At 42.9% G+C, this 135,127-nt stretch overlaps 2 protein-coding genes across 2 annotated transcripts; both read left to right on the top strand.

Moving 5' to 3' along the window:
• Nucleotides 1–46,112: 46,112 nt before the first annotated feature.
• Nucleotides 46,113–48,345, top strand: LOC127049253 (uncharacterized). Its single transcript, XM_050949865.1, has 2 exons — nucleotides 46,113–46,576; nucleotides 47,712–48,345. Exons 1-2 carry the CDS (start codon nucleotides 46,201–46,203, stop codon nucleotides 48,260–48,262), a joined length of 927 nt encoding a protein of 308 aa, XP_050805822.1. The 5' UTR covers nucleotides 46,113–46,200; the 3' UTR covers nucleotides 48,263–48,345.
• Nucleotides 48,346–56,616: 8,271 nt separating this feature from the next.
• PPP1R14C (protein phosphatase 1 regulatory inhibitor subunit 14C) lies at nucleotides 56,617–120,021 on the top strand. Its single transcript, XM_050949958.1, has 4 exons — nucleotides 56,617–56,932; nucleotides 104,654–104,737; nucleotides 106,020–106,052; nucleotides 118,705–120,021. Exons 1-4 carry the CDS (start codon nucleotides 56,654–56,656, stop codon nucleotides 118,777–118,779), a joined length of 471 nt encoding a protein of 156 aa, XP_050805915.1. The 5' UTR covers nucleotides 56,617–56,653; the 3' UTR covers nucleotides 118,780–120,021.
• The last annotated feature ends 15,106 nt before the right edge of the window (nucleotides 120,022–135,127 follow it).

The raw sequence follows: 135,127 nt of genomic DNA, 5'->3' as shown, positions 1-135,127 counted from the left end.
AGAACCAGTACTCCTCTTTGACTTGTAAGCTGCCTTCAACAATGTTGATCATACTCTTCTTCTTGAAATCTTGTCCTCCCTTGGCTTCTGTGATACTATTGGCTTGCATGGGGCTCTGTCCTTGATCCTTAGGCCTCTTCTCTTCTTTGTCTACATCCTCTCCATGGGTAATTTCATCCATGAGCACAAATTCAACTCTCATCTCTGTGCTGATGACTCACAGATCTATCTTGTTATTCCAGACCTGTCTCCTTCTGTCCAAACTAAAATCTCAGCCTGTATCTCTGACGAGTCATCATGGATATGAACATGGCCCTAGCTCAAGATGGCTAAAACAGAGCTCTTAATCTTTCCCCTTAAGACTTCCTTCCACATCCGTTCTCAATCACTGTGAACAGCCCCACCATCCTGCCTGTTACTAAGATCTGTAACCTGGAATTTTTTTCAATTCAGATCTCTCTTTAGGTCCTCACATCCAGGCTATGTCTAAATCTGGCAGATTCTTTTTGCATAATATTTCTAAGATACGGCCTTTCCTATCCACCCACATAGATAGGACTCTCATTCAAGTTCTCATCACCATCTCACTTCTTGATTACTGCAACATCCTTCTCTCTGGTCTAGATAAATGTGGTTTTTGTCCCAGCAACAAAATGTTGCTGCTAAGATCATTTTCCTAGCCCATCAATTTGAGCATGTCACCCACTCTTTGCATCCGTCCGCTGGCTCCTCCTTCTATATCACAGCAAATGTACGCTGCTTGTCTTCACTTTCAAGGCCCTTCACAGCCTATCCCCATCCTACATGTCATCTCTCATTCATTGTTGAGATGTTGACTCCCATTTCCAATCAACCTATAATGCCCATCACCTAGTCATTAAATTTTCAAACAAATCTTCATACTTTTCTTCAGGCTGCCCCTCTTCCTTCGGAGATGCTCCCAGTAAACATCTGCAAAGCTGACTCCATTCCTGAAAACACTTCTTTGTTGTGCTGCCTACAAAAAAACTTTACAATGATTATATTGATGATGTGCTCAGGCCACAGCCTATCATGCTCAGCAAAATTTTCTCATTGTTTCCTCATACTCACCTGTGGGCTTGTCAGTAACCCTCTGTTGTCTCCAGTCTTAAACTTAGATTGTAAGCTCCCTGGGGCAGGGACCCTCTTTTTATTCCATGTTTGTACAGCGCCTGTGGGGTCCTGGTCCATGACTAGTGTTCCTATGTGCTACGGTAATATAAATAAATCATATGCATAAGCATATTGTGTTGGTAGAGCCTCCATAATTAACAATCATGAGTTTCCTTATGGGTAATGTCAGACTCAGAAAAGAAGGCATGGAGTGAATAGGCCACTAATCCCCATAAGTGGGTCCCTCCAGGTCAGGGTTGATGGCTTTTCAGCAGGGCAATGTAGGGAAGCTTCTAATTGCCTCTGCCCATGCTGTATTTGGTCTGTGAATTGATTATCTCAGTCTCCAGATACTATTGTTTCATCAATAATAAACCAAGCACATTTTCTTTATAAGGAGTTGCCAAACTAACAGCCCTACACTTTTTAGGGGAGGGAATCGGAGCATTTGGAATCCAAACCAAGATCTGCACCTGAATTGTGTGGCTAGCCCCTAAGGTCCCACTGCAGCAGAGTGATAGCTAGAGGAGCTCTGCCTCTGAGCTCTGAGGCTACTCGGATTCCTGTTTGGGGCCCTGTTTTGCCTTAGACACACCAAGAATATGAGGGAGTAAAAAATGACTTAAAGCCACTTTTGGCTTTTTCTATTCCTGTACCAAGTTCCAGAAGGGAGAATTGTCCTCTTGGGATGAAAACCTGATCCCATTGATGGTTCCATTTATGGTAAATCTGAGTTTTATTCAGAAGGTGGCAGCAGTTTATTACTTATGAATATCAATTTTTTTGTTAATGCCAGTTCGAATGTGGATGAATATTTTGTATGTTTCAATTCCTGTCCTTTGTACTGCTTCATTATTGTGAATATCACAGGTTATTTTTTCTAGGTCATAAAGGTGCATATTTTTTAAATTTGGTCAATTTAATTGAAGATATCCTCTTCATGTCTGTCATTGACATGATTATAAAACCGTGTGTGTATGTCAAGAACGATGTTAGAGATTGATAAAGGTATTTGTATGGATTTCTTGTTCTTTTTTTAGTGCTACATGCATGTACCCCAGTTTATTGTTAGTGCAGGTGCTTCATGAGAAATTGGAATAGTTTGAAAGAATGCTAGTTTTCGCTTTCAAAAGATGATGGATGGTTAGACAATGCATTTGATCACGAAATATAAACAACAGTGTGACTCAGAGGTGGATGTACCATGAAAGAAACCGTATGGTGGCACAGGGCCCCCAATGACAGGAGGCCCCCAAAATGCAGGGCAAATCTCATCTGACAACTTGATGAGCAGCAGGGCTCAGGCAGGCAGGCTGCTGCATTCTGTGGCCGATGGCTCCACACCAATCCCAGAAGCAGCTGGCTGCTGGCATGTCTCTGCGTGCCCCTGGCAGGAGTAGGAGAGGCGGCCCTGCGCATTGTCCCCTTCCCAGGCAGTGCATGGAGACCTGCTGCCCTTCTCCCCACAAGGGGCGCGCAGAGATGTGCCAGCAGCAGCACAGCAGGGCTAAGGCAGCTTCTTGCCCACACTGCCTCCTTTCCCTCTGCACCACACCGCTCCCGGAAGCAGCCAGCATGTCCCTGTGGCCCCTGGGCAGGTGTGTCTCCGCACATTGCTCCTGCCCCAAGCGCTGACTCCGCAGCTCCCATTGGCCAGGAACCGTGGCAGCAGCATGCAGAGACCGCCCTGGTGACCCCTTTCTGGGAGCCGCTGTCAGAGGGGTGTGCCAGTCGCTTTGGGAGCCGCACCGCCCAAGGTAAACTCTGCCCCCTGACTCCTCCCAGACCCCAACCATCTGCCCCAGCCCAGAGCCTGCACCCCACACTCAAACTTCCTCCCAGAGCCTGCACCCCTCTCTGCTCCCACACCCCAACCCCCTGCCCCAGCCCAGAGCCCACAGCATCCAAACTGTCTCCCAGAGCCTGACCCCTGCACCTCCTCCTGCACCCCAACCCCCTGTCCCAATCAAGGTACCTCACTTTATTGTCACTTTCTTCCTATTATAATATAGGAGGAAGATGAAGATAAAAAAGAAGGAAAAATCTGGGTCCCCAGGCAGCGGGCTTTGAAAATGAAGCTGTACACAGGGCCTCACTAACTCTAAATCCGCTTAATAGTGACTGCTTAATAGTCTATTTGGGAACTCATGAATGTTCATATTTTAGGAAATTTGTCAATTTACTTCCCCTCTGGTCATGTTCAAACTTCACAGGACAACATAAATATGGGAGCTGTGAGTAGAATATGAACACCCTTCTTTAACACTAGCTCTTCTATTTTTGTTTGAAAATGTATTCTAAAAATAAATATGCTTTCCATTTCATGCTGTGTCTTCAAAATGCTCTGTGAACAGTGAATACACAACATAAATCTTATGTACATAAAATCTCTCATCTGCATGATTCTGTGCTTAAGCAATTTTTCTCTTCTCTAACTTGTTTGTGAGTATCTGTCAGCTAACCGCCCACATGAAAAATGTGAATCTTCCTACCTGCTGGAAGAGGATTGGTGGTTAATGGCTGGTTTGAACAATTTGCCAAGTACAAATTGCGGTGATAACATTCTCTTTGTAAAGTGGAGCTTCACTCCTGGTCTACACTACAGTTAGGTCGATGTAAACTATCTTGCATCATCCTAGCTGTGCATGTGTTTGCACTAAAATTTGTCTCCCACTGATGTAAGTGCCCAGTTACGCCAACATATTAACATCACCTCCTGAGCAGCATTGAGCTATGGTCAATGTATGTAGTTTGACACAGTGTGAGTGTAGGTGCTGCTTTACTTATATCACCGCTAGCAGTCTTCCAGCAGCTGTCCCATAATGTCCCACACCGACCACTCTGTTCAGAATTGCAAACTCCACTGCTGAGGGGGCCACATAGACCAGAAGCTCCCACTCCTTTAAAGCCCTGAAAATTTTTGAAATGCCTTTTCCTGGTTGCCCTGGTTGGTGAGCACACCTCTATCTGCTCTCCATTTTTGTGTGCAGCTGCCCACCCAGCTGACCATACTGGCTACAGGCTCCAGTTACACTCCAGCCTGGAGTAGACAGGAGATATTGGATCTCTAGGCCTATGAAGAGAAGAGGTTGTGCCTGCACAGCTCTGAACCTACCATAGAAATATTGACATCTATGAGCAGATTGCTTGGGGGATGCAGGAGGAGGGGTACAACTGTACCAGCAGCAGGGCCATGTGAGAGCCCAGGAGCTGCAGCAGGCATGCCAGAAGGCCAGGGGTACCAACAGTCAATCTGGTGTTGAGCTGCAGACTTGCCACTTTTATAATGAGCTGCATGCAATACTTGGTGCAGACTCCACCACCACCCTGCACACCACCATGGATACTTCTGAGGATCCTGAGTCACAGGCCCCTGCTGTGAACAGCGAGGAGGAGGTGGATGAGGAAGAGGAAGAGGAGGATGGGGGACAGGTGACTGGGAGTATCTGGCTGTGCCACGAGCCAGGGCCTGTTTTTTACTCTACTGTAGTCCAGTCAGTCCCAGCAGCCGAGCGTGGGTGAGCCTGAGGCAGGGAAAGGAACCTGAGGCAAATGTGGAATAAATTTTCCATTACAGTGTTGGTGCCTTCAAATTAACAGACCACAGCTGTTGACGTTTCATTAATTTACTCATAGTAGAGGTAGTAATGGTACAACAAAGAGACATAAAGATACTATCTGCTTTTCATTCCCCTCTAGAGTTAGGCGGGGTATGTGGAGCAGTTTATTTATGTGCACAGGAATGTCCCTTGAATCCTCCTGACAGATCCCAATGAAACTTCCGTGGAAGTACTCTACAATCCTCTGCTGAAGCTTTCTCAGGATGGCAGCCTTATTTCCTCCTCTGCAGTAGGACCCTTTCCCACACAAGTCAGCAATAACTTTGTCAGGCAACATTGCAGTAAACAGGCTAGTGATGTACGGGCCTGGGCAGCTTCAGGATGCCAGCAGCAGCTCTGCTTTCTGTCTCCCTATTACCTTCAGGAGTGAGATATCAGCTAAAACCACTGCCTGTGGAAAACTGTGCCAGTATTCAGTACCATTGCCCTATACTCATAGTTTCCTGCAACCAAGCATTTCCCTCCTTGTTTCTCTAATCCAGTGGGTCATACCCATCATGGGTTGAGCTGAGCGTGGCACTGCAAACCATGAACTCCAAAGCAGAAGTGTCAATTAGCTCATCTTGTTTAAACCTTTAAGGGAGCAAGTGAATGGAGGGTGTTCTGAATGTTAAGTTTCGTTTTCCATACTACTATACTCACCTTTGTGAGTTTTATCTGTAGCTGTGGACACTGTGGCCTTCAGGGGTACCCCATCCACACCAGTGGAACGCTTGTCTCAGATACAGAGGAGAAAAAAGAGGATGCGGGAGGACATGTAGCACTGGCTTCCAGAATCTCACAGAACATCAGACCTTGAACAGAGGGACTGGGGGGCAAATATTTTTCCTTGGTGCTAATGAAGTGGCCGGTGTATGGCTTCATGAGCCAGGGGAATAAGGGGCAGGCTGGATCCGCCAGGATCATAATTGTCATTTCAGTGTTGCCAATGGTGATCTATGGGTCTGGAAAAAAGGTCCCTGTTTGTCGCTTTTTGAACAGGCCTGTGTTCTTAAAGATGTGAGCATCATGGACCTTCCCTGACCAGTAACACTGATGTCAGTGAAGCATCCCCAGTGATCCACCAGTGCTTGCAATACCATAGAAAAGTAGCCCTTTCTGTTGATGTATTCTGTGGCAAGATGCTCTGGGGCCAAAATAGGCATGTGTGTGCCATCTATTGGTCCACTGCAGTTTCGGAACCCCATAGCTGCAAAGCCATCCAATGTATGTCCAGCACATTGCCAAGAGTCACAGTCCTATATAGCAGGAGACAATTAATGGCCCTGCATACTTGCATGACAATGGCCCCCACAGTGGATTTTCCTGACTCTAAAATGGTTTCCCACTGACTGGTAGCAAGCTGGTGTTGCAATCCATAGTGTGATTGCCACTTGCTTCTTCGCTGTCAGGGCAGCTCTCAGTTTGGTGTCTCTGCATTGGATGGCTGGGCTGAGGTTGGCACACAGATCCAGGACTGTGGCCTTGCACATCCGAAAGTTCTGCAGCCACTGCTCTTCATCCCCATCCTGTATCACGACGTGATCCCACCAATCAGTGCTCATTTCTCAGATCCAGAAGCAGTGCTCCACCATTTGCAGCTGCTCTGTGAACACCAACAACAATCTTGAACTGGTTCTCGCTATGTCCTACAGTAAACTGACCGCCAGGAAATCACCATGTTCTTCTTGCAGCTCTGCAAATACAGGAAGATCATGGCAAATACTGGAGGAAACTCTCATGACAACAGTGTAGAGCTGTGCAGACACCATGCTTCTATTGGAGATGGTGGAAAGTGACAAGTCTTCTGTGGGTTCAAGAGCAATCGAAAATAGGCTCAAAATTATGGGACAGAGATGATATTATAGGATGGAAGACACTGCATTTTGGGAAGTTGACCGCTTCCTCCCAGTCACCACTGCATGAGTTGTTTCTGACCTAACATGCGTTGCTAAAATGACCCAAAAGACAATGTCCTGAATGATGGCAGGTTGCATACTGGGATACCTACCCATGGTGCACTGCTCTGTGCATTGACACAAGCACTCGTGGTGAGTACACGCTATGCCAATGCAAAGAGCTAAGTGTGCACCTTCACAAGTGATTTGCTAACTGCAGCAGCTGTATCTGTTGTAACTTGAGGCAGCGAAACTTTGTAATGTGGACATGGCCTTAATCTGATGGTAATGAGATCCAGACTCAAGATATGCAGCAACAATTCATGAGTTTAGACTGGAATTTAGGAGTTAAAGCAGTGTTCATAGATTCATAGATTCATAGATTTTAGAGTCAGAAGGGACCAATGTGATCATCTAGTCCAACCCCCTGCACAAAGCAGGCCACAGAACCCTACCCATCCACTTCTATAACAAACCCCTAACCTATGCCTGAGTTATTGAAGTCTTCAAGTTGTGGTTTGAAGACCTCAGGCTGCAGAGAATCCACCAGCAAGTGACCCATGCCCCACGCTGCAGGGGAAAACGAAAAACCTCCAGGGCCTCTGCCAATCTGCCCTGGAGGAAAATTCCCTCCAGACCCCAAATATGGCGATCAGCTAAACCCTGAGCATGTGGGCAAGACTCACCAGCCAGCACTCAGAAAAGAATTCTCTGCAATAACTCAGATCCCATCCCATCCAACATCCCATCACCAACCACTGGGCATACTTATCTGGCAATAATCAAAGATCATTTGCCCATCATACCATCCGTTCCATAAACTTATCAAGCTTAATCTTGTGGTAATAGAGGAGTCAGAGTTAGATACCTTTGCTTCTGTGTTTTGTCACTTTCTACTAAATTTTCACTTTCTCACTAGCATCATACTGTGATGTTTGTGCTGTAGAAACAGCAGGGGGACGTTTAGTTTGGGGTTTTTGTTTTGTTTTAAAACATCTTAGTTGAAAATTGAAAATAATAATTGTATCATTTGGACTAAATTCATTCCTGGTGCAAATCCACATAAAGGAATGAAATTAAAAACAGCTCTAGCCCTTTGGGTTTTGTAAACATCTTCCTACACCCTGAAAAACAAAGCAACCCAAGACAAGTGTACTTATTTTTAAATTCCACTGGGCTTTTTTAATTGGTAAATATCAATTTAAATAAAAATGTGAGCTTTACTAATGATCACCGTGTGTTATTTATAGAAAATATTCATTCTCTGCCTTTGTCTGTACCAATTATGGCCATACACAGAACATTTGTATGTCCTTTTTTTATATGTTATGTATGCTACTAAACCAGGGACAAATCTGAAGTGAGGAAGAGAGAGAGGTTTGAGGTTTTGTTTTTTAAAGATCTCCCTCAGCAGCAGCAGCGGTAAGGAATAGGCAAAGAAAATCATATCATGTGATTATTTTAACATACATTTATATGTGCTATGATTGTTTCTCTGCCCAGATACTGCATAACTGACTGAACAGCATTAGCCACCACGTGGTACAACAGCAGACACTGAGAAAGACGTTGAGAATTTGATGTAGAGAAATCTTTTCAAACCTTCATTTAAGAAACAAAAACAAACCAAAAAGGGACAGTGGAGAAAGAAGAAACATTTTTTTCTCTGAAGTTCATTTATTTTTCTTATTTATTAGCTGATTTAGGATGAAACAATTTTCTTATTATTGGTGCATGAGTTCTGGGAACACCTGCATTTGGAAAGGTGTGTGAAAAAATGTGAAATTGTGTTCTGTGAGAGGTGAGGAGAAAGAAGAGCAGGAAACAGCTGAGTCATTGATCTATGATGACTCCCAGATACAAGGTATTAAAGAAGTAGGCTCCAGAAGAATAGGTGAGTTTCAGTTTGAGAAGGGTTATAAAAATATGATGAAGGAAAGATTAATTCAACACCATCTGCATTGGGTCCCCCTTCCCTCACATCAGAATCTTCTCCCACACAGAAATGCCCCACAGGAACACACAGGGCTGAACCTTCATTGAAGTTAGTTGAATTACTTTGGATTCATAATGGTATGAGTGAGATCAGAATCTGGTCCATGAACTCCCGTGCTAGCATCAGACAGTTTTCTGTGGAAAGATGAAAAATTTCAGAGGCTCAACACCTTGTGTTTCCTTTTCCTTATGCAGTTATCATGGACCAAATACCTGATACTCTTCACCAACAATAAATAACTTCCATCCTTCAAACAGAACATGCAGATGCAAACAAGTAGGAGCAGCCTTAGGCCATCTTGAACCGAAAAGCTCTCCTACTCTTCATGTCCTTTTTCCAGGATTACTCGTGCAGGCGCCATAGCACGGCAAACATGGAGCCTGCTCAGATCTCCGCTGCAGTTTTGACCATTGTAAATACCTCATGCATTATACAGCAGTATGTGCAGTACCTGCAAAACTGGGCAAGTTAGCAACGACAGCGCAATTACTATACTGATGAGGACATGGACACAGTCGTTCCTAGAAAAGCATGGTATGTGGCGATTGGGAGATCATGGTGGCATTGGGCTAGGTTCATGCTGTGGAATGCCGATTCTGGGCCAGGAAACAAGCACAGACTAGTGGGACAGCATAGTGTTGCAGGTCTGGGATGATTCCCAGTGGCTGCGAAACTTTCATATGCATAGGGCCACTTTCATGGAACTTTGTGACTTGCAGTCTCCTGCCCTGAAGCACAAAGATACCAAAATGAGAGCAGCCCTCACAGTTGAGAAGTGAGTGGCCATCGCACTGTGGAAGCTTGCAACGCCCGACAGCTACTGGTCAGTCAGGAATCAGTTTGGAGTGGGCAAATCTAATTAAGTGTAAAAATGTAATAAGAAAATCCAAAGAGGAGTTTAAAGAATGGCTAGCCAAAAACTCAAAAGGTAATAGCAAAATGCTTTTTAAGTACATCAGAAGCAGGAAGCCTGCTAAACAACCAGTGCGGCCCCTGTACAATCGAGATACTAAAGGAGCGCTTAAAGATGATAAAGTAATTACGGAGAAACTAAATGGATTCTTTGCTTCAATCTTCACTGCTGAGGATGTTAGGGAGATTCCCAAACCTGAGCTGGCTTTTGTAGGTGACAAATCGGAGGAATTCTCACAGACTGAGGTGTCACTAGAGGAGATTTTGGAAGTAACTGATAAACTTAATAGTAACAAGTCACCGGGACCAGATGGCATTCACCCAAGAGTTCTGAAAGAAATCAAATGTGAAGTTGCGGAACTATTAACTAAGGTTTGTAACCTGTCCTTTAAATCAGCTTCTGTACCCAATGACTGGAAGATAGCTAATGTAACACTAATATTTAAAAAAGGCTCTAGAGGTGATCCTGGCAATTACAGACCGGTAAGTCTAATGTCAGTATTGGGCAAATTAGTTGAAACAATAGTAAAGAATAAAATAGTCAGACACATAGAAGAACATAAATTATTGGGCAAAAGTCAATATGGTTTCTATAAAGGGAAATTGTATCTTACTACTCTATTAGAGGACTTTGAAGGGGTCAACAAACGTGGACAAGGGGGATCCAGTGGACATAGTGTACTTAGATTTCCAGAAAGCCTTTGACAAGGTCCCTCACTAAAGGCTCTTACGTAAATTAAGTTGTCATGGGATAAGAGGGAAGGTCCTTTCATGGACTGAGATCTGGTTAAAAGACAGGGAACAAAGGGTAGGAATAAATGGCAAATTCTCAGAATGGAGAGGGGTAACAAGAGGTGTTCCCCAAGGGTCAGTCCTCGGACCAATCCTATTCAACTTATTCATAAATGATCTGGAGAAAGGAGTAAACAGTGAGGTGACAAAGTTTGCAGATGATACTAAACTGTTCAAGATAGTTAAGACCAAAGCAGACTGTGGAGAACTTCAAAAAGATCTCACAAAACTAAGTAATTGGGCAACAAAATGGCAAATGAAATTTAATGTGCATAAATGTAAAGTAATGCACATTGGAAGAAATAACCCCAAATGTACATACAGTATGATAGGGGATAATTTAGCTACAACAAATCAGGAAAAAGATCTTGAAGTCATCGTGAATAGTTCTCTGAAGACGTCCAGGCACGTGGCAGTCAAAAAAGCAAACAGGATGTTATGAATCATTAAAAAGAGAGTATCTTATTGTCCTTGTATAAATCCATGATATGCCCACATCTTGAATACTGCATACAGATATGGTCTCCTCATCTCAAAAAAGATATATTGGCATTAGAAAAGGTTCAGAGAAAGGCAACTAAAATGATTAGGGGTTTGGAATGGGTCCCATATGAGGAGAGATTAAAGAAGCTAGGACTTTTCAACTTGGAAAAGAGGAGACGAAGGGGGGATATGATGGAGGTATATAAAATCATGAGTGATGTAGAGAAAATAAATAAGGGAAAAGGTGGTATGCTTCAGTGCAAGTATGAGCAGAGAATATGTGTGGGTGCAAAGTAAGGTTAAAGTATGGTGACTCTAAAAATGGTATAACTGGGTTCTATGTTTATTGTCTCATATCAAGCATGCTCAGCTTACAACTGAAAAGACAATTATCTTCTCATTCTCTGTACTGCAAACTCCATCAGGGATCTGAAAGTCAAGCTGGTTTTCTACTTACCATGTATCCACACGTCAATAATAAAGGTTCTACAGGTCAATTAAATCCACAACCCTATTGCCTTGAATGTCACCTTCTTCTCTAAAAAAGGTACCCAGGGTCACCTCTGCTTATTTTAATAGTTTTTGTACTCCTCCCTGCACAGCCAACACAACTAAGAAAGAAAGTAAACTGGATTCCCTTCCTGCTGTGCATTAACAAAATAAATTGTTTACTAGCTTCCAGTTAGTTGCCCCAGTACAGCCCTATGTGCCTGAAACTTGATAAACGGTTATGCGGGTGGTGATCTTGGTTGTTTTGATTCTGCAGGTAACAGGAACAAAAAGCTCTAAAAACTAATCTATCATTAATATAAGCAAAGATGACTCTGATACATTCCTTAGCTTAAGAGGTGATTGTGGCAGATGTGATTGCAGAGCACTCACCTTTGTATCTGTAGCAGAGCGCAGCAGAACCCCCCTAGCTCCTGCCTCTGCTAGGTCCACAAAGTCACTCTAAAACTCTGGGGGTAGTCACCACTCGTGCAGTTTATTCACAGGCAGAGCTGAATTAACAAATAAACTGGACATAACCACCCTAAACATGCATGTGATTTTTTCATTATGAAGGGCAAAAATAAGCCAATCATCCCTCCTCATGATCAATTATATATAGAATTTTTCATTCACTCCCCATATATATTTCATTTGTTTCTCTAGATGAGAAATTTTGAATTGCATTCTATTTCTGGATATTGTTTGGTGGTTTCAAAGGTCTTCAGAGAATGAATAAAACTCTGCTTTAGAAATGCTCCATGGCTCTGCAAGTGATCATGATAGGAACCAGCTCGACTTTTTACTTATAGTATAGAAGGGCAGAAATCTAATAATGATGCTATTTGGCCTAGCAGCAACAATGGAATTGAGAAGCTTATTGGATATTTTGACCTCTAATGGACTATTTCCCCAAACTTCCCTGGATTTATTTCAAACGTTCCCTTTAACTGTATCTCACTACAAAGTATATAACTCATTTTAGAACCACATCTACTTCTATCTCTCACATACTTGCTGCTGTCTAACAGATTATTCCTGTAAGTGATAAACAGAAATACAAAATCTTGAAATTATTGTAGTTAACATTACACATGTTAAAAATCCAACTGTATATCAAGTTTCCCTCTACACTACTTTTTGTGATGTTTTTCATATTGGCCATTTATATACATTACAAAATGTGGGAATCCTACATTTGGGTCTTGGAATGTCAAGGGTTATAACTACAACAGGCTGGTGAAAAACTATCTACACATTTCATTTACTCTACTTTCTATTCCAGTAAGAATAAGTCAATGGGGAAAGGAATTTCTCTAAGTATAAATTAATGAAAATGTATCTGCATTCCTCTATGCATCAAGAATGGCTCAGATTTCTATCAAGCACTGTATTGCTAAAGAATGAAATTATTTCAACTTCTCTAACAATGAAATTTCACCGGTGAAGTACATGAAGTGAATTTTCCCACTGTTGTGTATGGCCATGCAAGTTCAACTTCAGTTACATTGGCTGTGTCATATACTATATGGTGTGATGGGCTATACGAACCTCACATTAGCCAGAAAAGGGTTAATGAGCTACTGTGGGCTCAGTCAGTCCTGTCCTGTTACACTTGCCATAGGTGTCAGGCTTGGAGAGAGGTTAAAAAGCGAGAACACAGCTCAGCTGGTAGCTGACTGGCAAGGAGAAGAGATCTCCAGCTCTTGCTTTGTGACATCTTTTAAGATGGCTGTCACTCAGAGCTTTCCTCAGGGAAGGTAAGCCTGATGTGGGGCTACTATTCTTATGACTTGCCAGTGGTTGTTGAGGCAGATAGCACACTGCCTGAAGGGGGTGACAGCCAAATGACCTCTCTGGGTTTGTTTTTTTTACTCTTGACTGGGGCCTTGATAGTGGTTTTGCCTGAGCCCAGAAGTGATCTGGGGCCACATGGTTATAATGACTGGACCAAATTCTGCTCCCAGTTATACATGTGCCACCCATTAATGTTTTTATCTTATGATTAGTAAATCTTAGTTTATTCACCTTTATTGCAGTTGTGATGCAGAGGCTTACCAAGTCACAATATACACTACTCTATAATTGACAGAAATAAATCTGTTTATTTATACTAAATTAACTAAGGTGCAACATACATGACTCCAAAAAATGTGGGCTTCGAAGTGATCAAGAATGGCTTTTACCTATTGTCCAAGTTGGACATCAACAGGATTTGTAGGCTGACTCCTATCTGGAAACTTCTACATTCAATCTAAGATTTTCAGGCAGCCTGTAGGATATTTCTGGATCCCTAAAACTTTTAATATCATTACATTGCAACATACATTTTTGATGCAACAGCATCATTTTGTCAAAGCTTGGTGACATTTTGGTGCAACACAATGCAAAACAGTTACTGGTGAAATCTTAGGAGAGCAGGCTTCTTCAATTGCCAATACGGAGGAGGAACACTAGAGGGCATTTGGTGTTAAGTGTGTCATGGGAGTTGACTTCCAGCTTTGACTTTAAAGCTGAAATTTCCCTGTTCCCTCATTGAAAGGAGTGGAGTGTGTATACTCTTGCTAGGAGTTTGCAAAAGACTGAGGAGAGATACATAGGTAGAGGAGTCAGGATCCTTCCTTTAATGGCGATAAAAGAGAGAGCTTTCGCCAGAGTGAAATCAGGACCCGTGGTGTGCAAAATGCATACTCATTTTCATCAGGCTGGTAGAAATGGCCTTGCTATCCTTGTATAGGAAGTGCCGCAGATGGATGAGGACTGAGTCTTCTCACCTTTCTCTCTCCTGCTGGTTAAAGCAAGGTTGACACTAGAGTGCATTGCAGAATGTCAAGTAGCTGAGTTATAATGGAAAAGACTTCTTCAGCTGAATACAGCAGAGAAAGATAGAATTGAGAACTTAACCCTAAAGCCATTGTTCTCCCCTGAAGACAGCCTTTCGGAAATGTTTGGGAGCCTTCTCTAGTCATGCTGCACAATTAGATAGGTAATCTCCTGCTTAGTTTAAATGTAAATAAATGGAGTTACACTAGGGCTGAATTTGAACTATTTTATGTATAACAATTCACTGAGACATTTGTAACCAAGAGAAGAATATATATATAACACTCACTCACACATTCTCTGTCACACACACAACCCAGACGGTCTTTGTTACAAACATCTGGAAGCAGTCTTTTTATCTGAAAGCATACTTCAGCTTCACGTCTCAGTTTTCTGTAACACACTCCTTGGTGAGCTCAAACAGTCAATTCTTCCTTCCTGGAAGCAGATCAGTCTCTGATTATTCAGGTTTGGTATCCATGTGTGCTGGTGATTAGGAGAGCAGAAATGGTCAACTGCTGGGAATGGGCCACATCCACTTTGATTGCATTGGGCTCATTCGCATTACAAAAGTGATTTTCACCCCTTTTTGTCAACTGTTGAGAATAGACCACTTCCACCTTAATTGAATTGGCCTCGTTAGCACTGACCCCCCCATTTGGCAAGGAAACTCTCATCTTTTCATGTGCTGTGTATTTATACCTGCTACTGTATTTTCCGCTCCATGCATCTGATGAAGTGGATTATATCCCATGAAAGCTTGTGCCCAAATAAATTTGTTAGTCTCTAAGGTGGCACAAGGACTCCTCGTTGTTTTTTCTATAACCTGAATTGCACATAAGATACATACTTTATGTTCAGGATCAAGCTGATATATCTTTCATGTTTCCTATATGCTCTATACCAGTTTTTCTCCTAAGTGTGGGGCATGCCTCCCACCGACAAGAAAGAGGGCATGAGGAACTAAGTGAGGGCATGAAAGATGTATAAATGAAGATGGACTGTCTTTTAACACCACGTCAGGGCTGAAGGAGGTTGAGTGCGAAGTGATTTCATTTCCCTGAAGTTTGGCTTAGCTTTCTAAAGGTTAGAAAACACAAACTATGAACACAATCCAAGCAGACAGGATTAATGAGACTTCAACATAATAGGTCAAATTCAGGCAGGAGTAAGCAGGTGCAACTATCATGTGAGTCTTTGGGCTAACAACCATAGGCACCGACTCCGTGGGTGCTCCAGCAGCCAAACTCCACCCTCCATCCAGCGCCTCCTGCCCTCTGGCATCTTGCTGATCAACTCCTCCCCATCCCTCCCAGTGTCTCCTGCACACTGCAGAACAGCTGTTCCATGGCATGCAGGAGGTGCTGGGAGGGAGAGGGAGGGACAGGGATGGCGTGAGCTCGGGAGTGTGTGTGTGTGGAAAGATGCTGGGCAGGGGCAGAGCAGGGGTGGGAAGAGGCAGGGGGCTTGCAGGAAGGTTTAGAGTGGAGGTGAGCCTGGGTTGGAGGGCAGAGTTGAGCACCCCCTGGGTAGAGAGGAAGTCGGCGCCTATGATGTCAGCAGTGACAATACACACGGCTGTAAATTTTACACACCAATGCATTCAGTTGACGTCAGTGGAGTTACTCCAGATTTATACTGCCATAACTAAGAGCAGAATCTGAATGGAGAGAAGATGGGGTGTCAAGGTCCCTTCCCCACTCTAACTTTAGGGTACAAATGTGGGGACCTGCATGGACACTTCTAAGATTAATTATTAGCTTAGATCGGGTAACTCTGTCACCATCCAGAAATTTCAGTGTCTGGAGCACTTCTTGTCTCCCCCAAAACCTTCCCCTCCCTGGGCAGCCTTGAGAGGCTTCACCAATTCCCTGGTCAACACAGATCCAAACCCCTTGAATCTTAAAACAAGGAGAAATTAACCATCCCCCCTCCTTTCCCCCACCAATCCCTGGTGAGTCCAGACCCAATCCCCTTGGATCTTAAAACAAGGAAAAATCAATCAGGTTGTTAAAAAGAAAGCTTTTAATTAAAGAATAAAGGTAAAAATCATCTCTGTAAAATCAGGATGGGAAATACTTTACAGGGTAATCAAATTTGTATAGCCCAGAGGAACCCCTTCTAGACTTAGGTTCAAAATTACAGCAAACAGAGGTAAAATCCTCTCAGCAAAAAAGGACATTTACAATTTGAGAAAACAAAAATAAAACTAATCTGCCTTGTCTGGTTGTTACTTACAATTTTGAAACATGTGAGACTGGTTTAGAAAGATTTGGAGAGCCTGGATGGACGTCTGGTCCCTCAGTCCCAAGAGCGAACAACACCCAAACGAAGAGCACAAACAAAGACTTCCTTCCACCAAGATTAAAAGTATCTTGTCCCCTTATTGGTCCTCTGGTCAGGTGTCAGCCAGGTTTACTGAGCTTCTTAACCCTTTACAGGTAAAAGAGGCATTAACCCTTAACTATCTGTTTATGACATGGGAAGATGGGAAGGCTGCTTTATTTTATATCTGTTTAGTTAACTTCTTCTGATACCCTGTCCTTCTATTCCATTGACATGTAGGTTTCAGCAGTTTTGCACACCCACTGGATGCTGAATTGGTACAAGTTAAATAGCTTACCCCTCCTTTCTGACTCAGAGCCTTTCATGCCGGCATGTATGTCAGGGCTAAATTTGCCCCACTAACTTAAAAGTATAAGACAAACTTTAGGCCTGCTTTTGATCTCACACCAGTGTAATGCCATTGAGGATAATGAAGCTGCTCCTGATTTATTCTGGTGTTGATCAGATTTGAATCACCCTCATGCACCACTAAAATATACTTTCTTTAGTTAACAGCTGTGAGAATGTACAGATGTTCAAATTGTTCCATTGATATAATAGAAACTTATTGAGAATTACAGTGTGAAATATGTAACAATTTCAGTGGCAGGCCATAGACTTCAAACAAAACGAATTCACAAGTTCCATAATTTACATCAGGACCTATAGGCATAGAAAAGTTCAGTCTCCAGGTCCAATCAACCCTTGGATTTTCTGCTGAGACCACCAACAAGGGTTTCAGGTGTGATACTGGTTTTTGTGCTATGCGCTTCTAGCAACTGGACTGAGACCAATGAAAAAATTTACTGTGTGTTTTGTAGGTTTGGTCTTCTAAAAATGGGAATGGTAGGGTACTTTTACTAACATGGCTTTGAGTCATTACTGTGATGCTCAGAGGAGGAGAAAAGCATATATCTTGTGTGGACAATTGCTATAGCATGATTTTCAAAGTGGAGTTATGAGGAGCAGACCTCTCTGGGAGAGGAGAAGGTGGAGCTGGATGGACTGTTTATAATGTGTGCAACTTATGTTACTTGGTGCTGAATTAAAAATCTGCTCCTCTGCCCAGGTATGAGAATGTCTAAGGGTAAATTAATCCCATTGAAAATGTCACTGGGGTGTTATTCAGTGGAATTTGATGACTGATTTACGTTCTGGTAAATCTAATGGGGCATTGTGTAGTGAGGACCAGTCAGGGATTGGTGGTGGCACCTAAATGTGGACAGGGGAAAAAATATGCACTGATACCTCACCTGTTGCAAGTGGAAAATGTTCCCTCATTCGACCCTACCAAAGCGGTGACTCTCCTATAGGACAAAATATAAAACATGTCATCTCTACTGATATTCAGGTACCTACAATGCAAAATATTGAGTCACTGGGTACGTCTTCACTACCCGCCGTATCGGCTGGTAGCAATCGATTGCTCAGGGATCGATATATCGCGTCTTATCTAGACGCGATATATCTATTCCCGAACGCGCTTATATCGATTCCGTAACTCCACCAACTCGAACGGAGATGCAGAATCGACAGGGGGAGCCGTGGGCATCGAGCCTGCGCTGTGAGGATGGTGAGTAATTCGATCTTAGATACTTCGACTTCAGCTACGTTATTCACTTAGCTGAAGTTGCGAATCTAAGATCGTTTTTCCCCCGTAGTGTAGACCAGCCCACAAAGACATCTGAGGGGAATTCAGATTCAAACACAAGCCTGAAGTGCACATAAATGCCCTTGTCTCTTGACTTAGCAACCAAGTATATACCTGGTTGCCAAGACAAGCAGTAGTGGCATCTATTGCTTCAGAGTGTGAGTTTGAATTCCTCAGGGATGTGCTTGGCCACAGTGCAGTAAATAAACATCATTTGCAGTGCTTTGTGGAGCAGGCTTGTTGTTCAGAGTTGATGCAGGGTGAGAGAGCATCTCTGGCCTGAAGACATATGTGATCATTGAAGTGTGAGGTAGGAAGACAACAGTACAAGCCATTGGCAGCTTTGCAAACCCTAGTGAGAAACAATGACATTAGCCCTGGAGAAGGGGTGATGCAGCAAACTAGCAAGTGAGTGAGTCTTGTGCTGGATGCCCCCAAAAATTAATAGCAACTTCTTACTTTCATATTAGGGACAATTAAAAACTAACAGGGAATAAACCAATCTGTATCTACTGGGGGTTAATAAGAAACTTTCCTTAGAGTTATAGACTAGTTTATGCCCTGAAATATTTGGAATCAATTGAATACAGATTTGTGTATCTGTTATTTGCTAGAAGGTGTGTGTAAGCTGGAGGTTTTTCACGGAGACTTTGAGTCAGGCTTTTTTGAGTCAAATGCAATATGATCTACACCCCTTGCTGCAAGATGGCCCTGAGCTTTTGTGTGTCAGTTTTGTCTATCCATGTTCAGGTATCACTAGTCTTTACTGCTAGGTGAATGGAGTCGAGAAGTAGATTGTAGAAATTCAGTCAGCAAAATGGGTCGTAAACACACATGAGAACAAGAATTGAAAATATACCTGTTCTGTGGATAAGTGAAGGATTTCAGGGCCAGATTCTCCAATAAGCCCAATAAGCACTGGACCCAGCTAAGGAGGGGAACCATAAAGATGCTGTTTGTGTCACCCTCTGCCCCAGTCTTGGGGCCATTTCTACACTGACCTGGATTACTCTAAACCAGGGGTAGGCAACCTATGGCGCACATGTCAAAGGCAGCACACAAGCTGATTTTCAGTGGCACTCACACTGCCCAGGTCCTGGCCACCAGTTTGGGGGGGTCAGCATTTTAATTTTAAATGAAGCTTCTTAAACATTGTAAAAACCTCGTATACTTTACATACAACAATAGTTTAGTTATATATTATAGACATAGAAAGAGACCTTCTAAAACGTTAACATGTATTACTGGCACGTGAAACCTTAAATTGGAGTGAATAAATGAAGACTCAGCACACCACTTCTGAAAGGCTGCCGACTCCTGCTCTAAACTATACCAACAGCCTAAGGCCAGTGTTTGACAAAAAAATAATTGTTTGACAAATTTCAGCCTTCTGTAGGTTGCAATTTGTTGTCTATATTAATTGTTGAAATCTTATCAATAATTATCTTGCTTTCTTAATGATTTTCCTTTGTTTAAGTGTTCTGAATTTAGAGATCACATATGGCTGGTACTCTGCAGGCCTCTACAGAGAAGCTGGACATACTCTGTATTGAATAAGGTCCTCAGTCTATGTAAAAGAAAACTGCTGGGATACTGGGCATGTTTTAAAAGTATAATAGATGTGATCCTAAGTCACGGGGACCCTACAAGTCCCATTGAAAGTCAGTGGCACTCTTGAAAATCCCATCCATGGAGTACAAAAAATGCAGTACGGATACACAGCTTTGAATCTTTTTTTTCAAGCAATGTTGCACGAACCTAGTTTGGCTCTGTGGGTATGTCTACACTGCAGTGTAAGCCCAGGATTAGTGGAACTGAAGTCTGAGGACCAGGGGTTTGAGAACTCACGGTTTGAGCATCTACATGGATTGCTGCCCCTAGACTGAGAATTTTTGAACCCAGGCCCCAACCTGGGGCTCCAGTGCCCACATGACAGTTGACAGGTCTGAATCCAAACAACCATATCCCAGGCTTCCTAGAACCCTCCTGAAATGTAGTTGCTCTAGCCTTTTGTTCAAAATGCCGTGTGAGAAAACTTGACTGTCCACCCCCATGCATCACAGGAAGTTTGAGCAGCTCACCAACACACCCTGCCAAGCCTTCATTTTGGTCTGTGGGGTCCCAGCAACCGAAGCCAGCAACAGGGGTGCCATTTCAGATTTGGTGCGGGGGGGCAACTTTAACTAATTCCAGGAGCTATTTAGGCATCTGAAAATTCTAAGTTTTTTTTTGGGGGGTTGGGAATAATAACTTCAAAATTAGATAACAGGAGCACTATATCTAATTCCTATATAAAGAAAGAAAAATATATATACAAACACCAGTTAAAGCCATATTTTAAATTTGTATGTAAGTTTAGAACAATCAGGAGATAATACAGCAAGATATTCCCAATCCCAAATCTTGAGGTATTTTACTAACAGCCATACTGGGCCAGACCAATGGTCCATCTAGCCCAGTATCCTATCCTCTGACAGCAGCCAATGCCAGGTTGTTGTAGGGCTAGTACACCCCTAGGAGTGGGGCAAGGACAGGGTAGGCCCACGGTTAAAGCCAATAGGATTCCCCTGGACTGCAGGGAAGTGCGGCTCAATGGCCAAAGTCAGTAGGGCTCCCCTTGGCTGCAGGGAAGCACAGCCTAATGGCCAGAGTCAGTGGGGCTCCTCTTGACTTCAGGGAAGCATGGCCTAATGACCAGAGTCAGTTGGAAGTGGTTAGGTGGGCTACCCCCCAAAAAGGGGCAGCCTGGTAGGAGGACCCGGACCCTCCCTAGTCTGAGAGAGCAGGTGCCGCCCCTGGAATTGTGTCACCCCAAGCATGTGCTTGGTTTGCTGGTGCCTAAAGCCGGTCCTGGACACAGTGTGTGAGACAGACACACACTCACACACTGTGTGTGTGTGAGATAGAGACAAACACAGTGTGTATGAGTGTGTGAGACATACACTGCTCCTTTAAGTATGCTGCCCCTTTAAGTAGATCAGCACTCACCAGTCTGAAGCCTGCTTGTTCAGACACAGTAGCTGCCGCCAGCAAGCTCCATCCCACGTCTCACTCCTAAGCCCTGTTGTGTCCCTTCTCCGCTCTGTGGATATGGGGTACAGGGGTGGGGGACACCCTGATGTCAAAGCCCTTCCCTCCCCACCCCTCCCCCCAACTCTGCACAGCAAGCAGGAGGCTCCCAGGAGCAGCTCCAAGGCAGACAGCAGGAACAGCATGGCAGTCGGGGGAGGGAAATCTGAAGTGCATGGCACTTGATAGACTGCTGGGCGGCCATGTGGCCATGCAGCTTAGAGGGAACTTAGGTTGTCACCACCTGTCCTGTTAACTTGAGTGCCTTAACTGCCCTGGTTCAGTGTTCTGACCCCAGCAGCCTGCCTACAACACAACAGTTCCACTGTACTTTCTATCACCCAGTTACCTAATTCAGGGGTGACCCTCAACACACTCCCAGACCCACATTTTCCCAAAACCATGTGCTCTGCAACATCCAGCCCTCTCCTGGACCCTTCACAAACATATTAAGGTTTGTTTGTTCCTTTAAAGATACAAGACCCAGAAGCTTGCCACATTAACTGGAGTTAATGTTCACTTTAAATCAGACACAGCATTGTGGCGGTTTAGATCAGTGGTTTCAAGGTGGGGTCTGACATGGGTTATGAGGGAGTCTGTCCCTTGAGCCAGGGCAGGGACATGCTGAAATGGCATTCTGGCACTTTTGCTGCATGGAGGACGCCATTTTGTTCTCAAATTCTGTGAGGCAAACATAGCCTAGACTAGAGCTGTAGTAAGCAGCCCTACATTGCTACTTCAAAAAATCTACAGTTGAGTTGGCTGGGTGCAAGAGGGGGTGGATCAGCATGGGCCCAAAGTGCTTAGTGTTCTAGGGATTATAGGATATGCTATTCCTGGGGGAATTCTGTACCAAAAAAATTAAAAATTCTGTGCACAATTAAAATCCTGCAAAATTCAACATATTTTATTTGTCAAAATAACACAATATAGTCATGCTAGTTCCAATTATTTTGGTAATTTATTTCAAAATATCTGTCAGTAAGTATGTCTGTAACAATACAGACAACAAAAAAGATTCAGGAATTTTTTTTACAATAGATTCCTTACTAGGCATATTAATATAGAACATGAGTAATAATTCATTTAAACTACAATACAAAAATGTGTTTCCTTCACCCCACAGAAGCAGTGCAAACGCTTGGAGGAGTCAGGAGTACCAGATGAGCTGAGGGAGAGGGAAGTAATTGCTGGGAGTGAACTTGGACCACTGTTGTATGTGGGGTGGGAGAAGTATGGAACAGGTTTTTTGTGGAGAGGGATTATTAGGGAGTTGTGGAGCCTCCCCTATGCAGATCCTGGCTACCCCTAGCCTCTCCCATTCAGTCAGACACATCTGCCCAATCCCTATGTGTACCTGCATCCCCACTAAGCCATCTCCCTCCCCACATCCCCATGTGGCCTTGCACTCCCACCCCCATTGAGCCCTGGCCCAATGCTAGCTTCCGTGCCCCTGCCCCATTCTATTTCTCCCCCCAGTCCTTCTGAAGCCCAGTCTATGTGATCCCCCAGCAACCTCCATGCCCCACTCTGTCTGTCCTCTCCCATATCCCGTGCCTCCTCACCTGGCCGCAGGATGTTGTGAGGAAGGCAGACTCTCTTCCTCCTTCATAGTGGCTGTTCTGGCCTGGAGCAAGCTGCCTGCTCTTTGGGTGCCACAGCAGCCTTTGCTGAGCAAAAGGTGTAATTGCAACATCTCCCCAGCAGAATGTATTTTCTGTGTGAAAAAAAATCTGCAGGGTTCATGAATTCTGGACATGTGCAGTGGTGCAGAATTTCCCCAGTGGTAATATGCTGTAACTCATAGACAACCTGGGGTGGGCTGCAGTAAACTAGAGTAGCTAGCTTAGGGGAGGTGGTGTGGTGCCTCCTGGAATTGTAGCAAAGAATCAAACCTTGTATATTTAATATAGGGTTATTGCTTTTCCCACCTCCCAAGTATTATTCTTTAGTATGGATATTTACTCAAGAGCAGATTAAAATCCTTCCATCTGATGTTCCTATTTATTTATGACATGAAGTAGCCAAGAGGGTTGATCACATACATGCTGATGCAGACATTTTGAAACCTTTCAGTTTTAGATACATGGCATTCTGTATTAAGAATGGAAATATTGATTGTGCTATAAATTATAGTGATTATAATTCAAAGCCTATCACAAGCCAGCAAGATGCCTAGAGGGTTTCTGACTCTCACTCATTTTGAGAGGAATAGAGTTTAACCCTCTCACTCCTGCAGTGTAAGACAGTATTCCTGTATGCATCTGCCATCAGCTCTTTCACACTCTCTGCTTGGATGCGACTTTTGTGTTATTTGTTTAAAGATAACTAAAATATAGGGCAAAATTTCAATAACACTACACACACTTAGCCCCTTATTCCACAAGAAGTCCCATTGGCTGTGATATTGGAGGAACTATCAAGACAATGCAATTATCATAAAGAAAAGAAAAATCTGACACAATCAGGTTTGCATGTTTTCCTAGACAGTGTTGTCTGGCCCATGTACTGCTAATGCTACAACCTAAAATTGATTTTTCAGCATTAGCCAATCAATATACTAATTTTCAAGAGAAAAGAATGTAAAAAATACAGAAATCGCTAACACTATCAGTTGGTGGAAATGAAAATTGAGAGTAATTCTTGCCAAAGTAAAGGTAGGGATTGCGGACGCTATCTCTTGGTGAGAATATTAAATGATTCTCACTGATTTGTATTTGTTTCCAGTGTTGCTGTAGCCATGTTCGCTACAGGATATGAAAGAGACAAGATGGGTGAGGTAAGTACCTTTCCCAGACCTCAAGAAGAGCTCTGTGCAAGGGTGAAAGCTTGTCTCTTTATGTGCATCCAATAAAATATAGTACCTCATCTACCTTGTTTCTCTGATTTGTATGTTAACTGAGATGGGCATATTGTAAAAATAACTAGTAGTTGTTTTAATATGTATGTTAACTACTTGTGACCAGAAGTACCCAGGTATTCACACCCTACACACTATTGTAATAATCTTTGTGCAAAACCATTTAAAAACTAAAATAAATTGCTTGTCAATATTCTTGTGTAATGTATGTATGAAATGTGAGAGTTGTGAACATAAACTGAAATTATGATGACAATGTAGTTTACCAAAGAATTCTGGGGTGTGGGTAAATTGGTTTCTCAAAGACAAAGGACAAGCTGATGCCTCTAGCCAGGTGTTACCAAAGATGATTGGCTGTCACCTGTCAAGTGGCAGTTCTTTGGTAACAAACCAGGGCAGAAACAGATTGATCTGCATTTTTTATGGTTAAGAGGAGCCCCTAGATATTGAACCTGGTCTTTGTTGCTGCCAACTCCACCTGGCAGAAAGGTTACATAAAGGAAAGCTGAAATTCATATGTAATCACGACTGCCAGAGGTTAGGTTTAGGCACGTGCTATTAGGTCCTGAGCTCAAACCCAGTGGTTCTGCCTTAATCCAGCCCTAGCTGGAAGGCTGCATCTTCTCTTTGGTGCTTAATTCCATGTGAACATTCAGTTAAATCTTGAGTTTGAAACCTGGGCTTTACATTGGCAAAAAGGAGAGGAAGAAGATTCTGCCTATTAAATGTTTGCAAAATTTTAAAATTAAGTATTCCTACTGCAGATCTGGGTTTAGAGGGTTAAAATATGTGGTGGAAAACATTACATGCCATTTCCATTTTCCATTACTTGCCCAGTGTAAAACTACTTGATGCAGAGAATTCTTCTCTGGAGGGATCTAACTCAAAGCTCGAATGGCTTAATTCTGAGAGGACTCTAGTACTTTTTTTTTCAGTTTCCTTAGTTCACATCACTGCCAATTCACAGGTGGGTTCAATGACAGTCAGAAAGACTGGGTCACCACAGGAGCACTGCAGTATATGCATGAAAACAGAGTGATCTCAACACTCAGACTCGTAAGCGTTCTTTTGAATTCACTGCTGTTGCCAAACTACAGCCAATTTTTCATCTGACACAGCTAGATACCTAACTCTTTGGTGACAAGGGAGTTTATGATGGACCCTGCTAAAGCAGATTAGACCCTCTCTATATTTCATTCTCTCACAGATCAAGAATCGTCTCTTCTTTCATCCTGGCTGGATGTATTCCCTTTTCATCCACATTCAAGTGATTAGATTTTTTTTTCCTCCCCATGCAGAGATTTTGACTGCCTTCATGCTGCATCTTGTTCTGGTTACTAGTTGGATGACTTTAGGCAAGAGTAAGTTATATGATAAGTTGCTTTTGTTATTGGCTGTCAGACTATTTACTTGAATTTTCAGCCTGTCCTCAAAAGAACCCTTTCAATTGCCCCAATAATTGAATAATGATCTGTGGTACTTTGTGTCTCAAGATTACTCTGAAAGAGTTTGCACAGGAATTTTCCTACTGCTCTGTGAAATCTGTACTTATTGTGTAAAATAATGCACACATACTGTACAGTGGTCATAAAATGTAATATGCAATAATGTAATTGCTAAAAGTGTCTACAGTACGGCTAATAGTGCGAGTACAAATGCCATTCTGTTTCCCCCAGATATAAAAACCGACAGACTGTAGGTTGTATGATTATTTGCACAGCAGAGCACCACCATGATGCTTCAGGCAAAATAATAAGGTTGCAGATAAAGCAAGAATCAGCACAAGTCAGCAGCACTAGTTAATGTGTTCTGTTGCATTATTAGGGATACCTCCTTTCAGATTCTAGCAATTATCTTCAGGCCGTAATTTTTTCTGAATTCTTGCCATCTTTAGGTCTTACTTCTTTATTGATGCTAATGTTTCAAAGCAGTATCTAGGGACTATAAATTCCATTTCCTTTGAACAAGCATAAGGCTAAAGGAAATACTTGGTTATGAATTAAGCCAGGCAGCTAGTTTTCTTGAGATTGAAGACTTATGGTTCCTCATAGTTGTTGAACTTTTTGAGTAATTTATGTATGTTATTACTACTTCAGATCTATAAAATATAGATCCTATGTCCTGGGTGCCTATCCCATAAGGCGAAACACAAAACACAACACAAAAGGATTGCCTTATCACCAACCCAGTTCTTAGCCCTTTTCCTCCTTAATAGCTGTGATATACCAGGGTACAAACCAGACCAGTGGGAGCTGTGTCACCCTTGACCTGCAACCTTGGGTGCCTTACAATGCCATGATGAAGTTGCTCACACTTGGGCTACTCACAAACAGTCTTCTAGCATGCAAGCCATACCCTGAGTGTCTGTGTGTACCTGCAGCCTGCCAGCTATACCCTGGCTCCTACCAGCATTAATTATACTGCAGGGTGACCCCAACACACCCCCAGTCCTGGATTTTCCCCCAAAAATGTATGTCCTGTACTGCCCAACCCTCTCCTGGACAGTACAGATATTTTAAATCTTTTATGCCTTTAAGAGAATAATATGTCAGCTGATTATCTCAAATAGTTATTCAGAAACTTCAATTTAAATGCACTGGATTAGAAAAAAATGTAAAACAAGTTTATTACCTACAAAGAGTGAGATTTTAAGGGAAAACAGGAAATGAGGCATAAAAATCAGAAATGGTTACAAGACAAATAAAGATAAGGCATTTATGAATGCCTATTATAACAAACTATATTATATTCAAGTAAAGTTTCTCACCAAATGCTTCAGCAAATTATTGACCAAAGTCTTAGGTCAGGACCCCTCTCCCTGAGTCCAACACCTGCTTCCTTTGTTGCTTCAAGTGCAGTGAATGCAATGGGCAGGGAGAGAGAGAGAGAGAGAGAGGGGTGTCCCTTGGGGTTTTTGTCCCTCCTTTTTATAGTTTCAGTCCCCTTCTTGAAAAATCATTTCCAGCTGAGAACCAGGAAACAAAGAGTCTGTGTGGAAGGATGTTCCCCACTGATTTTTGGCAAACAGAGTAGCACCACCTTATGGTATGCACCCTACAGGGCTTTCTGTATGCCCAGGCAGTGTCTCCCATGGCTACACTGCTATTTTGAGCACTGTAGTGCCCTGCTGCCTTCTCATTGCCTTCCCCAGAAAAGTTCTGGCAGTGGGGAAAGGCTCTGATGGGGGAGGCTGCAAGGAAAGGCTCTGGCAGCTCTGTCCTTCCAGAATCTTTCCCTGCTGCCTTCCTCCTGCAAGAGGCTTTCACTGCTTCATGTAGCTACACAACTCACTATGGATGCAGACTGCTCTGCACTGCAGTGAGTAGCTACATTTGTGTCTACATGCTGCTGCAAGTGTAGGAACAAAGTACATTAACACCTACTGCACTATATGGACATGATTGTGAGCTGCAAAGTTGTATTTCATAAACGGCACTTTCAACAATGACCCAAAACATGCATAGTTGGTCTTCAAGAGGGTCACTTGTGTGACTAGTTACTAGAAGGATCTAGAACATAATTCCATTTCAAATTCAGTTCCAGACTGAAACTGGCTGCGTGCCTAGAGCATTTTAATTTCTTCACACACTTGATGGTTTCCAGCTACTTATCTCTTTTCAGCAAAGCACTTAAGTGCCTACTTAAGTGCTTTGTTGCACTGGGATGGACTTGAGCATGTGCTCAAGTATTCGTCAGAATTGGGAGCTGAGTGTCTAGATACTATAAAACTAGGCAGGTGAGTGCATTTAAATCACTTCTTCTCTGACACAGTTTGACAAAGGCCCCAGTTTGACACTAAGAGCCCCTAAATGCCAACCAGCAAACAGTTCACTGTCATGTAATAGCAACTCTTATCAGGCCTGACAAACTGACTACACCTAACACACTGCTGTAATAGTATTTATCTATAAAGAAAGTTGTGTGAGATATCAAGTGAAAGCTTATATCATACTGGTCATGATAAGTATTGTGAGATGTACATATGGGCATCATTCAAAAAGTTGTATGTATGTGCTAAAAATATGTTTAAACTATGTAGCTAGTTGATAAACAAGTGTTTCCCAAACAAAAGAATGTTAATTGACCTGTCTGCCTAGATCTTTGATGTAAATTAAGCAGGATAAACCAAATACAAGTGGAGTGCATTTGCATCTGAGGTAAACAGGAAGAACAAGTTAACAGGAGGCTGAGAAAGCAACATGCTGTGAGCACACCTGAGTGCAAAGCAATAGGAAAGAAGGCTCTTATCTGGGAGTATACTTCAAAAGGATACATTTCTGAGATTTGCTGTCCTATAAGAAGAAGGAAGAGAACTGGTTTGTTATCCATCACTGTGGAAGTAAAAAGGACAGTGCTTTTTGCATCCATGAAAGTTGGTTCCTGGCCTTGGGGACTGGTGACACTGAGAGATTGCTTCAGTGGTACCAGAACAGGGAGAGTCAGAGGACCATGGCCTTCCCACATTTTGAAAGTCCAGTTTTCGCCATGGCAAGCCTGACCCCTTCCTCTGCCTCTTCCCCCAGTGTCCCCAACCCCCGGGCTCCTGGCCCAGGGCAGATGGAGCTGGAGGGTCTGTGCTGGCTTCCCACAGCTACCCGCACAGTTCTTACTCCAACCCAGCTCCAGCTATGGGACAGGGCCTCGGAGCCGCAGCCCAGCTCTAGTAAGAACTGAGTGGGCAGCTGTGGGGAGCTGCAGCAGACCCTCCCCACCTGCCCATGGTGTGGGGGGCCCGAGCAACCCCTAGCCCATGTCCCCACCCCCTGGACCTTCCCACCCAGGGCAGGTGGAGAGTCTGCGCTGCTGCTCTCCACAGCTGCCAGCAGGACTCTGACCATGACTGGGCTGTGGCTCCAAGGCCCTGCACCCTGGTTGGAGTTGGGTTGGGGTAAGAGCCGTGCCGCGCAAGCCACTGTGAGTAGCCTGGGTCCCTCCACTGCCCTGGGCAGGTGTCCAGGGGCTGGGGACACAGGCAGGGGGCTGCTTCAGCTTGGCTGGGGGGAGAGCCTCTGGGGGGAAGGGGAGAGGTGGAGATGGGGCCTTGGGGGGAAGAGGAGGGGCCTTGGGGGAATGAGTGAGGTGGGGGAGAGGCCTCAGGGGAAGGGTGGGGCCTCAGGGAAGGCGCATGGCCTCAGAGGCTGGGTCCCTGGCCCCCCCACTTTTGGGAGGGCTCTGCCACCCTTGGGTTGCTTTAGGTGAGAAACTTATCTTAGATAAAGGTTATAGCCTGTTAAAAGTTATGATTAGTCTCTTTGAAGTATGTTATACTTTTGTTTTATTTGTAACCATAACTGTTTCCATTCTTCTTAATACTTGAATCTATGTATCCGTGTTCTTTGTTAATAAATTTATTCTCCTTTTATGATAAAGTCATCTCAGTGCTGTGATATTAAGTAGAGTGTGCCTCCTCAGCTGAATCAAGCAAGCTAGTCTGTACACTGTCTCTTTGGAGGCAGCAGACTTGGTAATTACTGTGAGTGTCCAGTGATGGGGCTGGACACTATAGGAGGATGCTTCTGGGAGGTTCAGGAACTGGAATACACCAAGTATTAACCAGTAAGGCAAAGTGAGGGCTGCCAGAATGCTGAGAAGTTGTCTGGTGTGGCTAACAGACTGGGGGCAGGGAGTTGTCACCCAGTTAGCAATCGCAAGTGTCTGTCACTGAGGCAGGGGAGCGGGACAGAGTGACCCATGATTCTGGATGCCCAGAGAAAGTGTCACAACTAGGAACTGCAGAAATGCTATGTTACATAAGCTTAAAAATTTTGCTTACTTGGCTTTTGTAGGTACATGTAAGAAAGTCTTTATTTTTTTGCTGCCTTTCTTGAAGCACCTAGAATCTAATTTAAAGGGGCCTGGTCACACAACAGATGCCGGATTTCTAGATTTGTCTAATTTAAATTAAATATTTTAAAAAAATTCAATAGTCTGTCTTCTGCTTATGGAGTATTTACAAGCAGTTAGCAGTTTTTCTCACATGTATTTGTTTGAAACACATTTTTATGTCTGTTTTAAAGTCTGTGGATTGATAGCAAGCCATCTGTCAGCTATCTGAGCTATGTTGGGTAGCTGTGATTGTGCAGATAAGTCATGTGGTACTAATTCTCTTCCCTGATGAGGGTCCCAGTTCTCGAAACCATTCTTGTTCAAGACAGTACTTAAGCATGTGCGTAATTTAAGGAAGTCACTGGGATTTAAGCAAATGCTTAATGGCTTTCCTGAAGCAGGGCCTAGGTAAATGCACAAGCACTTCTGGCAAATGCAAATCTTAAATTCAGTTATATCAAATACTTCCACATGCATCTTTGCATCTTATTTTTTGTGAACAATATTGCCAGTAAATATTTATATACATATTGTACAAAAATTCATGGAAAGCTAATGCAAAATGGTGTGAACGTGCTGAAGCAAATTTACTGCAAAATATGAGTACATAATTGTGAAACGTTTCCAGTATTTACCTTGCTCTGATATTTGAGTTTAAAAATGGAGTTGTGTCATTACTATAAATGCTTTTTCTATCATTGGCCCCTTAATAATAGAAAACCTGATTGATGACTGAGCTCCCCATTGAGCTAGAGGAGTGCTATTTTAGTCTCCTGGGATAAGAATAAGTGCCCGGTAGTACATAATGATCTCTGATTCAGCAAGAGGTAGTGTAGGAACTCTTTTTTATGATCAAACTGAAACAAGACATTGGAGAAGAGCTCTGCTTAAATGAATGGTTGGACACTCTGGAAGCTGTTTGGAGAAGCTCACCCTGTCAAGCAATTTTAGCCTCAGTGAAAGAGCACCCAAAATAATCCAGCACTAGTCAAACTACAAACCATGGGCCAAATCTGCAGCTGGAGAAAATTACTATAATTTCACTGAAGTCAGTGGAGTTATAATGATTTATTGAAGCTGAGGTTCTGGCCCCATAACTCAGTCATAGGAACTAATTATAATTATGATGAAACTATGTTTCAGATACTCTGTTCTTGCTAAATACTGGGAAATTGGGTTGGTGACTATGTAATCTAACGTATACTATATACATATATGCCATTTTCCAATATGGTGAACGATGTACGTGATGTTCAGCTGCCTGTTGATGTTGCCCAAGTGGCCACAGGTTTCCCCTCTTATATGCTTGCAGATATGGAAATATGCTAAACTGACTGGAACTCTATTGTCTGTAGATAATAGATCAGAGGTTGGCAACCTTTCAGAAGTGATGTGCCGAGTCTTCATTTATTCACTCTAATTTAAGGTTTTGCTTGCCAGTAATACATTTTAACATTTTTAGAAGGTCTCTTTCTATAAATCTATAATATATAACTAAACTATTGTTGTATGTAAAGTAAATAAGGTTTTTAAAATGTTTAAGAAGCTTCATTTAAAATTAAATTAAAATGCAGAGGCCCCGGACCAGTGGCCGGGACCAGGGCAGTGAGAGTGCCACTGAAAATCAGCTCGTGTGCTGCCTTCGGCACGCGTGCCATAGGTTGCCTATCCCTGTAGCAGATTGACTATCTTTCAACAGTGAAAAAACTTCCTTCTACCTACTCCATTTGATTGGCTACAACAAATTTGTAAAGTAGTGGAGCTGAGCAAGATTGGCCTTGCAGGGGGCTGAGGCTAAAATGATTAAGAGAACCTCTTTATCACGGTGGGATCATTTCCTAGGAGACCACTGCCAACTATAGCTCTGCATGAGCATGGCAATGGAAACTCATCTGAGTTTCACCCTGTGCACAGCTTCCCAAATCATTCCCTTCAAGTGGAGGGGGTGAGGGCATGGCACATGGAGTTTTAGGAACAGTGGTTAAGGTGGTCATTGCACCTTTAAGGTCTGGAACTTATTGGGCTGGCTGAATTCAAAATGATTTTTCAGTAGTAGCTGGATGTAGCTGGAGATTGTACCCTAGCAGGCCCTCTCAGAGGTCCAGAGAGGCCCTGGTCACTTCCAGCTTTTGAGGCCCCTAGCCATAATAAAAATAAAAAATGACGACACATGGTTTAATCTTGTGCCATCAGACTCGGTGTATTTTTATTAATATTTATGAATATTTTAAACTCTTTAATATGACAAAAATCTATATCAGTTAACAAAAAAATTATGTCTTTTACCAAATCACATCTCTTATTTGCTTAAATGTGCAGCTCTAAGCTGAAAGAGTGTGTCACATTTTGGTCCGATAGGGATGTGCATAAAAACAAGTTGCAAAATTTATCAAATGCCAAAAAATTAACTAGTGTCTAAATTTGAGGCCCCCTTTGAGCTTGAAGCCCAGGCCAAATGGCCTTCCTGGTCCCCCTTGATTGCTCTATACCCTAGAATTATGTGGAGCTGGATGTCACTCATTAACAAGGACATACTCGATATACTAACTCAATTATTTCCCCTATGATTTAATTTTCTTGTTATCCTGATAACATTACATCACATTTAGTTCATTCGAAAGGCAAACTTGTCATACCGGATTTTGGGAGACAGTGGTGCTTTGGGGAGATAGAAAAGGGTCTGATCTTCCAAATCCATGATCTGCCATATTTTATCTCCTCTGCCCAGGGAGATGGAGGGAATAATCTGACACAACAGTTCTCTTATTTACACATGATGCATCTAGTGACCATACCCACTATGAGGTCAGGGGAACAGGGTTTGGCTTGTTTTGCATGTTAGAAGGAAAGTGTCCTTCACATAATGCACACAATCTTCTGTTTGGCCTGTATTTATGCACACTAAATTGTGCCTTGAGTTGTTAATTACAAGCTGAAGGACTCATCTTGCAACCCTCTCACATGAGCAAGCTTCACTGCAGTCAGTTTAAAAGAAAAGTGTGGTGTGTTCAGAGGCACAGTTCTGGTTTGGGCTCACTTCTAGCTTGGAAAGGAACCCTGGAACCCCTAGGAGAATTGTGCCTCATTCTGTGAAGTTCCTTACACAATGCCTCATGTGCTATGAAAATGCAGCTCTCCCCTCCCCTTTGTCTGCCTTGCTCCACTACTGCTCACTCCTATTCATCCCTTTTCCAATTAGCCACCCCCCGCTTCCCTAGCCTTTCCCTGGTTCCTGAGAAGTGCTAAAACACCCTTTCCTCCTCCTCTGCTCCCCAGAACAGGTGGAGAGCCTCAGGCCCTACTTCAGTTGCCTCTCTGCGGCTTTGGCATCAGTGACGTTGCTGGCTGTATGCTTGTTCCTTCCTGATTCCTGACTTTAGCAGCATTTGTGTGTAGGGCTGGTGCAAGGATGTTTCGCACCCTAGGTGAAACTTCCACCTTGCGCCCTCCCTGCGTCCCCACCCTGAGGTGCCCCCTTACCCCCGCAGCAGTTCCCTCCTCGCCTTGAGGCACCCCCCCATGGCAGCTCCCCATCCCCCAACCTCTGGTACCCCCCCCCCAGCTCACCCCTGCTCCGCACAAGAGCACGAGCATCCCAAGCACACCTTCGCTGCTTCACTTCTCCCGCCTCCCAGCCTTGCGGCCCCTAAGCTGATTGGCGCCGCAAGCCTGGGAGGCGGGAGAAGTGAAGCAGCCACGGTGTGCTTGGGGGGGGAGGCGAGGCAGGGATGAGCTGGGGTGAGGGAGTTCCCCTGCGTGCCGCCCCTCCCCTTACTTGCTGCAGGTGGCCCTCCCCACACTCCCCTGCCCCAGCTCCCTCCGCGTAAATGCCGGCGGCGACTGGGGTGGCTGAAAATACATCCTCCACGGTTGCTGCCAAAGAAAATGGCACCCCCCGCCAAATCCCAGTGCCTCAGGTCGCCTAAATGGTTGCACTGGCCCTGCTTGTGTGCTACCTATTTCCTTGATGATTCACAACAGGGAGAGGAGTCTTGGAAGCAGGGAGGAGGAACTTTCTAGCATTCAGACCTCCTGGGGAAGAGGAGTAACTTGAGAAAGGATGTTGAAAACTGGCTAGACCGAACCATCTTCAATCCTGGCCCACATCTATGTAAGGTGCGTCAAGTGGCAACTTCTCTTCCAGTTCCTTCAGGACCTTCTACTGAGGTTCTGGCTGCACTTCTTCCCCTACCTCCTCATTTAGGCACATGCCACCTGTGGCCCCATGAAGTTGCAGGACCTCCTTGTCAACTTCCTCCTGGTGCCGGTCAAGATAGCCATCCATCACTCTTGCGGAGGAAGCTGGATGGGTTGTGCTCTGTGACTGTAATGTAGGGCCTATTTCCAGTCTCTTGTTCTGTCACGTCTCTGGGCAGAGTTCCACTGGATAGTGTCCAATGACTTCCTGGATACCTTTGAGGAGCAGTTGGTACTACCGGGGTTCTCTGCTTGGTGTGCCCCGCTGGATACCTAATTTTTTATCTTTGTCCTCACTCTCACTCTTGTTTTTTCATTTATTGTCCCCAGAAATCAATTGTAGCCTGGGCTTTGGGGTTTCTGCCCCTCAAATAAGGGGGGTGAGCCTAGACCTGCCTGGACCAGTATTTCAAATAGTAAGGCCCCTGTCATAACCTATTCCCAGATTTGGACCTTAGCGTCCAAAATATGGGGGTTAGCATGAAAACCTCCAAGCTTAGTTACCAGCTTGGACCTGGTAAAGCTGCCACCACCCAAAAAATTATAGTGTTTTGGGGCACTCTGGTCCCCCCAAAAACCTTCCCTGGGGACCCCAAGACCCAAATTCCTTGAGTCTCACAACAAAGGGGAATAAACCATTTCCCTTCCCTTCTCCCTTCCAGGTGTTCTCTCCCTGGGTTCCTAGGGACTTTTCTTCTTCAGAAGAAACTTTTCTTCTCAGACCCTCACTTGCTCTCCACTTCCAATGCACAGCACCTGCAGACAGCCTAGCTGCAATTAAGGAAACCATCCAATCCTTAAAGGAGAAAACACTTTGACTAACAAGTTTCTAAAGAGTTAAGGGCCAAATTATGCCTGTGCGGGTTTGCAAAGGAAAGGGAACAAACCATCCCTGTTGTGACCATGCAGGGCCAATCACAATCTAAATCCTTGCACTTAGGATACAGAAGTAGCCTTCACAAAGTAGACATGGAAGGTGTATGGGTGAAGCCTACCCCGCTGAAATGGCTACAGTCGTCCTAGCTACTCAGAGAGGAGCACATGCTGCTTTCTTTCAAATGGTATAGTAGTGTCTTTCCATCTTCCCTGCTCTCTCCTGAAGGCATTGTAGCTACCGCAGGAACTATTCCTCCAGGAGTTCTTGCTATGGCAGTACACATCCACACTGTCCCCTCCTGAAGGCTGCAGCTCTAAGCCACAGTTTACTCCTAAATATGTTAGATTTCATTGTGCATGGTGCCCTTAAATAGGCCTGTAAGTAAAGTAACTTTGTTTTCATTGTGGCTGCTGTCTTTTGATCTCACTGAGTTTGTAGTTCTGGATTATATTTCCAGTAACTGCATGATGTGTTTTTAAATGCTGAACGTTAGTCACATTTTGAAAGAAATCTAGAAATAAAGAGGCAAAAAGCATGACTGTTAAATGAGAAAGAGCAAAACCAGTAGGGAAAGCCATTTCTTTCTGAGCTTCTACAAACCTTGCAAAAATAGAAAGTTTTAAAAAACAAACAAACACTTAAGCTGCCAAAGTATAAAAAAGCCTCCTAAAATAATAATAAAAAAGCCTGGTGTTCCTTTAATAAAACTACCGGTATGTGTAATGACCAATCTATGTATTGGTATATAATGTATTTATCTGAGTACAGTAACCCTCCCACGCACAGAAACATTGTGAGCCAAACAAGAATGTACAAGCTAAAATATTTTTCCTGAGTCTTGATGTCTATATGTCAGTCAACTCAGTGCATTTCAAACAGATAGAGAATTGATTAATTAAAAATGAAGCAGCCACACAAAAAACACTGACTATTTTAGATGGTTAAACCTAACTAAACAAGAATAGACAAGGATAGGCCTTGATACTGCACTGGATGCAAAGACCTGCCCTTGTGGAGCATAATGCTGGATTGGGACCATAGATACTAGGGTGCTGTGTGCTAGACAGATGACTACTATTAAATAAATATACAGAAAACATTGTAGTACCTTTAAAAAGAAATACCTGCCATTGTTTTAATATCTCGCTAATTGTCAGTGGTTCTGGTGTGCATTGTTCACAGCTGCCATTGTCCTATATTTCCCAGCAGGAAGTCTAGATTGCTGACAATGCTTCTCTCTCCTTTATCAAAAAGGTGAGGAAAGGAGGTCTACCTGTAAAGAGCTATCACTTCTGCTCTCTTGATGTCCCACCAAATCCTGCCATACTGGAAGCAGGAGTCCAGGGCCATCTATACTCCTCCCAGGCACATGCAGCAGCAGCAGCAGCATAGTTATTGTCCTTACGTATTGCCATTGGCTGGCTGCCCACTAGCTGGGTGCTTGTGCCCCTGTGCAGTGTGTAAAAGCTGTGGAAATTACAGCTTGAGCGGCCTGGAGCCTTAGTAACATACTCTTTTTGCAGCATAAGGTGCTGAAGATGAGAATACTCTGTGCAAAGCCAGCTGCATTCCTTGGTAGTCAGGTTACGACTCTTTTTGCCACACACTCAATCACATTAGTGGATAAAGGCGGTGTGGCAGCTACATGGTGGGAGCTAACAGAGTATTTGGGATAATGGAGAAAAATATAATGGCTATTCAAGGTTTCACTAGATACTCAACTCAGAACGGAATTCCTGAATATTCACTGATTTCCTTCTGCTCTTTGCCTCCTTTCCTTAAGTACAGTTGGATTCATAGTCGGTGGAGTTGAAATATTGATGCATGTTCAAGATTTCAGCTTCAGGCAATCCAGCTGATTTCAGAACGCAGCAACTATAAGAAAAGATATTACACATAATTCATTATAAAAAAGGAAAAGCCTCATTTCAGCAAAACACTTAAACACTTGTTTAAGTGCTTTTCTGAATTGGGGCTTGAAGTCTGCAGCTCAGTCCTTGTAATTATAGGGTACTCTTTGCATGGCTTAATCATTGCTCCACCTGCTGGATGCTTGAGCACCTCTGTGCACAACTATGTACTTCCAAATATCCCACCAGTAGAACACGGGGAATCATTTGTAACAAGTTTTAGAGTTTCGCTACTTTTTGTCTGTTTGTAAACAGATCACACCATTTTCAAATGTATTGGTAGTTTCTTAACACTATTCTTTTGCTTAGATGAATAGCTTTGGAAGAATTCATTGCGAATATTTGATAGTCAAGTTTTGAAATTCACATTGTGTTGGTTTGTTATATAAGATGCATGGTATTGTTTCATTTCCCTGATGGGTTAACTTATATAATGAACCAACACAGCATGCATCTAAAGTAGAGTATTGCAATCAAATATATAATGTGAAATTCACTGTCAGTGAATGTTTGAGCATCTAAGCTTAAAGAGACAGTATCTTTTGTGTGATGGCCTCTATGAACAGGTCTCGCAGCTCAAAGGGGCTGAAGAGCAGTCAGAGCTTGCCCACTAAGAATTACCCCCAAAGTTCAGACGTGAGGTCTCAGCTGGCCCAGGCCTGGCACACCTGCCCTCTGCACTCTCTCTTATGCAGTGTTGGAGGAGCAGGCAGGCATGGGGGTGGAGCTGAGGCAAACAGTCAGAAGGAGTTGTGCTGTGTTTATCCCAGATGGCACATGGCTCCTTGGAGACCATTGACAGCTGGCATAGATCTGCTCCAAGCTATGCAATGGTGTAAATACGACCTGAGGAATGGATCCCTGATGTGTCCCCCATTTTACTGTGCCGAACAGAAACATGGTGCAGCAGAGACTCTGGACCAAAATGTGTGTTTTGAGAGTTTTTGTGCTCGTAAAGCCTGATCAGTCAAATATCTGCAGAAAGAAATCACGAAAGGGGTATGAACACAGCCACTTTTGAATACTTTTTCAAATTTTAATGAGTATTCATGGATTTTTTTCACCTTGGTTAGTTCAACTTCCCCCATTTCCCCTACTCCTCCCCATCTCTGGTTATACTCACTACCAGTGTAAATTCCTTCATGAGATTTTAACGTTCTATAACACAGGAACAGAACGTGTTAGCAGTCCCAAGGACAATGCTTGCGGCAACATCTCCTCTTGTTATGGCACATTCCCTTATGCTAAGACCAGAAAATAACTTATCAGGGCAGAAAATCCCATGGTTTGAAGCAAAGGAGGGGTGACAAACTTGCATTTGAATCAACAATCCATCATTTTAGCCAGAGAGTCAACACAGAAATTGCCAGGCCTATAGTCATAGAAAACATTCAGTGTAAAAGAGAAGTTATACAGCCTGGTATACTTACCTAAGTAATAAATAAATGCTGCTGAATAAATAAATAAATGCTGCTGAATAAAACAATGTCATGTGTTCTCCTCCAGAGCAGTTCACTGGACTGGATTAACTCTCCTGTGGGCCTGGGGCTATTAGATTTTGTGGGGCCCCTCTATACAAGTCTTTTTCCTGGCGGGGAATTTGGTGCAGGAGGGGGCTGGGGCAGAGGATTGGGGTGCAGGAGGTGGTGCAGGATCTAGGAGGGAGTTTGGGTGCAGGAGGGGATTCTGATCTGGGGCAGAGGGTTGGGGTGCAGGAGGGGGTGTGAGGTGCAGGCTCCGGCCGGGAGATGCTTACCACAAGTGGCTTCTGGCCGGTGGCATAGCAGGGCTCAGGCAGGCTGCTTGCCATAGCCCTATGCTGCTCCCAGAAGTGGCTGGTTCCTAGTATGTCTCTACGGCCCCAGAGGGGAGGGGGACAGCCACTTCCCCCCCACCAGAGGCTGCATAGATGTGTCAGCAGCCAGCTGCTTCCTGGAGTGGTGTGGGGCCATGGCATGCAGGCAGTCTGCCTGAGTACCCTTTTTAGCTGCCTGGAGATCGCTGCCTGTGACTTATTTTTACAGGGCCCCCTCTTGAGCCGGGGTCCTGGGCTGCAGCCCCTAAAAGCCCTGCCTTAATCTGGCCCTGCAGCTCACCACTACAAGAAAATCTCCTGGGAATAATGGGGAAAAACCTATGGAATCATTGCTTTTCCCATTCAGAAGATAAAATGAAAGAGGAACAATGATTTATTTATTGCAGTAGCACCAAATTTTTCATGAAGAGCTAAGACCTCAGTTTGCTAGACCCTGTACAAACCCACAGAAAGATATGAGCCTTGAGCACTGAGTAGCTCAAGAGATTCAGAGAAGCTGTGGGAAGGCATGGTAAGTCTCCTGGCATGGGCAAAATCAGTGTGATGTAGAGATAGCATACGTCCATCTTTGTTTCCTCCGAGGCTGTGTTTTCTGGGAAATGTAGCACAGAATCTAGCCCAGTACCTTTAAAAATTTATTTCAAAAGACAATCTTTAATATGTACCTTCTTTTTTTAGCAATCCTTCAGGATTCTTCTTAAATCTTTCATTTGGGAGGTAAGTTGCATAAACATGCCACTTAACTAATTCCCTATTATATACAATGTACATTTCTCTCTATATTTTAAGCAGCTCCTTAAGTACTAAGGGGAGAAAAAAAAAGATTGATCAGTTATAACATTAGATCTTTATAGCCTGTGTTTATCATTCTTCAAATTAAAACATCAAAGCATTATAATAAGGAAGTAATGTAGCATTTGCAATTTAAGACCCAGAGATTGCAAGCTGCCTCTCATGGGCACAGGCCCATTGAAGTCTTCCATGAAAAGCAATTTGCAGGATTGGGACCAAGGAAAGCAAGCATAAAAGAAAGCACAAGTCTCATGGGTCATATTGTATTGTATTGCTGCTCCTTAGTTACAGTAGGGTATTTTAAAATGTATTTTAAAGTGATGTCAAGGGCAGCTAAAGCATAAGGGTAAGGGCCATTTTTTTCAGCATTTGTGAAATAAAATAAATCAATAGGTAAATAGGAAGGCCAGAGAACTACAATTAAAAAATCAGGAATAAGAAGGATACTTTCAGAAATCATCTCTAAACCATTGACCATGCAGCAGTCAAGAATGACTTCAACACCACCACATGACAGAGGTTCTAACCTTGAGGCAGTATAACCATTATGAATAAGGTTAAAAGTAGGCATGGCAGAATTTAATTTTTTTTTATAACTTTGATGGATAATATCAATGTTCATTTTTAAGCATTTGTTATTTGTATCTATTTAAATTTTCACAGTTGTGCAAAATTATGGGTTAAACATTTTTTTCCATTTTAAAATTTTCATAGTGGCAAGAAATTATGGGTGTGTGTGATGGGGTGGACTAGGTTTGGAGACCTCCTTCTGGAGGCCTTGTGTCCTGCTTCACCCCACCCAAGAAAAGAGCAGATGAGAAGTGCTCCAGGCAACCTAGAGTGGCTGCAGGGGAGCAGCCAATCAGAAGGACTGCTGGAGTGACCAATCAGAGGCCAGAAGGGCCATATAAAAGGAAGCAACAGAGCCAGAGCAGTCAGTTACTGCCTAGAGCTCAAAGAGGGGGTACTGGGTGCCTGGAAGAGCTGTAGGACTGAGCCCAGAACCTAGCCAGATCAGGTGAGGGTACCATGATGGGTCCTGTTGATCTGGTTGAAGACTGAGCCCTGGTGAGGGCGACTGAAAGGACACCAACTGAGCATACTGAGAAAGGCCCCTGTTGGTCTGTTAAAGAAGGCAGTGCCTCTGGGGAGAAAGCCTAGATGTTATGGCCCCATAGGAGAGCCATGAGCAAGAACTAGAGACCGTATACCCCAGAGTGGGGAGACAATGTGTGTGACTCAGCTGGAAGGCTGAGTCATGGAAGACCTGCCAAAAGAACCATTGGCCAGGGGGGTGCTCATGAGAGGTAGGTGTCACCCCGTTGTAAGAACAGAAAGAAAAGCAGGCTCACACCCAACCCGAAAGAGGGTGCTCAGAAGAGATGGGTGCTGCAGCTGCCCTGTTCAAAACTGAGTGATTGCAGGTACATATCAGTAGAGATGGGGTACTTGTGAGAGCTGGGTGCTGATGGCGTTACAGGGGGTCAGACAATAATTATTTAATGACAATAGACATTGAGATTCAAAAAGTTAAAGCTTTATAACTATCAAAACAGAAATCCCCAACATCAGATGCCAAAATATACAAAGTTAATAGCCTTAAATCAAACTCAAGTCTCAAGCAGCATTTTTGTTAGTTTTCCTACTTGTACATTTCAGTTATCAATGGAAACTTGTTCATCACTTTGTATATACACTGAAAAATGTTTATCAATAAAATTCTAATCCTTTGAAGCTTAGTTACAAGTGTGACTGAACAATCATTTAATAAACATGGTGTATTTTTTTAAAAAGCACATTAGTAAGCCAATATTAACCCCCCCACACACACTTCAATGTGATGAATTTTTTTGTTTCTAAATTAAGTCAAGACAAGATGGATCCTCTCAGAGCAGTGCATCGTAGACATAAAGTGGGAGGTAAGATGCCAGAGCAGATACATCACTGTCAAAGGCAATGGAAATTCCCATAGAGAGATGGAGGGAGAAAAAACACAGCAAAGACAGAGCCCCTACTTCTACTCAATCACGATGTGGTGGCGAAATTGCTAGGCATTCAGACCATGCGACAGCAGAGAGAAAGAGATGTGTCATTGTTAATAGACACACTAATGGAAAAAGAAACAACAGATAATGCAGAGGACTCTGCTATTGAGAATGATGTTTAAAAATGAAGGTACTGGTAAGAAAACTGGAAATAAACAGCTTAGTGGTAGTATTAGGAGACAGGCTTACTTAAGACCTCCTATTTTTTATTTATTGTACTTCAGCATAAAAAAAAAAAAGTTGTCATGTCATGTTAATCTATGAACCTAGAAAACTCGAAGTCCATGACCGATTTACAAAGGGAAGAAATAGATCTGTTGAATAAATACACTACTAAATAATCAACTGGTTACTGCTGAATTACTACTTAGTGGTATAATTGATGGTGCCATTAATATCCTGGCTGACATAATAGGTATTTTACAAACAGTCTGATGCCCTGAAACAGATGGAGCAAAATGTGGTGCAATATTAATTCAGAACTAATATCTCCATTTCTGATGAGTCACTGCTGGGGATGCTTTGCTTATTTTATTTTAAAAAGAAGCTTCCAAATGTAACCCACCTGGATGTTTTTGCTGCTTTCCTCTGCAGTGATCCAGGAATGTGCTTCTCTTAGCAGACATGTCAGGCTAGAGGTTAAGCCATCAGCCAGGCACGTCTCATTGATTTTTAAAGCATTATTTTCACTTCTAAAACACTGTGGGCCCAATTCCAGCAAACCTAATGGATAGACTCCCCCCCAACTAGAAAAAGTGCATCCAGCAATGAGAGTCAGGGGCAGGAGTTGAATGCACCTATGCTGGCTGCTCTTAAAATCTGGAGAGAGGCTGCTTTGTAGTTTTTCCAAGAATGAAGCTATACAGAAGTTTTCCCAGAGTGTGACAAGATGGACTAGCTGTTGAGGGGACATGGTCTTTGTATTTATGTGTCTATGCTTCAGTGCATAGCTCTGCAAGGCAGATTATTCCAGGTATAATCTACATGAGTGAAACTATACATAGCCGACTGATAGCTGAATCCAAAGCAGACTGAGAAGAGCTACAAAGGGATCTCACAAAAATGGGTGACTGGGCAACAAAATGGCAGATTAAATTCAGTGTTGATAAATACAAAGGCATGCATATTAGAAAACATATTCCCAACTATGCATATAAAATGATGGGGTCTAAATTAGCTGTTACCACTCAAGAGAGAGACCTTGGAATCATTGTGGATAGTTCTCTGAAAATACCCACTCAATATGCAGCAGCAGTCAAAAAAGCTAACAATGTTGGGAATCATTAAGAAAGGGATACATAATAAGACAGAACATATAATATTGCCTCTACATAAATCCATGGTACACCCACACCTTGACTACTGCTTGCAGATGTGGTCGCCCCATGCAAAAAAGATATATTGGAATAGGAGAAGGTTCAGAAAAGGGCAACAAAAATGATTAGGGGTATGAAACAGCTTCCATGTGAGGAGAGATTAATAAAATTGGGACTTTTCATCTTGGAAAAGACATGACTAAAGGGGGATATGATAGAGGTCTATAAAATTATGACTGGTGAGGAGAAAGTAAATAAGGAAGTGTTATTTACTCCTTCTAATAACACAAGAAGAAGGAGTCACCTAATTAAATTAATAGGCAGCAGGTTTAAAAGAAACAAAAGAAAGTATTTCTTCACACAACACATAATCAATCCGTGGAACTCTTTGTCAGAGGATGTTGTGACAGCCAAGACTATAACAGGATTCAAAAAAGAACTAGATAAATTCTTGGAGGATAGGTCCAGCAATGGCTATTAGCCAGGATGGGCAGGGATGGTGTCCCTAGCCTCTGTTTGCCAGAAGCTGGGAATGGGCAACAGGGGATGGATCACTTGATGATTACTTGTTCTGTTCATTCTCTCTGGGGTACCTGGCATTGACCACTGTTGGAAGACAAGATACTGCACTAGATGGACCTTTGGTCTGACCCAGTAGGGCTGTTCTTATATGCAGCAGGTGACAGTGTAAAAGTACACAATTCTGCTACTTTTGTAGCACATATACTTTTGTAGCATATATATAACATGTGCCTGATTGGAAAAGCCATTTCATATAGTCCCAGAATCTGGTTCATTCTTTTCCACAGATTCTATCTGTATTTTATTTCATTGTCACCTTAAGTTTTTTAGAAAACTGCTTTAGAACTAGCCTACTCATCAAAAAGCAAGTCATTTAACAGGTATGCCTCCTCAAATGCAATTTCCTCTCATTTTTCTTAGATTCATTAATCTCTTCCTCCTGTTCTAAACATAACCTATGACAGATTGCAATCTTTTTCCATTTACAGCATCCCAGGAATATTTTACATACAATATTTTAAAGGTGCATTGATAATGTACTACACCACAATGTATTAGACATCCAAATCTGGGTGTTTTTTTTTCTGTTTAGAAGGGAACTTTGGCATCTTACGACCAATCTAATGAATTTTTGAGCATCATTCTGGAGGAGGCTGGGCTAGTGGAATAGCTGTCACTGAAAATGCCTAAATGGACAGGCAGATGATTAGGATTAATATTAGGCAGTTCTTGTATTTACAAATTAGTGTATTCACATTTAATTCTAAAATGTTGTAAACATGTCCCAAGGCCATGCTATTTCACATGGCATAGCACCTGCATATTTATGGAATTAATTTTTTCTGCCATAACTCATCACATTATGTAGTGGTGCATGAATGAATATAAGGTGCAATCTACAGGACAGAAGGAAACTGAGCTACGTTACAAAATTTGTGCATAGATTGCTGATTTTGCTCTATCTAAAACTAATATATTGATTAGGCCTTGTGAATAGGAAACTGCTCTAACTGATTCCTCCAATAGTTGCTTGAAAGAGACAGGTAATAACCATGATGTTGTTTTTACCACTATAGGCAACAAAAAAGGGCTTCTATTACTATGATTCTCTGAATCCCACTTTATGACACAATTCTATGAAGTGCTGAGCACCCAAACTCCCACGGGTGCTTAGAACCATCTCTGCCCCAAAAGAGAGAATACCTTTAAAGTCTCAAAGAGTTATAAAAAAACTGGACTAGTGTGAGTAACAGAACGGGGAAATTAGGTTTAGGTTTTGTAATGACCCAACCATTCCCAGTCTTTATTCAGGCCTAATCTGATTACTAATACTAATTTCTCCCTACTGTTACTCACACCTTCTTGTCAATTGTCTGAAATGGGCCACTCGCATTACCACTTCAAAAGTTATTTTTCCTCCCTTGATACCCTGCTGTTAATTGAATTGTCTCGTTAGACTGTCTTCACACTTGGTAAGGCAACTCACATCTTTTCATGTATTTATACCTGCTCCTGTATTTTCCACTCCATGCATCTGATGAAATGGGTTCTAGCCCACGAAAGCTTATGCCCAAATAAATTTGTTAGTTTCTAAGATGCCACAAGGATGCCTCGTTATTTTTGCTGATATAGACTAACACGGCTACCACCCTGAATCTTGCTCCTCAATTTTCTGAATGCTCCATTTGCACTGCAAATGCTCCCAATCTTTGTTGAGTTGTTTGTACCAGCCATTCATCTTGTTTGCTTGCTTGCAGTTCCCCCCATCAAAATAACTTTCAGCAGGAAGGACCAGGCACTATGTTGGGAACCAGGTGATCATAAGTTCTAGTGTAACAGCTTTCACTGATCTGACATTAATCATTCTGTGCTCTTCACAACTCTAGTTATCTAGACAAGGTGCCAGAGTCTAACCATAGTAGATTGATAACTATCACTCCCACATTTTAAAGATAAGGTAAATGAGGATCTGTGAGATAGCATAAGATTACTTTTCATATCTAGGAATAGAACCCAGGTCCCATCTACTCAGCCATACTACCTTTCAAAATGATTTGATCAAGTTACATGCTTGACTATGCTCTGTAAACTAGGGCTAATTCTGCAGGCCTATCTTCACAAAGCACTTTGACGCATTCTGAGGAATGACCGTTCTGTAAATGCAAAGGTTAATTAACAAATAGAATACCCAAGAATCCTAATTCTCAGCTCTCTGCCCCCACTTGACAACACTTCTTGCGCAGAGAAAAGAACAGACTCCAGGTCTCTTGAGTCTCAGAATGCCACTGTTCGTTAGCAACCACTTGTTTAACCCCTTGACCAAGTGTAAGGCCTTGTCTACACTACAGAGTTGCAGCGCTGGTGAGGGGGTTACAGCGCTGCAACTTAGGATGTGTACACACTTGCACAGCACGGGCAGCGCTGCAACTCCCTGGTTGCAGCGCTGGCTGTACACCCGGTCGAGCCTCGGGTGTAGAGGATCCAGCGCTGGTGATCCAGCGCTGGTCAGCAAGTGTAGACACCCACCAGAGTTTTTATTGACCTCCGTGGCATAAGCAGGTATCCCAGCATACCTTAGAAGCCTCTCTGGTAATCATGCAAACTCCACTGCCCTGGGCTCACCTGACCCCTCCTTTAAATGCCCCGGGAATTTTAAAAATCCCCTTCCTGTTTGCTCAGCCAGGTGTGGAGTGCAATTAATCAATCAATCACTCAGCGACCATGCCTCCACGCACCAAACGAGCCCCAGCATGGACCAATGCAGAGCTGCCGGACCTCATAAGTGTTTGGGGAGAGGAGGCTGTGCAAGCACAGCTGCGCTCCAGAAGGAGAAATTATGATACCTATGGGCAGATATCGCAGTCCTTGATGAGAAGGGGCCATGAACGGGACGCGTTGCAGTGCAGGGTCAAAATTAAAGAGCTGAGGAGTGCTTACTGCAAAGCTCGTGAGGGAAATCGCTGCTCAGGAGCTGCCCCCACGACCTGCCGTTTTTACCAGGAGCTGGATGCCATACTTGGGTGTGACCCCACTGCCAATCCTAGGAGCACGATGGAGAGTTCAGAGCAGGGAGAAGTGGGGGAGGTTGTAGAGGACGGCGACAGTGAGGCTACTGGCGTGGAGGGAGACACCCCGGAGTCCCAGTACACATGCAGCCAGGAGCTCTTCTCAAGCCAGGAGGAGGCTAGCCAGTCGCAGCAGCAGGAAGTTGATGGTGAGGAAGAAACTGAGGATCGTGCTCGGGGTAAGTAGATTTTTATGTTTTGGGAGAGGAGGGTTTTGGGTATGGCTGCCTGCATGCATGCCTAAACGTGGAATAGCCCATTGATTTGCTCTATCACGTCTCTGTAATCTGCCTCGGTAATCTCTTGAAAAGTTGCAGCAAGAGCGTTTGCAATTTGCTTTCTCAAGTTGATCGGGAGAGCCACCGTGGTCCCTGTCCCGGTCAGGCTAACTCGTCCAATCCACTGTGCAGCGAGGGGTGGGGGGACCATGGCTGCACACAGGCAAGCTGCATAGGGGCCAGGGCGGTATCCACATTCCTGTAGAAGACCCTCCCTCTCTTCCCAGGTAACACGCAGCAGTGATATGTCTGGCAGTAGGAAACCCTGTTGAGAATTTAGGGATACTTGAGTGCAGGGCGCCAGGTTCGCGTTTCCCCAGCCCATTGCGCTCTGTTGTTAAACCCCCCCCCAGCACGTAGCCAGCCACGCGGTGTGCTCCGGTGTTCCCCACCCCCCCTCCCAGCACGTAGGCATCCACGCGGTGTGCTCCGGAGTTATGCACCCCCCTCCAAGCAGGCATCCAGCAGCGCGGTGTGCTCCGGTGTTCCCCACCCCCCCTCCAGGCAGGCATCCAGCACCGCGATGTGCTCCGGTGTTATGCACCGCCCTCCAAGCAGGCATCCAGCACTGCGGTGTGCTCCGGTGTTCTCCACCCGCCCTCCAAGCAGGCATCCAGCACCGCGATGTGCACCGGTGTTATGCACCCCCCTCCAAGCAGGCATCCAGCACCGCGGTGCTTCTCCCCCCCCCCCACCAGCAGGACGGCGTGAACGCGGACCAAAGCCCAAACCCCTCCCCCCCAAGCAGCTCACCACCTTCCTGTTCACTACTGTCCCCTCTTCAGGACACCAGCTACCTCCTGTACCCATTGCAGATAAACCCCAGTGACCCATTGGTCAATTCCCACTCCCAAGGGGAAATCGGGGGAAAACCACTCACCCCATTGCTCGCCATGACTTTTAGCTTCCCTGCCCTTTCTGTGTTATGTGAGGTATGTGAGAAGGATGCTACCAAAAGTCTAAAAAGTCCTTCACTGTGTGATAATAAACAATGTAGCCTCTGTGTATTACATGGTTCTATCTCTCTTTTTTCTAGTGACCTTGACTATTGCAGCCAGATCACCGGCCTCACGTAGGTTGCAGAACTTGAGAAGGAATCCCAGAAAATCAAAAGAGCAATTGATCAAATCTGTTATGAGTCACTACAACAGAGAAAGTAGGAAGACACAGGAATGGAGAGAGAAAATGTATGAATGGAGACAGAGTGTACATGAATGGAGGCAAACAGAAAGCAGGAGAAAGGAATTGTCTGCCAAAAAAACCACAAAGCAGATGATAAGCCTCCTGGCTTGCCAAACTGAGTCTTTCAAGTCTCTCGTAGCCATGCAGACAAATATGTACCGTTGTAACCCACAGCCCTCCCAAAGCCCTCTTTCTTGTTCCCCAGTATTTCCACAAAACAACTTTCTCCAGCAGCCAGTTCCTTATTATCCCCAGCTGCCCCCAACACCTGTACGATCACCTACCAGCCCTGATAACTATAATTCTTACCCTGTTCACTCCACCCCCATTATCCTGCAGCATAGTAATCCTGAAGTGCAGCAGACATTGAATAGTGATCAAAATAGGACATATTCAAACCTGTGAATGTACAGTCCACCACCCCAACCTCCTTGCCTTTTATGTACTGTATGTTGAATAAAGGATTTTTTTTCTTTTTCACTACGTTATATTATTGCTGGAAGTGGTAAATATTGTACACCAAGGTAAAGCAAAGCACATCAAATGCATCAAACATTACTGTTGGCTCTCAGCATCAAATTGCTCCCTTAAAGCATCCCTAATCCTTGAAGCCCTTTCCTGGGCCTCCCTATTAGCCCTGCTCTCTGGCTGAGCAAACTCATCCTCTAGGCGTCGAACCTCGGAGGTCCATTCCTCACTGAATCTTTCACCCTTCTGTCATAAACAGATAGCTAAGGGTTAATGTCTCTTTCACCTGAAGCACCTGACCAGAGGACCAATCAGGAAACCGGATTTTTTCAACTCTGGGTGGAGGGAAGTTTGTGTCTGAGTCTTTGTTTTCGGTCTGCCTGCTGTCTCTGAGCTTTGGAGAAGTAGTTTTACTTTCTAATCTTCTGTTTCTAAGTGTAAGGACAAAGAGATCAGATAGTAAGTTATATGGTTTCTTTTCTTTGGTATTTGCATGAATATAAGTGCTGGAGTGCTTTAATTTGTATTCTTTTTGAATAAGGCTGGTTATTCAATATTCTTTTAAGCAATTGACCCTGTATTTTGTCACCTTAATACAGAGAGACCATTTGTATGTATTTTTCTTTCTTTTTATATAAAGCTTTCTTTTAAGACCTGTTGAAGTTTTTCTTTACTTCAGGGAAATTGAGTCTGTACTCACCAGGGAATTGGTGGGAGGAAGAAATCAGGGGGAGATCTGTGTGTGTTGGATTTGCGAGCCTGATTTTGCATTCCCTCTGGGTGAAGAGGAAAGTGCTTTTGTTTCCAGAACTGGGAACGGAGAGGGGGAGTCACTCTGTTTGGATTCACAGAGCTTGTGTCTGTGTATCTCTCCAGGAGCACCTGGAGGGGGGAAGGGAAAAAGGATTATTTCCCTTTGTTGTGAGACTCAAGGGATTTGGGTCTTGGGGTCCCCAGGGAAGGTTTTTCAGGGGGACCAGAGTGTCCCAAAACACTCTAATTTTTTGGGTGGTGGCAGCAAGTACCAGGTCCAAGCTGGTAACTAAGCTTGGAGGTTTTCATGCTAACACCCATATTTTGGACGCTAAGGTCCAAATCTGGGACTAAAGCATCCCTAATCCTTGAAGCCCTTTCCTGGGCCTCCCTATTAGCCCTGCTCTCTGGCTGAGCAAACTCATCCTCTAGGTGTCGAACCTCGGAGGTCCATTCCTCACTGAATCTTTCACCCTTCCCTTCACAAATATTATGGAGGGTACAGCACGCGGATATAACAGCGGTGATGCTGCTTTCCCTCAAATCTAGCTTCCCATAAAGACAGCGCCAGCGGGCTTTCAAACGGCCAAAAGCACACTCCACAGTCATTCTGCACCGGCTCAGCCTGTAGTTGAACCGGTCCTTGCTCCTGTCAAGCTTCCCTGTATATGGTTTCATGAGCCAGGGCATTAAGGGGTAAGCGGGGTCTCCAAGGATCACAGTGGGCATTTTGACGTCCCCTACTGTGATCTTGCAGTCTGGGAAAAAAGTCCCGGCCCTCAGCCTCCTGAACAGGGAACTGTTCCTAAAGATGCGTGCATCGTGCACCTTTCCAGGCCATCCTGAGTAAATGTCAGTGAAACGCCCACGGTGATCCACAAGTGCTTGCAGAACCACGGAGAAATACCCCTTGCGATTAACGTACTCTGATGCCAGGTGGGGTGGTGACAGAATAGGAATATGCGTCCCATCTATTGCCCCTCCACAGTTAGGGAAACCCATTTCTGCAAAGCCATCCACAATGTCCTGCACGTTCCCAAGAGTCACGGTTCTTCTTAGCAGGGTGCGATTAATGGCTGCGCAAACTTGCATCAACACCATTCCAACGGTGGACTTTCCCACTCCAAACTGGTTCGCCACCAATCTGAAGCAGTCTGGAGTTGCCAGCTTCCAGATTGCAATAGCCACCCGCTTCTCCACTGGCAGGGCAGCTCTCAATCTCGTGTCCCTGCGCCGCAGGGTAGGGGCGAGCTCAGCACACAGTGCCATGAAAGTGGCTTTTCTCATCCGAAAGTTCTGCAGCCACTGCTCATCATCCCAGGATTGCAGGACAATGTGATCCCACCACTGACTGCTGGTTTCCCGAGCCCAAACGCGCCGGTCCACGGAGCTGAGCACGTCTGTTACTGCCACAAGCAATTTACTGTCTTCACCGTGAGGCGATTCAATATCATCGTCTGACTCCTCACTGTCACTGTCACTCTCATTTTGCAGCTGAAGGAATAGCTCCACTGCCATGCGTGATGTGCTGGCAACATTCATCAGCAAGGTCGTCAGCAGCTCAGGCTCCATTTATAACAAAAACCGCAGAAATCGCGCTGCAGAATCACAATGCCGCCGAACTGCTCGAAATGTGTAGCAAAGCACCACGGGGCGTTGGAAAAGGAAGCGGAAAGACCCTCACACTTCCTTCCCCTTCCCACAAGCCACAGCGCCGAAATGGGATGAGGTGATCTGTGGGATAGCTGCCCACAATGCACCACTCCCAACAGTGCTGCAAGTGCTGTAAATGTGGCCACACTGCAGCGCTGGTTGCTGTAAGTGTGGCCACTCTGCAGCGCTGGCCCTACACAGCTGTACAAACACAGCTGTAACTACCAGCACTGCAAAACTGTAAGTGTAGCCACGGCCTAAGAGTGTTGCATCCCTCCCTGCAGGCTGGATAACAGCTTACTATTGTTACCTATTATTGCTTTAACCCAAGTGGTACAAGTTAGAGCTGTAGATTCTAGGGTCAAAAACTGCTGATGACTCATTAGGACAACTTTGATTTTGGCATATTTTAACTTTTTTTTGTCAGTTTGCTCTTTGGTATGGAATAAGAAAAAAAAAATTCCATATGTCAAAATCAATGCTTCACCTTGCACATTGCATCAAAAGGTTAACACTTCTATTTAAACATAACTGGGCTCTGGATCACAACAGAAATCAATATTAATAGAGGCTATGTGATTTTACCTATCACTGCCAGTGTTCTTTTTCAAACCTTTTATATTATTGATTCCCTATCTTTCCACCAAGCCCCTTCGTAAAAAGGAAGCACATCTACTTCTTTTTTTGTGAAAAGCAACAGACTGCATGGTAACGTGTGTACAAATAATCGGATACATACCCAGAACACTCAGCTATAGGGCTCACTTGTGCCTACTGCAGAGGCAATATGGCCCTGCCCTGTGCCAGAGGAGATCTGGGAGGAATTTTGGCCTCAGAATTCCAGCTTTTCAGCTGGTAGCAAACTCTCTCCCCTCCATCATGTGGGGTCAGCTCTTTGGTTGGTGCACAGTGAGAAACAGAACCATGACCCCACCTGTTTCTTGCCATGCTTGGGGTGGCTTGCACCCCTTAGTGTACAAATAAGGATCGGTTCCTGTACTTTGGGGAGTGCACGAATTGCTAGCATAACCATACCCAGTTGCTCTATAGAAGTCTCTCTGTGTGTGTTTGTTTGCACCCCCTTCTCCTTTCACACTGATAAAGCATCTGGGCACAGCCTGGCTTGTATTGTTTGCAAATGTCTAGCCATCTTCTACTGAGGTACAATACCCTCTTACATTTCAGTATGGAGTCTCTTAAAATAAATGTACTATTTAAAACTGATAGACTAATACTATTAATATAGTAGTATATAATTAGTTTATTAGTAGTAGTACTACTACCACAAAACTCCATTAAGTTGGCATTAGAGATAAAAGGTACTGAAAATTCAGGGTGCCACATCCTGCTAATCTCACATAGGCTCTCTGTTGTGACTTTGGAGTGGTCCAGACAGTGGTATGCAACATTGCTGGAAGGGAAGGTGGAGAAAGCTCTGTATTAAATCTGTACAAAGGTTCCTGTCTAGCTGAATTACTGTAGTATTCCATGAGGGTGCAGCAGTGATGCAGAATGGAATAATGTAGAGAGATCTGGGGATGAAAGGAAAAGGGCAGAGGATAGAACAGAGGAGACAGGATAAAAAAGGAAAAATGATAGGAGTATTGAGGCATGAAAGGTAGGAGGTAAATGGGGGAAGACTAAGGTAGAGACACTGGTCTGGATCCTCAGGTGCATGAATAGGACTTTGCTCAGCACACTTGAGGAGAAGCACTGCAGAAGCACTGGTTTCCTCCTTTGATCCATGGGGCTGAACTGGCCTCTGGCCCAATTTAAAGCAACTAGAAGGCTGCATCTGTTTTTCAACATATTTCTAGGGCAAGCTCCAGCAAACTTGTCTTCATCGCCACTCACTCTCTTTTACTTTTGGGATTCATAACCTGCAGAAAATTCAGCCACTTCCATCAGTATGTCTCCATTCAATTTCTCATTTTTCAGCTTAATCTGAATCACCTGGTAGGGAGCTGGCTGATCTTTTTTATTTTTTTGGGGGGGGGCGGAAATTGGCTCTAACTCTTCAGGCACCCTTTTTTATTGAAGTTTCCTCCTAGAAGGTCAATTTACACGCATCATTGATTCTAGAGAGGGTTCTAAGCCTGACCACCAGCAGACAGAAAGAGCATAGTATTCTGAGGGTGTCACATTCTGGCTCCCCTTTGGTGCTATTGGATCAATAACCATCTTTAGATTAAATATAATTGTGTGGGTGTAACATAACTGCTGGGATGTATTGTCTATGAAGCCTTGCTTTATAGTGCCTGAATTTACTCTTCTAGCCAGGTTTGAAATCTGGACTGGTAATGAGGAGATAGGGAAGATTTCTTCCTTCCCACACACAGGTTCCTGTTTTTATCAATTAAATGTTCCATCATCAGTGGTTTTGGAAAATTCTTTAAGGAAATCTCTGTAGCTTCTTTCTCTAAAAAGTGGTTGTTATTCATATCTGACTTCAGGAGTAAACCCTATAAAATCTGTCTATGCAGTAGCATTGATCATTCCCAGGATATTAATACTTGTTCTAGAAGTTTTTCCTCAAGTTTGACTTTCAAGCAATTTGATCTTTCTCTCAACTGAAGCAAAATTGTAATCAAAATTCTTGGCAGTAATTTTTGTCTTGGCTTCCTGAGAATGCATTTTCTTAAAAACAGAATGGAAAACCAACTGTGCATGGAAACTGCCTTCTGAGAATGCTGCTCTCAGCTCTATCAGTTCCCCTTTCAACAATCACTGTACATTATCTTAATAAAAAAATATTACATTTTTGTCTTTGAAGGATGCCTCTGAGGAAATGAGTTCTCATCTTCCACTTTTAGAGTGTTTTTGAAGTGTTTATTTTGAACAGCAGGTGTCTCCTCTTTGGTGCTTGTACTGATTCTGATGTCTGTTAGTACAATATCTAAAAGGTATTTAAATTACATTTTTTGGGAGTATCACACTTAGACTAGGTAAGAACACAAGCCACTTGCACACCTGATATTTGCTACAGCAGGACACAAAAATCCAAGGCTGAATGTCTTGAGCCTTAGGCCCCATGTGTGGGGACATATGTGGAATGTCTTGGTGCTCTATTGCCTTTGGAAAGTTTCCTGCAATGAAATTTGATATGGGTCTTTGTGCTCAACTCCCCTTAAGGGAGGGGGTACTAAAAGACAGAGAGTCAGATCCTCAGAGTGGCTCACAATAGAGGCTCTGGCCCAGAGTAGCCTAGATTTTTCTCAGGAAACTACTGAACTGTATCAAATTCTAGTAATCAAAGCTAGAATCTGTCTAGAAGGGATTTGATAAAAACTTGAAAATCTCTCTGCTCCCAGGAGAGAAGTTTGAACTTATATGGTTGAGAAACTCTGGACCAGACTTTTCAGATGACATACAAAGCTTAAAACCCAAATTACAAGCATCTCAAAACACAAACATTCAAAAGGCAGCCACTCCCCTCCTTAAACCGTCATCGTTTTCTTTTATGGTTTCCATAAGTGGCAGAAGCAGTTGCTGACAGTGACCCTTTCTTACTCTCCAAGCCTATATTTCCAAAAGCTAAAAAGCACTCTAGAGCTGGAGCCTGATAGACTGGTGTCTCCATTTGTAGGGACAGAAATAGTGAGGCAAACCAAATGGGAGGGAGGGAATGGTGGCACTCTTTTTCAGACTCCTCTCATAAACATAGTGCCTGGATGTTTCTGCTAAAACGATCAGTAGCGAAATAATTAATCAGGTTAATATTGAAAATGTGTCATACTGATGGTGATACTCCTTCCTACTTGGCCCATAAGCAAGCCAAGCAAGTGAGATTTCATTAATGTCAATATGAGTTGCAGGTGCTCAGAACTTCTGAAAATCTTAAGGTGCCTAAAAGGTGCTTTACTTTTATGCAACCAGATTTTAAAATGAAACCATTTTTTAAAATGAAAATGTAAGCCTTGTCTACACTGGGATTATGCATGTGACAGGTATAAACCATGTCTTCATTACTAGAGCAGCTAGCCTGGTACAGCTACACTTGTGGCTGAAAATCCAGGGTAGATAAAAAACTGATAGAGCCACCAGAACATTGCTAGTACAGTGTACCACCATGTACATTATTGGCTTTATCCAGATGGTAGGCTATGGATAAACAAAGTGTTTTTTTACAAGCATCTTTGCTACCTGTGACCTGGAGGTCCCCACTGAACAGTTTTTGAATTATGTTAGTGGTTACTGGTGGTCATAACCAGGTTTCTGTGTATGGGAAATGAAATCTGTGGCTGTCAAACCTGGTTTTTATAATACAGTAAAAGAACCTCCTGCAGTGGATGTTTCAAGGGGAACTTTCTGGTTATAAACTAATATAATAAATCAAAATACTAATCTCAAGAAGTTTGCAGTGTTGCTGTCCTAAACAGCATCTTTCAGATAAAATGTTTTAATTTGCTAATTATTAGAAAATTGGTGTTAGACTAAAATTTTTGCTGGGTATTTGATATCACTACAATGGAAATATTCAGCCTCCCTACAAAGAAGATGATTATGATCAACATTTTTATGCTCCAGTATCTGGATATGTAATGTTAATAAATGCAGTTTGTATTTCAGGGCAGAAATACCTTTAAAAAAGTATTAAGGGAAAAATACTGTCTTGTGTAAAGATCATTGATTGCTGACTTCAGGCTTTGCTAGATGAATATGAAAAGCTAAGTGAAAAATTCAGAGGAGCACAATCTGTCTGGAAAAGATTTGGATTTCAATGGTGTGATTATCCAGATTGCAAAAGTGCTGCATGCAGTCACTTGTAAATTTATGTTGCAGATTTGTGATATGATGCATGTATGCATGAGCCAGAATAAAAAAAAATTGTTTTACTGCCAAATCTGCAAACATTTGTGAGGGATCCAGGTATACTGCTGACCACCCAAGTTAATTGTCTTGAAAACATGTTTGTGTGTATGTGTATGTGCGAAGAAGGGTATACAGCATAATTACTTGAAAAGGACTCTGTGTGAGAGAGATACCAGGCAACTGCAGGAAAAGGCCTGGATATGTGTGATATTTATGCTTTTGCCTCTGAAGCAAGAGCTTGAAAGCGTGCCTGTGTGAGAGAGAGAACAAGGGAGAGACCACTTGCCATGCCTGTTTTATTATCACAGGTAATTTTATTTTACAGAGGATGTAGAAACCTTCAGAGTTGCATGGTGAGTGCACCTTTATAACAGCCAGCACAGATAGAGGCTGGTAACCATACACTCCAGCAGTAGCCCACCCTACTGGCCATGTCCTCCGGCTGGAAACAGCCCGATCCGCCTTTTTCTGACCTAGGGCTGTCTGCTCTTCCCGGGGCACAGTTTAAAGAAGAAAATCATCCTTATTAAAGAAAAAATAGCCACAAGCCCAAGCCCGACAGTCCCCACCGCGGCTACACTCCCCTTGATTGCACTGAGAGCTTTAGCCAAGTAGGACCCATAGAGCGTACGAGGGGCAAGACTGGCAACATCCAGGGGGCGAACTGCTCTTGGGCCAACTAGCGCGTCCCACCACTCTCCGCTCCAGCCTTCCTGCTCCAGGGGCAGTGACTGGCCCAGCGGAGCAAGGGGCTCACAGTGTGGTACCTAGGCCAAGCCGGGTGCCGCTGCGATCAGCCGGGGAAAGCAGCAGAGGTGTGGGCGGAGGAGCTCGTGGGGCGGGCGCTGCTTCTCCCCGCCTTCTCCTCCCGCTTGGGGGCCAGAAGCACAGCCCTCCGCCCCTCCCCCAGCTGGGCTGTGCGCGCCCGGGCAGCAGTCACGCCGCAGGTGCGGTGTGGAGCGGAGCCGCACGAGCCGACGCTGCTGCTGCTGCACCGGCCGGGAGGGAGCCGCGGGCGCCGGAGCTAGGCAGCCCCTTGCCGCGGCCAGAGCCCGAGCCGGGCCAGCGGGCAGCGATCTCCGTAGGGGCGGCAGCGGCCGGGCGCGGAGCATGTCTGTGGTGACCGGGGGCAGCGAGCCGGGTGCCGCTGGGGGAGGCGGTGGGAGCCGGGTTTTCTTCCAGAGCCCCCGCGGCGGGGGAGGAGGCGGCGGCGGCTCCTCCCGGGAGGACTCGGTCTCCCCGGCGGCGGCGGTGGTGCAGGTTCAGCAGCAGCAGCGGCGCCACCAGCAAGGCAAAGTGACGGTGAAGTACGATCGGAAGGAGCTGCGGAAGAGGCTGGTGCTGGAGGAGTGGATCGTGGAGCAGCTGGGGCAGCTGTACGGCTGCGAGGTACCGCACCTGCCCGCGGCGCGGCTGGGAAAGGAGCGGGACTGCCCGCGTGCGGTGCCCGGGGAGAGCCCCTGGGGTGGGGGCGATCGCCTGCTGCGCCCCCCTGGCCGCGGGAGACACGCACACGCAGAGGTGTGTGAACAGAGCGGGGCTCTCCCCTTGCCTCCCCCTCTCTGGGTGTGCGTGTGTGTGTGTGATGTCCCTATGCTGCCTGTGCCTCTCCCCGAACTCTACCTGGAGACACATTGGGGGGTTGGTGTTTAAACTTTTCCCTTTTGAGCGTGTCTATGATTTGATTAATTGGAAACGCTGAACTGTTGGGTTTTTTTTAAACCCACCTCTAAATGACATTCCCAGCTCTAGTGTCCCCTCCCCCTCTCATCCCCCTCATTTCTTATGTTCGTAAAGCAAGATGCAAGCTCCTCTGTTAAGCCGTTTAATGAATTCCGTCGCAAGGATGTCTTTCAGCGGGAATAGTCACTGCAGAGGCGCAAAGGGCTTTTTTGCAACTGACTGGTTGTAGGGTGCCTGTCTGAGCGTTAAAAACACGTTTAGTGCCCATGTGTAGAGCAAAGGGGCTGAAGTCTGGTTTGCACTGATCCTGAGCAGCTCTGATTTGTGTGAAGGCGATTGTTTCTTTTTTCTCTTTCCTTTCCCTGGCGGTCCCCCAGAAAGGGATGGGGGGAAAACAAGCCTTCTGTTCAAACACTATTGATAATCATATACATGGCATGCCGTAAGCTGCTCTTGATCCTCTTGCCTCTTAACCTGTCTCTTGCTGCATAAAGGGGTTATAAGTACAAATTGATTTAAGCAGTTTAAAAAGGATCTGATTGTGGGCTGGCTTCAGTTACTTAGGCTGTCTCCTGACTTACGTGTGTGCAGTGGTGCTGTAGACATTTTGGTTCCTAGGGTATTCAAGAGACAAGGTGGATGAGATAACATTTTTTTTTATTGGACCATCTTCTGTTGGTGAGAGAGACATGCTCAGACCAGGGATGGGCAAACTATGGCCCCTGGGCCACGTTTGGTTCGCCAGCTGATTTAACCCGGCCCTCAAGCTCCTGCTGAGGAGTGGGGTCTGGGGTTTGCCCCTCTCCCATGCTCCAGGTAGGGATAAGGTTCAGGGACTGCTTTGCACGTGTGCGCTATGGCTCCTGGAAGCAGCGGTTTGTCGTCCCCCCCACATTGGCTCCTATGTTTAGAGGCAGCCAGATGGCTCTATGTGCTGCCCTGTCCGCAGGCGCTGCCCCTGCAGTTCCCATTGGCCAGGAACTGCTTGAGGTAAGTGCTGCCTGGAGCCTGCACCCCTGACTCCCTTCTATGCTCCAACTCTCTGCCCTAGCCTTGATCCCCCTCCTGCCCTCTGAACCTCTCAATCCTAGCCTGGGGCACCCCTGCCCCCCAAGCCCCTGCCCCAGCCCAGAGCCCCCTCCTACACCCTGAACTCCTCTTTTCTGTCCCCACCCCAGGTCCTGCACCCCCCCAGCCAGAGCTCTCTCCCCAATTTTGTGAGCATTCATGGCCTTCCATACAATTTCTATACCCAGATGTGGCCCTTGGGCCAAAAAGTTTGCCTGCCCCTGCTTTAGAGCTTTCATAGAGCTCTTGTAGAAAAGCTTGTCTTGGTTGATTCAATAAAAGGTGATTCAACAAAAGATATTACCTTGTCTTGTCTTGTCTTACATGTGAGTCTGAATGGAATACTGTCATCCTATGAAGTAACATTGTATAGAGCAGCAAGTTTGTTATGTTTACAGTTTACGTAGTATGCTGCTGAATGACTATAATATAACTGATGCTTAGCTGTACATTAAAACATGTTTTTAAAATTTAGGATTGCCTCCAAACCATTCCTTCCTTTAACCAAGTAATTGCAGGAGGGAAAGCTAGCAGAAATATAAGAAGTGCTTGTCAGGAAGAAGCTAAATTGAGTCACTTTGTGGGCAGTGTTCTTTAAAGAGGATATTTTCTCTTTAGGCTACAGTGTGAATGTTAAGTCTCTTGTATGTATGGGCCTATTAAATGAGACTCTGGGATATTATGTTTTGTATTCTGCAGCATTTTAGTAGAAAGAATAGCAATGGTTGGATATTGACTGCTGCCTTTAGCATTGTTCACTTTACTGGAGACTAATTGGTTGTAACTTGGGAACAAAAGGGAAGCATTCCAGAGGCTCATCATGTTAGTGAATAACATATTACACACATTCTTCAGAATAAATGGAGAAACAAGTGTTTGATTCCTACTGCATTAAACATAAATTAAGTGCTTATTTAATTACATTCTTTACCTTACATGTTTCCCCACTTTTCTGTGTTCACAGAAACGAAGTGAATGTATTAAATTGGGGAATCAGCCTTTGAGCTCTATAGAGGCTGTGGTAATATGGTAAAATGTGTACACTGTAAGATACAGTAGTCTTGTCAGAACATTATAGCCGCAATTCTGAAGATTGCATTTATGTGCTGATGTTATGATCAGTTCTGGACAATATTTTAAAAATAAGTACTTGCTCCAGAGAACTTGCCACTAAATAAAACTAGTACATATTACAACATTTCTCTTTCAAATATGTGATTATAAAGTCACTAGGATGAAAGAGTTCAGCATTCTGAACTTGCATTATTACATGGAAGCAGTTGATAACAAAAGCTTGGGGAACAGCAAAACTATCCTGTGTTAGGAACAAAACACTTCTTTTTGCGAAGAGTTGGTGAACGTGGGGGAGGATTTCTACTGAAGACTATGCAGGATAACATATACTGTGAGTGATTCCTTAGTTAAAATGTCTTTTGCTAAAGCATAGGTAAAATAAAATAAAATTCTCCAAAAAACCCCACAAAAAGCAACCCCTGCATCCTCAGGACTATAGTTCAGCATTTACAAGGTCTCAAAGTTAGACACTTCTCAGCTGAAGTTCCAACGTTGCCTTTCCATGTCAGCTTCCGCCTCGGGATCACCTCTTCTTCAGCTTTTGTTCTGAGGTGAAATCCTGGTTCTATTGAGCCAATATTAATTTTCCACTGACTTCAGTGGTGCCAGGATTTCATCCCAGGGTCAGGAGTGCCTGTCAACAAAGAAGGGAAAAGTTTGACATGTCTTGAAGTGCTGATGTCTACGTTAGATGTGAGGTTTGAATAACCAGGCCTTGGGCATCTTACACACATGCATCTTTAAAATCAGCATGTCTGTATTTTAAAACTAGTTTTATTATACTGTCTGAGGTTACTCCCCCATTAAGAAATGTGTGTAACAAGTTCAAAGGTCTTAACTAATCTGACACATGGACTTTCATCATCAACTGAGGGAAGAGGATAGGTGGGAACTTAGTAAAAACCAAACAAACCATTGTAAATTTAACAATGCCTTCAGACAGGCTGCCTCCCCCCCATCCCCAAATGGTGAAAAGAACATTCACCTTTGGTCTGAAAGGAGCAGGGGATCTCTTTTAGAAAACGTTAACAGTTAAATGGAAAGATAATTCAAAGATAAATGTGTAACTATTTTGCTCTTGGAAGTTTCTTGTTTTTTAGCAAACTCTCATGACTGGGTCATTTCAGATCTGTAGAATTTACCTACGTTTTTTAAGAAAATGGTGTAAAGCTTGGATTAGAAATACTAATTTAGGTTAATGTCTTGGTTTCCCCAGCTTTTGCTAGACATGTTACTTTATGGTTAAGGCCCTATCAAATTCAGTCCATTTTGGTCAATTTCACAGTCATAGGATTTTAAAAATTGTAAATTTCATGATTTCAGCTATTTAAATCTGAAATTTCATGGTGGTGTAATTGTAGGGATCCTGACCCAAAAAGGAGTTTTTTTTGGGGGGGGGTCGCTAGGTTATTGTAGGGGGGGTTGTGGTTCTTCGACCCTTACTTCAGTGTTGCTGCTGGTGGCGGTGCTGTCTTCAGAGCTGAGTAGCTATAGTGTGGTGGCTGCTGGCCGGTAGCCCAGCTCTGAAGGCAGATCCGCTGCCAGCAGCAGCACAGAAGTAAGCATGGCACGGTATGGTATTGCCACCCTTACTTCTGTGCTGCTGCTGGCAGAGCTGGACCCTCAGTCAGCAGGTGCTGCTCTCTGGCCACCCAGCTCTGAAGGCAGCAGTGCAGAAATAGGGTTGGCATGGCATGGTATTGCCATCCTTACTTCTGCGCTGCTGCTGGCAGGGCATTGCCTTCAGATATGGGCACCTAGCCAACAGCTGCAGCTCTCCAGCTGCCCAGTTCTGAAGGCAGTGCAGAAGTAAGGGTGGCAATACCGCAACCCCCCTAAATAACCTTTTGACCCCCCTGCAACTCCCTTTTGCATCAGGATCCCCAATCTGAGAAATGCTGATCTCCTCTGTGAAATCTGTATATAGGTAAAAGCACAAAAAAACCCAGATTTCATGGTAGGTGGAGTGGGGGACCAGATTTCAGGCTCTGTGACATGTTTTTCATAGCTGTAAATTTGGTAGAGTCCTACTTATGGTACTGTGTAGTGTCATGGTATATCTACCCAGCAACTAGACACCAATGGCTGGCCTGTGCCAGCCAACTCAGGCTTACAGCGGTTGAGCTGCAGGGCTGTTTCATTGCTGTGTAGACTTCTGGGTTCTAGGACCCTCCCACCTTGCAGAGTCCTAGAGCCCTGGCTCCAGCCTGTGCCTGGAAGTCTGCATAGCAATGAAACAGCCCTGCAAGCCCGAGTTGGCTGGCACAGGCCAGTTGCAGGTGTGTACTTGCTGTGTAGACATACCTTCAGAGTTGATGGCAGTAGTCAAAGGGCTGAACAATTTCTAGGCTGTCAAAATTCAAAATAGTATTCAATATCTATAGTCTGGTGGCAAGTGTGATGAATAATGTGAAATTCTTTGCTTAAATTATTTTTAGGTTTGGCTGTAGCTCCCATATTGAAACTTAATCACACTGTTAATAACTGAGTGAAAGCTGGTTGGGAGGAATTGGTCAGCTTAGCTTCTATGAAAGATCCAGCACAATTTCATAATATGGTGATGCTCAGATTTTGAAAGAATTTTAATCCTCCAGAATGTGTCACTAAGCTGTGGAATGGATAATTCTGAAATAGCAAGTCCATGGTAATGTTTCCTGTCTAATCTGTGAGGGACTCAGCATTTGCAGTTTTCACTGATAGTGGAACTGAGTAATTACCATCCATTCTTGGGGAAAAGCAGAAGTAGGGAGATGAGGGGTACTTTGTAGCTTAGTGCAGAGGATGTGTGCAAAATAAATCTTGGACTCTAATATTGTGACTGGGTTAATTTGCTGTCCGCCCACTGATCTCCATTTAAATAGCTTCTTTCTAATGAATTACAGTAAGACTCATTGGTAAATAAATACTTCCAAAACCAGAAGTGTCCCTTTATTTGAAACCTGAAATGTGGTCCTGTGTCTCGCTTTCAGTGCTTGAGAGAACACAGGGTATAGGAGTTGAGAACAGGATTTTAAAAAAGTTTGTGACTTTGAAAACCTTAATTTTTTATTTAAAAAAACTGAAACTGAAAGTTAAAGTGGATAATGAAAAGCTTTTCATTAGAACATCAATTTTTCTTCAGAGAAGTCTTTTATTTTTATAAAGACACTTGCCACAATTACAACATACAAAACTTGAATTGCCTTTAGGAAGACTAATCATATGTAAACAATCATTTTAGAGTTGTTATGTTGGGGATCAGGGATGGCTTACATTGTGAAGGGCTGGCTATTTTGAAAGCAAACTTTGCAGGACCAAAGAACTTGGAGTAGGAGTGAGGTTGAAGCATTTCAAGTAAAGGTGCTTTGAAACAAGGTCCAATAGAATCCAAGGTGATCCAACCCAATCATGAATTTAGTTGTGCCAAGTTCTCAGGATGACTGGCCTTAAAAACACCAATATGAACTCAATTTAAACTCCTGTTCACATGACCTCTGGCACTTAAGTGAATTACTCTGGATCAGAACCACGGGGAGGGGGTGGGAAGTGGGGCAATTTGCCCCAGGCCCTGGGTGCCGCAGGGGCCCCACAAGCCGCTCCAGGTTTTTGGTGGCACTTTGGCAACAGGCCCTTCCCTCGCTTCAGGTCTTTGGTGGCGGGTCCTTCAGTGCTGTCGAAGCCTGGGAGCACCGCTTGGTGAGTATGAGTGCTGCAAGCGGGGGGTGTGTGGAATCCGTGGTTGGCGGCACTTAGCTTGCTTTACCGCTGCCACTTCATTCTTCGGCGGCAATTCGGTGGTGGGTCCTTCCCTCCAAGAGGAACCCGCCGCTGAATTGCCACCAAAGACCTGACCCTGCCCCAGGCCCCCTGAATCCTCTGGGTGGCCCTGTTCTGGATCAAGGATTCTTATCATTTGTCATAATGAACCTCCCTAAGCTTAAAAGAACCTCTCAAAACAATTGCGCCTCCCCATAGTTTACTAAGACAATGCAAAGAATGAGAACATAAAAATGGCCATACTGTGTCAGACCAAAGGTCCATCTAGCCCAGTATCCTGTTTTCTGACAGTGGCCACTGCCAGGTGCCCCAGAGAGAATGAACAGAACAGGGAATCATCAAGTGGTCCATCTCCTGTTGCCCATTCCTAGCTTCTGGCAAACAGAAGCTGGGGACACTATCACTGCCCATCCTGGCTAATAGCCATTGATGGACCGATCCTTCATGAACTTATCTAGTTCTTTTTTGAACCACTTATAGTCTTGGCTTTCACAACTTTTTCTGGCAAAGAGTTCCACTAGTTGACTGTGCATTGTGTGAAGAAATACTTCTTGTTTTAAACCTGCTGCCTATTAATTTCATTTGGTGACCCCCTAGTTCGTGTTATGAGAAGGAGTAAATAACACTTCCTTATTTACTTTCTCCACACCAGTCATGATTTTATAGATCTCAATGATATCCCCCCTTAGTTGTCTGTTTTCTAAGCTCAAAAGTCTGAGTCTTATTAATTGTTCCTCATATGGAAGCCATTTCATACCCCTAATCATTTTTGTTGCCCTTTTCTGAACCTTTTCCAATTCCAATATATCTTTTTTGAGATGGGGCGATCACATCTGCATGCAGTATTCAAGATGTGGGCATACCAGGGATTTCTATAGGGGGCAATATGACATTTTCTGTCATATTATATATCCCTTTCTTAATGATGCCCAACATTCTGTTCACTTTTTTAACTGTTACTGCAGATTGGGTGGATGTTTTCAGAGAACTATCCACAATGATTCCAAGATCTCTTTCTTGAGTGATAACAGCTAATTTAGACTCCATCATTTTATATGGATAGTTGGGATTATGTTTTCCAATGTGCATTACTTTGCATTTATCAACATTGAATTTCATCTGCCATTTTGTTGCCTAGTCACACAGTTTTGAGAGATCCTTTTGTAGCTCTTTGCAGTCTGCCTGGGACTTAACTCTCTTGGGTAGTTTTGTATCATCTGCAAATTTTGCCACCTCACAGTTTACCCCTTTTTCCAGATCATTTATGAAGATGTTGAACAGGACTGGTCCCAGTACAGACCCCTGGGGGACACCACTATTTACCTCTCTCCATTCTGAAAACTGACCATTTATTCCTACCCTTTGTTTCCCATCTTCTAACCAGTTACCAATCCATGAAAGGACCTTCCCTCTTATCCCATAACAGACTCTGGTTAGTCTTCTGCTGAGCAAGACTACTCCATGACTTGTTATAAATTTGACTGTCCAGTGAATGAGAGAGTGACCTGGATTTTTTAATGGTTTTAAACTCTTAATTAATAAAAGTTGAATATTTACTGCAAAAAAGATATTTTGTACAAAATAATAGAGGCCTGTAAGTTGCATCATCTTCTGTAAGTTTATTTGCATTTTTTCTGTGGCAGATTCATAATACTTCCCCATTTTTGGCCATGACAAACAGCTAACCTTTATCATTCCGGCTTACATGTAAAGAGTATTTTTTCCAAGCCTTTAAATAAAGTTTAAATTTTAACAGGAAGAGCTTTTCTTTTGTTCCATTGCCAGGTGCCCCAGAGGGAATGAACAGAACAGGTAATCATCAAGTGATCCATCCCGTCCCCGTTCCCAGCTTCTGGCAAACAAAGGCTAGGGGCTCCATCCCTGCCCATTCTGGCTAATAGCCATTGATGGACCTATCCTCCATGAACTTATCTAGTTATATTTTTTGAACCCTGTTATAGTCCTATGCTTTGCAAGAGTATGAGTAATCCTCAAATATAATCCTATGCTTTGCGAGAGTAGAAGGGCTTTGATCAATGTAGTTATAATAAGTGTATGAGTGTCAAAGATACTAATTTTAGTTCATAAAGCACCTTTCATGTTCTCTCACAGGTCTGTTGAAAAAGAGTACAAATCATAACAGCTAAAATAAAATTGCACAAACATTTTAGGAAATCATAATGCCAAACAACCTCTTTGTGCCAAGTAGCTGAGGGTGCACAGTTTTACAGGTGTCTCCTGGGTCAACTATATGCAGAATAGTGCACTAAAGGGGCATGTAAAGTCTCTATTGAGAGCCAATAGCCCATTGGTGCTTACAATCATTGCAAAATGTATCTATGGAATATAGTTAAGAAGGTATTCATCTGCACTGGAAATTAGGTTCCTTTAAGTTAAAGTAGGCCACCTGGAGGTGACATACCTCAGACAGGTTCTGGTCAGGCAGGCGGTAGTAGACACTTACCTCTCTGACTAGTTTTTGTGTGCTGTGTGTCTCACAATGTAAGTCTACCTGCATAGGGAGCCACCAGCTCATCAAGATTGTGAAATTGACAAGTTATCATGAAATCTAGGAAAGAACACACAGCAGGAGGGTGACCAGTTCATAACTAAAGATCAAAAGGCTGTTTTGATACATCGGGGGTTGCAAAGAGAGAGAGAGCATCCATCACTGAAGAGACAAGCTGACAGTATGGCTTGTCTCATGAAAAAGGGATTACAGCCTTCCGGGCTAGAAAATACTGGTGCACAATACTTACATTAGACATAATATCTTATTAAACTTAGTCTCTGGAATGCATGTTATAAAATAAAACCAAAAGTAACAATTTGTTTCCAATATTTCTATTTGTTTTTGCCCGAATGGTAAAACTGTTTTAAACAAACTTTTACTTGTTTTTACTGTAAACATACTCAGGTTAAATGAAATGGTGCTCTGAGGTGGAACTGGCAAGTTGGGTGTACTGCCTCTTTGGGAGTAGTGAATCTGTGAATGCTCTGAGTGTCCAGTGAATTGGGGCGGCTGGACACCACAGGGGGATGCATGGAAGGCTCAGATGCTGGAGTGTGCCTATTGCTAATCTGCAGCTGTGTGGGGGTGACAGAGTCCGTGGGCAGGGAATCAAGAGTTTAGCGCTCAAGGTCGTCAACACTTTGTGCTCCACATAGGTCAGGCATAGCTGAGCTAGTAGCTGGAGTGACCTCGGCCATGAGTGCCATCGTTGTCCCTGGGGCTGGTGGAGCTGTCACCGGCTGAGACCAGCTGGTCAGGCTGTACGGGCACTGTAGGGAAGGCAGCATGAGGCCCTGGCTCCCCCTGGAACCTGACCCAACCAGCTACAGAGACCCTATACCTGCAGTGACACTTCCCTGGTGTGAGTGGCCAAGCTCCAGAACCAGGAAATAGGAAGGAAAGTGACGCCAAGGGCTTTTGCAGAACTTACTTTGGGGTTGGAGTGATGCTCCAGCAGCACTACATCCCTGGCCAAAAGAGAGGAAACTGGCCCTCTGCCCTGGCACACTCTCTCTCCTCCTCAGGAAGAAGAGCATCCCATTGTTTGAATACCTCTACTCTAAATTATCCAAAACTACATACATATTTACTAATGAACCAGTAAAGTGAAAATGTAGTGCCTAAGTCATATTAGCCTTTAGTAGCACAAAATTTAGCAGCCCTCACTGGACTAATACTGTGTAAATTCATTCTGGTCAGTTTTTTTTCAACCTCTGCAATGGCTTTTTTTCTTTTTTTAGTTTTTTAAAAAAACGTTCAGTCTTTTTGTAGGAGTATCTTTCTCCACAAGTCTGGCACCTTTAAAACTCCTGACCAAATTCGTAGGTGATGAATAAGGTTTTGTAACTGAAACTGCCTTAGAACCACTTGAAAGTGAATAAAAGAATCAAAATTGGTGTAATTTATAGCATCTGGCTGGTGGCCGTGTAAGTTACACCAGTGTGGATTTCCATATGCATAGTTTGCCTTTGCTTTATATTCACCACCAGATTTAAAATTTTACACAGTCTCTGGGACAATTTCAGAGATCATCACATCAGTTCTATAAGTAACTTTCTGTGCTGTGGTACTTTCTCCCAATAGGTATATCTGTAATAAGTAGGGCCCTACCAAATTCACCGCCACGAAAAAGGTGTCTCGGACTGTCAAATCAGGTCTTTTGTGTGCTTTCACCCTATTCGTTACAGATTTCACAGGGGAGACCAGCATTTCTCACACTGGGGGTCCTGATCCAAAAGGGAGTTGCAGGGGGGTCACAAGGGGGTTGTGGTATTGCTACTCTTACTTCTGCGCTGCCTTCAGAGCTGGGCAGCCAGACAATGGAGGCTGTTGGCCAGCTGCCCAGTTCTGAAGGCAGCGCCCTGCCAGCAGCAGCATAGAAGCAAGGGTGCAATACCATACCATGCCACCCTTACTTCTGTGCTGCTGCCTTCGGTGCTGGGCAGCTGGAGAGTGGTAGTTGCTGACTGAGGGCCCAGCTCTGCAGGCAGCAGGACAGAAGTAAGGGTGGCAATGCCTTACAATGCCACCCTTACTTCTGTGTCGCTATTGGTGGCAGATCTGCCTGCAGAACTGGGCCCCAGTCAGCAGCCGCTGCTCTTCAGCTGCCTAGCTCTGAAGGCAGCACTGCCATCAGCAAGAGTGGAGAAGTAAGGGTAGCACTACCACAACCCCCACCCCTAAAATAACCTTGCGGACCTCTCCCCCCCAACTCCTTTCTGGGTCAGGATCCCTTCAATTACAACAGCATGACATTTCAAATTTAAATAATTGAAATAATGACATTTTAAAAATCCTGTGACCATGAAATTGACCAAAATGGACCATGAATTGGGTAGGACTCTAGTCATAAGGCATAGTGGTGGCTACCTGCTTATGTGGTGAACACACATGGCGGGAATAACAGCATGTAAAACCTACAGTGAACAATGAGGAAGAATCTAGTTTGTATTAGATTGTTGGTAGACCTGTGGTGTGTATGCATTTGTATACTAGAAAGCAAAAGGGCTTCTAGTATTATAAATAAATTCTTCTTTTGGGCCTTTATAAGAGTTGAGGACATTATCCAACCAATAAGGTTCAGGACAAGTTCACTATCAAAACATTCTTTGCTTTGTATAGAATTTGGATCATGGCAGGTAGAGGTGAGTAGATGGTGGTATCAGTACAGAAATATGTGCTCATTGTGTATGCCTATAATTGGCTACTGGATTGTGAGAATAGGTGGTCTCTGTCCAGTGGGACAAATTGCTTTGCAGACTTTAGATTAGATGTTGAGGGTTTAGATTTAGATTAGATGTTGAGGGTACCTGGAAAACCAAGAGTTGACTTCAGATGGCTTTTCTTCCCTCGCATTCCTTCTGTTGGCTGTAGACTGTAAATCAAATTTGAATGTGAGCAGGACATGTCTTGCAGCCTTTTGTTACTTTCACTTCTGTCTACTTAATTTAAATTGCTCAGCTATAAAGTTTAGAACAACAGAGAATTTATTTTATGCTTGTTTGTGTTTTTGTTCAAAACTTTGATTTGGGGGCCAGGGTTCAACAGGTAAGATATGGATAGGTTTCAGTAGCCTATCTTGTCTTGCCTGGCATGCATTTGTCCAAAAAATGGAAATTGTATTATTCAGCTTATCCTATCTAAGTTACATTTTTTTTGAACAACCTTATGATCTCAAGTATCAGTATTATGATCTCAGAGAAGCAAGAGTAGGTATAATATGATGCAGATGACTTGCTCATATTGTGGGAACTGGAAGAAAGGGTGGTTTGGTTGTCTAGGAGACCGTGTCCTATCCTAGCAGACTATGACCAATCTCAGTAATAAGTGTGTCTGTTACTGCATTGCATTGCTGTAGTCCAGCCAGGAAGTATACCTGGGAATGAAGCAAGAAGCAATCCGCCTTTGAGGAAACTCCCGCTAGCACAGAACACAGCAGCATGTCTCTTCAGCACTAGGAACGAACATAGGTACGCTAAGTCTGTCCCCACAGAATGTAGCCAAAGTGAAGATCTTAGTCTTTATCTTCAACGTGCTTAATGGCTTGGGCCTAGGATACCTAAAATCATCTAAAACTCCAGGATGAAGGAGTTAGATTCCATGTTTCCAGCTCTGCTTCCTGAGGACAATGGAGTTATGCTGTCTGCCACAAGGATGAAGCTTGTCAGTGTAGATGTAGATTTCTTGGGAGGCCCATGCAGAGCTGGGGAACAGATTCTCAAATGGTACAAGAACTGCTTCAAACCTTACTACTTTCCATTCCAAGTGTAACGTGCCCTTTTCCATGTTGCCTTCCATAGTAAACACAAAGCACAGCAGACGTAAAACAGTTATGGGAACCTCCAACAAAACCTCTTGCAACACTCCCTCTAGAGATAATGAGGGAGGGGAACCACATGTGACAGATGCTAATTGAGTTGCCTAATGGGTTTCTGGAAGGTGCTCATACTATGGTGATAGGGTGCTATGTAAATCTGAGCACAATAAGGGATTTTGTCTTAACTATACTAATCATCATAATCCTTTCCAAGAACAGTACCAAAATGGAGCAAGGTAAAGCTACTACAGTTGTACTACAAAAGATACAGTTACTAATTTACAATCTCCTCTGAATAGGACAGGTCTTAGAGATGAGCCCTATTGGTCATATTGTATTGCTAAATATTTCTTTAATGTCATCATTCATGGCATTTCCAGCACCGACCTCATTAACAAAACACTAGTCAAGGCTAATGGATATTAACAGGTACGCCAGAGATAATACTGTATGTGCTGCACCACTGAACACGGCACATTGCATCAATTTCTATATGCATTCATGTGCTAGTGAGCCAAAGCTTCTTGTACGTCTCTGATTACCTCAGCTATTACAAGGTGCCTGCCTGGGATTTTGTGGCTGCCTTCCTATTCACCTCTGGTCTTCCACAATAGTACTGTCTGTCTGCTTCAGCCCCTACCATCACCTGCCACTGTGTCTGTGCTATGCAGCCCTTAACTCTCTGAGGTGGTTGCTATGGTTACCAGCAATCTGCTTGTTCTGCATCTGCAGGAACAGTACATGGAAGTGTTTGCAACATCTAGGTAAAACATTTATTTTATTTATTTGGCACATCTCATCCTCCTTGAAGTCACTTATGCTGTTTTTGTTGACATTGCAAATTAGCTATATGGATTTGATGGGCTGATGCTGTATGGTGTACTCTTTATCCTGTTTTTTGGAGCAATGGTTGAAATATTCTTTATTTTTCTTGCAGAGTTTCTTATTCCAAAGAAGATTGGACCCCCGTTGGGTAAAATATTGCTAGGGTTTAGAAATTTAGTGCCAGTTGTGTGTGTGTCTCTTTGAAGAGATTCCCTTTAATTTGGGTGGAACCCCACTCTCCCCAGCGTAATTGGTGTCTGTATTAATTCTTGAATAGAATGGATGTGGCAGGAAAATGAGATGCATTAGCAATAGTTTGGGGAGTGAGGGAGAATAAATTCTTCACTCAGATATGAGTAAGTAGCTAGACTCTGAATTTTTTTTTCCTCAAGGAATTCAGTATGATAACCCGGTGCTTGAACAACTACAGCTCCATTCAAGTGTTTTGTATTATTTATTTATTTAGAAACATCTCTCAGAAAAACTTAACTCAGCACTAGTAATGAAGTCATCTAAAAGATGACCTCCTTTAGAAAACCGATCAGGAACGGCCTAGATTTCGTAGTATACTGCCCCCACTTACTACTGAACAGATCTATGCTAGTGAATGGAGTGCTGTGATCAGGGCTCTTTACAAAGGTTAAATACTCAGGTTAACAACACTAAGATATGTGAAGCAATTACTAAGCTCCCATGAAGTTAAAGGCACGGACCATGCTTGGTCTAGAAGTGCCTAAGGAAGGAAACAAGTTTCAGAGAGGTAGCTGGGTTAGTCTGTATCAGCAAAAACAATGAGGGGTCCTTGTGGCACCTTAGAGATTAACAAAGTTGTTTAGGCATAAGCTTTTGAGAGCTAAATTGGTTAATCTGTAAGGTGCCAAAAGGACTCCTTGTTGTGGTTGGTTTTTTTTTTTTTTTTTTTTTTTTTAAGTAAGGAAAGTGTATGTTCCTTTTAGATAGAGAGGTGCTGAGCTCACCCACCTGCAATTGGGGATCTTAGGAATTGCAGGAATGGTTTCTCAGTCTCTCTTTTTGTTTATGTAAATGTGTTACCTAAACTTCTGTAAAATCTGGAAACAAGTTTTTTTAATTCTGGCTTTGAACACAACATTCAGCTGTCTCCTCTTTCCTTTGTCCTCTTTTTTTTGTTGTTGTAACTTTAGGGATGTTGCCACCTGAAGGAACACAGGAAAAGGTTGTATTTTCAATCATGTAAATATTGTATAATTTTGTTGCCTTTTCAGCATCCTGATCATTATCATGATTTTAAAACATAAAAAGTGTCCTTGACTTCTGCTTCTGAGACTTTAAAGTTGACTTTGACTGTCTTCATTTAACCATCTTCCCATGCAGATGAAGTCCCTATTTACTGATTACTGATGGTCCAGAGATGAACTAGTTAAACTGGAGAACTAATTCACTTCATCTTTTTTTTTTTTCTTTTTCCTTTTTTCTCTCTCACTCTAGGAGTGTACAGGTCTTGCTCTTTGTGGTGGGGTGTGGCTGGCTTTTGACAAAGCAAGGAAAAGATGAGTCACTTATTTAAGTATATAATTGTACTCGTTATAAAACAACATCTGTAAGCAGTCCTAGTTATAAGATTTTTTCTGCCTTTAGGTAGATAGCTTGATATATCAAGCTATTTCTGTTATAAGATAGTCAACCAAATTTTGTGCTGACTTGCATCCCATTTAACAGGGTGCAAGTCAGGGCAGAATCTGGTCCAGTCCTCTCATCTTGCCATAGAAGCGGATCTAAATTCTGCAACTGAAACAAATATTTGAAACAAAAATAATCCTCTTTAAATGAAGAAAATGTTTATTGCATGTCAGACTCCAGATATGAGGCACAGTGAAGTGTCTCTAAATAGACTTGGTATCTGGATAAGAAGACATTCTAATAGAAGTAAAATCTCACTTTCCAAATAGTGAAACGTTTCAGGTTTACCCTGTGAATAATCTGATTCTGTACTCCTTTGTTTGCATATACCGGCTGAATTTCCTGTTTGTAGTGCTTCTCATTACTTGAAAAGATGCTGTCCCTGGACCATGACCAGCAAACATCTCCAAACAATCTCACTGTACGCTAGGGATAATCTCTTCATTTCCTGTGCTCACAAAGAATTGCTTTGCATACAGGTTTAAATATGTACTTGACCTGTAACCTGAATCAAAGGGAATAGCAGACTCCTCTTTTGCAGCAGAAGTATCAATCTATATTCTTCTTGCAGACTTTCATCTTGCTTACCTACCATGAGAGAGTACTTCTCTCTCATCTTCCACTTCTTCTGTCTTCCTGGCTACCCACCCACTGAGCTCCAGAAGCTTCAGCTTGACAATACAAATTGAGTAGGATAAACATAACTATCCATCTGTCAGTTCAACTGCTAGTTGCGTGTCCTAAAATGTTGGCAGTTTAACAAACCCGGTGTGACACACACAATGGAATTACACAAGTGATTTTCTAGAGGTTATCAACACTAGAGAAAGGGAGTCAAATTTAAAATCATATATCTGCTGCATGTACTGGCTGTCATTTTTATAAGCAATTATTTCAAAGGTTAAATAAACTTAACTATTAAAGATAATGGTGTTCTTGGAACAAAGGAGCATGAGTCTGAGTACATATTGGGGTACGAATCTTCATTAAGGTGATTGTAGATCATAAATTGACTTAAGTTCTGGTAATTGATAAAATCCTTTATTTAAAAATCCATCATGCTATTCTAGGAACCTGTTCAATACAGTATCCAAACTATTTCCAGGGAATAGACAAAATGCCTTCTGTGTCTATGACCTGTGTCTGTTTTGTCTGTATGGTAGTTACCAGTAGTGGAGATAGTGTACTTAAACCTTGATGGAAGTCATAGTGTTTTGTGTGTGGACTTCAATTATTACAAAATTGAGAGCTTTGTTAATCCAGTGAAACACCCTTCTGGCTCCAGTATAAAACTATCACACTGAACATTTGCTATTATGTCTCTTCATGTTTTCTTATCTCTTACTCTTATTCAGAAGGCTCTAATTTATAGGTGATTTTATTAGTCTATTATAGTGCAGTTTTTTTTTCTGAAAATAAAAGGCATCTTGCATTTCTGACTACATTGCTAATGTGAGAATTGTAAATTTAAGTTTTGTATGCAGGACTTTATGGAATTACAGCACAATCAGTGCTTCATAGTGAAAATCCTCTTATATTACTGTCTCAACAGGATCACATTCTAGTAACTGTAAGCTTTTTGCATTTGATTTAAATGTTAATAGGGTAATTGTAGTCGTATATAATATGCAAATAGGTTCAACGTCATATTCCTTTCATGTTGCACTATAAGTTTCTATGTAGACTCTAAATGCCTGACTAAATTGTTTTTTGATATTGTGGTCTTCCCTAATGCACTTTCCTCACACACTTTATAATGGTACAAACATGAGACCTGAGCTCATCAAGGGATGTAGTTGTCTGCACCTTTATATGGGAGTGAAGTCCCACTGCAGTAAAAAGGACTCCATTCCACCATAAAGGTCTACCTTGCATATGCACCTCTTTCTGTGGTTAGGGCCTTGATGTCCTTACTATGAACATCATAGGTTTGTTCTGTGGCTGGGATCAACATGATTATCTTGAAAATGATGCACAAGTATAATAAAAAAAACTTAGTGATAAGTGAGGTACAGTAGTAGATTACTCTCTTTTCATGGAATGGTGTTGCGTTCTCTTAAGTGACCATAGACTCTAGTCTTGGTTGAGACTCCATGGGAAACTTACCCACCAATATAGCAGTGAACCACTTCGCAACACTTGAAAATAGAAAGAATGATGGCAAATCCAGGTCCTACTTTAATATTTGAAGACTTGGCTGAGAAATTAACAGGGTAAGGCAGACCATTTAAAGACTCAAATTTAGCACTGTGCTGCTTCTTCACATTCTTTCCAACATCTCTGTTAATTAGAGCCTACTGACTAGGCTGAAGTTCTCAGCCGCAACATTACATCTGATTGATTGTTCTGAAATCCAGTCCTCTAGGCTCTGGATGTCTGCTTGGTCTAACTTCCACAGCACAAATGGTCATTTAATCCTGTTATCTAAAAACATTATTTCATTTAAATCTCTGTGTTTCTCTGGAAATCTAGTCTCTCCAGATTCTACAGCATGTGGCCAGAATCTGGTATTGTTTGACATAGCATGGATGATCCTGGTTTCCCCAGATGCTGCCAGGAGAGCATGGTATGGGTTGTAGAATGCCCTTGTAACAATTCTTGGGATCATTCTACTAGTATAATGAGGCTGATTATTTCATCCTGTCATAGAAGGCTTGTGATGGTTCAGAACTTTACCCTTTCCAAGTATTAGTGTGTAAGGGTGAATTAAAGAGTACAACATGTATAAATATTAATATTGAAATGTTTCTGCTTTGTGTGAAGGATGAGAACAGGAAAACCATGTCCCCTGTATCTGTATTGGAGCAGCTTTATCTAACAAAAGCAACAATTGAGAATAGGGTTAGCATATTGTATTGTTGTACCAGAAGATGAGGTATTTGCTTAGAAGATACTACTTGAATTTGACAAATGGCTGCTGAGACTTGACCAGGGTTGTGGGGGTGGTTAAGAAATTCTGAATTTTTCCTTCATCTGCTGTAGCTCAATGCCTCTGCTTCTCATTTAGCAATTTCATGCTTTGATCCTTTCAGGCAACAATAGAAATACACAACGTAGACTACAGTTCCATAACTTGTTTTATACTGACATCTTTAAATAAAGTGAAGTTGTTTGGACATTTGAGCAATTAAAACAAAGAATATCAAGCACTGCTAATGTAATAGAGTAGACTAAATGAAGCTGAAACCTTGCTGTAACGGGATGGCAGCTCACTCATACTTACGATACTAGAGTTCTGTTACTGTGAAAATACTACAGATTTTCTCTGCGTAGTTAATGGATTTTGAAAGCTAAGCAAATTGTTAGGTGCAGCACACCCTGCATTTATCTTTTTTTTGTTTTTTTTAAAATCTGAAACAGTTGATTTTTAAAGACTGCTTGATACCATGATTGTGGAATTTTTGCTAATCTTTTTAATATATGCCAGAGATGACAGTACCAGACATGCTGGATTTAGTTCTCTGGTAGCAGTGATGATTGCTCATAGTCAGATAGCAAATTCTGGGCCTGATCATTCAAGTTGCAGAGAACCCTCATTTCTCAGTCCTGCAGAGTTGAATGTGTGCAGCACCTCACGTTTGGGTGTTTGAACTGTGGGCAACTTGAGGAGGTAGAATAGTTCTAAGCCTTCGCTACCATTGCTCTTTTGCAAGAAAGACTCTCTTGCAGGACTAATATTTCAGTCACCACGCTCAAGGTAGAGTTTGCTTATTTTGAGAACTTTGACTTGCTCTGTAATGATGTAGTGCACATACTCTTAATATTGGTTAGACAGATATCTTTCTCCATTAGACTGTTAATTTCACGACAGGAAATTGGTGTATATCTTTGTAATATTGCAAATCCTGTTAGCGAAGATTAGCCTACTGTTTGGTCTAGGCCACCATTTCGCTAATATTTGATGCTTTGAGGAAAGCAAAAACCAACAAACTGACCTTAACTATACAGTATTGCATGAGAGTAGGAAGAATGTGTTCCTGAAACACTGTAGGAAATTGGCTTATACCCTGAAGCTTGAGACTTGGTCAAATTATCACTTGTTTTGTAGAGCTACAACATTAGTAGACATAAATGAATCCAACCACAGTATTTGACTCCACAACTGCCTTCAGGTTGACTACGTACTATGTAATTGAGAGCTTCATTTTATTTGTTCTAAACTTAATGTTGTCTTAGTTTCAGGTTTCTTTCCCTCTGAAGGGACAGGGTAAAATTGGAGGATGGATCAGTTTTTACTATGCCCTTGTTATTTTCAACTACCTCCATCAAATCCTTTCTGACTTTTTTTTCCCCTTTGTCAAGCTAAATCCTAGTTTTGGAATATTTTATAATAGGAAATACAATATAGATAAGAAATAAAAGCAACCTCGTATACCAATAAATACTTGTTTGCTTCCTGCTGGAAGAGCCGTTGGCTTATAATTGTTTTAATATCAGGTCTCTTGATGTGCTGGAATTCAATTTTTTTCCCTTTTGCTTGCTCAGTAAAGAATCTGAGGGACTAAGGATCAAGGGCCTGATTACTGAAGGCCAGATTTGGAAATCAATGGGAGTTAAGCACCTAAAGACCTCTTAAAAATCTGACCCAACCATCAAACAGTGAGATCAGAATTTGAAAAGGCATGTCCACTCTGACAATAGATATCAATAATATTGCAGGAATAAGGGTGGAGGCATAGAGTGGAGACCAGGAGTGGCACCAGGGTTTTTGGCGCCCTAGGCGGGGGTCCTTCCGCACTCCCGGACATTGGTGGCAATTCTGCGGCGGAGGGGTCCTTCCGCGGCTCCGGGTCTAAGGGGCACTTTGGCGGCGGGTCCCGGAGCAAGTGAAGGACCCGCCGCAGAATTGCCACTGAAGACCCGGAGCGTGGAAGGACCCCCCGCCGCTGAATTGCCACCGAGGGTGGCAAAATGCTGCCCCCCCCCCAAATCCTAGTGCCCTAGGCGACCGCCTAGGTCGCCTAAATGGAAGCGCCGGCCCTGAGTGGAGAGGGCATTAATAGGGGGTGGTTGTGTCTTCCTCACATCTGCCTTCCAAAAAGAATAAATATTTAGGACTAGTTCCTGCAAGAACTCAATAGTGAGGAGTAATTCCTCTGAAGTTCAGTGTCTGGGGCTCAAAGCGCCTAGCTCTGCTGTGCTGACTGCATTATAGCAGTAGCACCTGTGGATGCTGTGATTTCCCATGCTGGCTGATCAGCTTAGGGCTACTATGGAAAATATACGTGATAATGATCTTGTGGTTAGTATTCTCCTGTTAAATATGGAACATGCTTAAGTCTTGAGGTTAGCTACAGAAGCATCTGACAGTTACTTCCCAGGCAGAATACGGTACTTAATAAACAGCTGGCATCTAACTGTATGTTCTGATTTTCAGAACCTAATTTATTGTGTGGGTTTCTGGAGCCAAATGTTCTGGCTCATGTGAGCCCTGATCAGCATTCTGAGTCTCATTTCATCCTTTCCCTTTTTATATTTCAACAGTTATGCTAAAAAAAATTTGAACCACAGAGGCTTTTAAGTGGAACTCTGTGAAATCTTCATTGACTTCATATTTAACAAATCCATAAAAGACATGCAAGGAAATCCTGCCACAAGCTTCAAAAACAAAAAATGAGGTTTTAAATTATGAACAAATCCAAGAAATACTTAATCTAATTTATGGTGCACCCAAGTTCTCTGCTTTCAGCATGTTGCAGATTCATTGCATTGATTAACCAAATTATAGATGTTTTTGGGAGAAGAGTTGGAGGCTTTGCCTGCTGGGGATGTGATGAGGCATGCTTGGTACCTGAGAGAGTCTGAGAGGTGATTTGATCTTCTGGCATGCAGGAAGTGGTTGAGGCTGTTGGTGGCAGACAAGGAATGCAGCATCTCTTCCTCATGAGTGGGATCAGAAGTTACTTGCACGGTGAATGAGGAGCGGAAAGTACTAGTTCTGTTCTCTGTTCATCTCTTCCCTCCCTCCCCTGGCAGTAAGCCACACCATGGCCCTCACATGGCAGTATTTATCACTGCATCCAACAGTGATAACTTAACATCAGGGAGAGGAGAATTGTGGGTACAAAAACTACTCCCTTCTATAACTTTGGGGTGTCCCTGTGGATTTGGCTCCATGCTAAGTATTATAGAAATACTAAGGTTTCATTTGGCAGAAAAGATAAGCTTTTGCCTGATAGACAAGCTTTTGTCTTGGGTTTGCACTCTGTTGCAATGCGCTGCTACTGTGTTAACATTGCCTTGGAGAAAACTGTGCACTCAAATAGCAACAGTATAAGTAGAAATTTACCCTCTCCATCTCAGTCATCTCAATGAGGTGAGAATTTCCAATTCTAATAGTCCATTTAAATGCCAGTATTAAACACACAACATCTTTTCTGTCTTTTAAAAACCAAAAGTCCCTGTGTGATTAAACAAAAATACATAAAAAAGTGTTAGTGCAACATTAATCTTACACAGTTAAGAACAATCAAACAGTGTAAAGACAAGGTTCTAAAAAACAGTGTTAACTCTGCCCTTTTGTACACAGAGTAGTTCTGTTCCTGTTTCCTGGCTAAATGTGTTTTGTTCTAAAGCTCTGTCAATGCAAAGACTTCAAAATGGTTGCGAATGTTTATTAACTAAACGTAAACATTCTAGTGAGCTGCCCATGTATTACTTGAGTTTTAGATATGGAGAAACTAAGGTAGGTATATACTTAGAAAGCTGCATTGGTGCAGTTGTGCTGCTGTAGCCCTTTAGGGCTTGTCTACACTGGCACTTTACAGCGCTGCAACTTTCTCGCTCAGGGGTGTGAAAAAACACCCTCCTGATCGCAGCAAGTTTCAGTGCTGTAAAGCGCCAGTGTAGGCAGTGCACCAGTACTGGGAGCCATACCCCTCGTGGAGGTGGTTTTTATAGAGCTCTCTCCCAGCGCTCTGCTGTGACACAAGCCACGTTAAAGCACTGCTGCAGCAGCGCTTTAGCATTGCCAGTGTAGACTAGCCCTTAGTGAAGATGTGACCATGCCAACTGGAGAGCTTCTCCATTCAGTCTAGTTAATCAGGTGGTAGCTAAGTTATCAGGGGAAGCTCTGCTGTCAACATAGCACTGTCTGCACCAGGGGCTGGGTCAGGATAGTGGTGGTCAGGGGGGTGGATTTTTCATACCCCTGAGCGATATAGTTATACCTGTGTAAGTTTGTAGGATATAGCTGGTCTTAGTCATGATGAGGTTAAGTGACTTGCCCAAAGTCGTTCCGGTATTTCAGGGTAGGTCCTGGTTACCAGATTCCAACTCCCATTGTTCTGATTTAATCACCAGACCACCCTTCCTCGCTATTATTTATAAAGCATACTTCTTGAAACTAGGTGTCTCATGTCTCCACTCTTTTATAGGGTGGATTACATATCAAGAGTACCAGTATCTTGTGGCTATCCTTCTCCTCCCTTTAAAACTATATAGTAATCCTATGGCAACTACAGCAAGTACTTGCTTGGTCATAGTGCGTCTTTTACCTTCTCTTAATGCGACCTTGTAACAAGAAACAAGGAAGACTGTCAGCAGCATTATGTAACCTGCTAGCTCTTCATAAGTCCCTAGCAGTCCACAGCCCACAGTGTTTGAACTTCGGCAGTACAAATCTTGTATTTTTGCAGAGAAGAGTTCCTGTTGTTGGAATCTTAAATCTAGCACATCCTGTTTTTAATATTCTAATAGGCGTTTGAATTTAAATATATAGTAATTTAATCGTTGGGAATGATGTTCTAGTATCTGAGGTCAATATCAGTATGTTTGATAGGCTCTAATAAGCTTCCCTAGACAAGTGTATTCTGGAAAATCATTTAAACTCTATTCAGAGGAGGTGCTCCAGCAAGCCTCCTGTATCAATCTTGCTTTGTAAGAATGTTTGGTGTTCAAGGTGCATATTGCTCTCTACGCAAGCTAGGGGTGTCTTCACTGCAGAGTTAACTCCAGTGATGTGCATTTAGATTTGAGCACCCCCTGTTTGCCTGGATCATGTGTGAGCAGCCACACTGCTAAGCCATTCCTGAATTATTGTGTCCGCACACTGGTGCTGCTGTCACCTCTGTGGGGCTTTGGACTTCTGGGGGCATAGCTCATGGTGCTTCATGCTGCAGTAAGCTGAGCTGCTCTTATTCTTGTAGAAGAACTTGTTCTTCTTTCTGGGCACAGGTGGTGAATTGTGGGCAGGCGCTGGAGAGCTATTTGCAGTGAGGACACAAGCTCATAGGCAGGTTACCAGCTGGATTGTAAACAGCACTCAGACTTGAGCCTGTACCCCAGGAGGGGCGAGCTAGCCCAGGTATAAAGCATCATCACCCTTAGCTGAGAGCTTTTTGTGAGTGGATGAGAGCTGGGTTGGGGCAACACGTGAGAGAGAGTCAGAGTTACTCCTTTAATGAAGAGAAGCCTGAAGGTGTTCGCAGCTCCTCTTCAAATTTTCCTTTGGTGCGCATTATTAAAGAACAGTCATGTGAGAGAACTAATTATGGCTCGTAAAGCAGAGCAAAACTTCATGAGTTTGTTCTGATGTGAAACGTTGGCTCAGTAAGTGAGACTGTACATACTCATCGCACCTGAGTGAGGTTCCCAGACTGAGTACACGTCTAACACTTACCAGCTATCAAGCTGTAGATATGCAGCTCTTGTTCTGTGCAATATCTTGTAACTCTAGCTTTAATTTGCCTTCCTTAAGTATTTTCTTGTGTAATTCAATCCTCCCAAGTATTTGGTTGTATCACTGTACCTCCATGATTTAGGCACTCTTCTGACTATATCGAAAAAGCATTTCAGGATGCACACCTCCAAATCTGTTTTTGGTATTAAATGTAGCCTGGGACCTTTCCAAAATTGAACAAGTGGTTGACAGTGTAAATGTCTGAGGAACAGCATATAAGGACATGGCGAGGCAATTTAATTGCCTCCATGGTTGTTCTCGAATATGCAGCTATCAAAATCAGTTTCTGTAACTGCCAGAACAAAAATCTTTATAGAAATCTCAAGTGAATCTAATGCCTGGGTTTTTCTAATGAAATCAGTGATCATTAACCTTAGTGTTTTGAAGCTAACTTCACAAGTTTGGGTAGAATGTATATATTTTTGTCTTGAATATCACTCATCTAGAAAGTCTTTCATGTCCTGATTTATCTTTTTATCAAATAATGGCACCAAAGTTATTAGACCAGGATCCTTCAAACTCTTTTGAAGGGCAGAGCACCGTCCAACAGTGTGTGTCTTGTGGACCATCTCACTTCCCACTTGCAATTGCATCAGATCCTTGTGGCAGCTACCTAATATTCCTTTAGAGATGGGCATTTTAATGCATTTTTAGCTGTCCTTTAATGTGACTTTAGCTGGTGGGAGTGAGGAGATGGTATCATGTTGCCACTCAGTACTCCACAAATCAGTTACAGAACCTCTTTGCATTAGACCATTCACCAAGATATAGATTCAAATTATTATTTATTTTCAATTGCGATAAAGCTCCACAGGTGTCCATTGTGCTGCACAGAGATGACCAAAAATAGGGTTACTATCAAAATCTGCTTACAGCGTAAGGGTTCAAGCTTGCAAAAAACTTATTAGTGAGTGCAGTGTTTCCTTGGGTGAGCGGCCTCGCTGAATCCGGTAGGGCTACTTAAGGTAGTAAACACCATCTGCGTGCACACTCCACAGAATAGCTTTCTCGTTCTGATAAAAGAGAAGTGAAGTCTCTGGCTTTCTGACAAAAATGACAATTTAAACAATAAACATGTTAAACCAATATTGTGCTGTCTCCTAGTCTGCAAATGGCTGCAGGGCCTGAGTGGTGCTGCCCAGAACTCTTGCAAGCTTCAGAAGGATGAAGGTTGATGATCTGGTCACTTCTCATCCTGGTGCTGCCTGAGGGAAACTGAGTTGCCTGATTTGGCACTGGGGAGAAGGACCCCAAAATGGAGGCTGGGATTGGATGATGTAATGGAGATGCCTCTGCATGTTATACAGAAGACTGAGGGAGGGGTAGAACAGCTGAAATCCCTGTGTATGCTCCCTTGGTGCACCCAGGAGGTGCAGATGAATAGATTTTCCTCTACCTGTCTCTAACAAACTTGGGAAAGTCTTTGGGGGAGATTTCATGTTTAGACACCTACTAGCCTGAGGCTGATGTGAAATGTGGAGCTCCCAAGGCAGTGTCCAGAAGTTGCAGCTTGATAGTTTCAGCACCTTCCATTTTCCTAGCCAGTGTGAGGAAAGGCTGAGAGGTTTGCCTTCTCATTAGGGTATTGTCCCTGGATAGTAGCACCGCCTTCTGTATTATTGTCCTTGGGCTAGTAGGTTTCTTTCTGTAACGCTAACGTGTCTGGTAAAATGTTCAAGCCCAAGGGAAGTATAGATGGAGGAATGGAAGGGATATGCATCCGACGAAGTGGGTATTCATCCACGAAAGCTCATGCTCCAATACGTCTGTTAGTCTAAAAGGTGCCACAGGACTCTTTGCTGCTTTTACAGATCCAGACTAACACGGCTACCCCTCTGATACTTGAGAGGGAGGAGGCTTTTTTCTTATTCGATTGAAAGTGTAGTGCAGTATAAATATATAGTGATTCTTGAGGGAACGGAGAGGAGAGACAAAATGTAGAGGAGAAACCCCGTGGCCTTCTAGGAAAGAAGAATAAAAATTGAAGGAGGTGTAAGAAGACTTAACAAAACCAGGAGAAATGAACTAGGTTGCATTTTAAAAAAAGCATATAGAAAGGTGTTTGTATGCAATTAACATTTGTACTTTTAAACTGCAGAAGGTGAGGCTCTGAGGGTATGTCTACACTACGGGATAATTCCGATTTTACATAAACCGGTTTTATAAAACAGATTGTATAAAGTCGAGTGCACGTGGCCACACTAAACACAGTAATTCGGCGGTGTGTGTCCATGGGCCGAGGCTAGTGTCGATTTCCGGAGCGTTGCACTGTGGGTAGCTATTCCATAGCTATCCCATAGTTCCCGCAGTCTCCCCCGCCCCTTAGAATTCTGAGTTGAGAGCCCAGTGGCTGATGGGGCAAAAATCATTGTCGCGGGTGGTTCTGGATAAATGTCGTCAGTCATTCCTTCCTCCGGGAAAGCAACAGCAGACAATCATTTCGCGCCCTTTTTTCCTGGATTGCACTGGCAGACGCCATAGCACGGCAACCATGGAGCCCGTTCAGCTTTTTTTTTTTTTTACGGTCACTGTATGTGTACTGGATGCCGCGGACAGAGGCGATACTCCAGCGCTGCACAGCAGCATTCATTTGCTTTTGCCTGATAGCAGAGATGGTTACTAGTCATTCTGTGCCGTCTGCTGCCAGTGTAATTTGGCAATGAGATGATGGTTATCTGTCCTTCTGTGCTGTCTGCTGCTATCATGGGTGCCCCTGGCTGAGATCGGCCGGGGGTGCAAAAGTGAAACTGGGAATGACTCCCTGAGTCAATCCCTCCTTTATGGTTTCTAGAAATAGAGTCAGTCCTGCCTAGAATTTGGGGCAAGTGTACTAGAGAACCAGTGTATCAGAGAACACAGCTGCTCCGTGTCAGATCCCGCAGAAATGATGAGCTACATGCCATTCACATCAACAACCCTACCCGTTGCTTCCCTCCTCCCCCAACCTTCCTGGGCTACCGTGGCAGTGTCCCCCTCATTTGTGTCATGAAGTTATAAAGAATGCAGGAATAAGAAACAGTGACTTGTTAGTGAGATAAAATGAGGGGGAGGCAGCCTCCCGGTGCTATGACAGTCCAGGCAGGACATTAAGTGGTGCAGGGGAGAGGAGCCCAGCATGCTGCTGCTATGATAGTCCAGGCAGGACAGAATCTTTTCTTTACACAGGAAAGGGAGGGGGCTGATGGAGCTCAGCCCCCAGTGGCTATGATGAAGACGGTTACCAGCCGTTCTGTCTCATCTACTGGGAATGACCAGGAATCATTCCTATTTTTACCCAGGTGCCCCTGAGGCCAGCCAGGGGCATTCAGCAGTTACCAGACATGTACTGTCTGCCACCAGGGAGGGGAGAGGAGTGGATACTGCTCTACACTGCTGCAGCATTGCATCTACCAGCAGCATTCAGTAGACATAGGGTGACATTGAAAGAAGTCAAGAAACGATTTCTTTCCCTTTTCTTTCACGTGGGGGGGGGGGTTAAATTGACGATCTATTCCCTGAACCATACCGGACAATGTGTTTGAACCTACAGGCATTGGGAGCTCAGCCAAGAATGCAAATACTTTTCGGAGACTGCTGGGGACTGTGGGATAGCTGGAGTCCCCAGTACCGCCTCCCTCCCTCCGTGAGCGTCCATTTGAGTCTCTGGCTTCCCGTTACGCTTGTCACGCAGCACTGTGTAGCCTGTAGATTTTTTTTTTCAAACGCTTTGGCATTTCGTCTTCTGTAACGGAGCGCTGATAGAACAGATTTGTTTCCCCATACAGCGATCAGATCCAGTATCTCCCGTATGGTCCATGCTGGAGCTCTTTTTGCATTTGGGACTGCATTGCCACCCGTGCTGATCAGAGCTCCACACTGGGCAAACAGGAAATAAAAATCAAAATTTCGTGGGGCTTTTCCTGTTTACCTGGCCACTGCGTCCGAGTTCAGATTGCTGTCCAGAGCGGTCACAGTGGTGCACTGTGGGATACCGCCCGGAGGCGCCAATACCGTCGATTTGCGGTCACACTAACCCTAATCCGATACGGTAATACCGATTTTAGCGCTACTCCTCTCGTCGGGGAGGAGTACAGAAACCGATTTAAAGAGCCCTTTATATCGATATAAAGGGCCTCGTAGTGTGGATGGGTACAGCGTTAAATCGGTTTAACGCTGCTAAAATCGGTTTAAACGCGTAATGTAGATCAAGCCTGGGAGTATGTCAGTACAGGTATTGGAAGCCTAGTCCCCAGGCTAGTATACGTTGAGTATATATTTGAAATCCAGGTAGAAGATAGTGTGGGATTTGAAGGTATAGGGGAAAGTTGTGACTGTATTTTGTAGAGTGCATTGTCTTTAAACTGCTAGAATAATTCCTCAATGTTTCATGTCAACTGTTTATCCAGTAGTTTAAGCTGCCACTGATATGGTCATGCAGAGCCTGTAATGAATGCAGTTTCATATAATCCTGGAGACTTCATGTCACTTGTCGGGTAAAGTTTAAACTTTATTTTCTCTGGTGAGTTCAGTGACTAAGATGGTTAGCCTCAAATAAAACTGATGACAAATAAATGAGTAATAAGACAGCGAAAGGAACAGATTGTGCCACCTTGTGATGACATGCATGACACTTCAAATGCTGTCAGCAAACAAAGCGTACGAGTTCTACTGAGTGAGCTAGAAAGAATGCCTTTTTTTTTTTTTGGTGCCGTGTGAATCTGGTTCACTTTTGGGGCCTGCATACATGCAGAACCTTCCCCTGTATGTTAAGGGCATGGAAGGAGTTTGTCTAGCTTGGTGGATGCAGGATGAACAGTGAAAGAAACTTACGATCATAGAAATGTAAGCCTGGAAGAGGGCTTGAGAGGTCTTTTCCATCCCCCTGTGCTGAGGCTGGGCTGGACCAAGCATACCTGGACCATGTCCAGAGGTGGATTAAGGTCTCCTGGGCTGGAGCAAGTGGGGGGCTCCAGCACCATAACTGTGGCCCCACCTCAGTCCTTCTGCCAACAACCGTGGCCCCTTCTGCCCACAGCCCCACCCCACTCACTCCTTTCAACCCACTCATTCCTGCTGCGGTCCCAAGACTGGAGGCTCGCTGTGACCCCACTGTGGAAGCTCCTTCAGCCCCAGGGCCATGGCAGGGGAGATTTTTCTGGGGGCCCCAAGTTAGCTGGGGTCCTTGGGCATGGGCCCCCACCACCAACCAGGTCTGACAGATGTTTAACCAATTCTTAAACTGCCACTTCTCACTTTGCTCTTATATTTTGGCATCTCTCGCTGGTCAATTGTTGATAAAATACTAATGTTTCTTTAATGTTTGAACATGTCAAAACTATTCACTTTAACTTTTAATTTGAAACTGAGTATTCTGTTAATATTACTCTGGGCCTGAAGGAATTTTAAAATCCATCTGCCACTTTGATTATACTGACTCTCTTCCTCCCGTAGAAGTTCTCCACTGATAAAATGAAGGTATTCTAAAAATGTGATCCCTCACAGATATTAAGTATGCACTCCAGCAGAATTAGAATGACCAGAAAATGAAGTATGGGAAGGACCAGTGGGAAAGGAGCGACTGTACACAATTTAGTGTAACATTTTCATGTCGTCACTACTGAATAATTTTTTGTGACCTCAAGCACTGGGTCACAACGATGATAAAAGTAAGTTGTGAAGACCTCCTAGACTGGTATTAGGCAGTGCTTAAAGGCTGAGCAAGAAGGGATTTAATGTTTGTGGGCAGGAAACCTTTTCCAGGCTCAGGCCAGCAGATGGATTTGCCAAACCATTTCAGATGGAAGGCCTGGAGGCTTTTGCTTTATCTGGTGCCAGTTTGGATTGCCATCAAGACAGGACAGACATGTTTTGGGAAACTAAATAACCTTGGTTGCCTTAATTCAGGATAAAGAGCCAAAACACAGGAGGAAAGAATATCTTCGCAGCAGGAAAGTTGCCTAGTTAGAATGAATGTCAGGGAACTTTATCAGAATTAACTGCTACATTTTCCTAAGTAGGAAACTTTTAAAAAACTTCTACGTTGTATCGAATTTCAGTTTCATAAGCCTCTTTCTACACCTCCCAAATGCAGAACTCGTATTTGATATCTTGAACTCAGACCTACAAAGAGAGAAACTAGTTTCCTTTCTATTGTAATATAAAGTCTAAATTGTGTCCATTTACAGGACAATGTTGCAAGGGATCCAAACCCAATTACAGTATGTTACTCTTTCCTGAGTGGATCATACCCCCTGTTTCTGTTAGAGATCTCAAATGGGGCTACCTTTTTTTATATTTTGGCTACTCTTGTATAGCTTGCCATGTCAATAAAATCTCATTGAACTGAACTGAAATCTTACTACTATTTCCTTCTTGGCTTAGCAGTACAATGTCCACTTTTAAAATACATAAAAAATATTCCGACTCCCCCAGGGCCGGTGCAAGGATTTTTAGCGCCCTAGGCGAAACTTCCACCTTGCGCCCTCCACACCTTCCCCCCCAATGGGAGGAGTGAAGCAGCAACTGCATGCTCGGGGAGGAGGCGGTGCAGGGAGTTGCCCTGTGTGCTGCCCCCCCCCCTTACTTGCTGCAGGCGGCCCTCCCCGCGTTCCACTGCCCCAGCTCCCTCCACCTAAATGCCGGTGGTGGCCGGGGCGGCCGAAGATCTGGCTGCCGCCGTCACTGCTGAAGAAAATGGCGCCCCCCAAATCCTAGCGCCCTAGGTGACTGCCTAAGTCGCCTAAATGGTTGCACCGGCCCTGCCTCCCCCCAAGAAATGTTAGTAAGAAATCAGAAACCTCAATGTGAAATTGCTTTTCAGACTAGATTTGTCATTCTCTGGTTTTAAGGTTTTGTTTATATAGAGTGAATGTTTGATGTCCCCTGTTGGTCATGGTTCCAGGTTGTTAGAGACATTAATGTGATTAAATGTTTTAAATTGCTTTAATTATATTGCCGTTAAAATGTATTAAAATACCAAGCGACAGGAAAGACTCAGCTTTTTCCTCTCCTTTCTTTCTCAGGGGTTCCAGCTTAGCTCTTGTTCCTCTCCAACTGTGTGTGCGTGCGCACACTTATGCATGTTTTCTTCACTATTCCCTCTCCACTATGTATCATCAGTAGGGACTGAACCCACAAATTTCAGATCCCCAGCACAGTCCTCTTCCACATCTATCAGAATTCCTGGATTCTCTTCCTGGCTTTGTGAGCACATTTATATGATGTTGTGCCTAGAGGCAGCATAGCTAAATATAAGGACACTTTGTTTAGGTCACTTGGCACTGAGCCTGGGACCTGCGGATATAAAATTATGAGCCTCTAATTCTGAGGAAGTTGCAGACTCAGAAACCTCAATATGTGGTCTCACCACAGAAAGTGACACAGACCCCCCGTGGGTAAACACTGTGTCATATAGCTGCTCTAGCACATCATAAGGCTTGTTTCATCTGAAAGACAGGGTGGCAGAATGTCTGAGACTTTGATATATTAGAGACTTGAGTCCTAACTCTTCCTCGCATGACCTCTCAGTTGTTTTTCATACAAAATGGTGAATAATACTAACTTTCCCTGAGAGAGGTAAGAAGCATTTTCCACTGATATAGATGCTTTTATTTGCTGGGAGAGGGGAATGGCCTACCTATCCTGATAGAAATTGCCAAGTCTCTTGTACTAGCATTGTAAAAATACCAGTCTCCTCTCTTGATGTATGGTTTTAAAATGGCTCTGTGGAGCCATAGGGTTGCACGTAGGTCATGTCTTTTAAAATCACAGTTGATACTAGGGTTGTCATAAGTGCTGTGCTCCAAAACTGCATAGGGATGGGAAGTTGAGTGTAATGGCAGCATACCTTTTTCTCCGTGAAAACACTAAAGTAGAAACTTGTAGCATCTGTAGGCCTGTAAAGGGAAACCTGCTATCACTGAAAGTGGCCAGGGAGAGGAAGGAGTGTTGTCAAAATGCTAAAACAGATCAGGGGAGTGAGGAGTAAAGAAGATGTACCCCAGCTCAGAAAGCATCTCAAAATGGAGCCCTAACCTTCTACAGAGTACTTCTCAGTTAGCGGGTTGCTTAGAAGAGGATGCATTGGCTGGAGCAGATGGATCCTGGCACAACAAAACTAGGTGTAGCAGTGTTTTGAGTTGGAATTTTGCATTCACATGAAGAGACTTGTGCACTTTCAACCAGGCTCAAATTGAACTGTTTTAAAACAGTAGGTTCCTGCCTTATCTCACATTCTGATGTGAGGATCAAAGTACTGTATGGAGTGAGGTACAATGTAGGGTTTCTGGGTTTAACCGTAACATTTTTTTGTATGTGATAGAGAACAAAATATTTTCAAATTTGTTCTTAAACTTTTTTTGTAGCTAAGATTTGTGCCCTGCCCAGCCCTCCTCTTTGTAATAACAAAACTGTCTGACTTTAATCCTAGTTCCAAATGACTTTCATCCAAATACTATGGTTCATTGTGTTTCTGATACAAAATGGTTGACTTCAAAAGTCAGCTATTTCTTGGCTTGCTGCAGATTACTGTGCTCCATTCTCACATGCTTGTGACTTCAAATGAGTTTGAGCCCTGCTAGGATAGATACTGAAGTTGGTCAGTGAAATTCAGGATTAGAGCTTCAAAAAAAGTAGTCACTTTAATTTTTTTTATGCTATCATTTCTGGAATGGTAGTTGGTACAGAGCTTGGTAAGATTTCTAAGCTTACAAATATCAGAATTTGTGGAGTTATTTGACAATTTAACAGAGCTTATTGTCCATCTGCTCTGTCTAGTTTGCCACATGGCAGAGTATAATTAAGCCAGAATACTGATTGAACAGTGCATTAGCAAAACAACTTGCTCGTGTACATTATAGTGGTATTAAGTTTGTTGATACATTCATAAAATGTTTAGCTGGTCTGAGTTCCATCCAGTCCCCCAACTCGGGTGCTCAAATGAGGGTGGTGAATGCAGTAGAGGTGGATAGAAAAGGTTTGTCTGAATCCTTACTGGAGTCCCTGTTCTTTTTCCTTGTACTTCCATTATCTGTTTTTCTCAACAGATGGGCAGCAGAGCCAATTACAATCGCTTTCCTTGACATCCCCTGCTGCTACTGCAAGAGTTTGAAATACAATGCTGTATGCAGATTAGACACTTCAGTCCCTCTTTATTTTGTACACTCATACTGGGCCAAAGCAGCAAATAGCTGGCGCTGCCCTTCTCAAACATTCTTTATTTCCATGTGTTCTAAATGAATGTTCTTTCAGTCTCTGATTGTGGAACTGTAAGTCTTTCTCCCCCTCTTTTATTAAAAAAGAAAAGAAAAAAAAGGCCACATATCATCCATAACTGTTAATTCTCCCTGAACTGTCCAGAACGGTCACTGGAAACAGAAACATACACTTTCCTTTGGCCATTGATAGTTATCCACTTTTCTGGAAACTAAGGATTTTTAGTTGCAGCCCTTGATTCTACTATGAGTCTCTTGACAAGTCAAAACTAGGGGGAGAACATGTAGTGGTCTTCGGTGCCCTTTTAAAAATGTTAGCACTTCTTATAGACAGTGTTTAGGATGTTTAAAGACCTGTTAGCTTGACATGATCAGCCCGAAGAGGGTTGGGAGGAAAAAGGTGACAGCAAGAAGATTCATGTGGCTGCTTCATTCTTAAGGGATTTAAAATGGATGACTTGGGTTTGTAAGCTCCTGAAGTGTATTTTGAGAGGAGGGTTGGTTGAGTCATGGTGCATGGGCTCAGGAAAGAGGTTCCAGGCATATTTGATCATGTGAAGACCTGTTCATGAAGCACAACAGCACAAGAAGAAGAACTCCACATGGACTCCTCCTGAGGGTCGAAATGACAGTCTGGACTTATACATTGAATGCTTCCGCCGATGTGCACAGGCAGAAATTGTGGAAAAACAACATCGCTTGCCTCATAACCTAAGTCGTGCAGAACACAATGCCATCCACAGCCTCAGAAACCACCCTGACATTATCATCAAAGAGGCTGATAAAGGAGGTGCTGTTGTTGTCATGAACAGGTCTGACTACCAAAAGGAGGCCGCCAGACAACTCTCCAATATCAAATTCTACAGGCCACTTCCCTCAGATCCCACTGAGGAATACACTAAGAAACTGCACCATCTACTCAGGACACTCCCTACACTAACACCGGAACAAATCAACATACCCTTAGAGCCCCGACCAGGGTTATTCTATCTACTACCCAAGATCCACAAACCCGGAAATCCTGGATGCCCCATCATCTCGGGCATTGGCACTCTCACTGAAGGACTGTCTGGATATGTGGACTCTCTACTCAGACCCAATGCCACCAGCACTCCCAGCTATCTCCGTAACACCACTGATTTCCTGAGGAAACTACAATGCACTGGTGACCTTCCAGAAAACACCATCCTAGCCACCATGGATGTAGAGGCTCTTTACACAAACATCCCACACGCAGGTGGAATACAAGCTGTCAAGAACAGTATCCCTGATGAAGCCACAGCACAAGTAGCTGCTGAGCTCTGTGCCTTTATCCTCACACACAACTATTTCAAATTTGATGACAATATATATCTCCAGATCAGTGGCACTGCTATGGGCACCCGCATGGCCCCACAATATGTCAATATTTTTATGGCCGACCTGGAACAACGCTTCCTCAGCTCTCGTCCACTCACACCCCTTCTCTGTCTACGCTACATTGATGACATCTTCATCATCTGGACCCATGGGAAGGAGACTCTCTGGAAAAATTCCACCATGATTTCAACAGCTTCCACCCCACCACCAACCTCAGCCTGGACCAATCTACACGGGAGGTCCACTTCCTAGACACCACGGTGCAAATAAGTAATGGTCACATTAACGCTACCCTATACCGAAAACCTACCGACCGCTATGCCTACCTTCATGCCTCCAGCTTCCATCCCAGGCACATCACACGATCCATTGTCTACAGCCAAGCACTGAGGTACAACTGCATCTGCTCTAACCCCTCAGACAGAGACCAACACCTACAAAATCTCCATCAAGCATTCTCAAAACTACAATACCCGCACAAGGAAATAAGGAAACAGATCAACAGAGCCAGACGTGTACCCAGAAGCCTCCTACTGCAAGACAAACCCAAGAAAGAAACCAACAGGACTCCACTGGCTATCACATACAGTCCCCAGCTAAAACCCTTCTAACGCATCATCAGGGATCTACAACCTATCCTGGACAATGATCCCACACTTTCACAGGCCTTGGGGGGCAGGCCAGTCCTTGCCCACAGACAACCTGCCAACCTGAAGCATATTCTCACTAGTAACTGCACACCGCACCATAGGAACTCTAGCTCAGGAACCAATCCATGCAACAAACCTCGATGCCAACTCTGCCCACATATCTACACCAGCGACACCATCACAGGACCTAACCAGATCAGCCACACCATCACCGGTTCATTCACCTGCACGTCCACCAATGTAATATACGCCATCTTATGCCAGCAATGCCCCTCTGCTATGTACATCGGCCAAACTGGACAGTCTTTACGGAAAAGGATAAATGGACACAAATCAGATATTAGGAATGGCAATATACAAAAACCTGTAGGAGAGCACTTCAACCTCCCTGGCCACACTCTAGCAGTCCTTAAGGTGGCCATCCTGCAGCAAAAAAACTTCAGGACCAGACTTCAAAGAGAAACTGCTGAGCTTCAGTTCATCTGCAAATTTGACACCATCAGCTCAGGATTAAACAAAGACTGTGAATGGCTTGCCAGCTACAAAACCAGTTTATCCTCCCTTGGTTTTCACACCTCAACTGCTAGAAGAGGACCTCATGTTCCCTGATTGAACTAACCTCATTATCTCTAGTTTGCTTCTTGTTTGCATATGTATACCTGCCCCTGGAAATTTCCACTACATGCGTCTGATGAAGTGGGTATTCACCCATGAAAGCTCATGCTCCAAAACGTCTGTTAGTCTATAAGGTGCCACAGGATTCTTTGCTTCTTTAGTGCTTATAATGACATTCCACTTCACAGCAACATTCGGTGGCTAAGTTTTGGCAAGGTTTTGGTGCACTTTGTAAACTGTTTTGATTCAATCAAGGCCTTTTTGTCAGAAAAAGAACAAAACTACCCTGAACTGGACGATGACAAATGTCTGTGTAAGCTCATGTTTGTAACCGCTCACCTAAACAAACTCAGTCTCTGTCTCCAGGGTGCAGGGCAAATGGTTCTGTGTCTTTATGAAGCCTGGAAGGCATTTGTTGTAAAACTAGCAGTTTTTTCTCGGGATCTTTGAACTTTGACTTTCTGTGACTTCCAACACATAAAAGAGCTATTGACAAGTTGCATTGTCAATGTCGATGAGATTGTAAATACAAGAACTGGAATCAGAATTTTCTGACAGGTTTCAAGATTTCCAGCGATTTGGTTCAATGGTTTCTTTTCTAATTAACCTGAAAAGTTCAATGGAAGCGACTTGGATTTGTCTGTATTTCAGTAGATGGGTGTTGAAGATTTCAAAATGCAACTCATTCAGTTTAAAAGCTCAGAATTTTGGGCATCAAAGTTTGGAGATCTGCGGAGATCATGGGGCCTCTATTCTGACCTGCTGGACATCCCTGCTAGTGAAATTTAACTGTTTTGAAGAAAATTGTGTTTGCAATGCTTTCAGCATTTGGATCCACATACCTATGTGAACAGGTATTTTCATACATGAAATCTGTCCTCTGTCCTTCTCCAAGCTGGTTAACAACTGATCTCTCAGAAGCCTGTGTGCATCTTGAAATATCCAAATACATGCCAGACACTGAAAAACTCGGCAAGGAAAAGCAAGGGCAAGGATTGCACAAAATTGATATGATCTGCATTTTAATTTATTTTTAAATGAAGCTTCTTAAACATTTTAAAAACCTTATTTACTTTACATACAACAATAGTTCAGTTATATATTATAGACTTTTAGAAAGAGACCTTCTAAAAATGTTAAAATGTATTACTGACATGCGAAATCTTAAATTAGAGTGACTAAATGAAGACTCGGCACATCGCTTCTGAAAGGTTGCTGACCCTTAGCCTAATCTGTTCTTAAAAACTTGCAATGATGGAGATTCTACAACCTCCCTAGGTAATTTGTTCCAGTGCTTAACTACCCTGACATTTAAAAAGCTTTTCCTGATATCTAAACAAAATCTTCCTTGGGAGAATCTAAGTTTTTAAACAGAAAAATAAATTTTACATTTAAATAGTCTTAGAATCTAGTTAATCTTTAGGGTTGATGTTTTCAAGCTTTTACAATCTTGAGTTTTTGTAAAAAAGCAAACCCAGCTCTATTTTATCATACTAGTGGGGTCTGAATCAAGACTTCTGAGCACTTGACGCTAACCGTATTGCAGCATCCTTATGAAAAAGCTTAAGCTGCATTATGAAAACGGGCCAGATCAGGAACCTGACGCTTAGGCTCTTCTATGGACTGTGACCACTTAGGGTGTGTTGTGTTTTTGTTTTGTGAAACATGAAGTGGCACAATCTATCTGTGTGGCTTATTAATATAGTTTAAATTCATATTCCATACACATAGTATATTTTACTGTGTATAAACTGAATGTCAGATCAAGATAGAAGGAACAATCCATATTTTGTATTGCCCAAATTCTGAGAAACTTTAGTTGCACTGAATATTTGCTTCTGCATCTGTTACAAGGCATCCTCTGAAATCTGCCCCACCTTTCTTTCCATTAATAACTTCTCTTCATCTTGGGGAATCTCTTTATACTTACACAAGCATTTGTATAGTTAACTTGCATTTCCCTTCTCCCTTTCAACTGGCTTTTGACAACTGCTCTCACTTCTGTTGCCCTCCCCCAACCACTAAGCACCCATTGCAAAGTGCTGTACTTGTCAGCTGTATTTGTACTGGCATGAGACTTAAGTATCTGACTTTTATATTTAGCATTTGGATAACCTGTAACCTAGATAATGAGTTTTGTCCAGGGGAAATTGGGGGTGTACTTTCTATAAGGTTTCTGGTCTGTAGTCTTGTAACTGAATAAAAAAGACAAAGATGCAGTGGCATCAAAAAAGACAGCAGCTGTTCCTCTGCGCCATGTCTATGTAGATTAATCTTATTTTCTCTGTGGGGATGTGTTCAGTGAAGCGTGGTGTGGGGGGGGAAGAGAGGGGTGGAAATCTTTGTTCCGTAGTCCTTACATATTGAGGTCTGTCCCCCACCCTCCTCCATAAAGACTTGCCACAAAGGGGCTTTCAAAATAGCTGCCTTAAGGCATATTATGTCCATCACTACCCATATATCTCTCCCACTCAACTAAAATAAGAGCAAAGCCCTTCAAAAGAAAAGTATTGCTTTGGAGCCCCAGATCTTTGAAGAGAGCTATTAGAGGGTATTTACAGCCTTTTTCTGTAAAACTGTAGTGTACACAGTGTTCATTGCCAAATGGAATCTAAATTTCGGAACAGTACTTGTAACAGCATTAATGCTGTTACTCCTAACTTATCTCCTTTTTAATCACAGAAACCCTATAAGGATACAACATGGTGTGTCAGTGCTAATTCATAACAAGGGACAATGGTCTACAAATATCTGAATAAGAAAGTGAGTCTGTTCTTTAGGGTTGCCAGTTTTGGTTGGACGTATTCCTGGAGATTTCATCACAACATAATTTTAAATTAAAGATTAGTCTCTAGTTCCTGGAGACTCCAGGACAATCCTGGAGGTTTGGCAACCTTAGCTCAGATTATCTGAAGTGGAGGAACTAGATTTAAGGGAAATTAATGACATATTTGCATACTCTACCCACACTTCCTGAAAGGATTATCACTGGTTATTAATTACTTAATGTGTTCTCAGCTGAAATAAACATGAATTTGTAATGAATTCTGTGTGTTGTATAATCAAGGCCCTGCAGGTATATTTTCCATTCTAATTCTAAAAACAGATTTTGTGAATTTTGGCTATATAAAACATGTTGTGCTCCTGTTGATGTGTGTAAGGAATATAGATTTAGGGATATTGAGATAAGGTTTTTAAGCTTGTCCATGAGATCTTTGCAAACTGCTGGTTATTGCCATCTTGTAACTCTTTCCAGGTAAAGAATTCAGTCTGCAACTGATTAGGGGTGTGCTAAATGCACAAAAAGGCATTTAAGATACACTGACTGCCTAATGTGAGGCACTCTTCCGGATCTCGTTGGCCTCATTTTTCTGGGCTTATGCTGTATGTGGTATGCAGGTCCTGTCTAGTGTTACAAGAAATATAACTGAAATTCCTCTTCTGTTTTTAAAAAAAATTGCATGTCTGAATTTACGTATAATGCTTTATGTGACAGCACTTACAACGAAGTTCAAAAGATTTTGTTTTCCAGAACTGGAAGAGTGAAATTGCCTATTCCCAATCAAATCTGTTTAACAACTTCAGTTGAAATTGTGTTAGTGGAATCCAGGTCCTGTTGACAACCATTTAAAAACTTTATTTCTTTACAAGAAAACTTTTTTTTGTAGGTGTAGAGTTAAGGGATCTAACTAGTTTGTTTTTTTTCATGTAATCTTTCATCACTCAATATTGCCCTACCAGACCTGCACTGTCATCTCTTAAATCAATAGGGTGCATGGAATAAGTCAAACGCCTTACAAAAGTCCAAGTTATATTATATCTACAGAGTTATCTTTATCAACCTCATTTATTTCTTCAGAGAATGAAATTTGGCTTGTTTGACAAGACCTATTTTCCATAAAATCATGCTGATAGGCATTAATTATATTGCTATTCTTAATTCAACTGAATTTCTTAGTAGCTTTTCCAAAATAAGAATAGCCATCCTGGGTCTGACCAAAGGTCCGTCTAGCCCAGTGTCCTGTCTTCCAATAGTGGCCAATGCCAGATGCCCCAGAGGGAATAAACAGTATAGAAAATCATCCATCGCCTGTCGCCTATTCTCAGCTTCTGGCAAACAGAGGCAAGGGACACCATCCTTGCCCAACCTGGCTAATAGCTGTTGATGGACCTATCCTCCATGAATTTATCTAGTTCTTTTTTTGAACGCTGTTATAGTCTTGGCCTTCACAGTATCCTCTGGCAGAGTTCCACAGATTGACTGTGCATTAGATGAAGAAATACTTTCTTTTGTTTTAAACTCCCAGTTTTCATTCATTCCTGAGATTGATGTTAGTTTAATTGGCGCATAGTTACCTGGGTAAGACCATTTGCCCTTTCTGAGTATTGGCACATTATGATCTTCTTAGCCAGCTCGTTAGGAACTTTTGGTTGCAAGTTATCTGGGTCTGCTGACTTAAAAATGTTTATGACTAGTAGATGTTGTTTAATATTCTCCCCAGTTACTAATGGACTGGAAAGTAATTTATCCTCGTGATACAAGCTCATCATCCAACTTCTTTCCAAATACAGAATAGAAGTGTTCAGTGAATACTTCTGCTTTTTCTCCATCATTAACAATTTTGTTAACTCCATCTAGTAATTTGCCTATACCATTGCTAGGATTATCTTTTGTTTCTAAAGTACTTAAAAAGCCACCTTATTGTCCTTAGACCTACCAGTCATAGGTTTTGCCATGATTTCTTTAGCCTCCCTTATCCATTTTCTACACTTCATAACTTCTAATTTATATCAATTGCTATCTGTTTCCTCATTTTTCATTTAATATTGCTTTTTTTCCTATTTCTTATTGCTGCCTTCAATTTTCCTCTCAACTAGGATGGCTTTTAGCCAAAATTATCCTCTTTCTTTACTGTGGAATTGTGGCTTTTTGACCATCTAACCAACTCTTCTGAAAGAACTCCCAGTTTTCATTCATTTTTTCTGTTTTAAACTTTTCCTTCCAGTCAATTTTTCTCATTATTTTCCTCATCTTTGGGAAATGAGCCCTCTTGTAACACTAACTGTATATATTGCTGGTGGGAACAGTTTTCTGTTTGCCAATATTGAATGTAATCAGGTCATGATCATTAGCCTCTAGGTAACCACCAACTTCAAAATCAGTGATTAATTCATCTTTATCTGTCTTAATGAGGTCTATAATAGAGTTACCTCATATTGGGTGAAATATCTCTTGTTGGAAAATTCTTATTTTTAGAAACTCATAAGTCTTACTACTGGCTGCATGAGACCCTCCAACATGTCTCCCAAAGTGAAGTCCCCATAACACTACAATTTGTTTTTGATGCATTACAGACAGGTGCCTTAAGAAGTGACTTATCCTGTTCTCTAGATTTGATTTGGGGGGTCTGTAACAGATCCTCACCATCACCCTCTCCATTGGTCAATATGCATTCAAGAGCCTGTAGGTTCTGTGTTATCAATAACTCTAAAATAAGGAATGGTATTTTTAATATACACTGCCACCCTCTCATCTTTATCCTCCCCGAACAGGCTTTCTGTTAGGGGGCTCTGAGCCATGAAGGAGTTGAGGGCCCGCTGGCACTTCTACAATACAGATTATATATCTTTGCAACAACTTGATTGAATCTTCCTTGCCAACCTCTTTGCTCCTATACACCCCCATCCCCATTAAAATAAATACAGTAAATATACTTTCTCGAAGAAGGCAACTGAAATGTCTCTTCCTCCCAACCTAGACTTCTCATAACTTGACCATGGTATGAGCCATATGTAATTATGTGGGACTGGTAAATTTGGGGAGGGGAGTGTGAGAGTTTAAGAATTGGGGTTTTAACAGGAAATTGGCTTAACCATGGAATAACTACCACTATTTGTAATCAAACTTCTGAAGTATGTTAACAAACTACATTTCCTTGCCTCCTGTTTACAAAGAATTCGTGTGACTTAACATGTAACACCTGACATCAAAGTAGAATCTAGATGTGCAATATGGCAGCTCAAAGTCTCTGCCAAATCTTGATGTTTGGGGGGAGGGATAGTGAGGAAGGTCTGCAGCTAGAGTCCTTGATTTCAAAAGGGAAAACTTAAAAAAAAAAATTAAGGGAATTAGTTAGGGAAGGGGACTGGACTGAAGAACTCAAGGATGTGGATGTGCTTGCTGCTTGCTTGAAATACACTGTGTGGTCTTTTTGGGGGCCCATATACTGACCATGTGGGTGCGAGCCTAGCGGCCTGCTAGGCAAGGCTGAGAGCTTCTAAATGAGGCTTTGATCTCTAAGCCCTCTAGCATCCATCAACCCTTCAGGGCCACCCAGAGGTGGGGGCAAGTGGGGCAATTTGCCCCGGGCCCCACAGGGTCCCCCACAAGAGTTTTTCGGGGCCCCTGGAGTGGGGTCCTTCACTCGCTCTGGGGGCCCTGGAAAACTCTCGTGGGGCCCAGGGCCCCGGAGCTGCTTCTGCTCTGGGTCTTCGGCAGCGGGGGGTCCTTCCACTCTGGGACCCGCAGCCGAAGTGACCTAAAGACCCGCGGCGGGGGGTCCTTCCATCCTGGAACCCACTGCCAAAGTTCCGGGTCTTCGGCAGCAATTCCACCGAAGACCCCAGGCCCCCTGAATCCTCTGGGCGGCCCTGCAACCCTTAACCGGGAAGAGGGGCTACTCAGGAAGAGCAAGGCTTTAAAAAGCCTGCTCCTAAGTGACCAGAGGAGTGGCTAATGGGAGTTTTGCGACGGAGTTTACAGAGGGGGCGTGTGGGAGGGGCTATATACACTTAACATTAGTTAAACTTAAACCAAAAACACCCCCAGTAAAAACAAAACAGCAGCAACAAAAGAACAAGCTTTAGGAGTAAAAAGAGAATGCAGGCAGAGTCCAGCAACAGAGTAGGGACTATCCAATTTATTGCACCCCATGCAGCTTTTATGATTACCTGCCCTGTGGGTGGGTGGTGTCTGTGTGCATTCAGTGCAAGGAGCTCCTGGCCCTCAGAGACTGGGTACGGGTTTTGCAGACCAGAGTGGCTGAACTGGAGGAGCTGAGGGAGACAGAAGTACATAGACGAGACTTTCCAGGATACAGTAGAACGGTTCGTCCCCCGGTCTGACAGTGTCTGTGCTATTGAGGAGGATGAAAGTCTCAGTGAAGGAGAACATCCAACTGGAGCAGAGGGAAACCATCCCATAGTTGAGACTCTCCTTCCAGATGATGTTGTGATATCCTCCCACACTGAGGATGCCTCTCCGGGGCAGAGAACTCCAGTTATTAGGAAGAGACAGGTAATAGTTTTCGGAGATTCAATCATTAGAAACATAGATAGCTGGGTTTGCGATGACCGGGAGAATCGTATGGTGACTTTCCTGCCTGGTACAAAGCTTATGAATCTCCTGAGACATCTAGATAGACTTATGTGTAGTGCTGGGCAGGAGCCGGTGGTCGTGGTACATGTAGGTACCAATGACATAGGGAAGGGTAGGAGAGATGTCCTGGAGGCCAAATTTAGGCTGCTAGGTAAGAGATTAAAGTCCAGGACCTCCATGGTAGCATTCTCAGAAATGCTTCCAGTTCCACTCACTGGGCCAGTTAGACAGGCAGAACTGCAGGGTCTCAATGCTTGGATGAGATGAGGGTGTCGGGAAGAAGGGGTTTAGATTAATTAGGAACTGGAGAAACTTTTGGGAAAGGGGGAGCCTATACAGGAAGGATGGACTCCACCTAAACCAAAATGGAACCAGATTGCTGGCACTTAGCTTAAAAACTGCTCTACAACCTTTTTAATGTTAAGGGCTGGGGGAAAGCTGACAGGTGTGCAGGAACACATTGTTCGGACAGAGACATCCCTTAGGGGAGGATCTACTAATGGAAATTCTCTATGTCCTAGTAAGGAGGAGAGGATGGAAGAATATAAAATACAGGTAGGATCTGATGAGAAACTGTCAAATGGAAAAAAAAAAATCCCATTCAATTACATCATGTAATGGCAGACAGCTAAAAAGTGACAAGTTTTTAAAGTGTTTATATACCAATGCTAGAAGTCTAAGATGGGTGAACTAGAGGATATTGATGTAATAGACATCACAGAAACTTGGTGGAATGAGGATAAGCAATGGGACACAGTAATACCAGGGTACAATATATATCGGAAGGACAGAACATGTCGTGCTGGTGGGGGAGTGGCACTATATGTGAAAGAGAGCCTAGAATCAAATGAAGTAAAAATCTTGAATGAACCAAACTGTACCATAAATCTCTATGGATAGTAGTTCCATGCTTTAATAGTAAGAATATAGCAGAAGGGATCTACTACCGCTTCTCTGACCAGGATGGTGATAGTGACTGTGAAATGCTCAGGGAGATTAGAGAGGCTATTAAAATAAACTCAATAATAATGGGGGATTTCAATGATCTCCATATTGACTGGGTACATGTCACCTCAGGACTGGATGCAGAGAGAGTTTCTTGACACCTTAAATGACTGCCTCTTGGAGCAGCTAGTCCTGGAACCACAAGAGGAGAGGCAATTCTTGATTTAGTCCTAAGTGAAGCACAGGATCTGCTCCAAGAGGTGACTGTAGCTGGACCCCTTGGTAATAGTGACTATATTATGCTTAAATTTAACATCCTTCTGGTGGGGAAAGCACCACAGTAGCCCAACCCTGTGGCATTTAATTTCAGAAAGGGGAACTATGCAAAAGTGAGGCGGTTAGTTAAACAGAAATTAAAAGGTACAGCGCCAAAAGTAAAATCCCTGTAAGCTGCATGGAAAGTTTTTAAAGACACCATAATAGAAGCTCAACTTAAATGTATACCCCAAATTAAAAAACATAGTGAGAGAACCAAAAAAGAGCTATGTGGCTAAACAACAAAGTAAAAGAAGCAGTGAGAGGCAAAAAGGCATCCTTTAAAAAGAGGAAGTTAAATCCTAGTGAGGAAAATAGAAAGGAGCATAAACTCAGGCAAATGAGGTGTGAAAATATAATTAGGAAGGCCAAAAAGGAATTTGAAGAACAGCCAGCCAAAGACTCAAAGTAATAGCAAAATGTTTTTTAAGTACATCAGAAGCAGGAAGCTTGCTAAACAACTAGTGGGGCCACTGGACGATTGAGGTGTTAAAGGAGCACTCAAGAACAATAAGGCCATTGCAGAGAAACTAAATGAATTCTTTGCGTCGGTGTTCACAGCTGAGGATGAGGGAGATTCCCAAGCCTGATCCATTCTTTTTAGGTGACAAATCTGAGGAACTGTCACAGATTGAGGTGTCATTACAGGGGGTTTGGGGACAAACTGATAAACTAAACAGTAATAAGTCACCAGGACTGATGGTATTCACCCAAGAGTTCTGAAGGAACTCAAATGTGAAATTGCAGAACTACTAACTATAGTCTGTAACCTATCATTTAAAACAGCTTCTGTACCAAATGACTGGAGGATAGTTAATCGGATGCCAGTTTTTAAAGAGGGACCCCAAGGTGATCCCAGCAATCACAGATCAGTAAGCCCATCTTCAATACCGGGCAAACTGGTTGAAACTATAATAAAGAACAAAATTGGCAGACGCACAGATAAACATAATTGGTTGGGGAAGAGTCAACATGGTTTTTGTAAAGGAAAATCATGCCTCACCAATCTACTAGAATTCTTTAAGGGATCAACAAGCATGTGGACAAGGAGGATCCAGTGGATAAGCTGTAATGGGATAAGAGGGAAGGCCCTCTCATGGATTGGTAACTGGTTAAGAGATAAGAAACAAAGGGTAGGAATAAATGGTCAGTTTTCAGAATGGAGAGAGGTAAATAGTGGTGTCCCCAAGAGGTCTGTACTGGGACCAGTCCTATTCAACATAATCATAAATGATCTGGAAAAAGGGGTAAACAGCGAGGTGGCAAAATCTGCAGATAATACGAAGCTACTCAGGATAGTTAAGTCCCAGGCAGACTGTGAAGAGCTACAAAAGGATCTCTCAAAACTGGATGACTGGGCAACAAAATAGCAGATAAAATTCAGTGCTGATAAATGCGAAGTAATGCACATCGGGAAACATAATCCCAACGTAAATTAGCTGTTACCGCTCAGGAAAGAGATCTTGGTGTCATAGTGGATAGTTCTCTGAAAACATCCACTCAATATGCAGCAGCAGTCAAAAAAGTGAACAGAATGTTGAGAATCATTAAGAAAGGGATAGATAATAATAAGACAGAAATATCATATTGCCTCTGTATAAATCCATGGCACACCCACATCTTGAATACTGCATGCAGATGTGGTTGCCCCATCTCAAAAAAGATATATTGGAATAGGAGAAGGTTCAGAAACGGGCAACAAAAATGATTAGGGGTATGGAACGGCTTCCATATGAGAAGAGATTAATAAGACTGGGACTCTTCAGCTTGGAGAAGAGACGACTAAGGGGGAATATGATTGAGGTCTATAAAATCATGACTGGTGTGGAGAAAGTAAATAAGGAAGTGCTATTTACTCCTTCTCATAACATAAGAACTAGAGGTCACCAAATGAAATTAATAGGTAGCAGATTTAAAAGAAACAAAAGGAAGGATTTCTTCACACAACACACAGTCAACCTGTGGAACTCTTTATCAGAGGATGTTGTGAAGGCCAAGACTATAACAAGATTAAAAAAAACAACTAGATTAAATTCATGAAGAATAGGTCCATCAATGGCTATTAGCCAGGATAGGCAGGGATGGTGTCTCTAGCCTCTGTTTGCCGGAAGCTGGGAATGAACGGCAGGGGATGAATACCAGCTCTGTTCAGTCCCTCTGGGGTACCTGGCATTGACAACTGACAGAAGACAGGATACTGGGCTAGATGGACCTTTGGTCAGACCCAGTATGGCCGCTCTTATGTTTGACTTTAGAATTCTGACTTCAATTGAATGGTGGTTTTTTAGTCCACACAATACTTTCAAAGTACCTTTTTTTTTTTAACCCTTCTTACACTTACTTTGTACCCAGTTTTGGGGAAGAGGTTGGTGGTTTTGTGTGTGTGCATGAAAAAAGAAACTTCCAGTTGAAAATATTTTTTATTTTACTCAATGAACATTCATGCCTAACTACTGCTTGAAGTGTCTGCTGCAAAGCAGTGCATTTGCTAATCATGCAAGTGACTTGCATTCCAGATCCATACTGATATTATCTAACAGTCTGCAGTTCTACACTAGGATCTTTGTGACATTTCTACTTTTTTCAAAAGGAAAAAAATCCATCCAAATCCGCATGAAATAACAAAATGCATACTTAGCTTAAAGGAGAAGCGTAAGTCTCTATCCTAGTTGGTGTTTTGTTTGCTGGTGGAATCTGTGATCTGGCTAGTTTATTTTGATGGTATGAGTAAAATGAATCTTGACTGCTAATGCCAAGATACTTGTAAGTACAGAGGAACAACTCTGACATTACATTTGGTCAGACAGTTGAAACACTCAACAGAATTTTTTTTACGTAATTTAAATGCAGTAAGCAGGAATATCTAAATTTAGCAAAAATGCTTTCTATTGGAGAGACTGAAGAAGCATGTAGTACTTCAAAATTTATGTATTGCTGCTCATGTTTCCTAAAACTAGTGGGCAGAAAGATCCAATTTCTGAATAGTTTGGTCTCGCATGTAACATCTGTGTGATTTCAGTGGTGATTCAAAGCTCTGGGATATCAATTGAATATAAAAATCTTACAGGGAAAGACTTTGTGCATGAGATTTCTCGTTTCTTCATTGTGGGCACTAGAAATCTGAACTTTTCAGCTGGGGACTTGGCTGTCACTTTGTGCTAACAGTGAATGAGCATGACTTTCCATAACTGAAACAAGGTAGGAACAGCCAAAAGGCCAATGCAGAGTATTATTTTCAAAGCAATTCTTTTGCTTCTCTATCCCTTCCCCCACACTGAGCACTTCATTGGCTCCAATCCAAGGAGGGCTGTATGCCGCTCTTCTTGAAGTAGTTAACACTGTTCCTGAAATTATCAGAAGAGATGATTAAAAGAAATCTTCCTTCCTATACTACCAAGGCCTAAGCGTGCTGCGTGTGACCTCTCTTGGCCTAGGAATGAAGAACCAACCTGGTGTCTCTAACTGATTTTTTTCTCCTCTGACCCTTAGCAGATGGTAATGCACATGCTATTGCTAGACCACCAGCTCAGCTTTTAGGTCGAAGGACAACTTAATGCACTCAACCTGATTTTTCCTTTTGCAGGAAGAAGAGATGCCAGATGTAGAAATTGACATTGATGACCTTCTTGATGCAACTAATGAAGAGGAGAGAGCTATCAAATTACAGGTAAAATATTTTTCCTAAAGTAAACTTGAAGATGGCTGACTTAACATATCGGGGTCACTATATCTTAATTCTGAATGACTCCGTTCTGGTGGTAGCCTTAGAATGAGTATTTCCTAAATTTGAGAAAAGGGAATTTAATGTAACCTATCTAGGACTACTGTCTGAATGTAAACAGATTCCCTAGCATTATGAGGAAACTCCTTGAATGAGGTTGACAATAGTGAAAATACAAGATCCAGTACGCCAGTGAGAGAGAGAGAATTATTCTGAGAAGTAGTAGAGCACCTTAACTTTTCTCCAAGTGTCATTCATATTGTAAAATATGAAGAGGAAAAAACCCATGAGTAACTTTAAGAACCTCAGAAATCAGTGAATCTTCTGGTCATGACAGTGTTGGCGTTCTTCTGTATTAATGCATGTATACTGATCCCTGTGGTCTTCATTACATTACTAATCTTTTCCTAGCCATGAAAAAATAACTACAACTTCTATTGAAACGTGCAATTTTTTGAGCTTAACACATTGATAGTCATTCAGGGCTCTATCTAAAAATGTGCAGAAAAAGATCAAGATAGTCAACAAGAAATAACAGAACAGGGAAATCCAAAGTATTTCAGTTGAATTAGGCAATTACAGTAGACTTGTTCTAATTCCATAATCTTGTTTGAGGTAAATGTTAATGAAATGGAGCGGGGGAGGGAAGAGTGGGGAGAAAGGAAGAATAACTGTGTGTCTGGAAATGACACTTCAAGCCAGTGCGGGACTTGCAATAAAATGGGTAATAGTTAAAATAGATGAGAGGAAATGGAACAAGATCTAGTATACAGACATTCATCCCAGTTCACATGTTATGAACCCAGTTAGTGATGCCCTAGTGAAAAGTTCCCAGTAAAAAGTTACTTGAATCTTGGGCTGTGTTGGGGGTAGTGTTTGTATGCATGAAATCTTAACTTCTCCTCCTCTCTCTCATCTCCTTGGCGATGTACAAATTGGGGTTTTGAATGTAGAATTCCTTTTTAAGGAAGTTGCTACTACTTCCCCTCTGAGCCCAGTGGTGTTATCCCTTTCTGCTAGAGATACTTTGCTCTACCTATGCTGCTACGCTCTGTAAAGATTGCACATGTCTCCTCTGTAAACTACGTGAAAACTAATAGACATAGCTTGATTATATATGGGAAAAACACTATGAAAGTATGATAATCTAAGATTATAGATTTGTTTTTACTTTTCAAAACTGACATGATTTACAGAAACTGACAATTCTTTCATGTTATACTTCTAGGAAGCTCTTGTAGACTGCTACAAACCAACTGAGGTAAAGTACCCCTTTTCTTGAATACCATTTTTTCCTGTTAATGTAGTTGTACTATAGCTATCTGTATCTTTAGGTAAAAATATGGGAATGCTGATTTGGAGTTGAGGGGGTCTGAACATTTCAGGCCTGACAGTCTCCCCTGGAATGCTGGAGTTCTGTTATTTGACTTGAGCAGGATTGGGCTTTTTGGAGGAAAGTTGATTTATTCCTAGCTAAGTATTAAGGTTTTGATTTCTGATGCAGGTAAAATGTGCAAACTATTAATGTGGTGTTACTTGTCCTTCTCTAATGCTCAGTAATACCTAAATCAAGATGTGAAGGTCAGATGTAAAGAAGTGAACAAATGGAATTACTTCATCTGAAATGATAAAAATCTAACCAAACAAATTACTATATTTGTGTAACATTGTTTCAACCTATTAAATGTATTGTATGGTCTCCTAAGCAAGACCATTAGACTCTCGTCTTTTTTAGCTTATCTTTGGGGAGAGACTTGCCGACATTTGTTTGAGCTGTATGGGTCCAGCCACCTTATAAATGGATACAAATACAATACAGTGGAATGATTAAGCCAACAGACTTCTATTAAGTGGATATTTGCATCAAAGTTGAGAAAATAGTTGTATGCACCTATACCACAATTGCACATGTTTACTAGGAAGAGTGAGCCTGGTGATCCAACTTTGGCTTTATGCATAAAACCGCAATAGTTGAACTACTAAAATGCATGATCAAAGCTTTTAGGTTACTGAACAGTTTTTATTTAACATAAAGTGGTCCCCATTATAAAAATCAGTACTTTCTGAACAAATGCCAAATAGTGGTATCTAAGATACTGCAGTTGTGGGTAGGGAATGCCTGGTAGCTTGGATTCCACTATTTGGTAACTGCTGTAGCCAAACTGTACTTGACAGGGGGGTGTGCCGTTATTAAACAAGACTGTGGGCAACTGGTTCTGTGTCAGAGGAGAACAGGGCTGAAATGGCTGTAATCTGAGCTGCTTTCTTTAACATAGAATACTGAAGCAATCTGTCAAGCAAAACCTCTGTCATGGTTGAAAGGACAAGTCTTTGTCTATTTCTGCCTTAAATTCTTACAGAACCTTATGCTGGAGAAGTCTGTTTATGACCAGTTGCTGCAGCAATGGCCAATGAAGTCTTTTGTTTGATGATGGAAATGTTGCTCAGAAAGGCTCGAATACTAATGCTTGTATAGCTTATTCTTCAGTGTAATGGAAATGGTAGAGGCGATATGTTCCTGGGATTTCTACAGAGATACTAGGCTAAAAGGCCAAGTCTTCCTGATGTGTCTCACAGTAGTTGTTCTACGTTTGAGATGAACCAGTCAGCATATTCCAGCAAAGGCCATTAAACTTCAGTTGTTTTTCATGCTATTGATCTGAATGACTGATCTGGTGTCAGGAACCTGACATTGCTGATGTCCCTTGGCCTCTGAGGTGGGGGAGGTGGAGAGAGGAAGGGTGAAGAGATGCAGAACAGGAATAGCTCAAATGGACTTATCGAGGGTGGCTTTGAATGTGTGTCTTCTGTTTTAATCTTGCAAGATTACCCTGTTATCCCAATTAGATAAATGTGTGAGGATGGCTTTTTTGGGAGCGAAGGGTAGGGCAAGAGGGCCCAATTAAAAAATTAGTTTAAGCTAAAATTTGTTTTGCTTAAAAATCTGTTCATTATACAAAATTCTGTCTAGTTTTTGAGACAGATACAAATTTTATTTCTTTATTTTAAATGCACACCTGACACTTGAGAATGAGGTGGTGTTCAGTGTTTAACATAATTTTAGAAAATATCTGTATGCATGAAGGAATGCACGTACAATAAATAAAATAAAAACAGGTTTGATTGGTATGGCAGCTTAAATGGAATAGTACATAAATTTGTGTGTGCACTCAGGGCTGTCCTTAGCCATAGGCAGAACAGGCAGCCGCCTAGGGCACCACTAGGTCTGGGGGCACCGCTCTGCTGGGAGCCCGGACAGATGGGAAGCAGTGGAGCATGTAAGAGCAGGGCTGCTGGCTCCTAGAGAGAGCTGAATGTAGCACAGTCTGAGGGAGGAGAGTGGCTGCTGGGGTCTCTGGGAAGGGGTGGGGGAAGGAACTCACCTGTAAGGTCACCAGATGTTCCGATTTTATAGGGACAGTCCTGATTTTTGGGTCTTTTTCTTATATAGGGTCCTATTCCCCCCAACCCCCATCCCGGTTTTTCACATTTGCTGTCTGGTCACCCTAGGTGCGAGTAATTGGTACCTATATAAGACAAAGCCCCAAATATTGGGACTGGCCCTATAAAATCAGGACATCTGGATCTGGTCACTCTAGCTGTGGAGCACATCTCTCCCCCGGGCTGGCAGTGATCCATCTCATCCGGGGGGAGCTGCAAAGGGCAGGATGAGCTGCTGTGGCTCCATGGGTGCCCTGTCCCTGAGATGAGATGCTGTGCTAACTTCACCACGGTCAGCTGGGCTGGCGATGGTGCCCATTGGTGTGTGATTGGACCTGAGAGTTTGCTGCTGCTGTTGCCACTCTGCACCCCAAGAGGTAGATTTTGGGGTCCTGCAGTTTTCCACCTATCTCCTCTATTGCAGCTGTTGGGCCAGCAGGCTAGGGGTTGAGCCAAGCATGAAAGCCATACTGCGTTGCCATTTAGATTGTCATTTAACAAATTTGTTTTTCCCAAAATGCTTGCTAACAATCCTGAGTTTGATTTCAATATTATTTTTTTTAAAAATCAATATCTTAGCCAAAATCAGAAAATTAAGTTGTTGACAATTATTTGCCACAAGTTTGGTTTGGGTAGGGAGTGGGCCAGTTTTCATCAGAGAAACAAAAAACGTTGACTGACTTTCCTATAGCCCTGTTACTGCTAAATAGAGCCCTTCAACAACTGTAATATGCTCATCTCCTTACTAATGTATAGAGCAGGGGTCAACAACCTATGGCACACGTGCCAAAGGTGGCGCGTGAGCTGATTTTTGATGGCATGTGGTGGTGGGCTGAGCGGTTCAGCCCGCCACTATTTTGGGGTTCCGGCTGCTGCCCCATTGTCATCCGGGGTCCTGGCCACCGGCCCTACTCAGCATCCACTGCTGGCCTGGGGACCCCCAAGGAACCCCAGGCTGGCAGCGGGCTGAGCAGGCCGGTGGCTGAAACCCCGGCTGAGCCACTCAACCCGCTGTCGGCCTGGGGTTCCATTCACTCAGTTGGTAGCGGGCTGAGCAGGACTAAATTCAATGAAATAGGAAAACAAGAGCAACTAATGACAAAGTGCAGGAACCTAGAGCAGTGGTCCCCATCATGGCGGTGGACGAGCATCCGCCGAAATGCCGCTGAAATTTGGCGGCATTTCAGTGGTGACGCCTCTGGATGACGCCGCTTATCAGCGGCAAGCAGTGTCATCCAGAGGCGGCGCCGCCGAATTTCGGTGGCATTTTGGTGGATGCTCGTCCACCGGCCAGTACGCGGGTGCACTGAGAGGCCCCTGCAGGCGCCATGGCACCCACAAGCACCGCATTGGGGACCCCTGACCTAGAGAGCCTCCTGAAGCACGGCGATCGTTTTGATTTAAATAGACTTGAACTGTATGAAGAATTGAGTACAATGTCATCAATGCTGGCACATGCAAAATCGATGATGGACATTTTACTCATACCAGCAAACTTGTTGACATATATCCTAATGTGTACATTGCCACTCGTATTCTACTGACAATTCCTGTAACAGGAGCATCAGGTGGAGAACGGAGTTTCTCAAAACTAAAGCTCATTAAAAACAATCTCCGCTCTACAAGGAGTCAGGAACACTTGACTGGTCTTGCTATTCTTTTAATCAAACAAGACATCACTTTGTCTTTGTCATACGATGACATTCTTACTGATTTTGCACCCAAAAAAGCCAGAAAGATTGTTTTTAATTAAAACCAAATCCTTGTTTCAATACCTCTGCATAGAAATTTCCAATAAAATGTTGACAAATTAAAAAAATTATATTATTTGCATCATTCTGTCAAATCAGAATTTTTTCTGTAGTGCTACTTCTTTAGTGCTAGTCCATCAGCATTATAGTGTGCTTCACTACGTTAAACTGGTTTTAGTAACATGCGTGTGGCAAGTTTTCCAGTAGTGTAAGCTTATGTTTGTGTTGCTAAGAGCAAGACAGGCACAGGGGCACCAGTTTAGTAATCCCGCCTAGGGCACCATAAATCCTAAGGATGGCCCTGTGTGCACTAACGTTAAACCCACTAACATTAAACTGAAAGTGAAGAGCCAAAGTTTGATGGCATCACGATAGGGGGTTAGATTTTAGTATTCTAAATTCTTGGTCCTTGACTCCTGTGCCAGTGAAGTGGAGGCAATGCTCCTACCTTGAAGAGTCTCCTCTCACTCCCTTGGTGGCCCTTTGAGCTGGCATGGGAGTAGAATTGACAGACTGCAGTGAGCAGGATCTCTTCTTCCTCTGCCAGTGGGGTAATCTGCCCAGTTTGGGGTTGAGAAGGGGAAAAGAAAAAATGCTGAGACATAGAAGAAGAAAATACTGTTTACATATATATAAACAAATACACAACATGTGCACACATTTTTCTATGTGTGTGTATCTGGCTGTTATCACACTAGCATGTGAACTATTTCTATAAGAGCAAGAGAAGAAAGTGTGTGTGTGCATGTGTGCGCGTGTGGAGAGAAGTGTAGTGTGTGGCATTTCTCCTTCTAAGGAGCTGTAATTCAGACATGATGATAAGTTCTATTTCTGGCAAGGATTTAACATTTAAAGATCTACCACCTGAAAAATGCTTGAGATCCTTAGTTCTAAGTAGAAAAAATTAATGTAGTATGAAATCTGCAATTTTACAGCACATGAAAGGAAAGCCAATAAAATCAAAGTTCAGTAACTTGAAGCTACGTTATATGGATGATAAAGTGTCATTTTTGCAGATTGGGCATCTGAAGTCAGTTCTGCATAGTTTTGTCAACTCTCTTAGGAGGTGGAAGGTTAAGGAAAGTTTCAGGAGTTACTTTTGTGCATTTATACTCAATGGCTTTTCTGATCAGAAGAAACAGAATTATTTAGGTCACTCAGCGGGTGGCAGATTTTAAGGTTTTTCTCTTTTAAATTATCTAAAATAATAATAGGCGCTAATTTATTAGTGTTTATCTTCCTTCAAAGTAAAATACAACTAGACATCTGAGCATGCTCAGTTCTTCTAAAAGCTTAGGTTGTGTAAGACAGCAATTGCTGCTACTTTCACCTGAACGAAACATGTTTAAAGCTGGCATATTGCAGTAAATTATCATTTTCATGACTTTATCAACTTAATTATTCAAATAAAGAAATGTCAGTCATTCAATATTCTCAAATCATTTTGATTAAGAAGATATTATGGATTATAGTGTGGCTTGCATATAAAATAAGACCCACTGACTAAAAGCTATTTTAATATATTCAGTGTAACATCTTAACCAGGAAAAATGTGTAATGTGACTTGTTTGTCCCCTAATCTCAGAAGCAAGTTTGGTCGTGTGTGCCAGGAACTAAAAATGTCTTCTGGGCACCTGATGCCAACTTGACTGTGTTTCTAAAAAGCAATGGCTAAGAGGCACACTTTGCAGGCTACCGTTAGATCCTAAAGTATAAATAATAAAGACCTGCTTCCTTAATGTGATTAGGTCACACCTGCTGAAGCGAAACGGAGATACCTCTAGAAAACACAGGGTTAAAGAAAGGCCTCCAAGTCTGGCATACAAACTGAAATTTTCAAACTTGGGCAAGACTTTGAATTGTATTGGTGAAGTCTTTCCACCACCTAAGAGTGGATACTCCTTTCATTATACACAATTCAAAAATTGGGGATCCTTCTGTGACAGACTGAATGACTGTTCTGGGGTGAATGAATATTTTGGTAGACTACTGTAGCTCCTTTTTTCAGATGGATGGAGAAACTTAAAGAACATTTTAAGTCTCATCTGCAAAATAACTGTCATGAAGAGGTGAGGAATGTATGTTGGGTCCATATTTTTCTTTATCCATGAGGGTCACTAAATAAATTTTCATGTTCCAGTTGATATTTATGTATTCTGCAATAACTTGAGCCTCTGTGCTCAAAACAGCTAGCCATTTTCAGAAAAGAATACCCTCCCTATACTCTAGCATGCAGAAGAAGCATGACCTTTCTGCACTGCCCTGGGAGTGAGAAGATCAAGACAGATCTGGGGCAAGTCAATATTTCTGTTCCTCAATTCCCTATCTGTCAAATGCAGGGTTGCTTACCCTGAATCACAGGGGGTGTTTGTGATGATAAATTAATGTTTGTAGCACTCATGTTGCAGTGATGAGCACCACAGAAAAGCTGCTGGGTATTGTCACCTGTCAAGGAGGACACTAGAACTTACTTTTTTGACGATCTCTTGAAAATTGAATATTAAAGAACTGTTGTGGACAAGAATGAGTTTTTATCAAGGCATCTATTTTGAAGAACTTGAGGACTCTGTCTGTATTAACTTTTGAGAATCTCCCACTGGTGCAACTCCACCATAGGTAGCAATACTGAGAGTGCTAGTATCAGAACACCTCTGGCTGGTCTACGTTAGTGCTCGCGCTGGTGGGGCTGCCACAGTGACTAGCACAATGGTAGGAGATTTCCTGTTGTAAACAAGGCCAATGAGATTGGTAATTCTGATAATTCGTGTCTAGGCTGTCTCTGACTGAGATGGGGTGTGTGCGTGTGTGCGTGCGTGTGTGCGCGCGCGCTTAACATGCTTCTGTATCCATGAATGGAGCCAGCAAAAGAAAGTACAGGACTCTATTAGTTAAGTGACTTAGTCAGTTCCCCCTGGCTACTTGAACAGTTGGAGCATTTCAGAAGTTTTCAGTCCTGCTTTGGTAGCTTTGTAACAAAGCTTTTGGACTACGGTTTGGGCATGTCTCACACAATGCACATATTGTGCAGTTTACTTTACAGATGTGGCTGGCAAGTTCAATTTCTAACTAGAAATTTACAACCTCAAAGCCAAAAAAATCATAAATTTGCTGCAGCCTTGAAACAACAGTAACAAGTTCAAAACTTGATCTTTAATCACAAGATTGTAATATTTACTGTTCAAAATCAAGTAGGAAACTAAACACCAAAGAAATGCACCTTTCACAAGAGAGGAAATGCAGTAATCCAAATACACAGAGTATAGAGAACATAGGGGCAGTTCTTCTGATGGTACATAAATTCTTAGCTCCGTTGACGTAAATGGAGCTATGTCAGTTTGCAGTGGCTCAGGGTCTGCTTCATGTTGTACAGTGACACTGGAAAGCACTAGATTTGCACTCTTAATACCACAAACATAAGCAAAGGACGAGAAATGTGTTTCCATTGTAGTGATATTGGTGCATTGTGTCGGGGAGAAGAAAAAGCAAAAACAGCAGTGCCTGTGAATGGTTCAGAAGGTGTGGGAGTGCCAAGGGTACATTATCTCTTCACAGTATACCTTGCACAATCCACTGGCTTAATGCCACAATAGAGATGGGAAAGGTCAGTCCCAATGAAATGGCACTATCCCCCAACTTGGAGGAAGGGATTATGTCTCCGTGAGCAGCTTAGTGTGCAAGAGGACTGCTATCCACTCATGCTTTGGACCAATATAGATTGGGAAGAGAAAGTAGACCCATGGCTCCACCTCTTTCCTTCCCCTTTTGAGGCACCTGTCACCACCCTGCTCCACCAAGGGACTGTATTAGCTTTAGCACACTGCTGGCAACTGAGGATTTGTATATTTTCTTCTCCACACACACCTGTGTAAAGACCTGTCAGTTTGTTCCTTTATTGAGACCAGGTAGGTGAGGTAATATCTTTTATTGGACCAACTTCTCAAATGTCCTGGGACCAACACAGCAATAGCCACTATTCTTGTATTGCTCCAGCTGATCAGTGTCCCTCTGAAGAGATGTCCTCCGCCTGTGGCCAGTGTTGCTCAGTGACCCCATCAGGAGTTTTACTTGGTTGTGGAGAGCTAAGACTGTGGAGGGAAAGGTTACTTTGTGCAAATGAATACTGCCCCTTATTTGGCTTGTCTAGTAAACCAGACTAGAAATGCTTCTGTATAGGGTTCCAAGTATTTATAGGATAAGAGGATCTAATCACAAGTATCCTGTACATGTGGAGAAACTTTTGTAGGGATGGTGTCCAATTAGACTCTGGAACTAATTGGAATAATTTAAACAGGAAACCCGGAATTCATTGTTGGTCATTAAAACTGTGAATTACACCTCCAGAGGGGAGAGGTGAAATGATTTCCCCTCTTGCTGAGTTAGCATTTCATCATTTATTTTTTTTTAAATCTGCTTTATCTGAACTGCATGCCTGTAATTCTAGGAAAAATGTTAGAGGGGGGAGACCAGGAAAATGCCTGAAGGTCTGAATATAGATAAATGCAAATGAAATATAGATTTAGTCTCAGTCTCAGTCTCTCTCTCTATCATGCAAATTTGCTCCTTTGAGTTAGAAAGGCATGTTTTCTAGAAACAATGGCCTCCCATGGTTCATTAACGGGGATCTCCTCATTTGTAACAAATTGTGTTTACAGGTGACGTGCAAAAGAAATTAAACTAGGTTTGTGACTTTTTTTTACTGCTTTGAAAATAAAGGCCTTACTTAGTGTGTTTCTTTGTTTTTTCTTTAAAAATAAGAGGAGTGCCAAGTTTTGCTGCAGGGATTCCTTGGAGATATCAAAGAGCGAACTTTCTTAGCCCTTTGATTCTTTAACGGAACTGTTGTTCCTAAGTGTTTCTCAGGCATATGAGTTAAATAGATGTTAACAAAACCAGGGAAGGGAAGTGTTTTTGATTTTTTAAAAAATTGGGTTCTTTAACACAATCAGCTTTTATTTGCATGGTAACTGTCAAACCTACCAATTCTTAACCATAATCAATCAAGCATTCCAAGAAAAACAAGGTAGAGAGAACCAGGATTTCTAATGTAAAAGTAAATAGTGGGAAACCTGTTTCTGAGGGTGTGTGTGTGTGGAGAACAAATAGCTCCCCACCTATTAAGCTGCCTCCTTATACATTTGTAAAGAATAAAAGGTGCAAACAACCAATTTCAATCCTTTTCTGAGTAGCATTTAAAGAAAGCAAAGGGCCATTGCTGTGCCAGAAGTATTGAGTTAGCTAATTTGGTGATTATAAAATGAATGCACAATAAACCGTTATGAAGCATCTTCCCATCTCCCAATCAGCCAAGGAAAACAAATCTGCAGCCTTGTGAGATCCTTCTTGCTTTCTTTTTGCATGCTTTCAAAACAAAGAACAGCTGAGTATGTGAGCAGAAAGGCACAGCTGTGTATTAGTATCTGAGTTTTATGCAGGCATCAGGTGCAGAATAATGCCCAGTGCAAAGCAAAAATGTGCAGGAAGCACTCTGATTAGGAACTTGCTTCACTGCATACCTGCGGCATATATTAACTACTGCGTGGTGTGAAGTGTCTGCAACCTACAAATGCATTGATAGTCCTAAGTTTATATTTTAGAATTCTTTTTCACAAATAAAATTGCTCCTGAGAGGGAAATCATTTCTAATAACTTCATTTATTTCCTTAAACCACACACATACCATTCATTTATCTCCTTTCTTGATCAACATCCTAGCTTAGATCTGGCTGGGCATTTCTCTTCTCCACTTACCAGCTAGCCAAATCAGCTTATTTTGATGTTCTGTTGAGAGTATTAAGCAGCAACCAGCTGAAATTTCAAATGTAAAATGAAGGCCTCTTGCTCTGTATGAGGTGTAGGAGGGTTGTGGCTCTACTTCAAAGAGGGCTTCCCCCTCCTTTTTTTGAATTTCTAAACCAGTGTTTCTTCTCGTGATTGCTTGTAATCTCCCATACCTATGTTTGCTTTAATTTTATACAGAGATTTCAGCTGAAAGTAAGCTGGTCATAGTTAAATTTGATATCAGAGGGGGGAAACTATCGAACAGCTCCTCTAGGAGGAGGGATGAGAGAGGAGCTCAATGGAATTCCATGGCCACATTTCAAATAGGAAAACCTGAGCATGCCACTATCAGAAGTGCAGCTATAAGGGTTCCTCTACTCACCTCTTAGGTACACAGGTTGCTGATCAGCTCTTCTGTGTCCCATTGATGTTAAGGAGTCAGCCAAGTTCTGAGCTCGATGTTTTGCAGCTGCCTAGTCAGGGAGCAAAGAAGGTGAAGTACCTGCAGCCTTTTATGGGAGCAGATAGAGAAGTTCCAGGCATTTAGAAAGGGAATGGGAGACTGATCAAATAGGGCAGAAAGGAAGAAAAAAATTTCTCCTCCTCCTAAAACTATCCTAATCCGATGTTTGAGACATTGATGCATACTTTTTTCATTTGGGACAGCCGAGGGAGAAATCTATTCCATGTTTTTAAAAGTCTGCTTCCCCTAATCAAATCTCTTCTAAATGGGCAGGGAGGAAACTTGCTTTCCTTCTGCTGCATTGGAATAATGTGTTGAGAATCACGCAGTCCATCCAGAAACATGCTTACCCCTCTCTTGAGTTAAATATATATCTAATCATAAATGTTACTGATAGGGACATCTCCCATAGATGCTGTAGCCATGATAGCAAACAAACTTAAGCACTTGTTTTATCAAGGTTTCAACATGTGTATTTGAGCCTATCAGTGTGGCATATAGGTGCTGACTTTGTTCACTGGCATTTCTAACCCTTCCCCCTTTTCCCCCCAAATGAAACTTGGAAGTGCAACTTTTGTTATGGGCTAAGCAAAGGGCTTTATTTTTATTTAATATCACTATAGCGACATTAATGAAGATATCTTTTAAATCTAGGTCTGGTAACTTTCATTTCCATTTTGGAATTGAAAGTAATCTTGTCAGCTATTTCCTGGCTTGCTACCCATATCTATATTATATTTCACTATTTAAGAACTTAATGGCCAAGCTGACACTCACGTGCTAGTACTTATGTCAACAAATTGCCATATGTTTTTACAGATGGCACTACTGGTAAACTCAATTATCCAGAAGTCTCAAATGACATTAAAAATCTTAAGATTAAATGGAATTCCAACAAAAACAAATTTTGGGATCTAATCAAAATTTTGATTCAGGGGATAAACTTATTTTGTATAATTGGTTTGATTTTTACCTGTTTTAAGAGGTGATATTGTACCAGAATTCATTAAATGTAAACAAAAAGCTATGATCATATACAAATAGTAGTAGATTTATAATAACAAAGCAATTTAAAATTGTGGCCTATTTCTGCAAACTGTGACTTATAACTAATCTTTAAATGTGAAAGAAAAAAACCTGTTGAAGTCAATCAGACTACTAGCTTGATTAAAGACCAAGCATGTGCATACGTTTATTATTTTAAACAGCACTGGCCCTTTTTAAGTTTAAAAACCATCCTTAAGCACTCAAATTCTATCTATATGTTAGTTGCTGGTTTTGCCTGACGTAAGCCTTGCCTACACTAGGTAAATTTACATATATTCCCACCTATGGTGACCCAGCTTCCACAGAAATTGTGAAAGCACCATTGGGAGACCTCATGTGGGCAAGAATCCTTCAGCCAGACCCACTATCATTATGTCAATTAAATTTCCTTATATTTAAAAAGGCGGTAAAATGGGGTTTGGCTCTGGGACCCATGTAGCACTACAGGGAACCCTAGTGTGACTACTTGGTAAAAGTGGGGCTAACAGTGATGGGGAAAGTGGCAAGCTTTTCTACTGTAGATATGGCGTAAATGTCAGTAATTTCTCAGTAGTAACCACAGCAGTTAGAGGTTTCATAATGACTTCATATTTTTCAAGACTGTAGCTTTCTGAAACTGTCCTCCTGGGGATGAAATTTCCTGAGCTTGATCTTTGTCTGAAGGTAAAATTTTTCAAGGGCAGGTTACCAAAATTGCCTCTGTTGTGTTTGAGGAAAGTGCAGGTGAAAACACCTTGTTGCACTTAGATTTTAACTCTGATCTCATACAGAGCTACATTTAAAAAAAGAAAGACTAAGAGCATGTCTACATTTACCAGTAGATTGGTACTGCTGCAATCAATGCAGTGAGTGTGATTTAGTGGGTCTGCTGAAGACACACGCTAAAGCAATGGGAGAGCACTCTCTCATCGATTTATGCACTCCACTTCCCCAAGAAGCATAAGATGTAGCCACTGCAGTTAAGTGGATTCAACTATGCCGACTTCAGTTACGTTATTCACGTAACTGAAGTTGCATAAGTTAGATTGATTTTTATCATGGAACTGGAGACCAGCCGTTAGTTTGAAACATAACATTTGATGTGAGCTGCTGCTTCTAGCTTTTGAAAAAAGCTGCTCAGTGGACAACAGTCAAATAGACTTTTGTAATAAAAGGGTGGAAGATCAATAGTTATTGAGTTGTATTGCACATGGAGGGAATAATGAGTTTCTTTCCTTTCCATTTCATGATGGAATTGTGCATGTAGTCTTTACTTTAAGGTTCCAAGAGCTCTCATAAATTCCACCTTATCAGTAAAATCTTATCTCCTGGATAAGCTTGTACAGTTTGCTTTAGTGTTCCTCTTTAAAAAAAAAAAACAAAACAAAACCCAAAACTATGTCGTTTTAATGATGCAAAATATTGATTATTTCTAATCTTTTTTTTTCCCCTAGGAATTTATCAGAGAACTGCTAACTCGGATAAGAGGGATGAGAAAGCTAAGCCCCCCTCAAAAGAAGAGTATATAACTACTCAGATAGTAGCACTCTTACAAGAAACCTAGCAAGGGAAATGGGACTTGAACTACAAGACCTTTATTAAAATAGAGTTGTCTTTCCGAGCAACGTTTGTTTGATTTGGTTCAGTTTTGACGTTTACTCAAGGGAGTCCTATTTCATCTGCTTTTAAGGTTTTTTTTTAAGTGTCAATTTTTTTTATCAAGGATACCAATGTTTTTGGATGCTGCTCAACTATCCTACTAAAGGATTATTGAACCAGGTGAAGAACCCAGGCATTAGTGACCACACCATAGCAATGAAGGGCAGCAATCCCACATGGTGAATCAGAAGAGTATGTAAACTTGCAGAGCTAGAAGAATTGCCTTTTTATTTTCCCCTAGCAACTAGTTGGATAACATTTTTAGTTGGTTGTACATTTAACTCATGGATGTCAAGTTTCTTGTGCTTGTATGTACATAAGTTGTAAAGTGGGGGTGTGAATACTGTTTCCCGTGGCTGGAAGGGGAGCTGTTACTGTAAGCTATTTAAATGGTGGCTGAAGCAAACGTGTTATCAGAGGGCAACTGTTTAGATTACCAAAATGAGTGCTGCCATTTTATAAATCCATTTTAAAGCACCAAGGTAAAGAATTTCAGCATATCTTCTCATACAAAAAGCGACATATGAGAACTGGGGAGTTTCTTAAGGGCTTCATTTGTAGACTTCTAATTGTTTTATTGACTTTGATGCTTTGCCAGGTCATTTCCTCTTCACCTCACAGTGTGTTAGAGTTTTATTAACCTACTGTATAAGAGCCTGACATGATACCTTGAGAAATGTCAATCACCATCTAAAAAATGTTTCAAGGTGTGGGGGAAAGAAGTGCTACCAGAGCAAACTAAAAGCACTGTTTTGCATTGGAAGTTTTAATGCAGATCCCCCTCTCAATAAAGAACAGTGTAGCATTTGTTTATAGCTCTGTCCCCAGAACTAGGGGGAACTTGTTAGTTATGGGTCCTCCTTTCTTATGAAAGCAAGAATGGAATACTTTCAGTGGATCCCTGACACTTCTTAATTAAGGACATTTTCCAGATGTTCTGTAAGCTACCGTATGCCAGTAGATGAATTTAGTCAGGCATTTTATATCAAAGGTGCTCTGAACATATTTTATTTTTAAAAATAAATACATGTTTGTGAATTTTATGTATGCTGGCAAGCTTTTTTAAATGTATTTAATTTTGTAATGTTTATCAATGATTTTATTTACCAGATATTTACTCAAATAAATGGAACAACTTGTGATTCTTGTTACATCTACACTTCCCAAAGCTACTAGTGCCTATATTCAATGATAGTTATACAGATGTATACACAGATGGAATGAGTTGGTCAATACATGTTAGGCCAGCCTAAGCTGGACTGACACCCTGGCTTGGTGGGAGGTCAAAGGTGGGGAGTTTCTATGAAGAAATTATGTGGAGAATTCTCTTTCTTTTAAAAGTCATCTGAAAAGGGAGGATTTTTTAAAAATTATTTTATTTAGTTATTTGCTGCTTTATATTGGATATAGCCTGAAAACTGCTTTCAAAAAAGCCTTCCCTGCTTACTTTTTACACTAGACTATTTGGAATATGAAACGTTCTTTTCCTGATATACTTTGGATGACCGAAGAACTGGAGTGGAAAATTTCTGTCATCAGTCGTAGAGTGGAGGTATTGACTCTGTCACCAAGGGGACCTTTTTATCCCAAGCATGGTCAGGAATCTATGTAGATCAAAAAGAAAACAGTTTTAGGTTGTCTTAAAAACTGTCTCACAGCAGCTCAGTGTTAAGTCTTGTCCCTCTTGATGTCTTGATCCAGCTCAGTCTTCCAAAAGAGTGTCTCAGGGCTTGTCTTCATGTACAGCATTATAGTGGCACAGTTACACCGGTGCAGCTGCCCCACTATAGCGCTTTAGTGAAGACTCAACTACATCAATGGGAGAGCTTCTTCCATCGGTGTAGTTGATCCACCTCCCCAAGAGGCCGTAACAATGTTGGCAGGAGAAGCTCTCGTATTGACATAGTGCTGTTTACCTGGGGGATTAGGTTGGTATAACTTCCTTGCTCATGGATATGGATTTTCCACACCTCTGAGGGGTGTAGTTATACCGTTATAGGTCTGTAGTGTAGAGCTGGCCTCAGCAAAAACATTGAAGTTGAGACTTCAGGTGAAATCCTGGACCCACTTCAGGTGAAATCCTGGGAGTTTTGCCATTGCCTTTAATGGGCCTAAGGTTTTACCCTTTGATCTCCCCATTTTTGACACTAGAAATATCAGGTAAAATCTTTCCAGGTGTTAATGCATTATAAAGAAGCAAAAGAGCAGAAATACTTCTCTTTAACTCTATTGCAGGTCTCTTAAGACTAAAGTCACTGTTCTAATGTGGAGAGTAGTCTTGGCGAATGCTCCTTGTACAAGATGATGTGCTGCAAACTGACTCATGTTAGAATGTCCGGAACCACACCACATTTTAAAAAAAGTGACTAATATGGGAACCTTCCTTAACTTACCACCTAGCCTCAAATGTTTGAGTATTAGATTTCAATAGTCTCTGCAGACTGAAGTCAAATTCTGGGTTTGGTACAAAGTTAGTCGTCCTTTCTAGTGATTAAAGAATACATTATGTGAGATGATTCAGGGGCTTTCACATGCATTTCTCTAGAAAACTTACTGCTGTGTACACACTTAGAGACCTTTTCATAGTCTCCAAAGTAATAATTCAGTGAAGTATTGACAATGAGAGACACTCCAGTTTGAGAGATTTACCACTGGCATGGAGACAAGTGGTTATATTTATTTTGTTACTGGAACAATATTGACTTACGTGAATATTATTCCCCTACTATCTCCCAGCTTTGGATACCTGTTTCTCCTCAGGCATATAATGGAGACGGGCCTAGAACAACTCTTTAGTTCTAAACACCACAGAACTTTGCTTTCTCTGAATAATGCAGCTGGCTTATTGCTAGCAACATCCTAGATCTGAACACCCTGACAGTTGTGGTATTTGGAATCTATATCTGAATTTTGTGACTCGGCCCATAAAGGTTTTATTTATTTATTTTAAATATGGCAAACTTTCTAGTCCTGTGGTAATAAAGCATAGTACAGCTAAAGCTACACCAACTCACAAATATATTGATAATTACGCTGCTGTTTGTTCTTCGCAAACAATAAATTGCCACTATATTAAATTTTATCTAAAAAATATGTACAATGTTGCTAAATGTTAATTAGCCAGAAAGGTGTAACATGCTCTCTTTGTCGTTAATGGCATCCTTTGTGATCTTCTGATTTGCACACAGCAGATATTGCTGGAAATAATGGTACCATCCTTTGAGGAGCTGTTTGGAACAGATAAATCATGCCCTTAAAGCTGATTTTGAAAATCAAGGATAACATCTGCGATTTTTGTTTTTGCCGGTTGTGTGGCTATAGAAGGGCCAATGCTGGGAAGCGCTTCCACTTCCCCAGCTGTAAGGCTGAAAATGCTTCACTCTTAAGAAGTGTTCGGTAAGCAGAAATGAACTCTAAATAGCCTTTCTTTCCAGCTAGTATAATGTGCCCGGGGACCTACAAGGTCTGATTCTACTCTTTGACTTTTAGTGGAGCTATCCTTGGCTCACTGGTGTGAGAGGAGAAATTAACTTGTTGATTTAAGATCTTATGGTGCTTTATCTCTTTATATGTGTGGGTGTTCCTAGCACTCTGCAGTACTTGAGTGTCATTTGAACAGGACACACTTAGTGAAACTAGAAATAAGATGTTGCAAGTCATCTTCACTGCCTAACTGGGCCACTTGAATAAAAAGGGCCAAGTTTGGCTGCAATACAAATTTCCTTTGGCTTTAAAAACTGCTAGTGAATTGTACTGAATTGGCTCCATAATGAACATTGAAGCAGAGTTTTGTTTTGCCCCTTTAGTGTACAAGCAGAGTTGCCAACAAGAACATAGGTTTTCAGGGTACACTGTTTGCATAATTCCACATTAGTGTTTGCATATTTTACAGAAGTAGCTGGCACCAAGCAGTGTGGAATCTTCACTATCCACTCTTCCCAGTGGCCTAAACTTAGCTGGAGCATGCAAGGATTTTGTTCCCAGCCCACCTGACTTTTAATCACACCAGCTATGTGACTTTGGAGGCAACGAGCATAGGTAAGTAAATTCCTGTGCTAGAGAAGAAAAGATGATAACTTTGTCCCAAATACTCACCTATTAAAAACTCTTCTAGTCTAGCTTGCTTTTTTCCCACAAAAGTAAATGTAGAGTTGGCAATCCTGAAAAGAGGGCATTTGAGGGGTTGGGGGGGAATGTCACCTTCCAAGGGGATTAAAAATAACAAGCCAGGGAGGGGGGAAGATCTAGCTAAGAGTCTTCTTATGCACTTAATGTTGAGACTTTGAAGGTAGAGGGTGGCACCAAGTAATAAATAAGTGGGAGAGGCTCCTCCCACAGGTCGGTAACCACACAAAACACTGACAACTGTATTGCCAAGTATGGCTCTGATCTTTCAACTAGCTTGATGGGTAGAACAAATCGTGTCAAACTAATCTGATAACATTCTTTGATAGGATAACGAGCCTTGTGGATAAGGGAGAAGCGGTGGATGTGATATATCTAGACTTCAGTAAGGCATTTGATACAGTCTCACATGATATTCTTATAGATAAGCTAGGAAAGTACAATTTAGATGGGGCTACTATAAGGTGGGTGCATAACTGGCTGGATAACCGTACTCAGAGAGTAGTTGTTAATGGCTCCCAATCCTGCTGGAAAGGTATAACAAGTGGGGTTCCGCAGGGGTCTGTTTTGGGACCGGTTCTGTTCAATATCTTCATCAACGATTTAGATGTTGGCATAGAAAGTACGCTTATTAAGTTTGCGGACGATACCAAACTGGGAGGGATTGCAACTGCTTTGGAGGACAGGGTCAAAATTCAAAATGATCTGGACAAGTTGGAGAAATGGTCTGAGGTAAACAGGATGAAGTTCAATAAAGATAAATGCAAAGTGCTCCACTTAGGAAGGAACAATCAGTTTCACACATATAGAATGGGAAGAGACTGTCTAGGAAGGAGTATGGCAGAAAGAGATCTAGGGGTCATAGTGGACCAGAAGCTTAATATGAGTCAACAGTGTGATACTGTTGCAAAAAAAGCAAACGTGATTCTGGGATGCATTAACAGGTGTGTTGTAAACAAGACACGAGAAGTCATTCTTCCGCTTTACTCTGCGCTGGTTAGGCCTCAACTGGAGTATTGTGTCCAGTTCTGGGCACCGCATTTCAAGAAAGATGTGGAGAAATTGGAGAGGGTCCAGAGAAGAGCAACAAGAATGATTAAAGGTCTTGAGAACATGACCTATGAAGGAAGGCTGAAGGAATTGGGTTTGTTTAGTTTGGAAAAGAGAAGACTGAGAGGGGACATGATAGCAGTTTTCAGGTATCTAAAAGGGTGTCATCAGGAGGAGGGAGAAAACTTGTTCACCTTAGCCTCCAATGATAGAACAAGAAGCAATGGGCTTAAACTGCAGCAAGGGAGATTTAGGTTGGACAGTAGGAAAAAGTTCCTAACTGTCAGGGTAGTTAAACACTGGAACAGATTGCCTAGGGAGGTTGTGGAATCTCCATCTCTGGAGATATTTAAGAGTAGGTTAGATAAATGTCTATCAGGGATGGTTTAGACAGTATTTGGTCCTGCCATGAGGGCAGGGGACTGGACTCGATGACCTCTCGAGGTCCATTTCAGTCCTAGAGTCTATGAGTCTGTGAGTCTATCCCTATGCCTGCATACAGCCAGTTGAAGAATGGGGGCCTATGTTACTTGGAAAGTTTAGTGGTGGCAAACTTCTGATTATGAGTGTGTGATAGGTACCACCAAGGTACTATCATAATAAACACAATTATTAATTAATAACATCTGGTTGCCACTTCTGGATTTGGCTTGAAAATGCTGCCTGAGGTGTGGCACAGGCAGGTACAGCCTGTACATTGTAATGGAGATTTAAGTCCTCTGCAGCAGTCTGAAGGATCTAATTTCTTGGTTGACTACAGTAGTTACACCAGAGATTAATTTGGCCCTTAACCCTTAATTAAAGTTGTGTCTCAAGGACTTTCACACCTTGTACAAGTAATAAATGATCTTCAGTGAGTTCCATCCTTCTGTTCTAGTTTTAATTTCAAGCCTATCAAAGCACTAGGTAACCAAATCAGTTTTAGAATCTCTTGCCTCAAGCTTTGTCATGGTGAATTCTTCCATAGCTTGAATTAATAATGTTTTCCCCACTCCCACAGGCCTATCTTGATTATTTTTTGAAGAACCTGCTTATAATGCAGTGAGTTTTCTTGCCAGCTCAAATTTGAAGAATGTGCAATTCTCTCTCCCCTGTGCATATCCCTTAAAATTTAGTCTCTTTCTTAATAGGTATAACTGCATGCAATATCATAAATTAACAACTTCCTGAATTATTCCTTTTCTGAGTGAAAAAAACAATTGTTGGAATGTTCCTTGACCCGGTCCTATTGAACTTGACACCTCCTATATCCAGATTGTCCTCAATCTTGGTCTTCCTGGCCATCTCTCACATCCCCCTGGAGGAAGGAGTGCAGTGCTGGTTAATATTTGCTGCTTCTACATGATACCAGTCCGGGTGGGAGTTTAAAGTGTAGCCAGTTTATAAGATCCATGTCTTTATACTTACAAAAGTGCTTTCTTTCTGTTTCCATACCAACAGGAGCAGTGAACTTTTTGCAATGATAGATAAAACCCTAGAGTGTCAATTCTATCTCGAGTCATCTTTTTTCTTTTTGTTCTCAGATGTACCTTGCGTGTGAACTGCTAGTTATTGTATTGTATTATGTCTTCTCGTATGAATCTGGGCATTGGGCTTAGTCCTTAATCACTCCGAGGCTGGGTTCTCTACCCTTGACACAAGGACAAACTGATTTTTAAAAAATACCTGCCTAGCCTCTTCAAAAACAATAACTTGGGGAGCCCCTATAGTCTTGCTTTTGCAGGAAATATACCGGGTTAAATGAAAAAATTGATTAATAACTGCTTAACTTTCCACCTCTTTGTTGCTCTTCAAACTCCCAGGGAGTTCTGGAAACGTGCAAACGGTTTGTAAGGTTTAAGATGGATTTTTATCTGACCTCATTATCTGGTCTCTAGTCTTTTTGTCATGGTTGTAATTGGCACATGACTTAGCCCAAAAGAGCACTTCGTTCTCCTGTTGGAATTCAGTTTCTAAAGGTGTGGAAGGCAATAAACTTGTTTTTAAAATGCAGATTTCGAGATCCTCCTTGGCTTTTAAAAAAATAGATTATTGCTTTTACTACCTTTGTGTAATTCAAACAGGCGACAGAAATATATTGCATGTTAAATCACAAGTCCTTTGCAGTGATAGCATAAGAACTAGGAAAGGCCACAGGAGGTGAGACGAATGGGACCCAGTCCAAAACATGAACTGACTACAAGAGAGCTTGATTTCGTAAGATTAGTAGTCCAATTTCTATAACATGTTAATTTCTGTATCAACTTTGGATAAGAACCTGAGCTTTTGGATACTTTATGCCTATTATCTGAAGTGTCATTAACTGGAAATCTAGAGCTGTTGTCAGTGATGTACAGCAGGATTATAGATGGGCCCAAACCAAAAGCCAGGATTGGAACAACCTTACACTCAGGGGGTTCCAAGCATTGCCACTGTCATAAACAGATAGCTAAGGGTTAATGTCTCTTTCACCTGAAGCACCTGACCAGAGGACCAATCAGGAAACCGGATTTTTTCAACTTTGGGTGGAGGGAATTGTGTGTCTGAGTCTTTGTTTTTCTGGCTGCCTGCTTTCTCTGAGCTTTGGAGAAGTAGTTCTACTTTCTAATCTTCTGTTTCTAAGTGTAAGGACAAAGAGATCAGATAGTAAGTTATATGGTTTCTTTTCTTTGGTATTTGCATGAATATAAGTGCTGGAGTGCTTTGATTTGTATTCTTTTTGAATAAGGCTGTTTATTCAATATTCTTTTAAGCAATTGACCCTGTGTTGTATCATCTTATACAGAGAGAACATTTGTATGTATTTTTCTTTCTTTTTATATAAAGCTTTCTTTTAAGACCTGTTGGAGTTTTTCTTTACTTCAGGGAAATTGAGTCTGTACTCACCAGGGAATTGGTGGGAGGAAGAAATCGGGGAGATCTGTGTGTTGGATTGCTAGCCTGATTTTGCATTCCCTCTGGGGGAATAGGAAAGTACTTTTTGTTTCCAGGATTGGGAACAGAGAGGGGGAGTCTCTCTGTGTAGTTTCACAGAGCTTGTGTCTGTGTATCTCTCCAGGAGCACCTGGAGGGGGGGAAGGGAAAAAGGATTATTTCCCTTTGTTGTGAGACTCAAGGGATTTGGGTCTTGGGGTCCCAGGGAAGGTTTTTCAGGGGGACCAGAGTGCCCCAAAACACTCTAATTTTTTGGGTGGTGGCAGCAGGTACCAGGTCCAAGCTGGTAACTAAGCTTGGAGGTTTTCACGCTAACTCCCATATTTTGGACGCTAAGGTCCAAATGTGGGACTAAGGTTATGACATGGTGTAGCAGTGGTGGGATATAGACAGAATCCAGAAGCCAGTAGAAATATTATATTTTTCTTTTCTCTGCTAAGGGCTTTTTAGCAGAGAGAAACAGTTGGTTTTAAAAGGGAACCAGAGAGAATTTTTTTTTTCTGCTCTCTCTGGCAGTTTGTGGCTTGCATGTTAAGCGAGAAGCCATTAAGAGACTGTTGAGGGTCTTTTGTCATGCAATAGCCCTCCCATTAGGAGGCAAGTACCAGCACTTATAGGCATGCAAATAAAGTGGTTTTTCTGGTTTCCCTTCATTGAACATTAGCTAGAGAGAGAAAAGGAAAAAGCACTGTTGCTAGGCAGACTTCAGGAGGCAACAGAACCTGCAGTTCAGAAGATAAACACCGGAGGGCACCCCAACACAAGAAAACAGGAACCATGACTTCTAAGGCAAAAATCGACGCCGAAGAACAAATCAAAGAAGCTGAACACAGGCGACAACTGGAAATAAAACAAAAAGAGATGGAGATGAAAGAAAAGGAAGAAAGCATGAAACTGGCAGCCTTCCAAAGAGAACAGGCAGCCCAAGAGGCAGCACACAAAAGAAAACTAGAAGAAGAAGAGGTGGCCTACCGAAGGAAACAAGCAGAAGAAGAGTTGGCCCACAGAAGGAAGCAAGAAGAAGAAGAGGCGGCCCACCGCCGAGACATGGAAAAACACCAAAAAGAAATGGAAAAACACCAAAAAGAAATGGAAAAACAACATGAAGAGAAGGAAAAACAGAGAAAACATGAACTGGACTTGGCAAAAGCTGGGCTGCATGTGCCAGCCAACCCTAACAATCCGGCGCCAAATATTGCTCCACAGCACAGGAAATTTCCCACCTACAAGGCAGGTGATGACACCGAGGCCTTCTTGGAAAATTTTGAAAGAGCCTGTCTTGGGTACAGCATTCCCGAAGACCAGTACATGGTAGAATTGAGGTCACAGCTCAGTGGACCTTTAGCAGAGGTGGCAGCTGAAATGCCTAAGCAGCAAATGAATGACTATAAACTTTTTCAAACCAAGGCCAGATACAGAATGGGGATAACCCCAGATCATGCCCGTCGGCGCTTCAGAACCCAAAAGTGGAAACCCAAGGTGTCATTTCCCAAACACGCCTACTACATTGCAAAAAACTATGAGGCCTGGATAACAGGAAACAACATTCAAACCTTGGAAGAACTGCACCTCCTCATACAAATGGAGCAGTTCTTGGATGGTGTTCCTGAAGACATCACACGGTACATACAAGATGGAAATCCCAAAGATATCGCTGAGGCGGGGGAGATTGGAGCCAAATGGATGGAACTGGCAGAAAGCAAGAAAGCTACTGTCAAGGGGAACGATTGCCCCAGGGGGCACACAGACCATAAACCCTACAACCGAGGACAGCCAAAGACCCCACATACCACCCAAGTAAAGCCACAGATACCCTACCCTTCAACCTCACCAGTCTCCAGTAACTCACCTCGGCCCAGTGACCCATCAGATGGAAGATGCTTTAAGTGTAATGAACTGGGACATATCAAGGCCAAGTGTCCCAAGAACACCATGCGAGTGCAATTCATTACACCACCATCACACCAAAGATCCCCAGGCCCGGATGCCTCTCAAATACCCTTGGAGCGAAGGGAAAATTTGAGAGTGGGCGGAAAGAAGGTTACTGCGTGGAGAGACACGGGGGCACAAGTGTCAGCTATCCACCAATCCTTCGTTGACCCCAAATTCATCAACCCAAAGGCCAAAGTTACAATTTACCCCTTCATGTCACAAGCTGTAGACTTGCCTACAGCTCAACTGCCTGTCCAGTACAAAGGCTGGTCAGGAATGTGGACTTTTGCAGTCTATGACAATTATCCTATCCCCATGCTACTGGGGGAAGACTTGGCCAACCAGGTGAGGCGGGCCAAGAGAGTGGGAATGGTTACACGTAGCCAAACCAGGCAAGCTTCCAGACCCATTCCTGTTCCTGAGCCGTCCACAGAGGCCCCGTCTGTGTTACCCGAGACCCAGACAGAGGTAGTGGACCCGGATTCCATGCCAACCACTGAAACAGCCACAGCACCTCCAGTCCCAGGCCCGGAACTGGAACAGCAACCAGCACCAGCCATTGCAACCCCATCTTCAAACTCAACGCCAGAGGGCGCCAGCGAGCCAGAACTGGCAGAAGCAACAGACAGCCATACCCAAAAGGCTCAGCCAGAGCCTGAAATACCCTCAGGTGCACCAGCGGAGAGCGGTTCACCAGCAACGGAAACAACCCCATCGCCTACATCGCTTCCAGAGGGACCAAGCCCAAGTCCACAGTCTGAGGAAGAACTGGTGACCCCAGCCTCAAGGGAACAGTTCCAGACTGAGCAGGAAGCAGATGACAGCCTTCAAAAAGCTTGGGCGGCGGCACGGAGCACCCCACCGCCTCTCAGCTCTTCTAATCGATCCCGGTTTGTTATAGACCAAGGACTTTTATACAAGGAAATTCTTTCTGGTGGACACCGGGAAGAATGGCAGCCGCAAAAACAGTTGGTGGTTCCAACTAAGTACCGGGAGAAGCTCTTAAGCTTAGCCCATGATCATCCCAGTGGCCATGCTAGGGTGAACAGAACCAAGGACCGGTTGGGGAAGTCCTTCCACTGGGAGGGGATGGGCAAGGACGTTGCCAAGTATGTCCGGTCTTGTGAGGTATGCCAAAGAGTGGGAAAGCCTCAAGACCAGGTCAAGGCCCCTCTCCAGCCACTCCCCATAATTGAGGTCCCATTTCAGCGAGTAGCTGTGGATATTCTGGGCCCTTTCCCAAAAAAGACGCCCAGAGGAAAGCAGTACGTACTGACTTTAGTGGACTTTGCTACCCGATGGCCGGAAGCAGTAGCTCTAGGCAACACCCGGGCTAACACTGTGTGCCTGGCCTTAACAGACATCTTTGCCAGGGTAGGTTGGCCCTGCGACATCCTTACAGATTCAGGGTCTAATTTCCTGGCAGGGACCATGGAAAAACTGTGGGAAACTCATGGGGTGAATCACTTGGTTGCCACCCCATACCACCATCAAACCAATGGCCTGGTGGAAAGGTTCAATGGAACTTTGGGGGCCATGATACGAAAATTCATCAACGAATTCTCCAATAATTGAGACCTAGTGTTGCAGCAGTTGCTGTTTGCCTACAGGGCTGTACCACATCCCAGTTTAGGGTTTTCACCGTTTGAACTTGTGTATGGTCACGAGGTTAAGGGGCCATTACAGTTGGTGAAGCAGCAATGGGAGGGGTTTACGCCTTCTCCAGGAACTAAGATTCTGGACTTTGTAAGCAACCTACAAAGCACCCTCCGACACTCTTTAGCCCTTGCTCGAGAGAACCTAAAGGATGCTCAAGAAGAGCAAAAGGCCTGGTATGACAGACATGCCAGAGATCGGTCCTTCAAGGTAGGAGACCAGGTTATGGTCTTGAAGGCGCAACAGGCCCATAAGATGGAAGCATCATGGGAAGGGCCATTCACGGTCCAAGAGCGCCTGGGAGCTGTAAACTACCTCATAGCATTTCCCAATTCCTCACTAAAGCCTAAAGTGTACCATGTTAATTCTCTCAAGCCTTTCTATTCCAGAGACTTACAGGTTTGTCAGTTTACAGTCCAGGGAGATGATGCTGAGTGGCCTGACGGTGTCTACTACAATGGGAAAAAAGACGGTGGCGTGGAAGAGGTGAACCTCTCAACCACCCTAGAACGTCTGCAGCGGCAACAAATCAAGGAGCTGTGCACTAGCTTCGCCCCATTGTTCTCAGCCACCCCAGGACGGACTGAACGGGCATACCACTCCATTGATACAGGTAATGCTCACCCAATCAGAACCCCACCCTACCGAGTGTCTCCTCATGCCCAAGCTGCTATAGAACGGGAGATCCAGAACATGCTACAGATGGGTATAATCCGCTCATCTACCAGTGCATGGGCATCTCCAGTGGTTCTGGTACCCAAACCAGATGGGGAAATACGCTTTTGCGTGGACTACCGTAAGCTAAATGCTGTAACTCGTCCGGACAACTATCCAATGCCACATACCGATGAGCTATTGGAAAAGTTGGGACGTGCCCAGTTCATCTCTACAATAGACTTAACCAAGGGGTACTGGCAAGTACCGCTAGATGAACCTGCCAAGGAGAGGTCAGCATTCGTCACCCATGCGGGGGTGTATGAATTCAATGTCCTTCCTTTCGGCCTTCGAAATGCACCCGCCACCTTCCAGAGGCTGGTAGATGGTCTACTAGCTGGACTGGGAGAATTTGCAGTTGCCTACCTCGATGATGTGGCCATTTTTTCAGACTCCTGGCCCGAACACCTACTACACCTGGAAAAGGTCTTTGAGCGCATCGGGCAGGCAGGACTAACTGTTAAGGCCAAAAAGTGTCAAATAGGCCAAAACAGAGTGACTTACCTGGGGCACCAGGTGGGTCGAGGAACCATAAACCCCCTACAGGCCAAGGTGGATGCTATCCAAAAGTGGCCTGTCCCACGGTCCAAGAAGCAGGTCCAATCCTTCTTAGGCTTGGCCGGATACTACAGGCGATTTGTACCACACTACAGCCAAATCGCTGCCCCATTGACTGACCTGACCAAAAAGACCCAGCCAAATGCCGTTAAGTGGACTGATGAGTGTCAAAAGGCCTTTACCCAGCTTAAGGCGATGCTCATGTCTGACCCTGTGCTCAGGGCCCCGGACTTTGACAAGCCATTCCTAGTAACCACAGATGCATCTAAGCGTGGTATAGGAGCAGTGCTCATGCAGGAAGCAACAGATCACAACTTCCATCCTGTCGTGTTTCTCAGCAAGAAACTGTCTGAGAGGGAAAGTCACTGGTCAGTCAGTGAAAAGGAATGCTATGCCATTGTGTACGCCCTGGAAAAGCTACGCCCATATGTTTGGGGACGGCGGTTCCAACTACAAACTGACCATGCTGCACTAAAGTGGCTTCATACTGCCAAGGGGAACAACAAGAAACTTCTTCGTTGGAGTTTAGCTCTCCAAGATTTTGATTTTGAAATTCAACACATCACAGGAGCTTCTAACAAAGTAGCTGATGCACTCTCCCGTGAGAGTTTCCCAGAATTCAGTAGTTAAAAAGTGTTCTTAAAATGTAGAAGTCTTAGTTATATACTTAGTAGTATATGTAAAGGTGCATGTGTTGTAGTAATCTGTTTATTTTAAAGTTCTAGAAGGAAATCGCCGCCAGTGAGCTTCCCCACTGTCTGCAATTTGGGGGGCGTGTCATAAACAGATAGCTAAGGGTTAATGTCTCTTTCACCTGAAGCACCTGACCAGAGGACCAATCAGGAAACCGGATTTTTTCAACTTTGGGTGGAGGGAATTGTGTGTCTGAGTCTTTGTTTTTCTGGCTGCCTGCTTTCTCTGAGCTTTGGAGAAGTAGTTCTACTTTCTAATCTTCTGTTTCTAAGTGTAAGGACAAAGAGATCAGATAGTAAGTTATATGGTTTCTTTTCTTTGGTATTTGCATGAATATAAGTGCTGGAGTGCTTTGATTTGTATTCTTTTTGAATAAGGCTGTTTATTCAATATTCTTTTAAGCAATTGACCCTGTGTTGTATCATCTTATACAGAGAGAACATTTGTATGTATTTTTCTTTCTTTTTATATAAAGCTTTCTTTTAAGACCTGTTGGAGTTTTTCTTTACTTCAGGGAAATTGAGTCTGTACTCACCAGGGAATTGGTGGGAGGAAGAAATCGGGGAGATCTGTGTGTTGGATTGCTAGCCTGATTTTGCATTCCCTCTGGGGGAATAGGAAAGTACTTTTTGTTTCCAGGATTGGGAACAGAGAGGGGGAGTCTCTCTGTGTAGTTTCACAGAGCTTGTGTCTGTGTATCTCTCCAGGAGCACCTGGAGGGGGGAAGGGAAAAAGGATTATTTCCCTTTGTTGTGAGACTCAAGGGATTTGGGTCTTGGGGTCCCAGGGAAGGTTTTTCAGGGGGACCAGAGTGCCCCAAAACACTCTAATTTTTTGGGTGGTGGCAGCAGGTACCAGGTCCAAGCTGGTAACTAAGCTTGGAGGTTTTCACGCTAACTCCCATATTTTGGACGCTAAGGTCCAAATGTGGGACTAAGGTTATGTCAGCCACCCTAGATGTTCATAAAACCATGAGACAAGTGATGTGCCCCTCTCCCCACTGACCCTCCCAAAATCATGAGACTTTAAAAAAACAAAAAACATTTTGGGTTTTTTAATTTGAGTTGTGGGTGGGTCACATTTTCCTGGGTGTTTTTTTTTTCTTTTTTCCCCCCTGCAATGACGAGGGCTTGAAATGTACTTTTAAATGAAAGCTGAGAATCTCATGTAATCATGTCCTTCAGTTACTGGGGTTTTAAGAAAACCCTCAAATGACCTATGATAAAATGATGAGTCAGTCACACTGCAATTGGCCTTTTTTAAAAAAATGGTCCAAACTAAGGGCCTGCTCATGCAACTGGATCTGCACAAGCAGGCCCTTGGGTTGGCATGTAGCCCAGTGAGCCTAATGGGTCTCTGTGGAGGTGCCCATCTGTATGCAGCTGCCAAGGAGGGACATCCCACTTTAACATCCTGAATTTTGGTATGTCTAAAAACTCAATCTGAATTTTTCAACTCAAGTCTGTTTCTATTTACGATCATCCACTTTAAAAAAAAAAAAAAAAACAAAGACTGGCCTTTTTGTTAAATGATAGACGCCCTTTCACTAAATTGGGGCTAGAGAATAAAATTTTAGCTGATAACTTCTGTGTTTTGCTGGATTATAAGGGGAAAATGGCTTCTGCTCACTGGGTTAATGTATTTGGTTGCATAGTGTGAGGAAATTGCTCTCAAGACATTTACAAATTATCCTCTTCAAAAAGAAACAAGCTGGTTATAAAATGACTTCAGGCTGAAAATGTGTTTCAGTGGAGTCTAGCTAACACCCAAAGCCAATTACACTTCACTTCCCAAATTGTGCCTATGGGGGAAAACACAACAAACATTAGACCTGGTCTGCCTTTATAGCATAGGCTGACATAGCTATGGTGCTCAGGGTGTGAAAAATCCGTACTTTTAATGCTGTAGCTGTGTCAACCTAACCCCCAGGGTAGATACAGGTAGGCAGGGCCAGTGCTATCATTTAGGCAGCCGAGGCAATCGCCTAGGGCACCAGGATTTTGCCCGGGGGGGGGGTGGGGGTGGCAGGCGGCTCCGGTTGACCTGCAGCAGGCATGCCTGTGGAGGGTCTGCTGGTCCGCGGCTCCAGTGGAGCTGCCGCAGTCATGCCTGCGGACTGTCGGCTGGTTGCATGGCTCCGGTGGACCTCCCACAGCCATGCCTGCGGCAGCTTCACCAGAGCCACAGACCAAAGGACCCTCTGCAGGAATGACTGTGGCAGCTCCACCGGAGCCGTGGGATCAGCGCGGGGGGCGGCGAAATGGCCGTGTGCCTCGGGCGCGAGAAACCCTAGCGCCGGTCCTGCAGGTAGGTCAGCAGAAGAATGCTTCCATTGACCTAGCCACTGTCACTTTGGGAGGTGGAGTTCCTGCGGCTGTGGAACAGCTTCATTTGTCATTGGTCCCAAGGTTGAGGACACGGATTGCTATTTTATTTAACCTTTTCATTAATGATCTTGGCACAAAAAGTCGAATGTGCTAATTAAAATTTGCAGAGGAGACGAAGTTGGGAAGTAGTGCCAATACGGAAGAGGTTTGGAATAACATACATGAAGATTTGGATGACCTTGGAAACTGG

This window comes from Gopherus flavomarginatus, chromosome 4, assembly GCF_025201925.1.
Source record: "Gopherus flavomarginatus isolate rGopFla2 chromosome 4, rGopFla2.mat.asm, whole genome shotgun sequence".
In the NCBI taxonomy this organism is placed as follows: Eukaryota; Metazoa; Chordata; order Testudines; family Testudinidae; genus Gopherus; species Gopherus flavomarginatus.
The sequence above is the reverse complement of the archived record's forward strand: the minus strand, read 5'-3'. Positions and strand labels throughout refer to the sequence as shown.

What these genes read in the sequence shown, in the direction of transcription:
- LOC127049253 (XM_050949865.1), top strand. Translation starts at nt 46,201, where the DNA reads ATGAGAAGGGGCCATGAACGGGACGCGTTGCAGTGCAGGGTCAAAATT. An exon ending in AACTGAGGATCGTGCTCGGG is followed by an intron (nt 46,577 to 47,711) that starts GTAAGTAGATTT and finishes TCTTTTTTCTAG; the next exon opens with TGACCTTGACTATTGCAGCC.
- PPP1R14C (XM_050949958.1), top strand. Translation starts at nt 56,654, where the DNA reads ATGTCTGTGGTGACCGGGGGCAGCGAGCCGGGTGCCGCTGGGGGAGGC. An exon ending in GGCAGCTGTACGGCTGCGAG is followed by an intron (nt 56,933 to 104,653) that starts GTACCGCACCTG and finishes TTCCTTTTGCAG; the next exon opens with GAAGAAGAGATGCCAGATGT. An exon ending in ACTGCTACAAACCAACTGAG is followed by an intron (nt 106,053 to 118,704) that starts GTAAAGTACCCC and finishes TTTTTCCCCTAG; the next exon opens with GAATTTATCAGAGAACTGCT.